A 141,867-nucleotide genomic window follows, 5' to 3' on the forward strand; every position below is an offset into this window, starting at 1 on the left:
ATGAACATTTGAGTTATTTCTCACTTTTTTGTATTTCTCATTTTTAATAGATTTTTTATTGTGGTAAAATATATATAACTTAAAGCTTGTTATTTTAAAGCTTGTTATATTAAAGTGTACAACTCAGTGGCATTAATTACATTCACAATGTTGTGTAACTATATATTACCATTACCTGTTTCCAAAACTTTTTCATTACCCCCAAACAGAAACTCTGTAAACATTAAACAATAACTCCCCATTCCCCCTTCCCCTCAGTCCCTAGTAACCTCTAATCTACTTTCTGTTTCTGTGAATTTGCCTATTCTGGATATTTCATATAAGTAGAATCATACATATTTGTCCTTTAGTGTCTGGCTTATTTCATTTAGCATAATGTTGTTGTGCTTCATTCATGTTGCAGCATGTAACAGAACTTCATTCTTTTTATGGCTGAATAATATTCCATTGCACATATATATATATATATATATATATATATATATATATATATATATATGTATGTATATATTTTGTTCATTCATTTATCTGTTGGTGGACACTTAGGTTGTTTCCATGTTTCTAATTTTTAGTTATTATGAATAAAGCTCCTATGGACATTCAAGTACTAGTCTTTGTGTGGACATGTGTTTTCATGTCTCTTGGATAAATATATAGAAGTGGAATTACTTGATCATTTGGTAAGTGACTGTTTAAGAAACTGCCAAGCTTATTTCCAAAGTGGCTGTACCATTTGCATTCTCACCACATATCTATGAGACTTCTAGTTGTTCCACATCCTCACCAACACTTGGCATAGTCCAACTTTTTAACTGTAACAATTCCAGTGGGTACGTAGTAGGATCTTATTTTGGTTTTAATTTGCACTCCCCTATGTTAATGATGTTGAGTGTCTTTTCATGTTCTTAGTTGTCATCCATATAGCTTTTCTTTTGTGAGATGAAATGAAGTGTCTGTTCACATCGTTTTCCCATTTTTAAAAACCATCGTTTGCCTTCTTTTTTTTTTTTACATTATTTTATTTATTTGGTTGCGCTGGGTCTTAGTTGCGGCAGGCATGCTCCTTAGTCACAGCTTGCAGGCTCCTTAGTTGCAGCATGCATGTGAGATCTAGTTCCCTGACCAGGGATTGAACCTGGGCCCCCTACACTGGGATTGTGGAGTCTTAACTGCTGCACTGCCAGTGAAGTCCCTCAGTTGTTTGTCTTCTTATGGTAGAGTCTTAAGAATTCTTTATGTATTCTAGATACAAATCCTTTGTCAGATGTATATGTGGTCACATTCACATACATATTTACAAAATATATATTGTGAATATTTACTCCCAGCCTGTGTTTTGTCTCTTCATTTCCTTAACGGTGTCTTTTGAAGAGCAAAATTTTAATTTTGAAGTAGTTTAGTTCATCACTTTTTATAGGTTGTACTTTGTGTTCTATATAATAAATCTTTATCTAACCGAAAATCCCAATGATTTTCTCTGTTGTTTTCTTGTAAAATTTTTATTAGGTTTAGATCCATGGTCCATTTCAAGTTAATTATTGAATAGTGTTTGCAGTAATAGGCAAAGTATATATTTTTGTTTTGCATATGGATTGTTCCAGCATCATTTGTTGAAGAAACTCTCCTTTTCCCACTAAAATACCATCTTTTTCAAAAATCATTTGATCCTATTTGTATAGCTCTATTTCTGAATTCTCTAGTCTGTTCCAGTGGTCTGCATGTCTGTATACACCATTACTTCGCTGTCTTGATTACTGTAGCTTTATAATGTCTTAACATCACATGATGTAAGCCCTCCAACTTTGGTCTTCTTTTCCAAATTGTTTTGAAAAATCTAGGTCTTTTGCATTTCCATGTAAATTTAGATTCAGCTTGTCAGTTTCTACGACAGAACGCTGCTAGGATTTTGACTGAGATTGCACTGATATTGAGCCTTTTGATTCATCAACATGGTACATCTCTCCATTTATTTGGGTCTTCTTTAATTTTTCTCAGTAATGTTTTATAAATTTTAGTGTACAGGTCTTGCACAGATTTTGTTAAATTTATCCATAAGTATTTTCTATTTTTATGCTATTGTAAATGATATTGTTTTTTAACTTTTATAATTTATCATTGTTTATATATAGAAATACAATAGAATTTTTGTATATTTAATTTTTTATTCGGTAACCTTGCTAAACTCACCTATTAACTTTTTGATAGATTCCTTACAATTTTCTACACAGATAATCATGTTACTGTGAATAATGATATTCTTACTTCTTTCTTTCATACCTGTGGCTTTTGCTGCTTTTTATTTTCTTATTGCACTGGAAAGGACCTCCTGTACAATGTTGAATGGAAGTGGTAACAGCAGACATCTTTAAAATGACGTGTTTTAAAGCAAGAGGATGACACCTTTAAAATTTTGTTTTTCTGTATCAAGTAGAAATAATCACTGGCTTTAATAGAGGTACAAGCAAATTATGATGGGATGAGGAGTGTGTGTGTGTGTGTGTGCGTGTGTGTGTGTGTGTGCGTGTGAGTGGGAGCTGGCAGAAAATGGAGCAACTAAATCCTATCCATTGGGAAATATTTATAATATGCAGAGTTTTTAAGCAAGTTCCTTGGCTCTTCTTGATCTGACCCTAGGAGGTGACAGTGCCTCTGGTCTATTTCCCCCTCCCCACCCTATGCTCCTGGGGTTTCCCCTACCCACCAGCTCCCAGTAACAGAGCTACCATGACCCTCTTTCCATTGGTTCCAGGACACTGTCCTCTCTCTGTGTGATGGCATGCTCACGGACCTGCTCCCAAATACTGGGGCTGAGCCTCGGGACTACAGCCCTGTTTGCTGCTGCGGCCAACACAGTGCTCCTCTTTCCTAACTGGGATGTGACCTACCTGTTGAGGGGCCTCATTGGCAGGCATGCCATGCTGGGCTCTGGGCTCTGGGGAGGAGGCCTCATGGTAAGTGTCTGGGGTTCCCTGGGTGTGAACTCCCAAAGTGCCCCTTAGGGGTGGATCAGCGAGGTGGGGGTTGGGGGAGTGTTTTGATTCCTTGAAAAAAAGCTTGAACTAATAAGCTGACTGTGGGGTCTATAGCAGTTCCAAGGGATAGAAGACTCTAGGAAGACTGGTCAAATGTTGCTGAATTTTGGACTAGGCAGGCTTGGTGTGAACGTTGCCATCCATAGAGTCACATCAGGCTAGTCATCCAAAACTGGGTCCCCACAGTCTACGCCAAGCCCTCTGGGAAAGGTAGGGTAATTAAGTCCATGTGAGATGTCTAACCACTCTATTTCAACAGCCACAGGTGGCAGCTAGAGATGTAAATTACCCAATCTCTTTTTAACACTCTTCCCTCTTCCCCCAGGTTCTCACTGCAGCTACCCTCATCTCCTTGACGGGCTGGAGATATGGCTGCTTCAGTAAGGGTGGGCCCTGCCAAAGTGTAAGCACCCGATTCCACTCTTCTAATACCTAGAATGTCCCCACATTCTATTACTTTAGAGGCAGAGTGATAAAGAGACAATTTCAGTCTTGGGCTTTGAAGTCTTGGGCTTTGAAGTCAGGTCCTGACCGTACCTCTCTAAGGGTCTAAAAAACCTAAGCTTTTGGGCAAGTTTTCTGAATCTCAGATCCTTCTGTAAAATGAAAGTTAACAGGATCAAGTCCAGGGAGGAAGTGCTTAATGAACCATAAATGCCTACACACATGTGAGGAATTGTTCTTTTATATTTTTTTATTTTATTGATGTATAGTTTACAACGTCCTGTTAATTTCTGCTATATAGCAATGCGATTCAGCTATACATGAACTGTTCTTATTAGTTTTAGCCTATTGAACAATATGGACATGAGTTATGTACATTGTAGTCATGTGTCATTGATAGAAAATTTCCTGGCTATTTTTCTTAATTTTTCTTGGAGCCGAAAGATTCTCCAGAGAACATCTGATGACTAGATTCTAGTCTAACCTCTCCATTTTACAGGTAATGAAGCTGAGGCCCAGAATAAATTTGCACTTTATTAATTACAGCAACATCTATATATATATTTGAAAAATCTCAGTACATAAATGTATAAGATATATTGCTCATTCAGTCTCAGACACATGAATTTGTGGTCTTTTTACAGTAACTCTGCATCCTGCTTTGATATCTACAGCCCACATGTTGGGTGGGAACCCTGCTGATTCAGAATTATATGTTAAAGAATTAAATATAAACACCCACACATTTCATTCACTATCTGTTCTCAGTCATGTCTGGTTTTCCCCTAGGCAAGTGGTTCTCAGACTTGAATGTGTGCATCAGAATCCCTGCAGCGTTTGTTAAAACACAGATTGCTGGACCCCACCCCCAGAGTTTCTGACTCTGTAGGTCTGGGGTGGAGCAAGATGGGGAGGGGGGGGAAATTTACATTTCTAACAAGTTTCCAGGTGATGTGATGTTGCTGGGACAGGGACCACATTTTGAGAACCTCTGTCCTAGGCTTATGTCAGACTAATTCATCTTGAATCTTTTAACTTAGAGTCAAAACTTACTACACAGCTTTCTGCGGCCCCTCTCGAGTTCTAAACCAGTTTGACATCAGTGGGAAAATGACTCTGATTCTCTATAAAAACTGTGTATATATATATATATATATATATATATATATATATATATACACATACACACACACACATATATATATATATGTTTTATTTAAAATTTTAAAATATGTGTTTTGGGGGAAGGAGAAAAAAAAATCTAGTATCCTGAGAAAGAAACCAATCTGGAAGTTAGAATCCTGCCAAGGAAATAAACACATTGCTATCTTTTGGGAAGGAAATGAGTGGTGCACAGACTAGAAAAGTACAATGACAGAACTAGAGTCATTTCAGAGTTGACTGTAATTTCTCTCTGTCTCTGCCTCCCTCCCTCCCTCCCTCCCTCCTTTTCTTCCTTCTTTCCCCTCTTCCTCCCTTCCTTCCTTTCATGCTTGATCTGAGAAAGAGAGGAATCAGGGATGGCAGCTTGGAACTTTTGAAAAATACAGCTTTCTTTTAAAAGGGTCAGAGGGGGGCTTGTGATAACCAGTCTGACCCTTTAAGCCAGAGACTGAATGACTGCAGAGTGACAAAGTTTTTGATGCCAATCTGCTGAGAAGCTCTGAAGAGCCTGCTGAATCAGGCTGAACCTGCTGCTGGGACCAGGTGCCAGTGTCTCCTCCTTCTCCATTCCTTCTTTCCTACCCCTTCCTGGCTCTACCCAGTGACCCCTCAACAGCCAGCCCTACCTTCGCTATGCTTTAAAGGAGGTGCTGTGGGTAGGATCATCCCCATGACTGGGGAAGGCCTGAGCACCAGAGAAGTTAGATTTGTCCAGATCAGCCCACAAGTCACGACCCCCTCTCAGGCTCACTGTTTCTTCTCTCCTTCTGCAGATGCTTACTGCTCTGCTGTCAAGTGGCCTGGCTTTTCTTGGAGCCTTGATTTGCTTTATCACTTCTGGAGTAGCCCTGAAAGATGGTCCTTTTTGCATGTTCGATGTTTCACCGTTCAATCAGACACAGGCTTGGAAACATGGTTACCCATTCAAAGACCTGCATAACAGGTAAATGGATGGAAACTTGGATTTGCAGTCTCTTCAGAGAAAGAAAGACACACAAATGGACTACAAACTCCTTTTAGTCATGCGTTCTAGCATCTTGCTTCTCTGATGCTCAGAAAATTGCAAATACAACAATAGTCACCCTCAAAAGTCTAGTCCTACGACCAGAGCTGAGGGAGAACCCAGGTTTCTAACAAGGTTGCTGGGATTTTCTTACTTATTCCAACCCCTGGTCTCCTTATTTTTGGGGATAGGAATTATTTGTATGACCATTCACTCTGGAACTCTGTCTGCCTGGAGCCTTCTAAAGCTGTCATTTGGCACGTGTGCTTCTTCTCCACCCTTCTGTGCATCAGCCTCCTCCAGATTCTCCTGGTGGTCATTCATTTCATCAACAGCTTCCTGGGCCTTTTCTGCAGCCTCTGTGAGAAGTAACAGGTAACGCCCTCTATTTTAAAAATTAATTAATTAATTAATTAATTTGTTTTTGGCTGAGTTGAGTCTTTATTGCCGCGCAGGCTTTCTGTAGTTGTGGCGAGTGGGGGCTACTCTTTGTTGCGGTGTGTGGGCTTCTCACTGCGGTGGCTTCTCTTGGTGTGGAGCATGGGCTCTAGGCGTGCGGGCTTCAGTAGTTGTGGCACGTGGGCTCAGTAGTTGTGGCTCTCGGGCTCTAGAGCGCAGACTCAGTAGTTGTGGCACATGGGCTTAGCTGTCACGCGTCATGTGGGATCTTCCTGGACCAGGGCTTGAACCCGTGTCCCCTGCATTGGCAGGCAGATTCTTAACCACTGCGCCACCAAGGAAGTCCTGGTAATTCCCTCTTAAATATGAGTGTTTTCATCATGAGCTGCCTTGAATCTTTTCTGCAAGAGTGGGTATGAGTTTTAAACAAATTTCCCTTTTAGGTAGTCATGTAGTAATAATAACAATAATAATTCCTTGCATGTTATGTTGAATGATACAATGCATTTTAAATCACATTGTAGGGACTTCCAGTGGTTAAGAATCTGCCTTCTAATGCAGGGGACAAGGGTTTGATCCCTGGTCAGGGAACTAAGATCCTACATGCCGTGGGACAACTAAGCCCGCGCTCTCTAGAACCTGTGCACCACAACTAGAGAAGCCCGCGCGCTGCAATGAAGAGCCGGCACACTGCAACAAAAAGATCCCGTGTGCCGCAACTAAGACCTGATGCAGCCAAATAAATAAATTAATTAAAAAAATCACATTGTAAACTGCAAGATGATATATTAGTAGAAATAATTATCATTATTATTGTGTAGGAACTTATAGTCCATAAAATGTCCTCCAGCCATGATCTCATTTCAGCCTCTCAAAAGCCCCATAAAATTGGCCACATGTTACAGATGAAGTTGAGGCTCCTAGAGGATAATGGACTTGCTGCCCAAAAGCAGTCAATTAGGTTCAGGTAAAGTCAATAACTGACCCCCTACTTTCTAAATTCAAGTTCACTAGCTTAATGGACTGAATTATGTGCTCCCAAAATTCATAGGTTGAAGCCCTAGCCCTCAATGTGACTTTGGAGATAGGACCTTTAAGAAGCTAATTAAGGTTAGATGGGGTCATAAGAGTGGGACACTAATCAAATAAGACTGGCATCCTTATGAGAAGAGGATGAGACAACAAGTACGTGAAAAGATGCTTAATATCACTAATCATCAGGGAAATGCAAATCCAAACCATAATGAGATATCACCTTATACTTGTTAGAATGGCTATTATCAAAAAGGAAAGAAATAACAAATGTTGGTGAGGATATGGAGAAAAAGGAACCCTTGTGCCCTGTTGGTGGGAATGTAAACTGGTGCAACCAGTATGGCAAGCAGTATGGAGGTTCCTCAAAAAATTAAAAAAGAACTACCATATGATCCGGCAATTCTACTTCTAGGTATTTATTTGAAGCAAACAAAAACACTAGTTCAAAAAGATATCTGCACCCTCATGTTCATTGTAGCATTATTTTCAATAGCCAAGACATGGAAACAACCCAAGTGTCCATCAATGGATTAATGGATAAAGAAGATATGGTACACACACACACACTCACACACACAATGGAATACTCTTCAGCCATAAGAAAAATGAAATCTTGCCATTTGTGACAACATGGATGGACCTAGAGGGTATTATGCTAAGTGAAATAAGTCAGAGAAAGCCAAATACCATATGATATCACTTACATGTGGAATTTAAAACAACAATAGCAACAAAACCAAGTTCATAGATACAGTGACAGACTAGTGGTTGCCAGAGCTGGGGCTGGGGAGTGAGAGAAATGGGTGAAGGGAGTCAAAGGTACAAACTTCCACTTATAAAATAGTTAAGTCATGGGGATATAATGTACAACAAGGTGACTATAGTTAATAGTACTGTATTGCATACTTAAAAGTTGCTAAGAGAATAGATCTTAAAAGTCCTTTTCACAAGAAAAAGAAATTTTTTTGTAACTAATGTATGGTGCCAGATGTTAATGAGACTTATTGTGGTGATCATTTTGCAATATATACAAAAATCAAATCATTATATTGTACACCTGAAATAAATCTAATGTTATATGTCAATTATACCTAAAAAAATGACATTGTATATTTCCAGCATAAAAGCATGATTAAGTTTCAGAAAGTTTAGTCGCCTATATTAATAGATTTAAGGAGGAAAAAATCCTAATGATTTTCTTCATAAATGCTGAAAAGGCATTTGATAAAATTCAACATATATTCTTAATAAAACTTAAGAAAACGAGAAAAGACAGGTCCTTCCTTATCATAATACAACGTATCTGTCTCAACTCAAAAGTCAGCATCATGCTTAATGAATACTAGAAACAATCTCATTAAAGTTGCAAATAAGATGATGACACTATTGTCACTATCATTTAATATTGTTCTTGAGGTATTAGCCCAAGCAAGTATTCAAAAGGAAATTAACAGATATAAAATAGGAAAGAAGGTAAAGTTATCATTATATTCAGACAATATGATTACACATCTAGAGCACCCAAATAAATTATATTACAAACAATAAGAGAATTTCATACAGTGTCTGGGTACAAAATAAATATACAGAATCAAAAATCTTCATGTATACAAACAACAAGCAGTTAACAGGTATGGAGATGGGGAACTCCCATTTACATTAGAAACAAAAGAGGGAAAAAAAAACCTAGTTACCAACAAAACAAGAATGTGAAATACTTATTGAAGAAAACTAAAATATTACTAAAGGATACAAAATAAACTTGAACAAATATAAAGGCATGCCATGAACTTGGATAGGAAGACTTAACATCATAAAATATAAATGCCCTTAAACTAATCTATAAATTTAACATGATGAATAAAATCACCGAGATTTGGTGGAAGAGGATATGGAATAAGCTGGTTTTAAAGTTCACATGAAAAATGGACAGCCAGGAAACTTCTGAAGAAGGCAGTGAGGTGGGACTAACTCTACTAGATATTAAAAGCTAATATAAAACTACAATAATTCAAACAGTGTAGTACATTAAATGGACAAATTTACGCATCAGACTAGGGAGCCCAGAGATAGAACTAAATATTTGTGAGAATTTAGTATATGCTAAAGAGATGTGGGGAAAAAGAAAGTGGATGATATACCAGATCTGTCTCTCCATGGGAGCCCAGAGGAAAAGGCCATGTGAAGACACAGCCAGAAGGTAGCCATCTGCAAGCCAAGGAGAGAGGCCTCAGTAGAAACCAACCTTGTTGGCACCTCGATCGTGGATTTCCAGCCTCCAGAAAATAAATTTCCATTGTTTAAGCCACCCGGTCTGTGGTATTTTGTTATGGCAGCCTGAGCTGACTAATCCACCAGTGTTCAGTGCAGTTCAATAAGTGGTATATACTGAGTGTCCACTGTGTGCTCGGCACTGCCATGCATGCTGTGAATTCAAAAATGACTGAGACATGGTCCTTGCCCTTGGGCCCTGCCCTGTCATTGAAGAGCTCATGGTCATATTAGGGAAACTCATCTACTAATAATTTGAATGTCATATGGTAGGGACCATGTTAGAGGTCAACCCAGGATGTAATGAGAGCTTGAAGGAACCAGGAACCTCTAAGGAGAGGATCTGTGAGAGATGAAGGAAGGCATCAGTCATGTCTGAACTGATTCTTGAAATGGTTACCCCAGCAAAGAGGGAAGGAAGCATTTTCCCAGCAGAGGAAATAGAAGCTCAAAAGGGGAGACACAGGATGGTGTGGGTGGAGAACTGTGATGCCACAGCTCCTTCAGTGTGGAATGTGGAAAGCAGAGCACCTCCCTCTCTCCTGTTTTGGGATATTTGTTCAGGATGCATGTTGGGGGAATTTCTTCCTAGTTTTTGAAGCTGGCAGAATAATACAGCTTTCTAAAACAGGACCAGGACTGGTGCTCATAAGCAGGAAAGGCATCCTAAGTCTGCTCCTTCCTGACTTTTGCCCTGGAGCAGGAGTGTGGTGAGGCTGGGGGAACTGCAGGTTGGCAGTTATGGATTAGAGCAGGACACTGCAAACTTTTTCTGTAAAGGCCCAGATAATATATTTTTTCACTTAGTTATCTTTTTTTTTATATATATAGTTTTGCCTGGCCAGATAATATTTCAGATTTTGAGAGCCATATGGTCTCTTTTTGCAACTGATCAATTCTGCCAATATTGCAGAATGCTAATCTACTGATGCTGGGTTGTGGTGAAGGAAAGTACAGCGTTTATTGCAGGGTGACAAACAAGGAGGATGGGCAGCTAGTGTTCAAAAGACTCATATTCCCCAATGGCTTTCAGTGCAACATTAGGGGTGAGGGTCCCAGGGTGTGTGATCAGCTCCTGGACATTCTTCTGATTGGTTAGTGGTGAGGTAACTGGGTGAAGTTTCAGGAATCTCAATCATCGAATCTCTGGCTCCAGCCAGTCTATGGTCTAGCATTTGCAGTCAGCAGTTTCCATCTGGTGGGGGTCCTGGTTTCTGTGAAAACAATTTAAGAATGTGCATCAGCAGTGCATGAGGGCAATGTTTTCTTAGCAGGAGTCAAAGGTTATCAATCACCTTAGGTACTTTTTCCCCCAATTTTATTTGTGGTAAAATACACGTGACAAAATTTTTCATCTTAACCACTTTTAAGTGTACAGTTCAAGGGTATAAATACAATCACAATGTTGTACAACCATCAAAAAAAAGAATGTGCACCAGAAGGTTACCTATATCCCTCAAGGAGAAGATAGGAATCCTGTAACTCTTTTTAGGGCTGACCTATTGTTTATTATTACTTTTCTTGCTTGACTGCTTTTCCATTTTTCTAAACATTAACTGCTAGAGTCTTTTCTTTAGAACTCGGAAAGGCCTAGGAGACTAAAGCTTTTTTCACAAGCAAGAAGCCAAGAACACAGGATCTGTCACTGGACCGCCCCCCCACCCCTCACCCCAGGGTCCAGCTCAGTTTCACCGGCTGCTTACTAGCTGTGTATCCTTGGGCCTCTATGGGCTTCAGGTTCTGTATCACTTTCTAAGATTGCAGCGCGGTTAATAAGGGCTGACGCGTGTTGAAGTGCTTTGTAAACGGGACAGAAACAAACCAGTCTTTGCCGAAGTTATGGTCACTGCAGCTCCGCCGGTTCTGGTCCAGCATCCGGCGCGCAGGCGCGGGTAGGGCGGTGCAAGCACAAGAAGGGCGGGTCGCACAGCGCAGAGCGCGCAGCCGCCGCACGTAGGGTCAAAGGCGGCGCTGTCGCCCTGGCGACCGTTTCCCAGCTCCGTGGCGCCGCGAGCTAAGCCTTCTTCGGGAGAAATACGGGGGCCAAGAAGCTTAGGCCATGTCGGTCGCCGCATCCTTCTCGATGCGCACGTCCTTCTCTGCGGTCGAAGGGTTGCCTGAGACTGAGAAGAACGCTGGGGAGTCCGAGAATACCTATATTCTGCGGCCCATTTTCCAGCAAAGGCGGGTAGCAGACGCGTTGTGGCGTGGCCGACCTGCGAGACTGCAGCTTCCCGCAGGCACAGCTTGCCTGATAGCCGGGGCGTCCGGAAGGAGCCCGCGGGTGACAGGCGGGGTGGGGCGGGGCGGGACGGGAGAGAGGGGGCGGGGCTAGGAGGGGCGGGGCGGGGCTAGAGACAGAGGGGCGGGCCGGGGAGGAGGCCGGGTTTTGCGGGGGAACCGGCGACTGAGGAAGGGACAGGACCGGGGAAGGAGGGGCTGGGCGGGAGAGGGTGGGGCGCTGTTCTCCTTGGGTTTCCAGCTGCAGGGGGCAGCAGAGGACCAGACCTGCGGTTGCAGGGTTAACGCGCCGGGAGGTAGTCCCTTAGACAAGCACAGTAGGGATGGTTGACTCTAGGAGATCCAGAATGTGGGCACAGAGGAATTGAGATAGTTGCATGGCAGAAAACAAGCGGCTTGCATCGAATGCCATTCAGCCCTGTTTCGAGGGTTACTGTGTGCATACGTGTGCCAGAAAGCGCTTACTCTTCTGCAGGGCGCGAGACCTGTATGCGTACAGTCTTACCCAAGTAGCATCTGGAGGCTTTTGGCCTGCCACCCTAATACCTTCCCGGAATTAAGGTACAACGTCTCCTGCAGAGGACAGTCAGTTAGGGCTGTAGGATCCATCACTAACTTCATTTTCACAAGATTTAAAAAAATAATTTAAAAAATGACTTTCCCACGCCCTTCCTCTGTTTTTTGAAACTAGATTCCTGAATCAAATGCTTGGCAAATACTAGAACCCAGGAACTTTAGTTATAATGTGATAAAAAATTTCATGTAGCAGTTTTCTGGTGGGTAGAAGGGACATTAAAAAAATATGTTCAGTTATCTCGGTAAAAGATTCTAAATACATAGAATGCCATTCACCTGTGTTTCTGTTGTAAAACAGAACAAGGTTAACAACAAATACATGTTATGTAGGAATAGCTCTATGAGATTATTTGTGACCCGTTTGAAGAAAACTTTTAGCATTTTACTGAGAGTGGAAAAGGCTTAAGGGAAGAGCCAGCTATAGTATGTTTGTTAATAGGAAGACCACATTTTGAACAGATCAAATCCTAGAAATTTGTCCATGATTCTGAAGTTCACCTGTGAGAATAAGCAAGCAAGAGACTAAAGAGAATACTGTTAAAAAGAAATAGGAGGCCGCTACTACTACCAAATATTAAACCACATTATAACCTCAAAACTTAAAACGTTCTGGTAACTTGGCACATGATAGACAAATCAGCTGATAGAAGCCCAGGGGCTTTCCTGGTGATCCGGCGGTTAAGACTCTGCGCTCCAAATTCAGGGCGCCCGGGTTCCATCCCTGGTCAGGGAACTAGATCCCGCATGCCACAACTAAAGATCCCGTACGCAGCAACGAAGATCCCATGTGCCACAACTAAGACCCCGCACAGCCAAATTAAATAAATAAATAAATATTTAAAAAAAAAATATATATATATAGCCCAGATAAAGGAACCTAGTGTTGTAATATGTAATAAATACAACTAAAATGCTAATAGTATTGTTAGGGTGGTGAAATGAGGGGAGACTTTTTTTCTCTGTCTTCGTTTATTCAGTAATTAATTTCTTCAAAAAATATTGTCTACTATGTGCTGGATAGTGTTCTAGGAATGGGGATATAACAGTGAACAAAACAGATAAAAACCTCTGCTCTTTGGAGCTTGTGCTCTAGCTGGGTAGAAGGACAACAAACAAGATAAATGCTTAAGTGAACCGTATAGCGTATCAGATAGTAATAAGTACCGGGAAGGGAGATATAAAGTGGTAGGAGGGTGGTTTGAAGTTTTAGAGAGGGTGGCTAGGGAAAGTGACTTTTGAATAAAGACTTGAAAGAAAGGAAGGAGCTATGCATATAAGGAGAGGAATTGAACTTCAGGCAGAGGTTAACAGCAACTGCAGAAGCACTGAGGTTTCCATGCCTGGTGTGGTCAAAGAACATAGGGAAGGCCAGTGTGGCCTGAGTGGAGAGAACTAGGGGCAAAGTAGGAGAAAACAAAGTCAGAGAGTTTGGTAGCGTAGATCATATGGGACCTTGCAAGTAACAGAATGTTGCTTTTACTCTGAGTGAGGTGGGAAATATTTGGGGTATTTTGAACGGAGGAGTGTCATGATCTGACACGTATTTAATAGCACCAGTCTAGTTGCTATGTTGAGAACAGGATTTAGGGGCAAAGGCAGACACAGAGAGACTTGTTAGGAGGCCATTGTAATCCAGGAAAGAAGTAATGGTAGTTTGGAGCAAGGTGGTGGTAGTGGGGTGGTGAGTGTGATTGAATTTTAGATTATTTTGAAGGTAGAACTGATAAGATTTGCTCATGAATGGGATGAGGGCTGTGAGAGGAAAAGGCAACCAAACTGACACCAGGGTTTTTGGCTTGAGCAGCTGGAAGAATGGAGTTACCATTGACTGAGATGAAGACCTTGTTTTGGGGAGAGGAGATGATCAGAAGCTCAGTGTTGGATGTATTAAATTTAAGTTGCCTGCTAGACATCTGGATGGAATATGGGTGGGAATATGTGGTCTGAAGTTCAAGGGAGAGGCTAGAGATATAGGTTTGCAATATGACTTGTTTTCTTAATTTGTTGTTATTACTTTTATAATAAAAAATATGAAAAAGAAGGATTAAATGGTTGTAATGACAAAAAACTGGGGGAAGTTAAGCTGTGAAGGTAAATTAGGGTTTTGGAATTACCAACTGGATGTTTCAAACTGTTTCATTTAGGTTCAGACCCTCTGTGGTTAAAGACTGTATCCATGCTGTGCTCAAGGAGGAACTGGCAAATGCTGAATACTCTCCAGAAGAAATGCCTCAGCTCACAAAACGTTTATCAGAAAATATTAAAGATAAATTAAAAGGTAATAGTGGTGGTAATTGGAAACGACTTGTTCCTTTCAAACATCCAATTTTACTCATTTGTCTCCTTCTTTATTTTTAAATAAGGGACATAACTGTGGATTCTATTAAACACAAAATTTTCTTCACTGTCTAGTCATCTCAATTATTTGGTAACTTTTACTCATGTAGGTTTTTGTAGATGGTGGGAAAGAGCAAAGGTGTGAAATACCTATTTGTACCGAACTACTATCCAAGAATTCCCAGTATGCAGAAAGGCCAGAAAATACAGGGGCTCCTTTCCCCCATAATTTTTGGTTGTTTTTTCTACCAAGATATCAAGTCCTCAGCCTCCCATCAGTACCCTCACAGTCTGACCTCAGTGCATCTCTCCTGCCAAATCCTTAACTACTTGCCCTACTCAGCACTCCACTCCTGCTTCACTGTACATCTGCGGAGCAGATCTTGTGCTTTTCCTCCCTGTTCTTTGTCTTTCTACCTCTCTCAGTCTCTTTTGTTAATAGTGTTATACAATCTGAAAAGTCCTTTCTATCTACCCTTTAAAAATTTTTTTTAATTTAATTTAATTTTTTTGGCTGCACCACGCGGCTTGCGGGATCTCAGTTCCCCAACCAGGGATTGAACCTGGGCCACGTCAGTGAAAGCCCAGAATCCTAACCACTAGGCCACCAGGGAACTCCCTATTTACTCTTTTTTAAAGATTTTTTTTGGAGGGAAGAAATGTCTTTGTAATCATAATACATTTTCATTGTAATAAACCTGGACAATACAGATAAAGAGTTTTTTTTTAAATGATATAAAAGTCTGTTATCCATGGTAGTTACTATTTAATACTTTGATGTATTTTCTTATTTTTATTAATATGTTTTAATTTTTAGAAATAAAAAATATAGAAAAATACTAAGAAGAAAATAGCAATTCTATTTCCATCATCCAAATTAACTGTTAGTATATTAGCATTTTTGTTTTCAGATTTTTAATGAAATTCACTATTAAATTATTGTAAAAAAAATACATGCTTGTTATAAAAAAATAAAGTATAGAAAAATAATTAAAATTAGAAAAATCACTCCAAATGCCCCCACCCATGAAGAACCATTAATATTACATGACCATCATACCAGTCCTCTTTTCTATGTATATATACAGATAAATACTTTAAAAACAATGGTATACTATAGACTATTTCCCATAGTGTTATAGCATTCATTCTATATTTAAATGGAATGATTGCCCACTATTTAGTCCTTTCACCATGCTATTTCCATTGCTGAGTTCTTTTTTCCGGTTCAATTCTTACCTGATGAGATTTTATTGTAAGTTTTTTCAGGAAGGGCTCAGAAATGCTGTATTCCCTGGATTCTTTCATGTTTGAGAATGCCTTTAAACAAGAATATATTTTGGATGAATATAATATTTTGAGTTAATTATTTTTTGAGAATTTTATGGATGTTGCTTCACTGTCTTCTTGCATTGAATGTTACTGTGGAGAAATATGAGGCCAGTCTGACCTTCTCTGCAGAAAGAACCCTGTCCCTAACCTTGATGCTCAGTAGTTTTTCTAGGGTATGGCTTGGTATTGAGCATTTTATGTCTGTTAATCTGCAGATTTTATTTTTTCCATATCAAGGAAATTTTCTTGTATCTCTGATTACATTTCCGGTTCCATTTGTTAGATTATCTCCTTTAGGACACCAAATATTGATGTGTTGAATCATCTCTGTCTTCCACATCTATTATCTTTGCCGTAATCTCTTCCTTTTTCTTTGACGTATACTTGTGATCACCTTGTCAGTATTTGTTTTCATTTGTGTCTGTCTTGTCTCTTGCCATTAAAAAATATATATATATATTTATTTATTTTTTGGCTGCATTGGGTCTTCGTTGCTGTGCGTGGGTTTTTCTCTAGTTGCAGCGGGAGGGGGCTACTCTTCGTTGCTGTGCGCGGACTTCTCATTGCAGTGGCTTCTCTTGTTGCGGAGCACGGGCTCTAGGCGTGCGGGCTCAGTAGTTGTTGCTCGCGCACGGGCTTAGTTGCTCCGTGGCATGTGGGAACTTCCGGGACCAGGTCTCGAACCCATGTGCCCTGCTTTGGCAGGCGGATTCTTAACCTCTGCGCTTCCAGGGAAGCCCCTCTCTTGCCATTTTTAATTGATTAGTTCTGCACTGATATCATGTGAGTATTCAGTTTGTTTCCTAGGTCTATAATCTCCCCTTTCATCTTTCTGTTGTTTTGTAATCTGATTGAGTTCTTATTTTACTGAATTTGTGGGCTTATGTTTTTCTATATTGTGAATCAGTTGTGAGAAATTTCTCTTTGTTCCTTGATTTATATTATCTCCTAGGTTGAGTTTTTTGGTCTTTTAAGCAGTACGTTTCTTTTCTTGTTATTCTTTGGTTTGTTTTTGCTGTTGTACCTTTGCATATTGCCATTCAGCTTCTTTTAATTTTGTTCTGATGTGGTGTGGGTGATTTTTTTTTTTTTTACTCTCCTCCCACTGTATCTAAGACTATTTTATTTTATTAAATTTTTTTTTATTGAAGTGTAATTGATTTACAATGTTGTGGCAATCTCTGCTGTACAGCAAAGTGACTCAGTTATACACATAGAGACATACTTTTTTAAAATATTATTTTCCATCATGGTTTATCAGAGGATATTGAATATAGTTCCCTGTGCTATACAGTAGGACCTTGTTGTTTACCCATTCTATATATAATAGTTTGCATCTACCAGCCCCAAATTCCCAGTCCATCACTCTCCCTCCCTCCCTCCCCCTTGGCAACCACAAGTCTGTTCTCTATGTCTATGAGTCTCTTTCTGTTTTGTAGATAGGTTCATTTGTGCCATATTTTAGATTCCACGTATAAGTGATATTATATGGTATTTCCCTTTCTCTTTCTGACTTACTTCACTTAGTATGATAATTTCTAGTTGCATCCATGTTGCTGTAAATGGCATTATTTCGTTCTTTTTTATGGCTGAGTAGTATTCCATTGTATATATGTACCACATCTTCTTTATACATTCATCTGTTGATGGACATTTAGGTTGTTTCCATGTTTTGGCTATTGTGAACAGTGCTGCTATGAACATGGGGTGCATGTATCTTTTTGAATTATAGTTTTGTCCAGATATATTCCCAGGAGTGGGGTTGCTGGATCATATGGTAATTCTATTTTTAGTTTTCTGAGGAACCTCCATATTGTTTTCCATAGTGGCTGCACCAACTTACATTCCCACCAACAGTGTAGGAGGGTTCCCCTTTCTCCACACCCTCTCCAACATTTGTTATGTGTAGACTTTTTAATGATGGCCATTCTGACGGGTGTGAGGTGGTCCCCCATTGTAGCTTTGACTTGCATTTCTCTAATAACTAGTGATGTTGAGCATCTTTTCATGTGCCTACTGGCCATCTGTATGTCTGTCTATATTAAGGTCTTCTGCCTATTTTTCAATTGGGTTATTTGTTTTTTTGTTGTTGAGCTGTATGAGCTGTTTGTATATTTTGGAGATTAAGCCCTAGTCTGTCACATCATTTGCAAATATTTTCTCCCATTCCGTATGTTTCTTTTCATTTTTTTATGGTTTCCTTTGCTATGCAAAAGCTTGTAAGTTTGATTAGCTCCCATTTGTTTATTTTTGTTTTTATTTCTATTGCCTTGGGAGACTGACCTAAGAAAACATTGGTATCATTTTTGTCAGAGAATGTTTTGCCTATGCTCTCTTCTAGGAGTTTTATGGTGTCTAAGACTATTTTATTTTTCCCTCAGAACTGTGTTTTAAGTGATGGGCATTTAATATTCTAGCCACATTTCTAAAGCATGGGTATGAGAAAAGGAGGAAGAGGAATGGGTAGAGAAAGGAGGAAGCTCAGCTGAGCTGTGTGCACTGTTTTTTAAAAATAACTTGGGCTCTGTCTCCTTCTGAGATTTTATTAAGTATACTGAATTAGGGTTCATGTCCCACAATGGAAGGGTTCCTGTAAGTGTTCAGATTGTTTGCCTAATTTACTGTATAATCCTGGAGCTTTTACTTTCATCAAAAAGAGTTGGCTTTGGGACTTCCCTGGTGGTACAGTGGTTAGGAATCTGCCTGCCAATGCAGGGGACACGGGTTTGAGCCCTGGTCTGGGAAGTTCCCACATGCCGCAGAGCAACTAAGCCCGTGCACCACAACTACTGATCCTGCACTCTAGAGCCTGCGAGCCACAACTACTGAGCCCGCGTGCCACAACTACTAAAGCCCACGCGCCTAGAGCCCATGCTCCGCAACAAGAGAAGCCACCGCAATGAGAAGCCCGTGCACCACAACAAAGAGTAGCCCCCACTCACCACAACTAGAGAAATGCCGTGCACAGCAACGAAGACCCAACACAGCCAAAAATAAATAAATAAAATAAATAAATTTTTATATATATAAAAAAACGAAATAAGACTAAATTAAGAGAAAGATTATTTAAAAAAAAAAGGGATTGGCTCTGTCTCAACTTTGCCTGTTTCACTTTTTTTTTCTTCACTGTTTCCCCTATTCCTTGGTCAGAAAGGAGGGAAGATAAAGATGCCCATTCAGTTTTCTGTCCCCCAGATTTGGTGTTGGGGAGGATTTTCAGGATTTTGCTGTTTTAGCAGTATAGTTTTGGGGGAAGCAGCTGAGTTGTCCTAGGCCATGCCAGTATTCTCCAGAATCTTATGGTTTATTTTCTATCTTACTGAACAGCTTGCGTTTTTCTAAAGATCTCATGCTCCGTGTCTTTGCATATGCTATCCCCCTCCATAGAATGGAGAAACATTGTCCGTCTGGTAAATTCTCACTCGTCTTTCAGGACTCAGCTCACTTATCGCATCCTCCAAGAAGCCTTTTCGGGTCATCCCTTCCCCATTGCCCGATCAAAGGGAGGAGCCATCCAGCTCTGTGCTCCTAATGTACCTTATACGTGCCTCTCTTTGAATTATTACTATATTGCATTTTCATTTTATTTTCCATGTTTGCCTTCCCAACTACTACGAGTTCTTTAAGGCAAGAAGAGCATCTTATTTATCTCTGTATCTTGAGGGCCTAGCTCATTACCTGACTTAGAGTAGGGGAGAAAGGAAGGAAGCTAAGACCTACTGAGAGACTACTATGGAAGAGAAATGGGTAGAGACAGGAGGCAGCTTGTCTCATGTAACCTCACAACACCCCCAGGAGGAAGGTAGTGATATTCCCATTTAACAGTTGAGGGAGACTTAAACTAAAAAGTTAAATAACTCGTCTAAAGTTACACACTTACTAAGCTTATGGTTAGAATTTGTCCTCAAGTCTGACTCCCAAGCTTATAATCATACTCAGTAAGTGCTTGTAGACTGAATGCTTATGTTCATTTCTAGGCAAATTTGCCTTCATTAAGTAATTTTACCATATATTTGCTTATAGATAACTTTCTTATTTTTTCTTTCCAGAAATGGGATTTGACCGATATAAAATGGTGGTGCAAGTAGTGATTGGAGAAAAAAGAGGGGAAGGTGTATTGTGAGTAGTTGGTTTTTCCTTCTTGTTTTTATTTTTATATATTTCTTATTGGGTGTTCATCTTCTCGACAATCCAGTAAGATAGTGTCTTTGCAAGAGTGAGAGGAATGGACGGTATAATAAAATGCAGCTGTGAACTGAAGAGATCCTGGTACTGAGCAGCGAGGTTGACAGTCTGGGTGAGCTCCATGGGGTAACTCACTTTTCATAGTATCTGTAGGCTAGTACGTCTTTCAGGGTTTATGTATATATGCTCCCAAAGAGAGTGTAGGATTATGTATATATGTTTCCTCCCATATTCCTTGTTGCCTGGTTTTTGGTCCTACCATCCTCCTAAATTAATATCTTTAAAGTTGTCTGAGTGACAATTTTCATAGCTATTGTTATTGACCTGGGCTTCTGTTTTTTAAAATTCACTCTGGTTTTTTTGGCCCCCATGTCACTTACGTAACTTGTTTCTCTTCTGTTTTTCTAACTGATTATTCTCTCCTAAACTGTTTCTTCTTTCTCCCCTACATCCCCAGCTGTGAGCTTTCTTCAAGGCTCAGTTCTTATTCTTCTGCTCTTCTGTGTGCTTTTTCAATGAGCTCATTCATTCTCATTACCTCAAACCATCATTCCTGTATTGGCAAGTTCAAAATCTGTATTTCCGGGCTTCCCTGGTGGCGCAGTGGTTGAGAATCCGCCTGCCAATGCAGGGGACACGGGTTCGAGCCCTGGTCTGGGAGGATCCCACATGCCGCGGAGCAACTGGGCCCGTGAGCCACAATTGCTGAGCCTGCGCATCTGGAGCCTGTGCTCTGCAGCAAGAGGGGCCGCGATGGTGAGAGGCCCGCGCACCGCGATGAAGAGTGGCCCCCGCTTGCCACAACTGGAGAAAGCCCTCGCACAGAAGCGAAGACCCAACACAGCCATAAATAAATAAATAAATAAATAAATAAATAAATAAAAAAAACTTGCCAAGCCTAATCGTCATTTAAAAAAAAAAAAAAAAAAAAAAAAAAAAATCTGTATTTCCTGTCTTTTCCTGTGCCCAAGTGTTAATCTCCTGTTTCCCTTTGTAAACAGTGCCTAGTCCAGTATTTTATAAGAAAGTATGAAAATATTTGCTGGATGAATAAAAAAAAATACCTTGTAGATACTATCACTGAGAATTTTCACTATAGAATGTTTGCTTGGGAAGAGAATGCAGATTCTTTCTGGTGTCCAGTCCCCTTATTTTATGATGACACTTACGAGGTTCAGCATGATTTGCCCAACATTCTAGATCTGGCTGGCGTCAGGCTCACTAATAGAGCCCAGGCTTCTGACTCCTCGCACAGTGCTCTTCACCGTGGTGCCCTCTACCATTCGGTCAAAAGGCTTCAGGAGAGTTCTTCACCACAGAGAAACTTAAGAAATACTTACTATTCTGTCATCTGAGAGTCAACGTGTTCAAATAGAGTTGCATATTTCTTTTCCCTTCCTCTCCTCAAATAAGCCTCTCATTTTCATTTCTCTGTCTCCTGCCTTGTTACCAAGATTCCAGTGACTCAGGCTTAAAAGCGTGGAACTCTCTTTTATCTTATGTAGCCGTTGCTCTCTCTCATTGCACGCACTATAACCTGGATGGCAGGGTTGCTTAGCAGCCCCTTATCAGCACTTCCAGACTCTGATCTCTCTCCTCTGCAATTCACACAGCAGACCAGTCTCCCAGAAGTACACCCTCACCTCCTTTTCTTAAACTCTACAGAGTTTATTTCAAGCCCTGTATAGTATAAACTCCTCAAACTTGTCCTGACTGACTTTGTTAAATGTGATCAGGTTAAACTCTAAAGCATGGCATATAAGGCCTTCCCCACTTCCTTTTAAAACTTTTATCATCTAAAATTTCAGGCATATGAAAAAGTACAGGGACTAAGGAACTCCCATATGTCTATTACTTATCTTTAAGGTTATTAACACACACCCATGTTGTTTCATTTATACCTCCATCTACTCTCCCTGACCCCACCCGATTATCTTGAAGCAAGTTCTAGTCATCATATCATTTCATCTGTAAATACAACAGTATATATCTCTAAAATATAAGGGCCCTTTTCAACATAATAAAATATCACATGTAAATATTGAAAATCCTTAATATTATAAAACATTCAGTTAGCTTTTAATTATTCCCAGTTGTCTCATATATACATGTGCATGTATGTATATGTGTGTTTTTGTGCGTGTGTATGTGTATATGTGTATTTTTTTTTACAGTTTGTTCAAGTCAGGATACAGACAAAGTCCACGCATTGCATTTGGTTGATATGTCTCTTAAATTTCTTTTAGTCTGTCATTTTGCTTCTCCTCCCTCCTCCCCTTTTTTTTTAACCTTGCCATTTATTTGTTGAGGAAATTGGGTTGTTTGTCTTGTAGAGTTTCTTACATTCTGGTATTTGAGGATTGTATCCCCATGGTATTGTTTAGTACGTCTTCTAGCTCCTGTATTTCCAGTAAATAAGTAGTTACATCTAGTCTTAATCAGTGATAGGTTTGAGTTTTGGGCAAGAATAGTACATAGGTGTTTAGTATACATTCTATTGCATCTTATCAGGAGGCACAAAAATGTCTGGCTGTTCCTATTTTTATTGTTAAGATTGATCATGGAGTTCAGATGTTGTTGGATAGATCCATCTATTATAAAGATCCCTATCAGCTTTACCATTAATGATTTTAGCATCTGTCCTAGATCCATTATTCATCACAGGTTACAAGATAGTGATCTTCTATCATTGTTCTTTATTTATTAGCTGGAATTCTTCTATTAAGAATGACTTTTTTTTCTTTCATTTGTTTCATTACAATGAGATACAGTTTGTATAGGAAAGGAGGGATAAATTTACCTATTTTCAGAGTAGTGAATTGGTTCCCTAGCATCCTCCAAAGGCTACCAATGAGTTTTTTTTCTATCCATGAACCCATGGTTTTAAATATATGTGATGTGTTTAAATCAATTGCAGTTAGTATCTTCACTGAAGCTCAAATTGTCCCATCTTTGGCCATTGGTAGCTTCTTCTTCCCCTCCCCTCCCCTCCCTTCCCTTTCCTTCCTTCCCTTCCTTCATTCCTTGTTTTTTTTTTTTTTGAAAAAACACAGACGCTTTATTTCTTTTCTCAAAACACACCAGATAGGAGTCCAAGCCTGGTGAGGTGCTTCACTGCTGTCAAGGATATAGGCCCTCCTGTCTTGCTCTGCTGTGTCCTCATCTGCATGGTTGAAGATGGCTCAATACTACATTTATTTACATTCCTTAAGGGAAAGAGATAGAAGGAAAGCATATATGCCTTTCCATTTTCAGTACTTTAAAGATGTGATTACATTGTCTTCTGATTTCAGTTGGTTCTGTTGAGAAATCAGCTCTAAGCCTTATTATTGTTCCTTTGGAGGTGATGTGTCTTTTTTCCTAGCCACTTTAAAATGTTTTTCTCATTGCCTTTTTACTATAATGATATATGGTTTTCTTTGTATTTATTCTACTTGGGGTTCTCAGGGCCTTTTGAATTTGTGGGCGCTTGAATCTGTTTTGTATCAGATTGGGAAAAGTCTTAACCATTATCTTTGTTTCTTTTTTTTAAATAAATCTTTTAGAATAATTTAGATTTACAGAAAAGTTGCAGAGATAGTACAGAGAGTTCTTAAGTACTTCACATCCAGTTTCTTCTATTATTAACATCCTCTATTAGTATGGTACATTTGTCACAATTAATGAACCAATATTGATGCATTATCATTAACTAAAGTTCATACTTTATTTGGATTTCTTTAGTTTTCACCTAATGTCCCTTTTCTGTTCTAGGATCCTATCTAGGATACCACATTACATGTCTCTTTAGTCTTCTGACTAAACTGGTACATTCTGGTATTTGAGGATTGTATCCCCATGGTATTGTTTAGTATGTCTTCTAGCTCCTGTATTTCTAGTAAATAAGTAGTTAGATCTAGTCTTAATCAGATCTAAATCTGACAGTTTCTCAGACATTCCTTGGTTTTGATGACCTCGACAGTTTTGAGAAGTACTGGTTAGGTATTTTGTAGAATATGCCTCAAATAGGATTTGTCTGCTCATGATTAGTTTGGGATTATAGGTTTTGGGGAGGAAGATCACAGAGGTAAAGTGCTGTTCTCATTATATCATTTCAGGGTACATACTGTCAACATTACATATTACTGTTGATGTTAACCTTGATCCCTGCCTGAGTAGTACTTGTCAGGTTTTTCACTATAAAGTTACTCTTTCTTCCCCTTTCCATACGGTACTCTTTACAAAGAAATCACTATGTGCAGCCCACACTTAAGGAGCAAGGAGTTATGCTCCACCTCCTTGAGGGCAGAGTGTCTACGTAAATTACTTGGAATTTTTCAGCATAAGAGATTTGTCTGTTCTCTCTCATTTATTTATTTATTCAGTCATTTATTTATTTCAGTGTGGACTATGGATTTTTATAATTTGGATTATAATCTGGTACTACTTTATTTATTTTGTTGCTCAAATTGTTCCAGCTTTGGCCATTGAGAGCTCTTTCAGCTGACTCCTGGGTCCCTTTCACATACCCTACTATTGTGGGTTTTTTGAGCACAACCTTATTTACTGGCACTATAAGATGCCCCACCTTATCCATTCCCTGCCCCAGCCCTAGAATCAGCCATTTCCCTAAGGAGCCTTGGTTCATTGTATGGGAGAATGGCATTAGAAACTAAAATCTGGGTGCTATATATATAGCTATTATCTTTTAAAATATTACCTGTGCTTCATTTGCTCTCTGCTATCCTTTATGGACTCCAATAACAAGTATTTAGATCTTTTTACTGTAATTTATGATGCTCTTTTCTGAATTTTTGTTTTTTCTCTCTGTGCTTCAGTTTGGATATTTTACTATTGACCTGTCCTTCAGTTCACTAATCCTCTTTTCCATTGTGTCTAATCTGCTATTAAACCCACCAACTGAATTCCTAATTTGTTATTATATTTTTCAGGTCTAGAATTCCCATTTAATTCTTTTTTCATAAAACTTTTTTTTTGTAGATTCTAATTGTATATTGAAATTCTTTATTTTTTATCTATGTTCTCCATCCTCCCTCTCTCCTCCTTTTTTGCATTTTGGTCATAACAGTGCTTACCCTAGTATCTGGATCACATGTGAGCCTGTTTTCTTTGATTATTTTTTTGTCTTGTTAATCTTTCATATGGCTCTGTCTCTTGGCATGCCTAGTTTGAGTCCTGGACATTGTGTTAAAAAAAAAAAACTGTAAAACTTCCAGATAATATTATTTTCCTCCAGAGAAGTTTAACCCTTTCCTTTATAATTCAGGTAGAATATGGGCTACTTACCGTAATCCAATCAGATACTGAGCTGAGTTGAGGTTGGGTTGCTGATTTGATAAGTCTCTCTCTGTCTTTAGCTCACCCTTCTGTCTTGAATGTAGCCCTCCAGATCTTTCAACCAAGAACCTGGAACCCCAGCCTCAGCAGGTACTGACTTTTAGTCCTTGTCTCCTCAGCATTAAACTATTCTTCATTTCAGAGGCTTTTTCTTTAATGAATTAGTTTCCTTAAAAAGCAAAAATATATTATTTTACAGTTCTAGAGATCATAAATTCAGAATGGGTTTTGTTGAGCTAAAATCAAGGTGTTGGCAGGACTGTATTCCTTCTGGAGGCTCTGGGGGAGAGTCCATTCCCTTGCCTGTTCCATCGTCTAGAGGCCACCTGCATTCCTCAGCTCATAAACCCTTCCTCCATCTTCAAAGCCAATAACATTGCATCTTCAAATATCTCTTGATTCTGACCCTCCTGCCTCCCTCTTTCTTTTATAAGGATCCTAGTGATTACATTGAGCCCACCTGGATAATCTCTCCATCTCAAGATCCTTAGTTACACATCTGTAAAACCATTTTTGCCATGTAATATAGCATATTCACAGGTTCTGGGGTTTAGAACATAGACATATTTGGTGGGGGGGCCATTATTTTGCCTACCACACATAGCTTTTTAGGTTCCTGCTTATGTAGTTTCAGAATTCAGCACACGTCTTGAGAGGAAACCTACTGTGTGACTGGCTCAGTTCTACTCTCTCCTTTTTCACACGGATCTTGGTCCCTCAAGCCTCCAATTTTATCCCCCCCGGCCCTGCAAGACTGCCAGCAGTCCTGCTGGTTTCTTTTTCACTCAGTAATTGGTCCTCTACCTGGGCAGAGCCCAGGCTCTCAGCCTCTAGCTCTGTGCCCAGAGCTGGCAAATGCCCCAGGGAGAACTTCGCTGCAGAATATCAGCTTACCTCATGTGGTTCACCTCTCTGGAATTTTGGCTCCCCTAGTCCTATTTGCTTCAGCAGCTCTCTGATTCATTTTATTCAGTATTTCTAATTGACTTGGTGGGAGCATTGGCCTGCTACAAAGTGTTCCATCATATTTCTTCTAAGTCTTTTGACATAACTTTATCAATATAAATATATATACACATATGTGTAAAAAATATATATACATAAATGTGTGTATGTATATCTTTAAATATAACATTCTTTTAAAAAAATATTTATTTATTTATTTGGTTCACTGGGTCTCAGTCGTGGCAAGTGGCCTGCTTAGTTGTGGCGTGCGAACTCTTAGTTGCAGCATGCATGTGGGATCTAGTTCCCTGACCAGGGATCGAACCCAGGCCCCCTGCATTGGGAGTGCAGAGTCTTAACCACTGCGCCACCAGGGAAGTCCCTATAAAATTCTTTTTGATATAGCCCAGGGTTTTGATATGACCCAAGTGTCCCAGGTTTATCTTGTACATTTACAGCCATGGCCCTAGAATTGGCTGTTTCTCCAAGGAGCTCTGGTTCCTTTTATTGGGAAATTGTGTAAAGAGACCACAATTTGAAAGCAAGGATTGTGTTTTATGCATCTTTGTATCATTTGCACCTAGCACTTTGCTCGTATATAATACTCAACAAATACTTATTAAATACATTTTTATATTCATGCTTTCACTTGGTTCTGCTCAGCTTAAGCACTACTTCCTTCATGAAATCTTCTTTGGCTTTTTCTACTCTCTAAATTCTCTAAAATTCTTCAGCACTGAGAGCCTCCCATCAAACCTCTTAGATAGCCTCAACCACCAGAGGGCAGACAACAGAAGCAAGAAAAACTACAATCCTGCAGCCTGTGGACCAAAAACCACAGTTACAGAAAGATAGACAAGATGAAAAGGCAGAGGGCTATGTACCTGATGAAGGAACAAGAAAAAACCCCAGAAAAACAACTAAATGAAGTGGAGAGAGGCAACCTTCCAGAAAAAGAATTCAGAATAATGATAGTGAAGATGATCCAGGACCTCGGAATAGGAATGGAGGCAAAGATTGAGAAGATGCAAGAAATGATTAACAAAGACCTAGAAGAATTAAAGAACAAACAAACAGAGATGACCAATACAATAACTGAAATGAAAACTACACTAGAAGGAATCAATAGCAGAATAACTGAGGCAGAAGAACGGATAAGTGACCTGGAAGACAGAATGGTGGAATTCACTGCTGCAGAACAGACTAAAGAAAAAAGAATGAAAAGAAATGAAGACAGCCTAAGAGACCTCTGGGACAACATTAAACGCAACAACATTCGCATTATAGGGGTCCCAGAAGGTGAAGAGAGAGAGAAAGGACCAGAGAAAATATTTGAAGAGATTATAGTCGAAAACTTCCCTAACATGGGAAACGAAATAGCCACCCAAGTCCAGGAAGCGCAGAGAGTCCCATACAGGATAAACCCAAGGAGAAACATGCCGAGAAACATAGTAATCAAAGTGGCAAAAATTAAAGACAAAGAAAAATTATTGAAAGCAGCAAGGGAAAAACGACAAATAACATACAAGGGAACTCCCATAAGGTTAACAGCTGATTTCTCAGCAGAAACTCTGCAAGCCAGAAGGGAGTGGCATGATATACTTAAAGTGATGAAAGGGAAGAACCTACAACCAAGATTACTCTACCCGGCAAGGATCTCATTTAGATTTGATGGAGAAATCAAAAGCTTTACAGACAAGCAAAAGCTAAGAGAATTCAGCACCACCAAACCAGCTCTACAACAAATGCTAAAGGAACTTCTCTAAGTGGGAAACACAAGAGAAGAAAAGGACCTACAAAAACAAACCCAAAACAATTAAGAAAATGGTCATAGGAACATACATATCGATAATTACCTTAAACGTGAATGGATTAAATGCCCCAACCAAAAGACATAGACTGGCTGAATGGATACAAAAACAAGACCCATATATATGCTGTCGACAAGAGACCCACTTTAGACCTAGGGACACATACAGACTGAAAGTGAGGGGATGGAAAAAGATATTCCATGCAAATGGAAATCAAAAGAAAGCTGGAGTAGCTATACTCATATCAGATAAAATAGACTTTAAAATAAAGAATGTTACAAGAGACAAGGAAGGACACTACATAATGATCCAGAGATCAATCCAAGAAGAAGATATAACAATTATAAATATATATGCACCCAACATAGGAGCACCTCAATACATAAGGCAACTGCTAACAGCTATAAAAGAGGAGATCGACAGTAACACAATAATAGTGGGGGACTTTAACACCTCACTTACACCAATGGACAGATCATCCAAAATGAAAATGAATAAGGAAACAGAAGCTTTAAATGACACAATAGACCAGTTAGATTTAATTGATATATATAGGACATTCCATCCAAAAACAGCAGATTACACGTTCTTCTCAAGTGCGCATGGAACATTCTCCAGGATAGATCACATCTTGGGTCACAAATCAAGCCTCAGTAAATTTAAGAAAATTGAAATCATATCAAGCATCTTTTCTGACCACAACGCTATGAGATTAGAAATGAATTACAGGGAAAAAAACGTAAAAAGACAAACACATGGAGGCTAAACAATACGTTACTAAATAACCAAGAGATCACTGAAGAAATCAAAGAGGAAATCAAAAAATACCTAGAGACAAATGACAATGAAAACACGACGACCCAAAACCTATGGGATGCAGCAAAAGCGGTTCTAAGAGGGAAGTTTATAGCTATACAAGCCTACCTCAAGAAACAAGAAAAATCTCAAGTAAACAATCTAACCTTACACCTAAAGAAACTAGAGAAAGAAGAACAAACAAAACCCAAAGTTAGCAGAAGGAAAGAAATCTTAAAGATCAGAGCAGAAATAAATGAAATAGAAACAAAGAAAACAATAGCAAAGATCAATAAAACTAAAAGTTGGTTCTTTGAGAAGATAAACAAAATTGATAAGCCATTAGCCAGACTCATCAAGAAAAAGAGGGAGAGGACTCAAATCAATAAAATCAGAAATGAAAAAGGAGAAGTTACAACAGACACCACAGAAATACAAAGCATCCTAAGAGACTACTACAAGCAACTTTATGCCAATAAAATGGACAACCTGGAAGAAATGGACAAATTCTTAGAAAGGTATAACCTTCCAAGACTGAACCAGGAAGAAACAGAAAATATGAACAGACCAATCACAAGTAATGAAATTGAAACTGTGATTAAAAATCTTCCAACAAACAAAAGTCCAGGACCAGATGGCTTCACAGGTGAATTCTATCAAACATTTAGAGAAGAGCTAACACCCATCCTTCTCAAACTCTTCCAAAAACCTGCAGAGGAAGGAACACCCCCAAACTCATTCTATGAGGCCACCATCACCCTGATACCAAAACCAGACAAAGACACTACAAAAAAAGAAAATTACAGACCAATGTCACTGATGAATATAGATGCAAAAATCCTCAACAAAATACTAGCAAACAGAATCCAACAACACGTTAAAAGGATCATACACCACGATCAAGTGGGATTTATCCCAGGGATGCAAGGATTCTTCAATATACGCAAATCAATCAGTGTGATACACCATATTAACAAATTGAAGAAAAAAACCATATGATCATCTCAATAGATGCAGAAAAAGCTTTTGACAAAATTCAACAACCATTTATGATAAAAACTCTCCAGAAAGTGGGCATAGAGGGAACCTACCTCAACATAATAAAGGCCATATATGACAAACCCCCCAAAAAAAAAAAAATTCTTCAGCACTTCTACAGATTTAATTCAACTATTGTGCAACTTGGACTTGAAGGCTTGATCTAGATAGATATTATAATCCCTTTTAATCCTAATAACCTATAAATCAGCACCAACAATACATTATCTTATTCTTTTGCTGTGTATTAATTTTTTTTCACCTATTTAAGCTGAGAATTGTTTGAGGACAAACCGGATTTTACTCTTTCTGGACAAATGGTACTTGCTAAATAAATACTTGTTGATTGATCAGTTAAGTAGATTAATTTTATTTCATACTGTTACAGTTTGGAAATAGGTGGAACTTTTTTGATTTAAGAATGTGTGAAATATTAGGCTGGGGGGAGCTCTTTTATGTAAAACTAAAAAAAAAAAAAAAGTCTTTTAAAATTAAAGCAATATAGCATGGTGTATATATATACCTTTCTCTACAGACTTGAGGCTGAACTGCGTAGATTCAAAGCCAAGCTTTGTCACTTACTATATAAATGACCTTGGACAAGTTTACTTAACTTCTCTGACTCTCAGTTTCCATGTTTATTAAATGGATATAATAATAATGCCTATCTCATAGGATTGAGTTAATATATGTAAAGCTCTTAGACCAGTGGGGCTCAAAGTAAGTGCTCAATGTTAATGATGAATCATATACATATATTTAATTAAAAAAAATTTAAAATTACTTTTTAAACTTAACATTATATTGTGAACATCTTTTCATGTTCTTAAAGTTTTTTTTTTTTTGTAAAAAATACCTTTAATGGCTGCATAGAATTTCATTGCTAAGAAATACCTTAATTTTGTTTACCAATCCAATACTTCTGGGTATTTAAGTTGTTTCCACTTTTAAATAGGCTTTTATTTTTACTGACATTTTTTCTTATCCAAGAACTGGGGAGAGGAGAATGGCTAATTTTAGAATTTAGAGGTAGTATAGCATCCTCTAGAGATAATACTGGATTTAGAATTAGTTAGAAGATTGAATTCTAGTTCAGAGTTTGCCCCTTTCTTTTCTGTGACTCTATAAAATGATCAGGTTGGACTAAATAATTTGTTGGGTCCTTTCCAGACCTACCTTCTCATATTATTGTGCAGGAATTGAGCCCATTTTAGCCATAAGTCGTAGGTATTATTTCCTCTAAAAGTCACACATAGATATCTTACCTGAAATAATCTATAACAGAGCTTCCCACCCAGACTACCAGTGACTTCAGCCATCAGGCCATCAGGCAGCCATCAGAGTCTGAGGCTGCTAGACCCCTGGGCTGGTCACCTCCAGCTGAAAGCAGCCTTATCTATGACTCCAGTCCCTTCTAGTTTACCCAGTATACTCTGCTGTACAAATATGATCTTCTGTATGTCATCTCGTTCTGTGAAAAGGTTTGGAAGCACTGATGTATAAGAATGTATCAAGGAAGACTTTTGCTTGTGGCAGATATATATAGTTCAGATCCTTGTTATATTGTTGATAATTCTCTATTCTTTGACTTTTTAGCATGGCTGCTCGCTGTTTCTGGGATGCTGACGCTGACAACTGTACTCATGATGTTTTCATGAATGTAAGCCTATTTGGAACCCTTTTTTTCCTTTCTTAAGGTCACGTGGGCATTCCAAATCAAATCACTTACTATTTGTTAAGATGTGAGGACACTTTATTTATTTATTTATTTTGGCCGTGCCACACGGCATGTGGGATCTTAGTTCCCCAACCAGGGATTGAATCCGTGCCTCCTGCAGTGGACCGCCAGGGAAGTCCCTGAGGACACTTTAGTTTTAGACATTTGTCTGAGACTTCTTCTGGATAAGATGATTTTACTGTTCGTTTGTGTTATTAAAGCAGAAACCTAGAGTGCTGCTTATAGGCAAGGATACTTTATGATGTAACTCTTCACAAGTTTAAATGTGGAAATCGCATATTATTTATTTGGTGCTAATAGACATATAGCAGTTTGCTAAGCTGCAAAGAAATTTGGGTGGCAGGGATTCCATGAGCAAAGGTGATTTTCCTTTCAGTAATAAAATTAATTACTTTATCTTAAAACTATTTCTCAAAACTAAACAAAAGTAAAGAGGAATTTTTAAAAAGAGGTTTCATTTAAACATTGGTATGTTATTGACATGAATGTCATGTATTTTAATCATATGTTGTTATTTTGTACTTGCTTCCAGAAATATTCCCATCTTCTATCCAAATGCTCCCAGGCTGTGAATTAGTAGAGTCAGAATTAAAGTACAGTAGGGTAGAAAAGAACTAGATTGGGTGAATTAGGAGAGAGGTTCCATTTCTAGCTCTGTAACTTTCTAATTAAGTGACTTTAGGTAAATCATTGAACTTTTCTGTGGTTGTATCAGTAACACTAGGAAGCTGTACTAGATTTTCCTAAAGACTGGCTGTGACTGCCTAAGAATAATTTGAGGAACTTGTTTAAAATACAGATGCTAAGGCTCTGCTCAATAGATTCTGATCAAACAAGCCAGGGGTTGGATCAGTGAATCTGAATTTTTAAAAAAGTTCTCCACATGATTATACTTACTGCCAGGTATGGAAGCTGCTTGTGTAGATGATCTTAAGGTACCTTTCAGCTCTAAAATTCTATGGTCCTACCAAAGTTTTATTTTATGCTCAGCTGCCCTAGGGATCAAAGGCTGAACAGTGGGAAGTACTATGTAAATCTTCATTTATCAGCTTTCTAGGGGAAGGGTAAATAAAGCTCAGGTGGTGGTTTTTCCTGCTTTTTGGAGTTAAAACTGCGTATTTCTCTGAGTCCTTATATAATACAGTTCATTCATTCAACAAATAATTCTGGGCTCCTATTATGTGCCAGCTTCTGTAGTGGCCTTATATATATATTTTTTTAAAAATAAATTTATTTATATTTTTATTTATTTATTGTATTTTTGGCTGCATTGGGTCTTCGTTGCTGTGCGCGGGCTTTCTCTAGTTGCGGTGAGAGGGGGCTACTCTTCGTTGCGATGCGTGGGCCTCTCATTGCGGTGGCTTCTCTTGTTGTGGAGCACGGGCTCTAGGCGTGCAGGCTTCAGTAGTTGTGGCTGCTTTAAAGATTATCAGGATCAGGTTTTAGAATACAGGATTAGTTGGGGCGCTGTCTAAAAATAATTTTTGAAAGCCTGGTCTAGGTTGCTGAGTTAGTCTACTGTATCTTTAGTTCAGTTTGTTGAGTGTTTATTTAGGCTTCATTTTTTAGAACTTAAAGTACTTTATTTGGGAGAAGATCCCAGGAAGGACCAATAGAAGATGAGGAAATGAGAGAGGGGAGAGAAAAGCATATACTATTGAGCTGATAATTGCTGTGGATAACCAGGGCTCAGTCCTGATGGAGAACTCTGGGTGGCATTGTAAGAACAGCCCCAAAGTGGGGTCCACAGACCAGTGCCAGTCTATGAACTGTTTGTTATAGGTCCTCAACAAGATAAGTACATAAATAATGTGTAAGGGTTTAGAAACGCTCATGGAATTTGACAAAGTAATTTTATGTTCATTGAATCTAATAAGTTTTGGTTATATTTGTATGTTTCTTTTTTCATTTCATTTTCTTAGTTATTAATTTCTATTGTATTTTATGAAAGTATCAGTTCATAAGGGATTGGCAGTTAAAACAAACAAAAAAATAGGTCCCTCACCACAGATAGCACTGTTTGAGAACACAGCTCACAGTAATCCCATCCAAGGAGCCAGGGAAGTGGGCTAACCACAGAATTTGCTTTTGGTTAATAATCGGGTACTTGAACTCATATTTTCTCCCATCATTGCCAGGCTGGAGGTGAGGTTGGTGAGTTAGGAGTTGCTGAGGCAGGTGGAACTCCTGTAATAAGTACCTAAAAAGTGTTTTAACAAATTTAACTAGGATCTGGAGCACATTTTGAGATTCTGAGTTAAAAGATGGACAAATGAATTTTATCAATTAAGAACAAACAACCAGATATCATTTGTCCTTATCCAGAATTTATGACAAGGTGCTGTATTTTCGTTATCTGTGAAACTATAATAACCTTGGGTTGGGTAATGCATTTACTCCAAGAAACTCAAAGCATTTTAATTATATTATTTCTTTGATAAATCAGGAAAAACAGGAATACTTGTTTTATGAATAAACATTACATAAAGTACATTAGTTTGCATTTTATTTCTTCATTCAAGAAATCTAATTCTTTACTTATCCTACCCATTTAGCAAGCAATTTTGTAGCTACCCTGAGGCAAGCAAATTTATAGTTATACTCTGGAAAACCTGTTTCTTAAAGAAGGGAGAGAGTCTTCATGATTGAAAATTGGCAAAGATCTGAGATGTTAATTTCACATCTGTGCTGCCCTTAGTCCTTCATTAGTACTAACATTCTGGATTTGTGTGTTTGTTTTCTGTTTTGTTTGTTTTTTTAGGACAGTTTATTCTGTGTTGTAGCGGCATTTGGCTGTTTCTACTATTGAATCTTTGAAAGCTGGAAAAAGATATGACCATGAAGAAATATAAAGTTTTTTATATTGTTAAATATCTTGACAAAATAAAGTTGGCAGTTTGGCAACTGAGTCTGTTGAGTTTTAGGCCTTATATTTTAATGTTTTGATTTCTTTATAACATATTACATTTGGAAGGTAGAGAAAAAAGTAGGGAGAATTCATAATTCAATTGTTCAAACATAACTAGTGGTGTTTTTTTTTCTGCAGGGTTAAAAAAATCATGTATATAATTTTGTAACCTGATTTTTCACTTCTCATAATGTCATGTGCAATTTTTTTGCCATTTTATTTGATTGCAGTTTTCACTAGCATACTTTAATAGTTGTACTTATTCCATTAGGTTATACACCATTGGTTATTTTTGCCATGTCCTTATTGAGGGACTGATTATTTCTAATTTTTCGCTATTATAAATAACACTGAGATCAGTTTATTTGTGCATAAAGTTTTTTAGCCTACATTTTTTTTTTGGAAATGAGGAATATCAAATAATATATTATTAATCAAACATAACTACAGTGAATTCCCATATAGGAAATATTAATATCACCTTATAGCAAGATGCTCCTTAGGTCAATATGCAGTGTCCTAAGATCCTCTCAGATGGTTTCAGCCTAATCATTGCCAAGACACCATCATGGACAGAGTTGTCTGTAGACCATCAAGCTGGTGAGGGTTACCAGGTTCTGGGTAGGACAGGCTCTTACAGGTACAGTGCATACACATGCACATGGAGTTCAGGTAGGACACCAGCTGCTCCACCAACTACAACGTGAAAGGCCCTGTATGGAGGGCGATGTGATCATACTGTTGGAATCAGAGCAAGAGGCTCAGAGACTACGTTGATCCTGCTGAGCCCTGGATGTCTGGGTCAAGCACTTAGCCCATGTTTAGAATCAAACTCGTTTCAAGAAGCAGATCGGAATAACTCTGTATATCATTCTTCATGGTGAATTATTGGAAGCGTTTCCTTTAAGATGAAGAAAAAGGGAAGGATGTCCTCTCTCACCACTTACACTCCATATAGTGCTGACGTGCAAAGTTCCAAACAGTCTCCTTTTTTTTGCTCTGAACGTGAATATCATTCCTGGAAATGCAAACTGGCATCCGTTCACTGACCACGCAGAGGCACTGGATCTTTCTAAGCCACGGAGTCAAGTTTTGGAAACCTGCTAGTGCTGGAGGGTCTCCTGCAGAGGCAGGAGGTGGCTGTGGCTCACCGTGGGGACAAGGACACTGGGAGCAGAAGTTCTGGGAAGTACTCCTTGGCGTGAACCCTCCCGGAGTCTGCCATTAGCCCCACTGCTTTTCCTACATTTTGAATGACTGCTTTTATCTTTCACCCAGTGTTTTTGCTCAGCTCTTGCCACTCTACACTTTACACAGCTTGTTAGTTTAAACATGTATTTGTTTTCTCCAGGGTTTGCCCAGTGGCAGGGTCTGAGAGTTTCCAGGCTGTATATGAAATTAGCTCTCCCTTAAGACTCTCGGAGATTATGTTGGTTACTATCCCAATTCCCACTATCTTTGTAGTAATGTTCCCCTTAGAGTCCCTGGTGTCTTCTCCAGCTAGCTGTCCTTATCTGCAGCACCTTAATCTATCTGCCCTGTTCAAATAACTATTTGAAACTCGAAAGGGAATGGTTACAATCCTTTTTTTCGCCTGGAGGCTCCTTAGCAGATGCTTAACTTTACCCACCCTGTTTCTTCTCAGCCACTTTCAAGTCAAGCATGTAGACAAAAATAAGAAGTAAATACATTAAAAAGTTCTTTTACATACTTCTTCCCTAACATTGGGTATTTACTTGCCTTACAGCTATAGAATCAAAAGGGACCCCTCCAAAGGTTCATTCTAGCAAAGGAAAAAGTTTCTCTTCACCAGACACCCTGCCATGTGATTTCCTACCAGTGGCCTCCCTTGAATCCGTTCCTGTTCAGCTAGCCCCCAGTTTATTCCTAGGAATCACATTTTGTTGAGCCAACCTGGGTTAGAAATAACAGGAAGAAAGAGGGCTTTTCACAGGACTTGGTTGGAATTCTCTTTACATCACCAAGTAGGGAAAAGGTGGCGCTGTGTGAAGCAGCCGCAGACCATGGGGTGGAGGTACGGAATGTCAAGGGTGGAAGGCGTCGCGGCCATCTGCATTGTCAATGTGCTGGTACGAGTGCCTGGCACCACGCCAGGCGCCGGGGTAGAATAGGAAGGACCAAGACAGGTCCGCCTGGAAGGGACCGAGCCCGGAGCTGGGCAAAAGAGGAGCCACCGCGTTAACGCTTCTTGAAGGACTGCCAGTGAGCACGAGTGACAAGTCACAGCGTGTCTCATTACAAGATACATACGTATCTTCACCGCATACTCTAGTTCCGCATGGAGACTGACCCTTTGCCATTTTGTCTTCTGTCTCTGGGGATTTCGGTTCAGTCACTCCGTCCCCGGGGCCTCTATGGAGGCGGAACTACTGTGTCAGGGGTCGTGGTTTTCAGGGAGAAGTCGTGGTCGGAGTGACAAGTGGGCGGGCAGTAGGCGGGACTTCCGGCCCACGGTTCCGTCAGCTGCCTTTCCCGGGCGTCTCCCCGCAACCCCCTCAACTTCCCTTGTCCGTGACGCGGCGCCCAGGAGAAATTCGACGGGACAGGGACCGGGGGAGTGTGAGCTGCAGGTGAGGACTCGGTGTGTGCCTATCCTTGCGGCTCTATTTGAGAGGAGAAACTGTGGCGCTGGGACCGCGGGGAGACTGACTGAAAGAAGAGTGGGTCAGTGACAGCGAGGGGAGTGTGAGGCTGGGGCTGCAAGGCTACTGTGACCCAGGGGCACTGACAACGAGGGGACTGTGACTGAGACTCAGCTGCGCGCGAGGGGTCTGCGACCCAGCAGCAGTGAAAGCTGAGGGACTCTGACCTCGGAGAACACGAGGCAGAGGCTGCGAGGGAACTATGACCGAGGAAGTATGAAGCAGTGACAGCAGGGAACTGTGACCAAGGACCAACGACTCGGAGGAGACCGATCGATGGATAGTAACTGTGAGGGGACTCTGACCTAAGGGAACATGAAGCGGCGGCTGCAGGGGGATTCCGACCAACGAGCAGTAACTTTGAGGGGCTGAGCTGGAGAAGAGGGTGGGATCAGTGACTGGACAGGGTACAGTAGCATGGTGTTTGGGTACGGGGTGTGGTGACTGGGTGGAGAAGGTCTTAGTGGGAAACACTAGTTTGGGACTTATCAGGCAGACCCGAGTTTAATTTTATGGACAACCTTCTTGTGGCTGGGAAGCTCACCTCACCACTGAGCTACAGTTTCTTCCTCGGTGAATGGGAAGTTTGGGCTAGATTAATGTTTCCTAAACTGTGGCTTCCATCCGATGATTGGGTTGTGAAGTCTATTTACTGGATGGAACCTGAAATTAAAAAAAAAAAAAAAAGGAATAGACTAGAAATTTTCAGTGTGTTCGCAGAGTAAGAGTATTATTTCATGAAACGTCTTTCAGTTATGTGTGTGTGAGATTATGATGTAAAATGGATTTCATGTGTCTTAAAAGGTAGTAAAAAAAAAGTTGGAAAAACATTGGACCAGATTATTTCTGAGTTTTCTTTCTGGTCTAAAATGCGACCATTCTACGATTAGGGGACTGTTTGGAAGTACAAAGATGCAATTAGGAAGACTGCATCTGGGGCTTGGGCACAGGCTCTATCAGATTGACTTAACTGGAGAAGGCTTCCCAAATAGAATCGAAGTGACCAGTTATGCCTGGGGACTGAAACTCAGGTTCTCAGTTAGGAGAACCAACAGGTATATATTGAAATAGGGACAGTGATATTTATAAAGGCAGTGAGGATATAGGGGTTTGTGATAGGAAAAACTGCTAGGAATAGACATTGAGGGAGGGGGAAGCTTTGAGGAGGGTAGGAACAAAGCTTAGAAAGGGAACTGAAGATAGAGACAGAAAAGATTCTGCCAAGAAATAAAGTGGGAGTAGGGAGATATAACCTTCAGGGTCCTTTTCAATCTTGGTATTTAGTGATTCTGCAGGTACAGAGAATTGCTAGTAAAAAGAAACTAGTTGAGAATGGAATTTGGTGCAGGAATCAGTGGTGAACAGATAGATGATTATCTTGGAGAAGACAGGATGATCTGGGAAGGTCAACAGTGGTGACTAGAATGCCACAGCGGAGAAGCTTTACTGTTTTTAGCTATCCAGTTCAATGATTTGTGCACCGGAGGCCAAGACTGGCATACTGGGAATGATACCATGCTGTGGATAATTCAAATGATGTTTTAGCTCTGGTTTTATTTCCTACTAATTCCCTTTCATGAGGGCTGTTAGTGATGCAGATGAAATGAATTAAAGTGGGTTTCACTACTTCCTCCTCTTTTACAGCCCTTTGTAGAAGGTGCTACTTACTGTGTCACCCAGTGTTTTAAAAAATACGTCTAATAGAAGAAGCTTGAGGCAATTTCAACTTACCAGACACTGTATTTATCTGATAGCCTAATAGTCACCCCACCCTCTACACACACATACATTTTGTGATAGGGGAAGAGAGTTCAGAAAGATTCTTGAATGGGAATGAGTTGGGAATGGTGAGGGATAGCCTTTGTTTAGCTAAAAAATGGCTTTTTCTAGAACATTAGATGTTTACTTGGCTTACATTCAACATAACTAAAAGGAACTACTCAAGAATTTGTTCCTAGAACAGAATATAATGCTTAAAGGTAACTCACCACAGAAGGGAAGACATTTAGACTTTGGGACTGCAGCACTGCCTCTGGGGTGATTTGTGTCTGCTGAATGAGATGATTCTTTCTGACTTACCCTGCTTTGCAAATTCCCTTTGAAAACCAGTATAATGGCCTGATTGATAAGAATGATCTTTTATTCCTTCCTCAGCCTATGATTTCTTCTCCCATAAACAGGTGAGGTTTTATTTTTATTGGGGAATCTCCTCTTTGGATATGTGATCCCTTAAGGAGAATGATCTAGTCAGATAGAGCCTTGGATTCAGAAGTCCCTGGTTACTTTATCTGATGTTAACACTGACTTACTCTGTGTCTCTGGGAAGGATTATTGCTTTCTCTTGCTTTAGATTTTCTATGGCAGAGATAACTGTTCTTCTGGTTAAATGGCCCTTTAATAATCTGAAATATATGCATACGCACCAAATTTAGTGTACAATCTCATGGAGTTTGTAAACCACCTGACCTCATTCATGATTTTCCTGTGGGAGCTGAATAACCTCTTCATGTTATAAACTCTCATGAGGGTTAATTTATGAAATATTCATAGAAAAAGCAAGCGTAATAATTTGCTATTATTTTTAATGATGAATAAGAACAGAATATCTAGTTATAATTGTAATTTTCTTATGCTTTTCTTTCCAGATATTTGCGTAACTCTCATCTGAAGCCAGATCTTCTGGCTTTTCTACTAATAGAGGTAATTCCTCCTACTGAATCAAACAGAAATAGGTCTCTCTTACACTAACGTTTGTGTTACCCTAAAATAGATTGGAAAGAATAAATTTTTCTAAAAGTCATGATTTGGGGGGAATTTTTTCAGTTAGAGAAACCCTGAAATCAGAGTACTTCCCAATCATCACTGGACTGTGAGAGTTCCTTTTTACTCAAGATTGTGGCTGCTTCTACATCTTTTACCTACGTTATCACTACATAAGTCACATTAGAAAACAATAGGCAGAAACAGAGACACAGACGTAGAGAACAAATGTATGGACTTCCACCAAGGGGGAAAGGGAGGGGGGCTGGGATGAATTGGGAGATTGGGATTGACATATATATATATACACTAATATGTATAAAATAGATAACTAATGAGAACCTGCTGTATAGCACAGGGAACTCTACTTCACTTTGCTGTACAGTAGAAACTAACACAACATTGTAAAACAACTATACCCCAATTAAAAAACAAAAAAAGAAAGAAAAAACAATAGGGAGGAGAGTGTAAGAGCAGGGCTCAGCCCTCCTGCTTATATGCCCAGAGGGTAACTTCTAGCACTTTCTCTTTCCTAAGCTTAAACCTTTCTGTTTCTAGTCCTAAAGTTCCCTTTTCACAATATTCCTGTCAAATGGGTACCTGGACACGTGTATGAAGTATGATTTGTTTTGTCAATTGTTTATGAATGATTTGTGGCAAAATTTAAATCCTAACTCCCTTCCTCTATAATTCAGTCAGTTAATTTAGGGAATATACATTTTTACGTACGTTATTTTGCAGTATATGCCAGGGCACCATTCCAGAAGAAAAAAAAAAGAGTGAGTCTCTAGTATATATTTGGCACTGTGTTAGGTTCGTTTACATACATTATCTCATTAATATAAATAATTGTATTGCCTGTATTTTACTGTTTGCAAACCAGATTAGTAGATAGATATATAGCAGGGTTGTGTTTTGGTTTTTTGTTTGTTTGTTGTCTTTTTTCAGTCTTTTTTCTCCCTGTCTTTTGGTAACTCTCTTGTTGAAAGTTATGTTAGTTTGAAGTTTTCTATGTTTGGACTAGAATGATTGCCAGGGGAACCCATGGATCTGCTAGGCTGTTATATATCACGTTCACAACTATTTGCAAACCAGTTTGAAGTGAGGGCTGCTAAAAATAATGACTTATACTCTTTGCTTTATATTAGAGAACAAAATGAGTGTATGGCACTTAACAGAAAACGGTAGTGTTTTTATCTACATAGAATTACCTCAGATGTGATTACGTTTGTTTGTTTATTTTTTGGCCCCTAGGTCTTAATCTTTTCTGTGCCGTGGACCCCTTTGTCAATATGGTGAAACCTTGTTGACTCCTTTTTTGGAATAATGTTTTTATTGCAAAAAAATACATAGAATTATAAAGGAAACAAATTATATTGAAATATAGTTATCAAAATATTTTAAAAATGTGTGATATAGCACAGGTAGTTTTTATTAACATAGTAAATAAAGTTTACTGTCTATCAGTGGGTCTTATAGCTCTGATAATTTTTAAATGATCATGTGTTTAAACAGTATTTCAAGGTATTTGTAACAAATGTGATATTATATGAAAATATCTATGATTTCTATTGGTGACAAAGTCTATTCTACTAAGTGTACTATTACTATTGTGGCTTACGTTCATAATTGAAGGAATGGTGAATTTGCCAGAGGCTAGTGAAAATAAAGATATAATTTTTTTGGTCCAAATCCGAGACTCCCTGAATCTGTCGTAGACCCTGCCTTAGAGATATAAGTTCCATAACCCACTCTAGGAAGAGCAAAATCTTAACACTGGGTCTACTCACTGATTCTTCTAGTAGAATAGTGGCAGAGCAAAATCATTCAACTGTAAGAACTATTTCAAGTGTCCCTTGTGGTTTTTAGGATAATCTCTTTCCTGAAATATCCTACTGTGTGGTCAGGCCCAAGAAGAAACTCTATTTTGGTCCAGGACTAACCCAGGGTCTGGCACAGAGTAAGTGCCCACTCAGTGTTTGTTGAATAAGGGTTTCTCTGGAGAAATTAGAGGGAAGAGATCAAGTTCAGAGCTAAGATCTTAGATGTGGCAATTTACAGGTCCCAAATATTGAGGAATAACATTGAGCTCTGATTTAAAACTAATCATCCGTGCAGATCCTGTTGTGAAATCACTTTTACATTTAGAACTTCCCAAATCAGGCACTCTTTTGACTTATTCTATACAGTGTGGTGGTATATACAGGTTAGTGACATAAACTGTAGAAATCCTGTATCAGAAAGTTATGGCACAGTTTCTTGAAATAGTTCTATTCCTAGCACTGTCCTCCACTTTAGAACTGTTTGCATAATCTAGGTATTTGGAATTCACTACCAAATTATTGATAAAACTGATCCTGTTTTCATCTAGAATAGAGTTGGCAAACTTTTTAGGTAAAGGGCCAGATAATAAATATTCAGCTTTGCAGGTCATACAGTCTCTGTTGCAACTACTCAACTCTGCAGTTGTAGCACAGAAGTGGCCATAGACCACTTTTCATTCATTCATCAGTGAATGAGCGTGGCTGTGTTCCAGTAAAACCTTAATTACAAAAACAGGCAGTGGGCCATTTTTGGCTTGTGAGCTGCTCTAGGAGTTCTGCTGGTTCTTGAATCCAGTCCCTCGTCCCCACTATGGGTTAGACATATCCTCCCTCAAGCTTCAAAGGTCTTTACACAAGGGGTGATGTGACTGCACTGTTATCTGTGGGAAGGCCTGAATGTACAGCAGATGACATGATTAATGCCAACAGTATTTGATTCACTGTAACCTAGGAGTTCACAGAGCTTGCCTCTTAGAGCACTACTTTATTAAGCTCCACAAAGGTAGAAGCAGATAAAGATCCCAAGTACAAAGTATGCTTGCTCACTCAGCTTTGGAACTGGACATTGGTATGCCAGTAGAAAATTACTGAGCATAGGGTCTTACTGAGGAAGATAATTGTAGGCCCAGAGACAGGGAAGCAGGAATAGAATGCAAAGGAAAAATTCATGTTTCCTCTTTTTACAGATAGTTCCCTGTAGTAATCAGTCAAATTTGAATTAGGTTTAAGAGTATACATGATTGCAACTTCTACTCTTTAGGTTGTTGCATAGCTTAGGAAGCAGAGTCCACCTCCTCTTTCACCCTGGGGTGCTTACTAAATCTACCAACAATAAGGAAGTAGAATAGAGGGGATTGGGTGGGAGTTTCTAAAACTGCACTTGTTGGAGACTTTCATCTTTAAAATACAAGCATATGCATACCAGCACCCAGATTTTGTCTCCTTCAAGATATTCACGTTGGAAAAACACTTGATTAGATTTATCCTCAGTATCTCCTCCCTGCCACCCCTCCCTGCTGACACACATTTCTACTTCTGTGTACTTCCTTAATAGCAAAGTTAATCCCAAGCAGGCATCTATTGGAACATTAAAGAACAAGGCAAGCAGTGTGTACTGGGAGGTGAGTCAGCAGAAATGGAGCCAGATTTTGTGAATCTGGGTAAAAATCACAGGAACAGATACCACATTCTGTATCTTGAAAGCAGTTTGGAGACACTAAGGCACTTAATAGGCAGGGTTATGGTAGTGATGGTGGTGGTGTGGGTATTTATGTCCATATTTAGAATCTGTGCTTGAATGGGGAATTTGAGTGACTAAAATAAGGTGACTTATCTCAGGACTGAATATGTAGCAGTGTTGGAAAGATCAGGCCTTACAAATGCTGCATTCTGGCTGCCAGCTCCCTTGTTCTCTTTTGTTATAGCTTCTTTTGACATAGAAACTTTTGGGGAGGATAAACTGCTAAGGAAATAGGAAGTTTTGGCCCACCCTAATGGGCTCATAAGTGAGGCTGTGTATTCTGTCTCCAACTGCTTTCATTTTGACTCATCCCAGCTTAGTTAATGTGGGTGCTATGGCTGGAAGCCAGGCTCCGCCTGCAAATCATTGGGCAATCTCCTGCTCCCCATCCCCGTTTTGATCTTGTACCGTATTGGCTCTGAGGAGGTGTCATCTTTTCCCAACCCTATCACCCACTGGACAAACAGATATTAAGGCAGTCTGTGTTTGTGTGTGTGTGTGTTCCCTCTGGAATGTAGATATTTAAAGTCTCCTCCTTTTCCAGGGTCATCACTCACTTTTACTTGAATAGTATTGGTTGATTGCAAAGGGGCAGTTATCATAAATGGAGAGTTGGGAAGTATTGTTCCTCATTGTTGGAGGTATTCAGTGGTTATTGGGCAATTGTGAGTATTGTAAAGGTGGTGTGATTTTAGGTCAAGCTAAGTCTCAGTATAATGAACTAAAAAGCGAACATATATTTGCTACCCTCAGTGTGCCCTCATCCTCCCACATACCTTTTCTCAGTAGCAAATTTGATGTGTCCTAGCAGACATCTATTGGAACTTTAGGGAAGCTGGGGGTAATTTTTTTCATCAGTTTAGGCACTAATTATTAAAGTTTTATATATACTTTCATAGTGTATAAGTTAGTAGATGTGAGGAACATGGGAATGGTCTAAGAGAGCCAGTGAAAAATGAAAAACTTGAGAGACCTATAAAGTCAAAGTTTAAAAATTAGTAATAGTTCTAGAGGAAAGGTGTGAGGGTTAATCTCTTTATAATTTCTGAATTCTTTTAGGGTCACTATTATGGAATGACTGTGATCTTGGTGTTTTCCATCTTCTAAGAAAGTGGAGAAGATATAGAAGTGTTTTGCATTATAAAACAAAAAGTATTATATGTGTTTGTTCTAAATCCAGAGGATCTTAAGACTTCAGTTTAAGTCTGATGTGTAATGTTCAGTTTAAAGTATAGTATAAGGGACTTCCCTGGTGGCACAGTGGTTGAGAATCCGCCTGCCAATGCAGGGCACACGGGTTCGAGCCCTGGTCTGGGAAGATCCCACATGCCGCGGAGCAACAAGGCCCGTGAGCCACAATTACTGAGCCTGCGCGTCTGGAGCCTGTGCTCCGCAACAAGAGAGGCCGCGATAGTGAGAGGCCCGCGCACCGCGATGAAGAGTGGCCCCCACTTGCCGCAACTAGAGAAAGCCCTCGCACAGAAACGAAGACCCAACGCAGCCATAAATAAATAAATAAATAAACCCAAAGTTAAAAAAAAAAAAAAAAGTTGTGCCATTTAAAAAAATAAATAAATAAATAAATAAAAATTAGTGATAGTTCTAGAGGAAAGGTGTGAGGGTTAATCTCTTTATAATTTCTGAATTCTTTTAGGGTCACTATTATGGAATGACTGTGATCTTGGTGTTTTCCATCTTCTAAGAAAGTGGAGAAGATATAGAAATGTTTTGCATTATAAAACAAAAAGTATTATATGTGTTTGTTCTAAATCCAGAGGATCTTAAGACTTTAGTTTAAGTCTGATGTGTAATGTTCAGTTTAAAGTATAGTATAAGGGACTTCCCTGGTGGCACAGTGGTTGAGAATCCGCCTGCCAATGCAGGGGATACGGGTTCGAGCCCTGGTCCGGGAAGATCCCACATGCCGCAGAGCAGCTAAGCCCGAGCGCCACAACTACTGAGCCCGCATGCCACAGCTACTGAAGCCCGTGCGCCTAGAGCCTGTGCTCCGCAACAAAGAGAAGCCACCGCAAAAAGAAGCCCGTGCACCACAACAAAGAGAAAGCCCACACGCAGCAACGAAGACCCAACACAGCCAAAAAAATTAATTAATTAAAAAAAATATAGGGCTTCCCTGGTGGCGCAGTGTTTGGGAGTCTGCCTGCCAATGCAGGGGACACGGGTTCGAGCCCTGGTCTGGGAAGATCCCACATGCCGCGGAGCGACTAGGCCCATGAGCCACAATTGCTGAGCCTGCGCGTCTGGAGCCTGTGCTCCGCAACAAGAGAGGCTGCGATAGTGAGAGGCCCGCGCACCGCGATGAAGAGTGGCCCCCCGCTCGCCGCAACTAGAGAAAGCCCTCGCGCAGAAACGAAGACCCAACACAGCCATAAATAAATAAATAAATAACATTAAAAGCCTAAAAAAAAATATATATATATATATATAGTATAAAACACAATATATGACGCAAAAGCCATCTTTGGAAAATAGAAGAACTGTAAGCAGATAAGAAAAAAATACTTTTGACAGGATGAGAGCTTTGTTTTGCCATCTTTGAAAAATAGAAGAACTGTAAGCAGATAAGAAAAAAATACTTTTGACAGGATGAGAGCTTTGTTTTGCCATCTTTGATACACTTATAAATTGACAAGTACTTGACCTCTTTCCATCAAAACAAAATACTAATGTGAGTAGTGCTTTTCAAAATTTCAAAGGAGTTTTTTCACTTATTACATTTATTCAAATAGTTATTGAGCACCTACTTTGTGCTAGGGCTCATTGCCAAGTATTGAATGAATTAATTATGATTTTGTGGTTCTAAGTGATAAAAAACCAAGCTTAACTGAGCTTAAGCAAAACGGGGAATGTATTGGTTGACACAATTAGGCAGTTCAGGATCTGGCTTCTCTCCATCATCAGCATTGCTTTCTCTGTGTGACTATTTTGAGAAAGACTCTCTTCCTGGTTATAGGATGACCACTAGATTGTTATAGGACGGTTCCTAGAGTCAGGTCTCCAGGCCTGAATTCACAAAGAAAGAAGTGATAATCTTTGTCCAAGAATTCCTATCTGGCGAGTCCTGAGATTCACTTTGATTGGACTATCTTAGGTAACCAATCACTGCCCTTCCCACCTCCCTCCTCCCCCAGTCTGTGGCCTGAGAGAGTGATGTGCTGATTGGTTCAGGTTAGGCACGTGGCATCTGAAGGTATGGCTAAGGGTGAAGATCACACAGACCGAATGATACTGAGTCTCCTAATGAAAATGGGCTCTTTTCAGAGCAGGACAATTGAACGGTGGAAAGACAGCAACATCAGGGAGTTTGTTTTCTAATCTCTCATTTGCACTCACCATAACTTACGAGTTAAGGTACTAGGTGGAGCTAGATTTTTTTTTTTTTTTTTTTGGCCAGGCTGAGAGGCTTGTGGGATCTTAGTTCCCCGACCAGGGATCGAACCCATGCCCCCTGCAGTGGAAGCGAGTCCTAACCACTGGACTGCCAGGGAATTCCCTGGGAGGAGCTAGAATGAAGTCCCAGTTTATATGATATGATTCCTGGTCTAGTGCACCCTCTACTCTTCTACTCTGGCCCAAACCAAAATAAGCCCCTGGAATTCCTAAGTAGTCTGTCAGCGATATGCCCAGTGAGAAGGAGCCCAGTCTTTGTGAAAGATGAAATTAAATTCCTGCTTGGCACAGTGTAGTGCATGGCCAGAGTGCAGTAAGTGGTTTTGTTTAAATTCATGTATGACCATTTTATATACTAGGCAGCATATAATAAGTAAATAAATACTAGGCAGTGTTGTTGTTAAGTACACAGATCCTAGAGCCAGAATGCCTTGGTTCAAATCCTGGTTTTGCCCTGTCCTAGGTGTGTGACCTCAGTCAAGTCATTTAACCCAGCTGTGCCTCAATTTCCTCATCTGCAAAATAGAGCAAATAATATTATCTACCACATAAGATTGTTGTGAGAATTAAGTTATTTAATATATGCAAAAGGTTTATAACTTTCTGGCACAAAGGAAGTACTCTGTAAGTGTTAGCTATAATTTTTATCATCACTATTATCATAATCTTTGGGACTGTGATAGAGAAATGTGGATTATGTGATAGTACAATGAAACGGGTTTACATCTGATTGAATACCCTAATCATTAAGAATTCTAAATATATTTTCTATCCTGTTTTCTAAAGATAAACTCCCCTGTGTTTTATATTGTACTAACCTAGAGTATTAAGAGTGGATCTCAATGAGGAGAGAGGGGTCTAGTGGTATGTCACATTGGTGTATGGTGACATATATCTATCCTGATCAATACTTTCAGCACTAACATGGATGGAGACATAAAAACCATTCTTTTCAAGTTTATAGGTTACATAAAATTGTGAATGCTAACGTGATAGATGGCAGTCATGATTTGAAATTATTTTAAGATTAGAACAAACAAAAAGATCAACCATGATGGACTTTAACAGGATTATGACTAATAAAATGAATGAAAGTATTTCTACACAGCCTCTCCTTGAATGTCCTGGTATGCCAAAATGAAATGCCCCCGAGGTAACTCAGCCCCTTTTCAGATAACTCTCGTTCCTAAAAAGGTTTTTATTATGTTTAGTTAAAATTTGTGTCTCTGCATCTTCCAACTAGTGATTCATTTTCTATTATCTGGACTTTCACAGGATAAGTGTCTGCCCTATCCAACATAACAGGCATTCAAATATTTAGAGATAGTTATTAGGTACCTTCTTGTATCGTACGGTGTCACATTTTATTGTATGCCACAGTCGTTAAGGGTGTGTAGTCTGCAGCCAGGCTGACTGAATTTGATTCCTAGCTTCACCACTTACTAGCTGTGTGATCTTATTTTCTGTGCCTCAGTTTCAATAGTGATAAAAATAATACATCTATGTCAAAGGGTTGTGAATGTTGAGAGTTTTTTAAAATTTATTTATTTTTGGCTTCATTGGGTCTTTGTTGCCATGGGCGGGCTTTCTCTAGTTGCGGTGAGCAGGGGCTACTCTTCGTTGCGGTGTGCGGGCTTCTCATTACAGCGGCTTCTCTTGTTGCGGAGCACGGGCTCTAGGCGCGTGGGCTTCAGTAGTTGTGGCTCGCGGGCTCTAGAGCGCAGGCTCAGTAGTTGTGGCGCACGGGCTTAGTTGCTCTGTGGCATGTGGGATCTTGCTCTGTGGCATGTGGGATCTTCCCGGACCAGGGCTCGAACCAGTGTCCCCTGCATTGGCAGGCAGATTCTTAACCACTGCACCACCAGGGAAGCCCTGAGAGTTTTAATATTTTTAAAGTTTTTAGACTTACAGGTGTTATATACATGCTGACAGTAGTAGTAGTAGTAGTAGTAGTATAGTGGTGTTTCTTCATCATAGCTTAACATCAGACTCTAGAAGAGTTCTTGCTACAACAGTAATTTTTTTTTTTTGATGAATTAGTGTCTGTTGGGCAAGGATGTTCAATTGTTAAATTACTTTATTTTTTAAAAAGATTTGTTTATTATTTATTTATTTTATTTTTGGCTGCGTCGGGTCTTAGTTGCGGCATGCGGGATCTTTGTTGAGGCAGGCGGGATCTTTTGCTGCAGCGTGCCGGCTTCACTCTAGTTGTGGCGTGCGGGTTTTCTCTTCTCTGGTTGTGGCGCGCAGGCTCCAGAGCGCGTGGGCTCTGTACTTTGCAGCACACAGGCTCTCTAGTTGAGGCACGGTAGCTCGTTGTGACGTGCTGGCTTAGTTGCCCTGTGGCATGTGGGATCTTAGTTCCCTGACCAGGGATTGAACCCACGTCCTCTGCATTGGAAGGAAGATTCTTCACCACTGGACCAGCAGGGAAGTTCCACAGCAGTGATTCTTAAATGGGGTAAGGATAAGATGGGGCGATGGAGCATACTTCATGTTTTATCATACTTTTACATTAGAAGTACACTTTTTATAGTAGTAATCATGGATGAAAACTTGACAAAATCTTTTTGGCTATAGGGGATACGCAGAAGATAGACTTTAAGGCAGATGATGGCAACTACTACTACTATGAAATAATAATAGTAGCTAATGTTTACAAGCACATACTGTGTGCCAGACGCTGAGCTAAGGCTTTACATGGATTATTCCATTCAAACCACATTTGTTAGATGATGAAACTAAGACTTGGAGACATAAAGGAATTTGTCCAAATTTTCATGGCTAGTTAGTGGTAGAAATGGGATTCATATTTAGGTAATATGATTTAGGGGCTGACCTCTATTTAATCACTACAGTATGCTAGCGGAGTGAGGTTAAAGATTTTTACTTTTCTCAAAATGGAGCATGGATAAAAAATATTGAGAAACACTGCCTTAGACATTTGGTTAGAGGTATTTATATAAGACAGAAGGAGAGATTTTGTTGAAGAATGTATGTACTCAACTGAAATTCAGGTAAAATATGTTAGTATTACTATTATTTACCAATGGGCTTTGCAATGTGTCAGTACTAATACTAATAATAATGGTTGCCTTGATTCTTTGTTCATGAATTAGCTTTAAATAACTAGTCAGATACCTCCTTTCTCCTCCCTTGAGTTCTCATTGTGATATTTTATATTTTTTGTATGATTTTTTTTAATCTAGTGGAATAGATCCAGTGTCACAATATCTAGTGACTCCAGATATCAGTTTGACTTTAAAATATCTTTAAAACCGCAAGGGCAGTATTTAGCGCCTTTGCTTCTTTCTAGTATGATGATATCTATCTACCATGTGTTTGGCTGGTTAAGTTGAATTATGCAAGATGGTTCAGTACTTCAAGAATTAAACAGTTAAAAAGCAAAGCGGAATTTATGTTATGTATATTTTACCACAGTGTAAACAAAACAAAAAAGCAAAGCACAGTCAGAGTAGGGAGGGAGAGATGGATTATAAAGTGGTATATGAGGAAACTTGAGAGTGAGGGATATGTTTATTAATTTTGATGATTTCACAGGTATATAATGTTAACACTCATTAAATTATACACTTTTAAATATATGGTTTATTGTATGTCAATTATAGTTCATTCAGTAAAGCTGTGAAAATATTATAGCACACATAATCCTCCCCACCACCGCCCCTGACACACACACACAGAGCAAAGACTTCTGAGAAGTTCCTATAAACATGTCTTTGGATGTGTTAAGTATTTTTCTATTAAACTTTAAGGAATTTTAACTTGAAGTCATGGAAAGTAACTGGTGAGAATATGACATGACATTTATTCCCTTGATTTATTTTGGCATCCTTAAAACTCTATTTTGTATCATGAATGAAAAGTACAGGTGACTTAAGCACCACCTTATTTGTAATGTCAGAAGAGAGACGAGCAGAGAATTAAAGAATTCTTTATTGCTTACGTTGAAAACTTATCAGGAAATCCTAGCAAAACTTTTCCAGTAGGAAAGATCTGTACAGCTGACAAATCAGGCAGCTTTGGAATCAGGCCAATAGCCATGTCAGTTCTATTTGATTGGTGCTGGGACCTTGTTTACCTTTAAGTGACTGTGACCTTTTATTCCACTGTTCAGTTAGGCTGGTCTGACTTAAGTTTGCAAAAACTTAAGGAACGCATGCCGTGGAAAGAATGTTCTTGATTGAGGGAAGCAGCAGTAATGATGAGACAGCTTCTTTAAAAAATTTGTGAATTTCTGGGAGACAGCATCCTGGCTTTCTCATTTACTAGCTGTGTGATCTCTGGATAGGTTGCTTAACCTCCCTGATCCTTAGTTTTCTCACTTGTAAATTGGGACTAAAAATACCTGCTTCTCAGGTTATATGGGTTAAATGAGAATAATGTATATAAAGTACCTAGCACAGTGCTTGGCACTGGTAATATTGAAAAAAAAATAGTCATTATTATGAATTTGCTGTTATTATCTTACTTTTTTGCAACACATTTAGATTCCTAAAACATACTTCTTGGAATATATGTATCATCTACACTGATTCAAAGAGTTAGGAAGGAGAGGAAATCTGTTTCTAGAGACCCCAAAGGACAACCTTAGATGAGGGCCTGTCTGTGTAGAAAATGGTTATTGAACATTTTTAAAAGTAAACGTTTTACTTTTTTTTTTTTTTAATAAATTTATTTATTTATTTATATTTTTTATTTTTGGCTGCGTTGGGTCTTCATTGCTGCGCGCGGGCTTTGTCTAGTTGCGGCGAGCGGGGACTACTCTTTGTTGTGGTGCGCGGGCTTCTCATTGTGGTGGTTTCTCTTGTTGAGGAGCACGGGCTCTAGGTGTACGGGCTTCAGTAGTTGTGGCTCGCGGGCTCTAGAGCGCAGGCTCAGTAGTTGTGGCACACGGGCTTAGTTGCTCCGTGGCATGTGGGATCTTCCCGGACCAGGGCTCGAACCCATGTCCCCTGCGTTGGCAGGTGGATTCTTAACCACTGCACCACCAGGGAAGTCCACACGTTTTACTTTATTTTATTTATTTATTTTTTTTTCACACACACACACACTGTATTTTATTTTTACAAGAGATAAATCGACTGACACCAAGCATTGTATGTACATGGATGACCACAACAAAAGCAACAATGATTGCAATTACCAAACATGAAACACACTCATACTATGTCATAGTATTGACATTCAGTCCAGTAATCCTCCACTGTAACAGCTCCTTTACTTTGCAGTGAAAATTGATTTGTATATTCTTTGCCTCTGAGTCCTTGTGGAATTTTTTTTTTTTTTTTAAATTCAGACAGAAAGTCACAAAAATTATACTCATCCTCATCAGTTCACTCAGTCCCATGTAATTAATTTTTTTTTTCATCTTGATCTTTTGTTAACACTTTTATGAGTTCATCAGTTTTTCATTAGAGTTCTGAAAATGCTTATTCATTCAGTTCAGCAGTACAGTCCGTTACCAGAAACCTGTACTTGTCAGAGTCTTTTCCATGTATTTCTTGAAGATGAAACCCTTTTATAGGAACATATTTGCAAAATCATCAGAGTACACCCAGAACTGTCTGTAAATGACAAAAGACTTAAAAATGACCACGGTTAAAGATTTGATGACAGTTCATAATAATGCAGTTGACAAGAAAATTAGTTATTTCTGAGATATACATTTTATTTTATTTTATTTTTTTTTTTGACATTTTCAAAAACAACTTTAATAAATACATTTTCTTTTTTTTTTTTTTTTTTTTTTAGTTATTTCTGAGATATACATTTTAAAGTAATAAATAGGATTATTACTTATAACATTATACCAGAACATATAAGATTTTTAGAAATTTCATGTAATGTCTGAAACATTTATATTAACATATTTCCATACATATTTCCATACAAGTACAAATATAAGATTTTTAGAAATTTCATGTAATGTCTGAAACATTTATATTAACATATTTCCATACATATTTCCATACAAATACAAATATGATTTTTAGAAATTTCATGTAATGTCTGAAACATTTATATTAACATATTTCCATACATATTTCCATACAAATACAAATATAAGATTTTTAGAAATTTCATGTAATGTCTGAAACATTTATATTAACATGTTTCCATACAAATAACCCAATGAAAGTTTAGTATTAGTTGTTTTGTTTGTTTTTTTATACTGCAGGTTCTTATTAGGCATCAGTTTTATACACATCAGTGTATACATGTCAATCCCAATCGCCCAATTCAGCACACCACCATCCCCACCCCACCGCAGTTTTCCCCCCTTGGTGTCCATATGTCCATTCTCTACATCTGTGTCTCAACCTCTGCCCTGCAAACTGGCTCATCTGTACCATTTTTCTAGGTTCCGCATACATGCATTAATATACGATATTTGTTTTTCTCTTTCTGACTTACTTCACTCTGTATGACAGTCTCTAGATCCATCCACGTCTCAACAAATGACTCAATTTCGTTCCTTTTTATGGCTGAGTAATATTCCATTGTGTATATGTACCACATCTTCTTTATCCATTCGTCTGTTGATGGGCATTTAGGTTGCTTCCATGACCTGGCTATTGTAAATAGTGCTGCAATGAACATTCGGGTGCATGTGTCTTTTTGAATTACGGTTTTCTCTGGGTATATGCCCAGTAGTGGGATTGCTGGGTCATATGGTAATTCTATTTTTAGTTTTTTAAGGAACCTCCATATTGTTCTCCATAGTGGCTGTATCAATTTACATTCCCACCAACAGTGCAAGAGGGTTCCCTTTTCACCACACCCTCTCCAGCATTTGTTGTTTGTAGATTTTCTGATGATGCCCATTCTAACAGGAGTGAGGTGATACCTCATTGTAGTTTTGATTTGCATTTCTCTAATAATTAGTGATGTTGAGCATCTTTTCATGTGCTTCGTGGCCATCTGTATGTCTTCTTTGGAGAAATGTCTATTTAGGTCTTCTGCCCATTTTTGGATTGGGGTGTTTGTTTCTTTGATATTGAGCTGAATGAGCTGTTTATATATTTTGGAGATTAATCCTTTGTCCGTTGATTCATTTGCAAATATTTTCTCCCATTCTGAGGGTTGTCTTTTCGTCTTGTTTATGGTTTCCTTTGCTGTGCAAAAGCTTTGAAGTTTCATTAGGTCCCATTTGTTTATTTTTGTTTTTATTTCCATTACTCTAGGAGGTGGATCAAAAAAGATCTTGCTGTGATTTATGTCAAAGAGTGTTCTTCCTATGTTTTCCTCTAAGAGTTTTATAGTGTCCAGTCTTATATTTAGGTCTCTAATCCATTTTGAGTTTATTTTTGTGTATGGTGTTAGGGAGTATTCTAATTTCATTCTTTTACATGTAGCTGTCCAGTTTTCCCAGCACCACTTATTGAAGAGACTGTCTTTTCTCCATTGTATATCTTTGCCTCCTTTGTCATAGATTAGTTGACCATAGGTGCGTGGGTTAATCTCTGGGCTTTCTATCTTGTTCCATTGATCTATGTTTCTGTTTTTGTGCCAGTACCATATTGTCTTGATTACTGTAGCTTTGTAGTATAGTCTGAAGTCAGGGAGTCTGATTCCTCCAGCTCCATTTTTTTGCCTCAAGACTGCTTTGCCTATTCGGGGTCTTTTGTGTCTCCATACAAATTTTAAGATGATTTGTTCTAGCTCCGTAAAAAATGCCATTGGTAATTTGATAGGGATTGCATTGAATCTGTAGATTGCTTTGGGTAGTATACTCATTTTCACAATGTTGATTCTTCCAATCCAAGAACATGGTATATCTCTCCATCTGTTGGTATCATCTTTAATTTCTTTCATCAGTGTCTTATAGTTTTCTGCATACAGGTCTTTTGTCTCCCTAGGTAGGTTTATTCCTAGGTATTTTATTCTTTTTGTTGCAATGGTAAATGGGAGTGTTTCCATAATTTCTCTTTCAGATTTTTCATCATTAGTGTATAGGAATGCAAGAGATTTCTGTGCATTAATTTTGTATCCTGCAACTTTACCATATTCATTAATTAGCTCTAGCAGTTTTCTGGTGGCAGTTTTAGGATTCTCTATGTATAGTATCATGTCATCCGCAAACAGTGACAGTTTTACTTCTTCTTTTCCAATTTGTATTCCTTTTATTTCTTTTTCTTCTCTGATTGCCGTGGCTAGGACTTCCAAAACTATGTTGAATAATAGTGGTGAGAGTGGACATCCTTGTCTCGTTCCTGATCTTAGAGGAAATGCTTTCAGTTTTTCACCATTGAGAATGATGTTTGCTGTGGGTTTGTCATATATGGCCTTTATTATGTTGAGGTAGGTTCCCTCTATGCCCACTTTCTGGAGAGTTTTTATCAGAAATGGGTGTTGAATTTTGTCAAAAGCTTTTTCTGCATCTATTGAGATGATCATATGGTTTTTATTCTTCAATTTGTTAATATGGTGTATCACATTGATTGATTTGCGTATATTGAAGAATCCTTGCATCCCTGGGATAAATCCCACTTGATCGTGGTGTATGATCCTTTTAATGTGTTGTTGGATTCTGTTTGCTAGTATTTTGTTGAGGATTTTTGCATCTATATTCATCAGTGATATTGGTCTGTAATTTTTTTGTAGTGTCTTTGTCTGGTTTTGGTATCAGGGTGATGGTGGCCTCATAGAATGAGTTTGGGAGTGTTCCTTCCTCTGCAATTTTTTGGAAGAGTTTGAGAAGGATGGGTGTTAGCTCTTCTCTAAATGTTTGATAGAATTCACCTGTGAAGCCATCTGGTCCTGGACTTTTGTTTGTTGGAAGATTTTTAATCACAGTTTCAATTTCATTACTTGTGATTGGTCTGTTCATATTTTCTATTTCTTCCTGGTTCAGTCTTGGAAGGTTATACCTTTCTAAGAATCTGTCCATTTCTTCCAGGTTGTCCATTTTATTGGCATAAAGTTGCTTGTAGTAGTCTCTTAGGATGCTTTGTATTTCTGCAGTGTCTGTTGTAACTTCTCCTTTTTCATTTCTGATTTTATTGATTTGAGTCCTCTCCCTCTTTTTCTTGATGAGTCTGGCTAATGGCTTATCAATTTTGTTTATCTTCTCAAAGAACCAACTTTTAGTTTTATTGATCTTTGCTATTGTTTTCTTTGTTTCTATTTCATTTATTTCTGCTCTGATCTTTATGATTTCTTTCCTTCTGCTAACTTTGGGTTTTGTTTGTTCTTCTTTCTCTAGTTTCTTTAAGTGTAAGGTTAGATTGTTTACTTGAGCTTTTTCTTGTTTCTTTAGGTAGGCTTGTATAGCTATAAACTTCCCTCTTAGAACTGCTTTTGCTGCATCCCATAGGTTTTGGGTCGTCGTGTTTTCATTGTCATTTGTCTCTAGGTATTTTTTGATTTCCTCTTTGATTTCTTCAGTGATCTCTTGGTTATTTAGTAACGTATTGTTTAGCCTCCATGTGTTTGTCCTTTTTACGTTTTTTTCCCTGTAATTCATTTCTAATCTCATAGCGTTGTGGTCAGAAAAGATGCTTGATATGATTTCAATTTTCTTAAATTTACTGAGGCTTGATTTGTGACCCAAGATGTGATCTATCTTGGAGAATGTTCCGTGCGCACTTGAGAAGAACGTGTAATCTGCTGTTTTTGGATGGAATGTCCTATATATATCAATTAAATCTATCTGGTCTATTGTGTCATTTAAAGCTTCTGTTTCCTTATTTATTTTCATTTTGGATGATCTGTCCATTGGTGTAAGTGAGGTGTTAAAGTCCCCCACTATTATTGTGTTACTGTCGATTTCCTCTTTTATAGCTGTTAGCAGTTGCCTTATGTATTGAGGTGCTCCTATGTTGGGTGCATATATATTTATAATTGTTATATCTTCTTCTTGGATTGATCCCTGGATCATTATGTAGTGTCCTTCCTTGTCTCTTGTAACATTCTTTAATTTAAAGTCTATTTTATCTGATATGAGTATAGCTACTCCAGCTTTCTTTTGATTTCCATTTGCATGGAATATCTTTTTCCATCCCATCACTTTCAGTCTGTATGTGTCCCTAGGTCTAAAGTGGGTCTCTTGTCGACAGCATATATATGGGTCTTGTTTTTGTATCCATTCAGCCAGTCTATGTCTTTTGGTTGGGGCATTTAATCCATTCACATTTAAGGTAATTATCGATATGTATGTTCCTATGACCATTTTCTTAATTGTTTTGGGTTTGTTTTTGTAGGTCCTTTTCTTCTCTTGTGTTTCCCACTTAGAGAAGTTCCTTTAGCATTTGTTGTAGAGCTGGTTTGGTGGTGCTGAATTCTCTTAGCTTTTGCTTGTCTGTAAAGCTTTTGATTTCTCCATCAAATCTAAATGAGATCCTTGCCGGGTAGAGTAATCTTGGTTGTAGGTTCTTCCCTTTCATCACTTTAAGTATATCATGCCACTCCCTTCTGGCTTGCAGAGTTTCTGCTGAGAAATCAGCTGTTAACCTTATGGGAGTTCCCTTGTATGTTATTTGTCGTTTTTCCCTTGCTGCTTTCAATAATTTTTCTTTGTCTTTAATTTTTGCCACTTTGATTACTATGTGTCTCGGCGTGTTTCTCCTTGGGTTTATCCTGTATGGGACTCTCTGCGCTTCCTGGACTTGGGTGGCTATTTCCTTTCCCATGTTAGGGAAGTTTTCGACTATAATCTCTTCAAATATTTTCTCTGGTCCTTTCTCTCTCTCTTCTCCTTCTGGGACCCCTATAATGCGAATGTTGTTGCGTTTAATGTTGTCCCAGAGGTCTCTTAGGCTGTCTTCATTTCTTTTCATTCTTTTTTCTTTAGTCTGTTCCGCAGCAGTGAATTCCATCATTCTGTCTTCCAGGTCACTTATCCGTTCTTCTGCCTCAGTTATTCTGCTATTGATTCCTTCTAGTGTAGTTTTCATTTCAGTTATTGTATTGGTCATCTCTGTTTGTTTGTTCTTTAATTCTTCTAGGTCTTTGTTAATCATTTCTTGCATCTTCTCAATCTTTGCCTCCATTCTTATTCCAAGGTCCTGGATCATCTTCACTATCATTATTCTGAATTCTTTTTCTGGAAGGTTGCCTATCTCCACTTCATTTAGTTGTTTTTCTGGGGTTTTTTCTTGTTCCTTCATCTGGTACATAGCCCTCTGCCTTTTCATCTTCTCTATCTTTCTGTAACTGTGGTTTTTGGTCCACAGGCTGCAGGATTATAGTTTTTCTTGCTTCTGTTGTCTGCCCTCTGGTGGTTGAGGCTATCTAAGAGGCTTGATGGGAGGCTCTGGTGGTGGGTAGAGCTGACTGTTGCTGTGGCGGTCAGAGCTCAGTAAAACCTTAATCCACTTGACTGTTGATGGGTGGGGCTGGGTTCCCTCCCTGTTGCTGTGGCGGTCAGAGCTCAGTAAAACCTTAATCCACTTGACTGTTGATGGGTGGGGCTGGGTTCCCTCCCTGTTGGCTGTTTTGCCTGAGGCAACCCAACACTGGAGCCTACCCGTGCTCTTTGGTGGGGTTAATGGCAGACTCTGGGAGGGCTCACGCCAAGGAGAACTTCCCAGAACCTCTGCTGCCAGTGTCCTTATCCCCACGGTGAAACAGAGCCACCACTCGCCTCTGCAGGAGACCCTCCAACACCAGCAGGTAGGTCTGGTTCAGTCTCCCCCAGGCTCACTGCTCCTTCCCCTGGGTCCTGATGCACACATTACTTTGTGTGTGCCCTCCAAGAGTGGGGTCTCTGTTTCCCCCAGTCCCGTCAAAGTCCTGCAATCCAATTCCCACTAGGCTTCAAAGTCTGATTCTCTAGGAATTCCTCCTCCCGTTGCCTGACCCCCAGGTTGGGAAGCCTGACGTGGGGCTCAGAACCTTTACTCCAGTGGGTGGACTTCTGTGGTATAAGTGTTCGCCAGTCTGTGAGTCACCCACCCAGCAGTTACGGGGTTTGATTTTACTCTGCTTGCGCCCCTCCTACCGTCTCACTGTGGCTTCTCCTCTGTCCTTGGACGTGGGGTATCCTCCTTGGTGAAGTCCAGGGTCTTCCTGTCAATGATGGTCCAGCAGTCAGTTGTGATTCTGGTGCTCTCGCAAGAGGGAGTGAGAGCACGTCCTTCTACTCCGCCATCTTGGTTAATCTCCACACGTTTTACTTTAAAAAAAAAAGTGAAGCCTTTAGAAAAGTTGCAAGAATATTAAAATGAACTCCTTTATGCCTGACTCAGCTTCATACATTGATAACATTTTGCCATATTTACTTTACCTTTTTATATGTAATATAATATACACATTTTTCTTTTTTTTTTTTTTTTTTGCTGAGGTTAAGTTGCAGAGATCATAACCCTTTATCCCTAGATACTTCAGCATAAAAAAACAATGACAGTCTTTTACATAACAGTATAATGATCAACTTCAGGAAGTTTATTTTAACATTGATATATATTATTATCTGATACGGAATCCATATTTTAATTTTACTGATTGTCCTAATAACTATCCTTTATAACAATTTCTCCCCCAATCTAGAATTATGCGTTACATTTAGTTGTCATTTCTTTGGTCTCTTCTAACCTGGAACAGTCCCTCAGCCTTTCATTGTTTTTCATGATTGACATTTTTTTGAAGAATACAGCCTTGTTGTTTTGTAGAATGTCCTTTAGTTGAGGTTTGTCTGATTGTTCCTCATAAATCCATACAGGTTATGCATTTTTGGAAGATGATGTGTCCTCAGTGTCTCACATCAGGAGGCATTATTGGTGACGTTAATAAGCTTTAATTACTTAGCTGAGAGATTTTTTTCACTTTTTTTTTTTTTACATTATTAATAGTGTACATTTTTAAATTTTATTTATTTTTTTTATACAGCAGGTTCTTATTAGTCATCCATTTTATACATATTGGTGTATATATGTCAATCCCAATCTCCCAATTCAGATTTTTTTCACTTTAAAGGTAACTCTTTTTACTTTGTAATTAATAAGTCATTGATGGGGAGATATTTACTTTGAAACTGTTCCTAAACAAACTTTCCTCCAATGGTTTTGCAATCCTAAGGAGCATTTTTTATCATAAACATGTGGTTTCCTCACCTTGATTGAAGTCTTCTTGAGAAAATAACTTTTACTTTAAAAATTATGTTATAATACCTTGTGCACAATAAATACTCAATATTATTGACTGCCTAACCTTGAGCTACCTGACACCAGATTGCTGATTATATTTCTCATAATGGATTTTGTCTACCTACTCTGAGAATTTAACAGATATTTGCAGCAAAGTCCTCTTGTATGCAAATTAGAAACGGTCATTAACTGAACTGATTAGGCATTCTTAGCAGGCCTCTCAGACCAGTGAGATGGGAGTAGTAAATCTGACCTCTGGATATTTCAAAAGAATAATTAATAACAATAATGAGGAAAATCTCTGATCATTATCACTGGAAAAACTTATTAAATATATAGTACCCTCCTTTCATTTTATTTTAATTTGTGATGAAAATACATTTTAATTTTAATTGAATATGTGATGAAAGGAAGTTTCTGGGTGGTGTTCATCTTTCACTTTAGATTCTGACATTTTTTCATACCAGCCTAATACTTAGCCATGACTCATGGTGTGTTTCTTTCAGTCTCTAAGAACTAGGTTAGGTTTCTTGTAGATCTTATCACATTGCCACTTGGAATTTAGTGGGAGGAAAGAAAGAAAGGCACAATTTCGATTGTTTAGATAAACATCTATTCTGGAGGGCTTATTAGAGGCAGTGAGGCAGAGTAGAAAGTCCTCATTCTGTCTAGTATTTTGTTTTGTTTTCTGCTTCTACTATAAGGATCTTTTTTCCACCTTTCACTGTACTACATCTTGGGCAGAGATGGCAGTTGATCATTGAAGTTCCTCTATCTCCAATTTCTGGCTGATATCTAAAATTTCATCATTATCAAGAAATTAATTTATTTGTGCAAATTATGTTACCTAAGAAAAATACAGATATCCTTGTAGGGGACTGGAGGTGTAGCACAAGCCAACATCTAAACATGAAACATCAAATATTCAGAACTTTTCTGTAATAGTTAGTTGCTAGACACTTTCTGCTAAATGAGACAATAATAAATAAGTTTTTCCTTGGGGGAAGGAGAAGCCTGGGTGGGGTTTTAGTAGTTGGGGACTCTGAGCAAGCTTAAGGTGCTAAGACTCAAAGAGGGAGGGGAAATGAATTGAAAAAGGAAGAGGAAGGACATTTAAAAGATACAAGTACACTTACTCTACAATTTTCATAGCTCTCATCCTGGAGGAGTGGTCTCTGAAATATACAGAGCATTTAGAGTTAAGAAATCCATGCTTTGTTAAACCAGGAATCGCTGGTGGCCATCCTTTTAAAAAAAAAAGGCTCTTTTCTCCGTCTGTACCGAAGACATACCTTTCACATTTCCTTGCACCTGTCATACTTCTAGGTGTCCTAGAGATATGATGTAAGAGTAGTGGAAAGTCTGTATAACTAACTTTCTCAGCCAAGTTCTTCCAGGTTTTTGCATGCAGTCAGGATATGAAATTAGCAGTTGGTATACAGGCTGTATTGGTTGGGAAATAATTTACAAGGTCCAGGTGATTAATTGTGCCATTGTTCCACAGAGAGGCATTTCAGTGTTTCTACTAGAGCCTGGGTTTTGTGAAGCTTTGCTGTTTTTGCCGGATGCAATTGGTTCATCTTTGTGAAATGTGTGCTATGGAATTGATACTAAGTGCATCCATATTAACATCTCTGAAATACTGGTGACAGGCTTTTCCCACCCCAATGAGACAAAAATTCTTTTTCACTTTCTATCACCAGTTAGAAGAAGATGGATGCACAGAATTCAGCCAAAGTCAACATGAGGAAGAGGAGGAAAGAGATACCTGGACCCAATGGGGCAGCAGAGGATGATGGAATTCCTTCAAAAATGCCACGCTGTGCAATTGTAAGTAAGGAAGAGATTTCTTTGTTGAACACTTAACCTGGCAGGAGGAGGGTAGAAACTGATATAACACTGACAATATCAACATTACAAGTCTTCTTAAATAATGGAAAGAATGAATAGTAAGTGTGAATAGTAACTTTCCACCAGTTGTTGGAACTCTTATGCAGATTATAACTCACAGCTCAGTTGTAAGAGCTTTACACTGGAATTGAAAAAAGAATGTTAGGAAAATTTGGAGGTTGTACATATATTAGGCAAAAGATCAAATTCAAACGAATGAAATAGAGAAATTGTAGCTCCAGGCAGAGATCTGATCTTAGCATCATCTCATGGTGTTTAGTTTTCTGTGTCTTACTGTCTCTTCTCTCATATCACTCCTCCACTCTATTACTGGTTATATCTTAGATGAGAACCTTTTTCTGTTACTGCCTACCTTATGTTCCTTTATCTCTGGGATGTTATCTTTGTATTTCCTAACCACTTCCAAGCCTTTGATGAAAGACCCCTTTCCAAACGGCTCATCCTGTCTCAGGTTGGTACCCTTCCTGAAGCTTCCCCTAAAAAAAATATGTCAAAGAATATTTATACACAGTTGGAGTTATTATTGATATACAGTGTTGTTATGAAATCCATGTTTTAAAATCCCAGTGACAGAGTTATATGTTTCTGTATGTTTTGTACCTATATTGACCATTAGCCATTGATCCAACTGCAGTTTCCACTGGTTACTTTTGGAGCTTCATAACCCAAAAGGAAAAACATTTCTACTCGGACACAATTACTATTTGTTCTAAACCAATATTTTATCTTGAGCAATAAAAGCAACTGGACTCCACAAATAGTAGGTATATGCTTCAGGCCTGATATTGATGATTATGTTGGGGGCAAGTGTATTAGTTTTCTATTGCTGTTGTAACAAATTACCACAAATTTAATGGCCTAAAACAATACAGATATATTATCTTACAGTTCTAGGGGTCACAAGGCTGAAATGGGTCTTAAAAGTCTAAAATCAAGTGTTGTTAGGGGCTGGAGGTTCTAGGAGAAAAACTGTTTCCTTGCCTTTTCCAGCTTCTAGAAGTTGCCCGTATTGCTTTGCTCAGGGGCCAGCCAGCAATCACAACACTCTGACCACTGCTTCTGTCATCACATCTCCTTCTGATTCTGAATCCCCTGCCTCCTTTATTCACTTGTAAAGACCCTTGTAATTACATTGGACATACTTGGCTAATCCAGGATAATCTGTCTATCTTAAAATCCTTTAATCACATTTGCAAAGCCCCTTTTGCCATGTAACATAGTCACAGGTTCTAGAAAGTAAGATGTAGACATCCTTAGGGGGCCATTATTCTTTACAGCAAGTAAACTCAGAAAAGACTCAGCAGTCAAGAAAACAGGGCTTTTTTTTTTTTTTTTTGGCTGCTTTGGGTCTTTATTGCTGCGCGCGGGCTTTCTCTGGTTGCGGTGAGCGGGGGCTACTCTTAGATGTGGTGCGCGGGCTTCTCACTGTGGTGGCTTTTCTTGTTGCAGAGCACGGGCTCTAGGCGCGCGGGCTTCAGTAGCTGTGGCTCACGGGCTCTAGAGCGCAGGCTCAGTAGTTGTGGCGTACGGGCTTAGTTGCTCCGCGGCATGTGGGATCTTCCCGGACCAGGGATTGAACCCATGTCCCCTGCACTGGCAGGTGGATTCTTAACCAGTGTGCCAACAGGGAAGTCCCTAACAGGGCATTTTTAATTTCTGAATGTTTCTTAGAGAATTCAGGTTAAGGAGATGGTGGTGGGCACCAATTCAGCACTGTCACTTGGAGTAGGGACAAGTTATAACCAAGTAGGTAATACTCTGAGCCAATCACCATAGCCACGAATAGACCAAACAAGGCCAGTCTTAGTGGAATGGGCTCTGAGAAGACTTAAATTTCTTGGTTCTTAGAATCTAAGGAATTTCAATGCTTTAAGTTACTCTGCTTCATATATTCATGTCACAGATCAGTTAAGTGGCTTGCTACCTATTTCACATTCCTCTCTGGTACACACTGGCTATTTAACATGGGCTAATGGTCAAAGATTCACTCACCCAACAGGCTGGACTGACTCTAATGAAGAGTGTCTGCTAAATAAACTTGTGTGTCATCGCCACTGTACACATGTGCTTTCTATCTCTGAATCCCTTTCGACTCTGTAGCAAAAACGAACAAGGTTTTTTTTTTTTATGACAGCTTTACCGAGATCATAAATCCACCCATTTAAACTGTACAATTCAATGGTTTTTAATATATTCACAGAGTTGTGCTACCATCACCACAGCCAGTTTTAGAATATTTTTATCGTCCCCAAAAGAAGCCCCATACCCATTAGCAGTCACTCCCCATTTCCTCCCAACCTCCCCAAGTATTTGGTAGCTGGGTTGGTAGGTCAGGATAAAATGGATGAAGGGAGAGAAAAGAGTTAAGGAGGAAAAATTAAGGGATAACTTTATGGCTAGTTTGTCTATAAGTATAAAGAATTTACTGAAACATGTTTCTAAAGGTAAAATCAAAAGGATCACAGAAATATTTATAAAGAATAGACATTTAGCCTATCTTAATATTTGTCATATGTATGAATAAGTCACAGAGTACTTAAACTCTGAGGTTAATTGACCGAAGTTCTGCTTATGGAGATAGATCTTACAATCTCATTTCAAACTACATATATTGAGAACCTCTGTGTGTCATTTGCTATGCATTGAGATGCAAAGATGCAAAGATGCAAAGGTGGCCTTGCCCTTAAGAAGCTCATAGACAAATAGGGGAAAGAGACAAATAATTAAGATACAGTATGAAAAGGTCCAAATAGAAGTAAGTTAGAGGTACAGTGACCCTCTAGAGGAGCAACAGATTAACTTTGACCAAGGGGTGGGGACAGTGGTTTTGGAAAAGCTTCATTGAGGAGATTATTTCAGAGTTGAACTTTGAAGGCTAAATAGGAATTCAAGAAATGGACAAGAGATAGAGTACAACTTCAGAAGTGTGAAATAATAGTATGTTTAGCAAACTACAAGTAACATTACTGGAGCTTAAAGTTCAGAATAAGAATCTGCAATAGATAAGGTAAAGCAAGGGCCTACTCATGAAGGATCTTGTATGCTGTGCTAAGGAATTTGAACTTTATCCTATAGGTAATATGATCAGATATACAATTTAGAAGATCATCCTGATTGCTTTGGAAAGGAACAGTTGAAACAGGGATAGACAGAAGCCACAGGACTAGTTGTGAGATTATTGTAATGATTCAGGTTAGAAATGATGAAGGATTAAACTAAGGCAGTAGATACAGAGAGGACAAGATAAACTTTAAGTTTTTAAGAAGTGAAATAGACAATTCTTGGAAATTATCAGGATGCAGAGGGTGAGAGGTGTTAAGGATGACTGCTAGGTTTCAGCCTTAGGTAGTTTGTGTAGATGGGGTGCTTCTCATTCAGATGAAAAATACAGGAAGAAGAGCTGTTTTAGGAGGAAGGCGATGGGTTTAGTACATGTTCAACTTAGAAGGTCTATGAGGCATCCAAATAGTAGTTAAATAGGTGAGCTCATTGTTTACGTCCATTGAAATGGCAACAGGAATCAGGGAGAATGATTGTTTTTCTTTTTCTTTCTGCTCTGTTCCTTATCCCTTCTTTCTCACACCACATGGTATTCCTCTTGAATCTAGAGCCTTTTTCTTGACATTATTGAAATAATTTGGAACTCAGGAGGGCATGTTACCATTTGTGCAGAATGTTTGGGTAAATGGGAAATGTTTCTCTGTGCCATTCTGAAACTTTTTGCTGAAAAATGTTTACGAATCCTTGGAAATAGAATACATACTGGGAAGCCAATATCAAGTTCTAGTATTATATTATTTGAGTTATCTCCTCTTTCCTATTAGTAAGGACACCAGAATCTCTTCTTCTCTTTCACGAGAATTTTGAGTAGTGAGTTAATATATGTGAACATAATCAGGAGAAAGTTTTTATGGAAGCAATATTGCATCCAGAAGTTCATTCATAATTTGGGAGATGATGATCATTATAAGTTTTAATTTTTAGTTATAATAGTATTAGTTATAATTTGCATAGACTTAGAAACTTTATATAGCATTTAGAAGCTAACCTCTTAGATTAATACAATTTAGTTAATTTTGTTAGTATAATGAAACCTGTGTTCCATAGAATGGAAGAGAAAATGAGCTAATGTAGATTTGTTGAGTGCCTACTCATATGTGTAACATTGTGCTAGTTACTTTGCATATGCTATTTTATTTAATCCTCATAGCAACCTTATGGAGCAGGTATTACTATCTTCCATTTTTTAAAAAATTACTTAATTACTTAATTAATTTATTTTTGGCTGCATTTGGTCTTCGTTGCTGTGCGCCAGCTTTCTCTGGTTGTGGTGTGCGGGCTTCTCATTGCGGTAGCTTCTCTTGTTGCGGAGCACGGGCTCTAGGCATACGAGCTTCAGTAGTTGTGGCGCACGGGCTCTAGGCACACGAGCTTCACTAGTTGTGGCACGCGGGATCAGTAGTTGTGGCTTGCGGGCTCTAGAACGCAGGCTCAGTAGTTGTGGCGCACAGGCCTAGTTGCTCTGCAGCATGTGGGATCTTCCCGGACCAGGGCTCAAGCCCGTGTCCCTTGCATTGGCAGGCGGATTCTTAACCACTGTGCCACCAGGGAAATCTGATCTTCCATTTTATAGCAGGTGAAATGAAAGCTGTAGAAGCTTGCTGTGATTTCACAGCTATGAAGTGATAGAGCTGGGATTTAGATCTAAGTTTTTTTCAAGTCCTAAACCCTTGCCCTTTCATTTATACTTTGCTACCAGAGAGTCAAAAGACTTGAAAGCAGTATTATTCCATAGAATTCCTTTGAGGTTAAAATGAAGGAGATTTGTTTTAGGAGAACACAGGTAGAAATACTTAGTCCTACTTTTATATAAACATCAGCTTTTAGAGACAATGTTCTCTAACTGAGAAGAGAATAATAGGGTGTTTTAAAAAATACTACTCATTCTAACAGGAGGCAGCTCTAGAGAGTTAAAGATTTTGCTGATCTGTTTTAGCTGAAGAACCTTAGGTTTCATTCTCTATACTTAGGAGGGATCGATTCAGCACAAATTCTAGCCAGGAGGGACAGTTGCATTTGCCTTCTGCCTTGGAATGTACACAGTATACAAGGAAGATGGAAGAAACAGAGTTATGAAAGATAGGATACGTAATGTATCTCTTAAAATTGAGATAAAATTCACATACATAAAGTTCACCATTTTAATCATTTTAAAGTGTACAATTCAGTGGTTTTAATACTAAAAATTCACAGTGTTGTACAACCATCACCACTATCTAATTCCAGAACATTTTTATCACCACAAAAAGAGACCCTGTACCTATTAGCAGTCATTCCGTCATTCCCCTCTTCCCTTTACTCCCTGGCAACTGCTAATCTATTTTCTCTCTCTAGGGATTTGCCTATTCTGGACATTTCATATAATCACACAATGCATGGCCTTTTATGCCTGGCTTTTATTTATTTATTTATTAAAATATGTATTTATTTATTTATTTTGGCTGTGCAAGGTCTTAGTTGCGGCACGTGGGATCTTTTAGTTGCAGAACGTGGGATGTTTTAGTTGCTGGCTCTTAGGTGCGCCATGCAGGCTCTTAGGTGCGGCATGCATGTGGGATATAGTTTCCTGAGCAGGGATCAAACCCGGGCCCCCTGCATTGGGAGCGTAGAGTCTTACCCGCTGGACCACCATAGAAGTCTCTGGCTTCTTTTATTTAGCACAATGTTTTCAAGGTCCACCCAGGTGGTAGTGTTTATTAATACTTCATTCCTTTTTATAGGTGAATCCATATAGACATACTACTTTGTTTATCCATTCATCAGTTGTTGGACATTTGGATTATTTCTGCTTTTTGGCTATCGTGAATAATGTTCTGACTATTATTCATGTACAAGGTTTTTTTTAAAGATATGTTTTCAGTTCTCTTGCTTATATACCTAGGATTGTAATTTCTAGGTCATATATATTCTTTGTTTAACATTTTGAAGAACTGTTTTCCAAAGCTGTGTGCTAGTTTACATTCACAGCAGTGTACAGAGGTTCCAGTTTCTCCACATCCTTGCCATCACTGTTGTTGCCTGTCTTTTTGCTTTTAGCCATCCTAGTGGATGTGAACCAGAGTCTCATTGTGGTTTTGATTTGCATTTCCATAATGCCTAATATTGTTGAGCACCTTTTCATGTGTTTTTTGGCCATTAGTATATCTTTTTTGGAGAAATGTCTGGATACCTCTTCTTCCTTAACTCTTCTCTTCCCTCTTCTGCCTCCCTTCCATTCACCAGGACCTAACCCTAGATCTTTCAGTTTCTGTTAATTCTTTGTTTTTCTTCCTGGACCTATTAACTTGGCCTTCTAAAGATTAAAGTTTCTAGCTTGATCTGGGCTGAATATAGTGCTCAGTAGTTCCATTAATCATTTGCTGATGCTCAAATATATACATTTCCCACAACAGCTATTCCAAATATTTTGTACTTTCCTCAAGTTTTCAGTCTCATTCCAAGGTCCCTGTTCTTTATAGGGAACTTTACTTTCTTCTTTACTATACTGAGAAAATTGAGGGCATCAGAATATAAGTTTATACATCCTTCCTCCTTTACATCCAATATTATCCTTTTATCACCTTTCCTTTCTTCTGCTTTCAGAAAAATGTGATCCTAATTACTTATAGGGCCAACAGCTTCCCCGCTGCTCTCCTTTGAGGCCATTCCCTGTCATTCTTCTAGACTCTTCCTTCCTTATCTGTTTTTTTCCTTCTCTTGATATTTTCAGTCTCTTCGGCTCCTTTTCCTTTGTCTTAGACATGTACAGATATCCTCAACTTTTAAGAAAACCTGCTACTTGATCCTTCTGTCCCCTCTAGGTACCTTTCTGTTTTTCTCATTCCCTTTATGGCTATACATCTCTAATGAGAGATTATTACTAATCTGTTTCCTTGTCTTCCAATTTTCTTAAAGGCACTGGTGTTCTGACTTTCACTAGTATATTCTAGGAGGTCTCCAATAGTCATTTGAATCTCCAGATTCAAAGACTGTCAGTTCTCATTTTCTTTGATCTCTACTCCTTTTTAAGAAACTTCTCTATTCCTGCTGATGGTACCACAGTCTTATTTTCCTCAGTTCAAAAGCTCAGTTATTATAAACTCCTCTCTCAAGTGATAGTATATTTTCTCTTTACCATGTCCTACCTATTCTTCCTTCACAGAATCTTTTAACTGTCACTCTCTCTATTCCCATTGCAATATTAACGGAAAAATCCACAAATCCATTTCTTCCTCCCTGTAATAACCTCTGAACTGATCTCTTTCTAAGTATGCAGAATAACCAGTGGTGTCCTGATAAACTGGGGGGAACAAACCTCTGATATATAGCATTTACTGATTTCTGTGGCTGATTTCAAACTACCAGCCCTCAAAATATGTGAATATTTAAAAACTGACTCCAGCACACTATTGATAATAAATTTCAGAGAACACAGTAAGGCTGTCTTTTATCTACATGTACTATTGTTAATAAGCACAATTTTTTCTATTTGTTTCATATATTTTATATTATGTATAAATATATTTATATATAAACAACTTCATTGAGATATAGTTCATATACCATTATAATTCACCTACACATGTAGAGTGTTCAATTCAGTGGTTTTCAGAATATTCACAGACTTGTGCAACCATCATCATGATACATTTTAGAGCATTTTCATCACTCCAGAGAGAAACCCTGTACCCATCAGCAGTCACTCCCCATTTCTCCCCAACCCTTCCATCCCTGTGTAACCCCTAATCTACTTTCTGTCTGTAAATTTTCCTATTCTTGGACATTGCATATAAATGGAGTCATACAGTAAGTCGCCTTTTGTGGCTGGCTTCTTTCACTTAGCATAATTTTTTCAAGGTTCATCCATGTTATAGCAGGTATCAGTACTGCATTCCTTTTTATGGCTGAATGGCATTTGTTTCTTGAGGTATAACTTACATACAGTAGAGTGCACAGACCTTAAGTGTACAGCTCAGTAAATGTTTATATTTGTATACATCCGTGTAATCACTGGCACACCTAGGAGACTCCCTCACGCTCCTGCTAGTCAGTAGCCTCTTTCCCCAGATTTTTTTTTCTTTGTTCTCTGACTTCTATTAACCATAGATTAGCTTTGCCTGTTTTTGACCTTCATATAGATAGAATCATAGAATGTCTGTTATTTTGTGGCTAGCATATACTTTTAGAAACACAAATTACTGTTAGGCAACTCTTTGGGTACTAACTTCCAGAGGATAAATTGTTTTTTCTAATTTAATCTGTAGGTAAATTTCTAATAACTTCAGAAAATCACACATTTGTGTCCTTGGTCTATTCTTAACCTTTTTTTAAAAACGTTCTTAAAAAGGATAACACACGCACATCTCCTAAAAATGTTTTTCTTATAGCTTTAGCATATTTTAAACTAAGCTTATATAAGTGCTATTTAAAAGAAATATGTTTTAATTTTAAAGCCTTATTTTAAAAATCTATCCTTATCTGAAATCAAAACAAAACAATGGGGGCTTCCTTGGTGGCGCAGCGGTTGGGAATCCGCCTGCCAATGCAGGGGACACGGGTTCGTGCCCCGGTCCGGGAGGATCCCGCATGCCGCGGAGCGGCTGGGCCCGTGAGCCACAGCTACTGAGCCTGCGCGTCTGGAGCCTGTGCTCCGCAACAAGAGAGGCCGCGATAGTGAGAGGCCCGCGCACCGCGATGAAGAGTGGTCCCCGCTTGCCACAACTAGAGAAAGCCCTTGCACAGAAACGAAGACCCAACACAGCCATAAATAGATAAATAAATAAATAAATTTAAAAAAACAAAAAACAAAAAAAAACAGTGTCTTCCCAGTTTCTGAATTTAGCCCAGTCACAATGTGATCTATGTGTAATTTAAAAATCTAAGTAAACATCACTATAGCCCAACAGAAATTAAAAGAATTGTAAGGGAATATTATGAACAATTTCATGCCAAAAAAATGTGACAATTTAGATGAAATAGACATATTCCTAGAAAGAGACAAATTACCAAAACTGACCCAAGAAAAAAATAGAAAATCTGAATAGACCTATGCCAAGTAGAGTATTGAATTGTCTTTAAAAAAATCTTCCTACAAAGACAAAGTCAGACACAAATGACTTCACTGGTGAATTCTATCAGACATTTAAGGAAGAAATAATATCAATCCTATCCACTTTCAGAGAATAGAGGAGAGAACATTTCCTAACCAATTTTATGAGGTCAGATAGCAAAGACAGGCAAAAACAGCACAAGAAAAGAACATTATAGTTCAAAATCCCTCACAAACTTAGATGCAAAAGTCCTTAACAATATATTAACAAATTGAATCCAAGAACATATAAAAAGATTTATACAATGTGACCAAGAAGAATTTCACTCAGGAATGCAAGGTTGGCTTAACATTCTAAAATCAATTAATCGAATACACCATAATTAATAAAATAAAAGACAAAACCAAAACATGATTGTTTCAATAATGTAGAAAAAGCATGTGACAAAATCCAATGCTCGTTCATTAAAAAACTCTCAACAGGGAATTCCCTGGCGGTCCAGTGGTTAGGACTCAACACTTTCACTGCCGTGGCCTGGGTTCGATCCCTGGTCGGGGAACTAAGATCTCATAAGCCTCATGGCACAGCCAAAAAAAACCAACTCTCAACGAACTACAAAATGAAGAGAGATATCTCAACCTGATAAAGGGCATCTAAGAAAAACCTACAGCTAAGATAATACTTAGTGTTGAAAGATTGCATGCTTCTCCCCTAAGACTGGGAACAAGGCAAGGATATTTATCCTTGCCACCTCTATTCAGCATTGTACTAGAGGTTTCAACTAGTGCAATAAGGGATAATAAAAGGAAGTTAAAGCCATCCAGATTGGAAAGGAATAAGTTAAACTGTCTTTATTCACAGGCAACATGATCTCATATGTAGACAGTCCTAAGGAATCTACCAAACAAACTGCTAGAACTGATAATTGAGTTTAACAAAGCCACAGGAGATGAGTCAACTGAAATTACTCACACTGATACACATACACACATACAAATCAATTGCATTTCTATATACTGGCAAGGAACAATCCAAAAATAAAATTAAGAAAACAGTTACAAAAGCATCAAATAGAATAAAATACTTAGGAATAGATTTAACAGAAGCTCTTAAGTAAGGCCTTCCTGTAAGGAGGAAAGAGCATACCTACGTTTTTTGGGTTTTTTTTGTTTTTTGTTTTTTAAATATTTATTTATTTATTTTTGTCTGTGTTGGGTCTTCGTTTCTGTGCGAGGGCTTTCTCTGGTTGCGGCGAGCGGGGGCCACTCTTCATCGCGGTGCGCGGGCCTCTCACTATCGTGGCCCCTCCTGTTGCAGAGCACAGGCTCCAGACGCTCAGGCTCAGCAGTTGTGGCTCACGGGCCCAGCCGCTCCGTGGCATGTGGGATCCTCCCAGACCAGGGCCCGAACCCGTGCCCCCTGCATTGGCAGGCAGACCCTCAACCACTGCACCACCAGGGAAGCCCCCATACCTACGTTTTTATTTCAGCATTGCCTCTGAGTAATTGCATGCAATTCATATAACTTCTCTGAACCTCATTTTCCTCATCTTTAAATTGAGGATGCTAACTATTGTACTACTTGCCTCACAGGGCTGTTAATGAGAATTAGAACGTATTTACAGTGTAAAGCATTATACAGTGATGATCGTACTTAAAGCACATGGCAGCTGTATGCCTTCCCAGTCCCATAGTTGAAGTGGTATGAAAAGGCACTTGTGAACCTTGGCAAATTCATCACATAGATCAGGGTTGGCTGTTCTGCCGTCTGGCAGAGGAGCTGTCATTCTGGACCCAGTTAGTTGGGACTATGCTTAGGTTCTCAGCCACCTTCCTCAGTCCTATCCTGAAATCACCATCAAGACATTTATCTTTCATGCCATGATTTGCCCGTTTGGTAAAAGGTTGCAACTTTCACTTGTCATTTTGGAATGCTTTTATCTTTTTTCTTTTTAAGGTTATGAACTTTTAGGAAAAATTTTAATCACAGCATGTTGAATAACTGATTATTCTTTAAAGCCGCCATTTTTTGAGTATTTTAGTTTATACCATTGAATTTTTCTTTTCCTTCACTTTCCTCTTCTTAAGGGCTTACGGCAGCCAGCGCCTTTTTCTGATGAAATTGAAGTAGACTTTAGTAAGCCCTATGTCAGGGTAACCATGGAAGAAGCCAGCAGAGGAACTCCTTGTAAGTAAATGACGAATTATTTTGTTGTTTTACTATTGTTTTTAGCATTCAATTGTACTTATCAAATGTACACCCACTCACTATATTCTTCCCTCAGTTTACCTGTAAAAGCTACTTGAGAGAGGGGTTCCCCCCATCTCACTTGCTGTTCTATTTGGGAGGATAACTGTACTCCATAAAATTTCATTTATATTGTATACTAATTTCCCAGTATTTTGTCACAGCTATGAGATACAGTGGTACACACTTTTTTGGGGGGCTGTTATCATCACAGCTGTGAGATACAGAGGAGCAGAGACAATAAGATATTAGCCTGAGCTGCTTTATAATCTTGTCTGTTTTTATAAAGGTCCAAATAATATGTCAGACTGTCACATTTTTAATAGCCATCAGAATTTCCCACCAAGTTTTCCTTTCTATCAGTCAGTACACTAGCTATGATGCTGCTGACTGACAGAGGACAAAGATATCCTAAGTTGGGAGATGCTTATCACTTAATTTTATCTTTATTGATATTATAGTTTTCCAGGTTTTTTAAAAAAAGGCTTGCTTTATTATTTTCAAAGCCCATACTCTTTATTTGTATACTTAGTTTACATTATTAAGTAGCAATTTCTGGCCTCATAAATTATTAATATGTATTCCAGATAGTTTTGGGCAGTTGGTTTTAGGGATCATCATAAATAGAAACTTCCACGAGCATTTGTTATGAATACAAAGTCCTATAGGCATCTGTTCTTACTTCTCTGTAAATTCTCCATTTCTCCTTTTTTTCCCAATCCTTTTTCATTTCTTTTGATTACTGTGGTAAGTGTTTACTCTGTAAATGTAGGGCTGGACTCAACCCAGGCAAGCACTAGGGAATAAGAGGTAGTTATAGCCACAAATCTATACATTTTCAGTATATAGAAGATATTTGTAGTTACTTCTTAATTGTGTTAGTATGTTTACTCTCTGTTGTAACTTAGGAGTACTGAAATATGAATAGAAATGAATGCTGGACAATGTTAGGCTAGGGGTCCCAATACCCCTTAGCTATATCTTGGCTGTGTGGAGTATGGTTTTGGGGTCCTCAAAATTTCAGAGAATGCTTTCCTTTTGCAAAAGTGTTTAGATATAGCTCATGTTGATCACAACCCTTCTGATTTATGATGTGATTTTTTGGGTTTGGCTCCTCTTACTTCAGTAATAGGCAGGCTAATTGGGCAGAGTAAAATGACAACAAGGAAAGACAGGCTATATGTAACAGTGTAGTGGTGGCAGGTCAGACTTCAAAATGCCACTAGACAGTTCAAGGATCACATTCAGATGTGATAGTAGAGCCTGTTGAGGGCAAGAACTTTTCATATACTCTCTAATGACACACATTCAGAATGCAGTACCTCACTCAGATCTGATCACATTAGTTATATTAGCCACCTTGTTGCTAATCTAGCCACATACCATTTGTGGTAGGAAAAATGTATGTATGTATATGTATACTGTTTCCAAGTTTTGCAACTTATAATTAACAAACACTAATAAATTAATTTCTAAAAATTTTAGAATAGTAGAATTTTATAAGTAAGTCATTTATGAGATTATATACTTTCTACACTCTTCATTATATACATGAATATAGGTCCATAGAAACTAAGAAGTGAAACAGTAAAACAAATAATTAGTGATAGAATTGAAGCTAAAAACCTAAGTTTTTCCATCTTTGTGTTCTTTTCATCCTGGAGTGGTGCTATTCTTTATATAGACATTAGTTATAAATAATAGAAGGCTATCAGCAAGCTGATTGAATTTTGGGTGGAACAAATAGTCACAAATTGGCCTGTAAAATTTGCCAGTCTAACTTGACCTCTGGTTTTTCCTTTATCTTATTCTGTCTGTTCAGTTTTATGTTAAATAACCAAGTAAGTGACTGTCTTCATGCCAGTGCCAGACAAGGAATAAACAAATAAAGAATCTACACATGCCATATAGTTAGTGAATTTTAAACCAATAACTGGTTCAAGGGGCATCCCTCCCCCTGCCCCCAGGTTTCACCTAGGGAGGTTAAGGGAGTACAAGAGGGAAGTTTGTGTAATCTTGGAGTAAACTCACTACTTGGAGATAAAAGGAATACGGCTTGAGAGATGAGAAGATCATCTTTTTTAGAAGGTGGGAAAAAACCCAGCAGTATGTTCTCTGGTTTCTTCCTTTCTGGAGAAAGGAAGAAAAAGGCAAAGTCTGAAGGGCAGTGGAAATCTGTTAAAGATGAATGGTTCAGTGGTAGCTATTTGAGAGAATATATCAAAAGAGATAATAAATTGAAACCCAGGTCTCTTCTGCTTAAAGGAGAACATCTAGTTAGTCTAGCAGTAGTGAAAAGACTATAATTTGTAATCCAAATCAAGACCATTTTTGAGAGTGAAAGCAGGTGCTCTTGACAGTGTGCTGGAACAACAGATATAAATCAGAGGGTATAGTCATCCTGACCAATAGCCACTTGGTAAAGGAATGGATAACGCTTGCTTTCTCCCCAGATTTTTAGTTCAACAGTGGCCCCTTCTGGTCATTTGGTTAATATACAAGCCTGGGTTTGCCAAAGACTTGCAGTTAAGTCATGGGGAATTGAGAGGTTGGGAAGCTGGGGAAATGCTAAGAGGGCAAGAGGCACATCAGGAATTGGTCCAAGAAAGGGTTCAGAGGTGGCTTGGCCTAATATGGGATGTTTAACTGCTGGCAAATAGCCACATAATCAACAGTGTCTGTGCTATTGCTACTATCCAGGAAATGTGTTTACTGAGCTAAATCTCCCTCATCTCACTTTGCCCTTGGTGTAGAAACAACAATACAGTATTCTCAAATTTTATATTCTATTGTTTGTCTTTTAGGATCAAATAAAGTGAGATCATAGCCACTCTGGACTTGTTTAGGAAAGATAGAAGTATATTAGTTACTTCATGGTCATGATTTCTAGGATGTAGAAGAGAGATTATATTACTCAGGTTTTGTTTTGTTTTGCTTTATTTTATAGATGAGGAAACTGAGGCTTAAAGAGATTAAGATTACAAAGGAATGAGGCTGGTTGGCAAGCTTGAGCTATAATTTTTCTGACTCTTTAAATCCGTCATATAAATTCTCAGTTTTTCATTGTATTGGTGTATTTATTTTATTTAAAATTTTTTATTTCCTGTGTTATAAAATTAGTACATTCCCATGGCCTAACATTCATAAAGTACAAAAAAGACACAGAGTGAAATGACTTCCTCTCATTACTGTCTCACAGCCACCTAGTATCCCTTTTACAGGTAACCAGTATTACCAATTTCTTATTTATTTATTTATTTATTTAATTTATTTATTTTTGCCTGCAGTGGGTCTTTGTTGCTGTGTGCAGGCTTTCTCTAGTTGCGGCGAGTGAGGGCTACTCTTCATTGCGGTGCACAGGCTTCTCATTGCGGTGGCTTCTCTTGTTGTGGATCACGGGCTCTAGACGCGCGGGCTTCAGTAGTTGTGGCTCGTGGGCTCTAGAGCACAGGCTCAGTAGTTGTGGCGCACAGACCTAGTTGCTCCACGGTATGTGGGATCCTCCCTGACCAGGGCTCGAACCCATGTCCCCTGCATTGGCAGGCAGATTCCTAACCACTGCGCCACCAGGGAAGCCCAGTATTACCAATTTCTTGTGGATATCTAAGCAAATAATATATAAATCTTCCCACACTTTTAGCGGGTGGATCATGTCATATTCAGTCTTCCACTGAAATTTAGATTGTTTCCAAACTTTTGCTATTACCAACAGTGCTGCAATCAGTAATGCAATCTGCATGCATATTTACAAACATATCTGTGAGGTAAATTCCTAGAATTGGGATAACTGGGCCAAAGGGTATAAACATTTGTCATTTGTCTTTTCATAGATATTGCCTAATTGCCTTCCTTAAGAGTTGTACCAATTTATACTTCTATCAGCAGTGTATGATTTCTCAGTTTAAAAACTATTTTTTTATGGATAAAGCTATCTATAAAGAAAAGTCCATTACCCTCCTGAGAACCAGTTTCCTCCCCCTTGATTCACTGTCCTCAAGGCAGGAAGGAGATGTATCTTATCCTTACCTTCAGTATGGTGTATTTGATGAGGCTCTGGCCCTTCTTTCGGAGAATGATGTAGATGCTCCTACTGTTATTTTCTGCTGCTACAGTGAAACAGCTCTTCCTTTATTCAAGTAGTGGAAATATGTTACTAGGACTCATTAGGTTTATCATTTGAAGCATGATGAACCATTATATCAATGTCATTCTCAGTGTGTTTATTTGGCTTTGGAATTAGGCTTGTACCCCAAGAGATCATTTCCTCCTTTTCTTTCATAGTCCACTGCCACTAAAAATAAATTAACAGTCAGTTCTCTGTTATTCTCACTAATGGACAAGGGAAGAGGAAAGGCTCTAATATAAAGTCCTAAAATATTTATATTTGATTTTCAAATACCTGGTATATCACTCTCTACTGAGAAAGTGTAACATGCTCACTATCAAGGAGAAATGCTTGAAGGAACTCCATCTGTTATCACAGAGCAGTTATTAAGGGTGAATCTGGGACTGTGAAGCAATCTCACCCCTCTGCATCACTCTTTACTTTCAAAGCAAAGTATTTTATTTTCAAAGCAAAGCATTAGTTGTTAGTAATCAAGGCAGCTTGAAAAAGAGAGAGCAGGTAGCCAGAGCATAGTTTAATTATACTCTGTTTAAACATAACTGAAGTTTAAACATAAGCCGAAGGTGAAGATTTTGAAGTTTCAGATATAGCTCTTGTATAACTCTTCCCTTCACTTCTAAAATAACTTTAAGAAAAAGCAATCATGAAATCCAATTACCTGAGCAGTTTGGTACAACCAGGCTAACAAAGAGAGTTAGTGGATATGATGCCAAGAGTGTCTTTGTGGTCAAGGAAGCCTGTGATGTTATTCCTCACAACCCCAAAGTACCCCAAGTTAAGGTGAATATCCAGAGGACACCTTAAAAGGGGGCTATGCAGGGGTGGAACAATCACACAGTGCCATTTCCATTTGTTAAATATGAGGTATTGAATCAATGTATTTCTGTGATAAATTCTTTCCTTTGGATTTAGGTGAACGGCCTGTGAGAGTTTATGCAGATGGAATATTTGACTTATTTCATTCTGGTCATGCCCGGGCTCTGATGCAAGCAAAGAACCTTTTCCCTAATACATATCTCATTGTGGGAGGTAAGAAAACATCTGATGACTTTAGGTGCTGTCCAGAAAAAAATTATGGTAGCCTCTTTTCTCCTATCTTTATAACCCGAGTACATTGCCTCTTATGTTGGTTTTCAAATGAGAGATATAGTGCAGCCTCTTTAAAATGTGAAATATATGAAGAACATGAAGTATATAAAACCTGAACTGTATAAACCTGGAGAGAGAAGCTCTAAGCTCATTGACTTGAGACGTCCAGGGTTTATCTCACTGGTTTTGGGTGGGTTTCTGCAGTCTGACCCCCGGTGGGGGCGGGGGTGGTCAGAATAGCATTAAGAATAAATGCTACTTAAGAAGAGCATTTGCTTTAGATTTCAGTTTATCATTCTGAGTCAACTGAAGTACAAAAGTCTGCTAAGCTAATGTTATGTGGTCCAGTCCAGTCTAATAAAAGTATAATAGGAAAACATTTTTTAAAACTGTTAATAATTGATACAGAGATGCACAGTAGTTTCATTTCAAAGCCACAGATCTTAGTCCTCCGTTGTATCCTCTCCTCTCCAAAGTGTGAACATATTTAGTGAATGTTGCTCCTGAAGGTGTATCTTGGATTAGGAAAAGCATTGTTATCCAGACTGAGCTACATCCAGAAGACTCTTATCCAGGCTGGGGAGATTGGTTATGAGAGGTTGATGATTGAGGAGTGGTTAAGCAGAGGGGACTTTGACTTAGAACCTTATGTTGTGGTGAACTCAGTTTGCAGTGATGAGCTAACACACAACTTCAAAGGCTTCACCGTGATGAATGAAACTGAGCGCTATGATGCAGTGCAGCACTGCCGCTATGTGGATGAGGTGGTGAGGAATGCCCCCTGGACCCTGACGCCAGAGTTCCTGGCAGAACACCGGGTAAGAAACTGAGCACAGGTTTCCATTCCCTGTTCTGGAATTTCCTCAACTTTCAAGACTTCTGGTACTGTGGCTAGTTTTCCACTAGCCTTATTTTACTTCTGTCTTCTATGTAAATTTCACATAGAAGAGGTAACAGTGTTATTACTTCTAATAATAGTCATCCCTGACATTTTTCTTGGGTTTCATGGTTTACAAGCACTTTTGCATCCATTATATTTCATTTGTTCCCCACAAAAGTCCTATTGGGTAGTTATTAGTTATTTCCACTTTACATATAAGAACAGGGCCAGAGAGGCCAAATAACCAGGTCACACTCGAGCAGGGCTAGAAATTGAACTCTTCAGGGCTTCCCTGGTGGTGCAGTGGTTGGGAATCCGCCTGCCAATGCAGGGGACATGGGTTCGGGCCCTGGTCCGGGAAGGTTCCACATGCTGCGGAGCAACTGGACCTGTGTGCCACAACAACTGAGCCTGCGCACCATAACTACTGAAGCCCACGCGCCTAGAGCCCATGCTCTGCAACAAGAGAAGCCACCGCAACGAGAAGCCCGCGCACCGCAACGAAGAGTAGTCCCCACTCGCCACAACTAGAGAAAGCCTGCACGCAGCAACGAAGACCCAACGCAGCCAAAAATAAATGATTAAAAAAAAAAATCTTATAAAAAAAAAAAGAAATTGAACTCTTCAGTTATGTGAGTCTGTCGCACCCCCCCCCCCAACCCCATTATAGGCGTATCCATCCTCACAGCATATCGGTCTTTTTAGAGTATACACAGCCCCAGACATGCTCTCAAGGAGTTCACATTCCAGGAAATAAGATATATAAACATAGACTTCTCCTGTATTGACTTAAATTTCGTTTCAAGACTTTTGATTTCAGGCTAGAAATTATGTGGGATCAGAAACCAGGGAGGTTTCTCACTTTTTCTCAGTGAGTTGGTATTATAAAAAACTCTTATCTCCTTTTTATTTTCCCACATTAAAGGAACAGGTTTCCTACAAAAGAGGGGTTTATAGCTGAGAAGAATTTATCAGGTCATGTTGGAGGCCCTCGAGCTTGAGGAACCAGCAAGCATATTGTCAGTTCTCTACAGTGGTGTGTAGAATGTTGAAGGTGAATTGTTCAATGAGGCAGGAAAGAACAAAAGTAGCCAAAGTGCTTCAAAAGCAGTATTTGGGTAGGCCTGAAGCTAAGGGATATTTGTTATAACTATTTAGGTTTAAGACAGAACTTTTATAGTTCTCTAGCTTTACTGCTTCAACATTTAGCAGCCAATGGTACCAAAGGTGATGAGCAAGATTATTCTCAGCAACATAGCCAGGCAAGCCCAGGCAGAAGAGGTTAGAGGAACTTCCATATTTCCTTTTCTCCTTGTTAGCAGTGTGTCCTCAACCATGAGTCTTGCTTGCTCACCATTCTTATTTTCAATTTGCTGCCTATGGATCCCTGACAAGTTGTTCATGGGTAATTGAGATGTTAGCTGAGAGTCCCTGACATAGTCCTGATGAGTGTACTTCACATTACAGTGGCTTCTGGGAGCTGGGTGTGGTGGTATTAGCAATTATATTAGCAAAGGGCATATGGCCTATTCAGGAAGGAGTAAATGAGAGAGGTTTAGAAAGATTATCGATCCCAGTGTGAGAGGTATTGACAGTAGTAAAATAATAGATCTGAGACTTAAAGGTCTTTTATGGCCTTGGGCTTTGCATTTCTCAGGAGTACAGATGTATCTATTCTAGTAAAAGTGCTCTTGGTTGATATTTTTATATTCCCACTCATCTCATGGACTGAGAGAGAAACCAGTTAACAAAGAAGTGACCTCTTTCTCATATTTTTAGAAACCCTATTTGACCCATCCTTGTAGACCCAGGAGGGTGGGGAGATTTCCTTTCTTCTTTCCTTGATTCCACCCACTAACTAGCATACCAGAAAATCCTCTAGGCCTATTTACCACAGCATGGTGACTGGTATACAGTGTGAGGGTAGCACTTCCAGTAGACCAGGAGGAATAGCTAAAAAAGAAACTGGCTAGCTTCATGTTTATGATCCACGAATAATTAGGTTGGGTGGCTTGTGAATGAATCGTGGAATTTATGAGCAAAGCAAAGAGAGATAAAGAGAAAAGTTCATTTGAGGCCTCCCCTCTCCTTGTGGTCCTTTTTCTGGGCCTGAGAGTGTTTACTGGTTCTTTCTGAATGGTAGTTATGCTGGGTTTTAAATGATGTTTCCTTACTTTCAGATTGATTTTGTAGCGCATGATGACATCCCTTACTCTTCTGCTGGGAGTGATGATGTTTATAAGCACATCAAGGAAGCAGGTGAGTAAGTTGATGTGCATCCTCATTTTATGGAGTCTTAGGGGCAGTGACAGAGATTCAACCACATCACTACTTTACAGAGGAAAATTTATACAGTGAGAACTTTTAACATCCAGTTTCAGGTCACACTTTGGTTAAGAGGTTAAGGTGAGCATAGCATCATATCCATCAATTCTCAGTTTAAACATCTACTTTTGATATCTCTTTTAATTTCAGGAAACCCTTCTCCAGCCCCATATTTTTCTTAATATTAGGGCCTTTCCTTACTCCTAACCTTTGATTCAGTGTTCCTTCTGTATGTCAGTATCTCCAGACTTTACTTAGTAATAGCAGACTATGCTTTATGAGGAAAGAAGAGGAATGTGGCTCCAATTTCCATCTAGTCCTACTGCCTGAGCTAATCAGAATGTCACAGTGTTTGTATGTGTTCTTGGGTTAGGCATGTTTGCTCCAACACAGAGGACAGAAGGTATCTCCACATCAGACATCATCACCCGAATTGTCCGCGACTATGATGTGTATGCCAGACGGAACCTACAGAGGGGCTACACGGCAAAGGAACTCAATGTCAGCTTTATCAATGTGAGTTCCAAACCTCATCCTAGAGTTCCCTGGCCCTATAGGGCATGTTGTCTCTCACTTCATCTAAGTTAAACTTGTTTTTCAGTCTGCTGTTATTATCACCTCCAAAAGCTCAGTGGATACCTCTTTGCACATAACGCTATGCCAAGCTCTTTACAAAGAGCATATGGATGTATCTAGAGGTATTTTTTGCCTTTATGAGCTAGTATCAACATGTCAATATAAGGACATACAGCCAATTAAATAAATAAGAACGTGGAACTTACAAAGTACAGTACTTATATCAAATATACTTAAAACAGTGGTTCTTAACCTTTGTTCTTTTTGACTGGATGGTCTTTGCAATCTGATGAAAGCTGTGGATCCTCTCCCTGTGTGCATAGTAACACACAACATTTTGCATGCAATTTCTCAAGGCACATGAACCTAACTTTTAAAATTTGATTTATGAAAGCAAGTTTATCTTAGCTTAATACTGCCCTTTGGAAACAAACTGCTATACATTTTGTATATAAATTATACCTCAATAAAGTTGATTTAAAAAGAAGAAAGCTGCTAACTGTATCTTCTACATAAGTAGTTTACCATGCTCCCTCACTTGCTCCCAGCTCTGTGAATTATGAATAGGTGAAATGGTTTCATTTAAATATGATTTATCTATTCAGGTAAACCCTAGCTATTGTTAACAATCTAGCTGTTGTTATACTGCAGAATCTATCTTTAGATGTTTAAAAATCCTAAACATATTCGCCTTCCCCTTCCCCTTTATGATCTGGAAATGAGAATAGTTTTCATTTGGCTAAAGACTCCTCCCCTCCCCTCCCTTTGGGAGGGTTCATACCATTTTCCCTTATCTTTAGGGAAGCCTGTAGGACCAAAGAGTATCATCCTTATTTTGCGAATGAGCAAACAGACCTCCAAATATTAAAAAATAAAAAAAAAACTCCTCTATAATCATAGAATAGGCCACTGATGGAGGAAAAGAAATTCAGTACAATAGATGAATTACTTAAGTAAAAGGTCCACTATTTCCTTTTTCAACCTGTTACAGTTGGCTTATTGTTGGCAATATTGTGCAGTGATCTTGTTGCTCTCTCCCTATACATCTCCATCTAGAATGGGGTTTGGGTTTTGTTGGGCATGTTTATCTTCCAAGTTTATGTTTCGTCTTACAAAAATCTGACTCCATTTGGTATGTGCCTGTCTGTTACTGGTCTTACACTACACATTTAGTTTAGTCCTGGGCTCTACAATCTTAGAATTATTACACTCTTGTATAAGATGACCATCCAGAGCATATCTTATCTGTTATTATGCTGGAGAAGTATGGGATAGGTTAAAGTGAAATTCTCAAGACTGAAAGGAGTGTCAGTAGAGTGCCAAATCAAGTCTTTTCCTTCCCCTTAGTATGGAAGGTCAGAATGAGTATTATTTCTCAGAGCAGTTATTTCTTTATCCAGGAGAAGAAATACCACTTGCAGGAGCGAGTTGACAAAGTAAAGAAGAAAGTGAAAGATGTGGAGGAAAAGTCAAAAGAATTCGTTCAGAAGGTAGAAGAAAAAAGCATTGACCTCATTCAGAAATGGGAGGAGAAATCCCGAGAATTCATTGGAAGTTTCCTGGAAATGTTTGGTCCAGAAGGAGCGCTGGTATGTTCTTTCTTGCTGGACAATTTAGGGAAATTCAGGAAAATCTAGGGAATTCTCATGCTGTGAAAGAAATTATAGAATCCTTGAGCACAAAGGGACATTGACCTTAAGAAGTTATCTAACCTGTTCCCCTTGTTGGGCAGACCTATATTTCCACTATCCCCAGAAAGTTTTTAAAAATCTGTACAGAAAGAGGTTATACATTCTCCTAAATAATTTTGCCAGCTCTCTATCAACCTCCAAATATGGTGACAAGATAAGTGAGTAGCCTTGCCCAACTTGCTTCTACATTATAGTTTTAGGTGGAAGGGAAGGAAAGAGCAAAGAGCAGTAAAAAGAAAGCTGCCTGCACTACACACAGCTGCTGCAGGACCGTTGGGTCCGGTGGGAATTCTGTCCTTGACGAGCAAGGTCTTTTCGAGCCAAATAAAAGGTGCCTGTGTAGCTATGAGCAAATGAGCCCTAGGATATCAGGAACGATCTGACTGTGAGGCTGTTTGGATGCCAGAATAGATTATTCTGGGAGCGTATGGAATTTTCTCTTCAGAGAACTCCAAAACTAGGATAGGTACCCTTTTGTCTGAGTTAATTCCTTTGTTTTTGCCTACAGCCTGGACTACAGACCCAAGTAGCCTTTTAAGAATTCCTTTGACGTAGAGGTCAAGGACTGGGTGACAGTGGATAGCAGGTGGGAACCCTTAGATACATAGTATAGCATAGACCACTTTGGAGAGGAAACTGCTTAGGATTATAGCTATGTTCCTCCTCCGGCTTACTTGATCACTTTTGACATTACAGAGGGCACTCATGATAATTTGAAGTCTCATATCCTCCAGTGGTGCTTTAGTAGGATCCATAGGTTTCTTCTAACTCTTTCTTTTGGTCTCCCCAGAAACATATGCTGAAAGAGGGGAAAGGCCGGATGCTGCAGGCCATCAGTCCAAGGCAGAGTCCCAGCAGCAGTCCCACTCGTGAACGCTCCCCCTCTCCCTCTTTCCGGTGGCCCTTCTCTGGCAAGACTTCCCCGCCTTCTTCCCCAGCAAACCTCTCCAGACACAAGTCTGCAGCCTATGATATCAGTGAGGATGAAGAAGACTAAGTTTTCATCTCTCCTTTCCTCTCCCCTCCCTCTGTCCCATCACCTTCAGAAGCTCTCTGTTGAATTCTGAATTGTGATCCCAACACTAAACCTAAGGACAGCTACAAAGGAAAGACAATTGGGGCAAGAGTACTTAGGATGGGGGGACCAGACAGCCTATCCTCTGAGAGACATCACCCACCCCCACCAAGAAAGAGGCTAACTACATCTTAGAAGCCTGTTAGGCATCCATATACCTTCCCCATGGACTTTGCTTTACTGTTTATGTTCATGTGATCTTGACAGGGAAATTGTCATTTTTATTAATTTTTTAAAAATTAGTCTTTCAAATGTAGTAAATAGAACTAACTTTTTGCCCCCAAGGAGTGGGCAGAAGGAAGCGGTGTAATACCCAGAGGCCTTTTCTTCCTGATACACTATAGTATTTGCCTTCTGTTCTGAGGCAAACTGTTTTGCCATGTCTTTCAGGCAGTGAGCCATGCTGATGGGTGATTTGGAGGGGAAATATCATAATTTTGGTTTCCTTTAAAAAAAGCTAAAAGCTGAGTAACAGTCACAAATCCCCTAAGTGTACTGCTGGCACATGTGTCAATGTGGCTATGGGAAGAAGGAGATCTGAGTCTAACTTTTCTTGCTCCCTGAGGAGTTTCTTGTTGGACCCAATGGGGTCCATGAAGACACTGATGGGGATGGAACCAGACCACATGGCATCTGCTGCGGTTTTTCTGCTGTGTTCATCTTCTCAGAAAACTCTGTTGCCCAGTTATTTGGGAGCTCTTGTCAATCTCTTTCCTGTAATCTACCTTTAAAGGGAGGAACACTTCCAGGTTTAGTCTGATTGAGGAGGGGAGTGGGACAATACTCAATCTTATGCAAAGTCAGTTTTGATTAATTTTCTTCCTGAGAGTAAGTCCCTGGCCCTGTGACTCCTATTTTAATACTTATTACCTAGCTTTTTACAAAGGATACTTTGTAAATGTTTGCAGTTTGAACATGATCTGTTAATCCATGTTGCTCATAGCCATATCGAATATTCAGAGAGATTTGCACAGAACATAGGCGCAAAAGCATAAGGAAACACACCCCTTTTTAAAGCCTTTTCTTGACCTCTTCCCCTCTTAAGAGTGTCCTTGACTGGAACCAGTGCTCCATGAGGTGTTTATTTTCCCCTGAGAGTTGGCAGCTGGCAGGGACTCCCGTCTGCTGCCCTTCCAGCAATTCACCGAGCAAGGGCTCACTTTACAAGAGTGTGGTAGGTTCCCTCCCTCTCACTCTGCCTGGTTCCACCTCCCCTGGTATGTTGCCCAGGGGCTTCACTACTTAAATTTCACGTCAGAGAATGCTGAAGCTTAACACTTGCTGTTGAGCATGAGCTCCTTTTAAACCTCTAGCATCCTACAGTACATGACCTAGCAGATCGTCATCTATCATAATCCTGTAGCTGGGTTCAGGGCGAAAAATTGCTTATGTCCAGGCACCATCCCATCACTCATAAATACCCCTTGTGGGGGTGGAGTTTTAGTGTTTTCAGCTAAGAAAACCACATCTTATCTTTCCTTGCCCCTCTGCTAGGGCTGTGAGCATCTCATAGTCCCCTCCCTAAACACCTCCTGTTAAAACTTGCTCCTCTGCCTGAGGGTCGGTGGCTACAATCACTGCCTGCCTGCACAGCAGGACTATCTAGGTCCTCAGATCATCCAGAGAGGCAGAGCACAGCAGAGTAGAGGGACAAAGAGGGGAAACCTCTTGTCCTGATGGCCTATGAAAATTACATTTCTAACTCTTCTCATGAAGTGCTATTTTTACTATCAAATCTGGTTTACACAAGCTTTGGCTTGGAATCCTTTTTTTGGAACAGTTGAAGTTAATGTTTTCCTACATTACTCAGCTTGATATGATCACATATTTTAACTTGCTGCTCCAGTCTTGCCTCTTTGGGAATTCTACCCATTTCTGTCAATAGAAAAGCAGTGAAATCACCACTGAAGCCCTCTTACATGTTCTCTCAAAGTACACGTGTTATCCAAGTGTATTTGGAAAAGGAGGTGCGCAGAGTGTGATTTTCCTCCCTGCAGTCACTCTTCTCACGTGTATTGTCTGGGTCCCAAATTTTTGGTCCTCCTCCTCCGCTCTGTAAATGGGCTGCTTTTGGCATATCCTGCCCTTGGAATATGACCTCTAGGCTGACAAGCTCCATGAGACTGCTAGCACCAGCATGTGCACGTGTTCTTGGAAAACTCTCACCCCTTTTGGTGAACCTCTGTGGCCTCAGTCTCCTAACACTAGTATATCTTCAAATAATTTTGACTGAATGCAAAAAATATTATGGTGTGGCATGCTAGATACTTTGGGATAAATGTGATCCTACATGCTGGACAAGGGTGGGTGGGTGGAAGAAGCTATTGGGATGATGTATTGTTTGATGATTTGTGCCTAATTAAATGAGGTTAGAGGTTCACATTCCACAACCATGCATGTGATCTGTAAATCTTTAAATATTATTGTTAATATTAACTTCTAAATTAATTTTAATATTAATTAGCTGTTTCCCTGAATCCCACACACAAAGCTGTCAGCCTGAATAGACCAAATGTGGCAGAAATGGGAGAGCCTTAAAAGTTGGTTGGCCTCCGGTGGTTAAGAATCCGCCTGCCAATGCAGGGGACACAGGTTCGATCCCTGGTCCAGGAAGATCACACATGCTGCAGAGCAACTAAGCCCATGCACCACAACTACTGAGCCTGTGCTCTAGAGCCTGCGAGCCACAACTCCTGAGCCCACGCGCCACAACTACTGAAACCCGCGTGCTCTAGGGCCCGCGTGCTGCAACTACTGAGCCCACGTGCCGCAACTACTGAAGCCCGCACGCCTAGAGCCCGTGCTCTGCAACAAGAGAAGCCACCTCAATGAGAAGCCCGCGCACCACAACAAAGAGTAGCCCCCACTCGCTGCAACTATTGAAAGCCCACGCGCAGCAGCAAAGACCCAACGCAGCCAAAAAAAAAAAGTTGGTTGGCCTCAGAGCCTCTCGCTGTAAGATAGAAGGAGAATGGAGACAAGCCCTGTAGCCGGTGCTGAGGAGGTGCCATTTCAGCAGTTACCTTGAGATGAGCTGGGCAAAAAGTTTGCTTTTTTCATACACTAGACTCAGTAGCACTGAAGGATAGAGGTTGAAATTTTAGAGGAATAAAAATGGATCATTTGTACTGCTGCAGCTGCTTCTGATAGCTAGAGCCAAAGACCATTATCTTGCTGAGGCTTGGGTAAGAAGGTTGGGGATGCCAGGAGGTTGAAAATCTTGAATGAGAGAAAAAATTTGAGGGAGGTCAAGAGAGCTTTTGACCTTTTCTGATCACTGATAACTTCCTAGGCAGCACCTGAGTTACATTTTTCTTACTTTTGACCACACAACTGTCCAGGCAGTCTTTGAATATTCCCTCCACAATGGTTCTTCACAGTGATTTTTATTCTGTTTCTTGATGTATGGGTAGCTTTTGTTTTTCTGGAGCTCATTGCCTTTTTAATCCTGTTCCAGACCCTATATCTAAAACCTTTCCAAATCAAGTATATTTCGCTGCTTTTGTTTAATTCCCTAAAAGCCATAGCTTTTACATTTTCTGTCAGCACAAACTATCACCAGAAGTTCAATCAGTATAGGTAGGAAAAGAGCTCCCTTAACAATGTTTTTAACTAATGGTATTTTTTTTTTTAACCTTACCAATATAAGTATTTTTAAAGTTATATTTTTCAGGGTCATGCAATGATTGTTCTTGTTTTCTCTCACAGAATAGATTGTCATGGGATAAAGAGTGGTCCCTAGCTATTATTTTTCCAAGTAAGTAGAACATGTTCTTGGGATTATACTATTAAATGTTAATTTTCTTTAAAACAAAGGAGAAAGATACTCTGCCAAAGTTTAATGTTAGTATTCAGATTGGGGTAGAGAACAAAAGTACTTGGTTTAACATTAGGATGACTCCAGTTGTGGTTTTTTTAGCTTCCAAGTGGGCTTTCCCACCCTTATTAGGGAGGCACTGACTATTTTGAACACAGAGACTTGATTGGTTGAGTTGTTTTATATTGAGGATCCTGAACAGAAAGAGTCTTGGAAAGAAATTCTGGCCTTGGCATGAATGTTGGCCCCATCACCAGTGCTGGTGTCCACAAGGACGTTTTCCTCAATTGGTGTTCAGTATATTGTTTTCCTGTCTGAGTGTTATTAACTTGTTCAGTTATTTTGGCTTTTGTCATTAGCCAAATAAAGGAAAAGTGATTTTATGTAATGTTCCATTTTCTGTGTTTTTGACCTTGTATACATATGTATGATATGTTTTATGTATTTGGGGCTTTTACCTGTACTATCAGTTCCTTTGCTTTTGCATCCTAATTTGGGGGTTTTACCTGTATGATTATTTCCTTTGCTTTTGCATTTTAATTTGTCTCCCCAGAATAACTCCATGACCGTATTATTGGAATTCCTTTTGCAACTTGGTACAGAAGACTAAAAAAGCCATTGTCCCACAAAGGGAGGCTGATCCAGATCTCCCAGGTCTAATGTCATCAGTGCCCTACTGACACATCTGTAAGGGAAAGAACACCTTTCATCTGTTCTTCAGAAGCCTGGTTTCTTCGAGAGTTTGGGCTCGTACTATTTTGCCTGGCTGAGTTCTATTCCTGTTATTATACCAGTAAAACTATCACATACTCTTCCCCCTTTCATTTGCTTTGGGAAAGCTCAGAGTAACCTTTTAATATACAAGCTTTATGGGCTAATAGTGGCACACACAGAGGCAATGTGCCCAGTTGTAGAACATCAAACTCCATCCTGTTTGTTTATTATAAAACTTAAAATACCTTCCTCAGGCAAGATCCAAAACAATTTCATCCTATTGCATAGTTCACATTCATCTCTACAGTCAAGTGTATATCATTAGCCAGCTTGCTCTGACAATGGAATCCATCCCCATTTGGTCAAGGTTGAGGAACAGTAAAGAGATCTTGTGCCCATCTAATGAGTGCAGTGTCTCTTTCATTGTCCAAGCAATCCACCTCCAGCTTTGAGGTTCAAATCCAGGTTTGGAGAAGAGAAAGGTTCATATCCAACCTTGTCGTCTTTCCTTCGGTAGTATATTCGTGTCAGCACAGTTATCAGAAAAGTCTCCAGGATGAGGAGGTGGCAGTTCATCACTGCAGCATGGGGAAAAATATAATGTAGGTTATACTAACTTATAGAGGTGGTATACCACTAGCAGCCCTGGCGTATGAGTTGAACAACACTTTCTCCAATTTGTCCTCAAACCAGGACCTAGAGATATTAAGTTGTCGCAAGTAACATAGCAGGTTAATAGTAGAGCCAGAACCAGAACTTGGCCCTCTACCTCCTGCAATTTGAGGCTAGCATTAAACATTTCTTTTGCATGTTTCATCAGCATGACTTCTGCTTCCTAACCACACCCATTGCTCTTCCTGGAGCTGAGGGTTGAACCCATGGCTTCCTGGGTTGGCCATCAGGGCTGGCCTCAAGCTGTGGGATTGCAGCTCTCCTCTGTGTGATCAGAGAGGTCATAGTCTGCTTAGAGCTTCTGCTAGATTTCTTGCAGGTTCCTTTCTCAGTATTCTGAGCAGAACATTCTGAGTATTCTGAGATTGGCTGGCCCAACTTCTGTTCTAAGTTCCTCTCCTCCCTGACCTCCCCCTCTTGCCCCTCCTGGAATAGAGTAGGAGCTCCTATGTGCTCACCTTGAGACCTGATTTTAGAAGAAAAGGGAGGCGAACAGGCAATCTGCCCACCGTTGGCCAAGACTGAGAAGATGGATGGCTGCAGGGCGGTCAGAATAAGGAGAACCTGCAGAAGAGAAAAGAGAAGTGAGGGCAGGGGCTCCGCATCCCCGGCACTGAGGCCGGCTGGCCCACTGCTGTGTTTGAGATGTGTCTTGTACTTGCCCTCTCTGAGCACACTTTTCTGAAGCACAGCCTCTTCAGGGCAGACTTGGCTTGTCTAGGCTTCCCCACAATAATCATGGGCAGGCTCGGCAATCACAGGGCTTTTACCCGCTAGCCTGACCCTGGGTGCTTCTGGGGCCCAGATCCCTTCTGTGCCCCTTCAGTCCCTTACTCCATCTTAGGCTCTTCTGTCCTCTGTCTTCCTCTGGACCCTCCAGTTCTACCTACTATGTGCCTGTAAGCGGCACCTGCTTAGATCAAATGAGAATTTATGTGAGATCACTCTGTTAACTGTAAAGGAATCATTGTGCCTTGGGAATAGGAGAAGGGGCCAGCAAGGAGACAGAAAGAATGAAATGAGAAGGGAAACAACATTGGGCTAGAAGTCACTGCATTTGGTGGAAAGGTTATCTCTGGGCTTAGAGAATGGAAAGTGTAAAAAGTAAACAAACGTGAGTTTTAGAGAATTGTCAGAAAAGATGTGAAGATGAAGAGGCAGTGTGATAAGAAGAGATGTGGGTCTGGGAGTAGACAGATCTAGGTTTAAATTCCAGTCCCATCCCTTATGAGCCTTTGAACAAGCCCCATAACATCTCAGTTTCCTCATTTGTAAAACAGAAATAATAATGACTCTGAGGATTATAGTGAATTTAAATGTAATTAATGTATGAAAAGTGCCTAGTATGTGGTATAGATACTTCATAGTTGTAGCTGTGGTAATGCTGATGTTTCTGGTGGTGATGAATTGCAGGTTTTTAGAAGTAATGGGTAGTAAAGAAAAGAAAAAAGCAAATGTATAAGAATTTAAGGTTTGATAATACATGTGTTATGGGTTGCATTGTGTCCTAACCCTTAGTACCTCAGAATGTGACCTTATTTGGAAAAAGCATCATTGTTTTGGTAACTAATTAGATGTAATTAGTTAAGATGCGGTCATACTGGAGTAAGGTGGGTCCTTCCTTATTCCAATATGACTGATGTCCTTATAAGAAAAGAGACACAAGACACAGACACATGAGGAGAGAATGCCACGTGACATGCCAGGGATGCCAAGGATTGCTGCAAACCATCGGAAGCCAGGAATAGTCAAGGAAGGGTTCTCCCCCACAGTTTTCAGAGGGAACACGGGCCGCTGACATCTGGCCTCCAGAACTGTGAGACAACACATTTCTGTTGCTTTAAGCCACCCAGTTTGTCATATTTTGCTACAGCAACCCTTGGAAACTATTACAGCACAGAAAAGCAAAAACTGGGAAAGAGCAGGGATTCTTTTCCAAATCTCACAGGAAACCTAAGGCTTAAGAAGATTCCCAAACCCACTTTTATCCTTTATTAGTCTCAGCTCCTAACCCCTATTATTTGTGTCTCATTATTAACCATCTTTTCTCTCCCAGGGTATAGTTACCTGGAACAGAACAAATTTGGCTCCTATGTTCTGCTCGCCCAGGTGCAGCTTGGCTTGACGAAAAAGAATGGCCAGGGCCCACAGAGCTGACAGGGTGGACACGCCAAGGAAAGTGTTGATCCACAGAGCCGTGCTCGTCTCCGAAATCTGGTGGCAGGCCAGAAAGTAGTCAGTGAGGAAGCAAGCCCTTTTCTCCTCCTTTTATTTCCCCTCTCCCATGGTGGGGAAGGTAAAAAAGCCCCAAAGCCTTGGCCCCTTCCCATTTCTTCTCTCCCTGTCAGAGTCCCTGAGCCTCTGCTTTTCCACAGCCACCCTGTCCCTGGGGCTACCCCATTCTTGGGGCCCTGAATTAGGGGATATTGGCTCCAGCTATTCCTTCTAGAGCTCAAAGGTATTTAATGAATCTTGGCCTCCGCTGCCCCTTACTCCTGACTTACATCTGCTGGGTCATAGATGCCATCAGGGAGGAGAAACAGGCCCACCAGGCTCAGTGTTATCTTGAAGAAGACATACTGGAAGGGGCCCAACATCAGCAGCTGAAGCTTTTTCCTGAAGTGGGAAGAGGGTTAGGAACATGGACCCACAAACCACCCACCCCAAGAAGACCTTCCAGTTCCCTCACTGGGCTCCTGGGCTCCGCCATCATAGACATCAACATGGTCAAATGGATGGGGACTTCAGAAGAAGCCAGAGTGTTGAGAGCGTTGGGAACCCTCCTTCTTGCCTCCCACTCACCCTCAGACCAGAATGCTGCCTTTGAGCAAGAACTGAGTTTTGACCCCAACCTCATTAACCGAAGTGGACGGAAGGGGAAAGTAAGTAGTCCAAAATCCAGTTTGCTCTGTGTGGTAAAGTTTGTAGGGGACAGTGAGCTTAAGTGATGGGAACTTAGGAGTTCTCCTTCCTCTGCTCCCCTTACCCCTGCGTGGGTGCCCAGTGTGTGGACCCTGGCTGCGGGATGCCCACCCTTTCATCACTGGCTCGGTTCCATAAAAGCCTAATTCCATGAGGCTTGAAGCAGGGCTGAGAGAGCCAGCAGAGGCTCTTGGGAGAGTGCAGGAGGAGGCTAACCTGTTCTTCCAGGTAGCCTCTCCCTCCCACCTTACCTGGTGAGCATGAGTTTTGGGCAGCAGGGGCAGCAGCAGCAGCAGGGGCCTGTGTGGATCATCACTGGGGTGTCCTTCAGTGTCCTTACTACTGCCTCCTTCCCACCAAAGCCTTCCACCATGACCTGCATCAGCAGGTAAAAGCACATCGCATAAAACCTGGAGTTGGGGGAGAGGTGGGCCTGAGAGTACACGGAAGGGGAGGTGGCAGCAGCTGATAGGACAGCCCTTCCTGCCAAAGAAAAACAGACTGCAAAGGGGGCAGGGAGAGGTGGGGCTTCCTGAGGGGATCAGGTAGGGGCTAGGCGTTTTGAGTGTGTGACCCAAGAGGAAGTGAGAGAGAGGACAGGGTGGGAAGAGGGCAATTTCAGGCTGTGGGAATGAAATGGTGCCTGAGGATGAACTGGAAGTTCAAGGGCTCTATTTGTGATCACTTGGTTTGCACGGATTTATGGAAGGGATAGGGGATAAAAGAAGACACGGACTCGAGTCCTGGGGTTGAGGGGAGCAGAGTGGGGGACCCCAGAAGGATATCCAGTTCAGCTGGGGGCAGGGCAGGACACTCACGAGGTTATGGCCATTTCCACGAGCATGAGGGCGCGAGGGATCCAGAGACCAAAGCAGCAGAACACAGACACTATCTGCTTGGAGAAGAGCAAGGAGCTGGTTAGGGCAAGTAAGGAGGCTTCATGCTCACCTTTTGCAGCAAGGGCTCAAGGAAGCAAAACCTAAACATTCAAGGCACCATTACTTCAAAGTGACCAGCTGGAAAAATAACCAGTTAAAGTGACCTTGAGTCAGGGGGCTCTTTTGAAGACTATCTCAACTTATATCACTGGGGTAGGAGTAGGTCAGTTCATCTTTAAGATGTTATTAGAGCATCTGATGTCTTGAGATGGCCCAGGCAGATGTCATCTGGCAGGAAAGGACCTCAAGGGCTTTGTTCTTCCCGCCAAACAGACACAGACCTCACCACATGGAAAGAGAAGTCCCATTTTATGACCTGGGAACATGCCAAAGACCTATCTAATAGCTGTGGGAGTGAGTTAAAAAGACCTATGACATAAGGGTAGAGTGAGCATGACCCCATGGGAAAAGGTTCTTTTCCTCCTACCCTCTGAGGAACAGGAAGTTGGTGTGTCCAAGAAGGAGGCTTGCAATATTGTAGCAGGGGAGTAGCGAGTGAGGCTGCTGGTGGGCTGAGAGGGTTCTTCAGCTGTTTCTGTGGCTCTAAGGTATTTCAAACGCTCCATCCCACTGCCTGTTGACCTTCCAAGCATAGGGTCCTGACTGCAGATATCAGACTAAAGCCCTCACTCTAAGGTGGTAGAGGAAGGCAACTTGAATTGTTGAGTTTAAAGGAATCCTCAAGATGGACACTGCCTCCCCTCCAGTCCCTCCCAAAAGGCAGCTACAGGGCCCTCACCGTGGGCGCAGAGCTGCTCCAGAGCAGAGTCTTCCTCTTGATGGGGCAGTAAGTGTTCTTGTATAGGTAGAGAGCATCCTCCAGGAAGATGGCGACTGAGCCCAGGGCAAGCAAGGTCATGATGACCGTGAGAGAAATTTCCACAGGGCCCAATGCTAGAGTGGAAAGAGAGGGCAGACTCCAGTGAGCTGAAGACCAGGACTGAGGAGCAGAAGATGTGGGCTTCCTCATGTGCATCTAAATTGCTTTACCATATCTAGAATTACCTGGTCTAGGCCCCCTCATGCAGAAGATGGGCTTTTTCTTAGATCTAGGGTATCCAACATGTGACTAAGAAATAGTCATTCTTCTGCATTCATGAGAGACTAGACCAGATAATTCTAGGTATGGTAAGGCTTATCTGAACCAGGATATAGACACCAAACAAGTTTGTACATAATTAGCAAAAATTCTAAATTAGGAGGTCAACAGGGCTTATTCAGTTTTCTATTTCAGTGTCAGGTGTTTTGCTAGCAGACAGGGACCAATTAACATTATAATTAAAGCAGAATATAACTCTTGATTTACTTTAGAGCTGTCTAAATTTGATTTCAAAAATTATGTCACAAAACTGGGACATAGGAAGGGACTTTAACAAAAGAAATGGGTACGAGTAAAGACTCCAAGGACATTTGACCCACGTTGGCCTCACACTTAGTCTTACACTAAATGTGGCCCAGTAGCTCTCTTTAGTGTTTATTGGAATCATTTGAGGAGTTGTTAAAAAGTAGCTGTCCAGACCCTTTCCTCATAGATGCTGTTTCAACAGATCTGGAACAAATCTGGGATGGACCCAGTAATCCACATTTTAAACAAGCTCACCTGATAATGGTCAGAGGATAACAAACATTTTTTTCAACAAACACCAGTGAAGCTCCTCTGGCCTCACCATTGCTAACAGGAAAACATTAATAGAGTCACAATATTTGTTTCTGAACATGTTCTAACCGATGCAACAATTAGTTTTAAACAAAGGGCTCTGTGTCCTCATTGACTAAGCCTGGACCCTCATTTATCTAAGGCTCTTCCCTAGTTGGCAGACTCTTTCCTTTCAGCCACTTAACTGGCTAGATGACAGATGAAGTGGGGGAAGACTGTCAGAGTCCATGGCGCTGTCTTATTACACTGGGAGTAAAGTATGAGGAAGGCATTGGCTGGTTTGCCCTACGTTTTCATGACTGAGGGCAACTCAGGCAGAGATATTACTGCTGACACCAAAACAGGAAGGAAGGAGACCATACCACAGTAAAGACTTGAGTTGTCATCTGGGTCAGTCATACCTGGCGGCACCACAAGGAGCAACCAGGACAAAGGTGAATTTGTCAAAAAATATGTTGATCCTCATTGTTCATATTTCAGGGCACACGTTTTTCTCTCTGTTTCTGTTTGCTTTATCCAATAGGCCCTTTACCTCTGACCACAGTTAGGTCTGTGATCAATCCAGAGGACCTGCCATGGGGAAGGTGGCCCTTGGATTCCAGGTCCCAAGTTGTACTTCTGAAGTCAGTAGTAAGCTTTTCCTTTCTATTACAGGCCTCAAAAGACAGGACTGTGCTATTTTTCTTCCCTCCTCCCCATTCCTGCCTCCACCCCGCCTCCACTTAATTAGGATACAGCCCTCTCTGGGTGACCAAATTACTGGCTTGGCATTGCTGTTGCTGTTTAACTCTGTTGCCTCTTTCTCAATTAGCTCTACAGATATTACTCCAGTAGGCTCTGCAAATTTTAAACATTAAGAAAACAAAACAAAACAAACAAACAAAAGCCAAAAAAACACCTGGTTGCAGTCCTTTATTAAAAAGAGACTTTACCTTCCTTCCTTGAAACTTTAAAAATATAAACATCACGGGGTGGGGTTGGGGGCTGACACAATTTTACCCTTATACAATAAAAAAGTGGATTTAAAACAATTATGATTGTTTTATCATGAGATACACATATATCATAATAATTCCAGATAGATTAAAGAGATAAACCTTTAAAAATCAAACAGGGAAAATTGAGAGAAAGAAAAGAAAAGAGAGAATTGTATCTGCATCAAGACTTTGGAGAGGGAAGACCTACCTAAGCTTAGGTGTAATCCAAGAAATCACAAAGAGAACGATGGGCAAATTTGACATAAAGAGTTTAAACTTCTGAATGTTAAAAAAATATATAGGCAGCAAACAGACTGGGGGAAAGCATTTTTAATAAATGTGTACACAAGTTTAAGATTTTTATTACGTAAAGAAAATAACAAAAACAGAAGGCTCTTGCAAATGGGAAAATGATACACAGTTCAGGAAGTGGGAAAATAGTCAACCTGCCTAGCAGTCAGAGAAGAGCAAAATAACAGTAATATATTATTTTTTGCAAAATAACAGTAATATATTATTTTTTGTTTTATTTAAAGATAATGTTTATAATGTTATTAATAGTCCTAAATTTTAAAAAACTTAAATGTCCAACAATACTGAAATTATTATGTAAAATACTCAATAGAATATTATGCAGGCATGAAAAATTTGTGCATACCATAAAAAAATCTTTGCAAAGACTATGTCCTAATATTTAAAAAATGTGTTAACACTGTTTTAAAAAACAGAAAAACTTATTAACAGATCCACACATTTATGGTCATCTGATTTATGACAAAGGCTTCTCTACAATTCAGGGAGAAAGGATTCTTTTCGAGAAAGTGCTGGGTTAACTGCGTCTCGTTTAATATGCAAAGTGATAAAAAAGAACACTGACCCCTCCCTCACATCATACAAAAATACCTAAATGTGAAAGTTAAAACAATAAAGTTTTTAGAAGAAAACAGAGAAGTATACCTTAATGACTTTGAGACAGGCAAAGATCCTTTTAAAATAGGACACAAAAGCACTAATCATAAAGAAAAAAAAATTGATAAACTGGACTTCCTTAAAATTAAGAATTCCCATTTGACAAAGAAAACCATTAAGACAATGAAAGGGCGTGCTCAGACCGAGAGAAGATATTTGCAGTACAAATACCCAACAAAAGACTCGTATCCGTAATATATAAAGAATTCCTATCAGTAAGAAAAAGAACACAATTTTTAAAAGTGAAAAAGACCTAAACAGTAACTTTTCGAAAGAAGATATCCAAATGTTCAAGAAGCATAAAAAGGTGCTAAATATTAACAGTCACTGGGGAAATACAAATGTGAGGTGCCATTATATACCCACCAAAAGGGCTAGAATTGCTTTTAATTTTAATCATCCTTTGACCAATGATTCTAAGTGCTGGTGAGGATGAGGAACAATTGGAACTCTCGCACATTGCTATTGGGAGTGGTGCCACCACTTTGGAAAACAGTTTGGTAGTATCTATTAAAGCTTAACATACACCTACCCTGTGACACAAAAATTCCACTCACGGAAACATATTTAATAGAAATGAGTGCCTTAATCACCAAAAGAATGTTCAGAGCAGCATTGTTCATAATGGCCAAAACTGGAAACAGTCCACATGTTCTTCAGCAAGAATACAGATATGGGCTTCCCTGGTGGTGCAGCGGTTAAGAATCCGCCTGCCAAATCAGGGGACACTGGTTCGATCTCTGGTCCAGGAAGATCCCACATGCCGCGGAGCAACTAAGCCCGTGCGCCACAACTACTGAGCCTGCGATCTAGAGCCTGTGAGCCAAACTACTGAAGCCCGCGCGCCTAGAGCCCGTGCTCCGCAACAAGAGAAGCCACTGCAATGAGAAGCCCGCGCACCGCAACGAAGAGTAGCCCCCGCTCACCGCAACTAGAGAAAACCCGCGCACAGCAACGAAGACCCAGTGCAGCCAAAAATAATAAAATAATAATAAAAATCATTGCCCTTTACTGTATGTAATTTATGACTAAAACAAACAAATCTTTATGTGAAAGGCAGAATGCAAAATTAGCAAAGGGAATTTTCCTGGCAGTCCAGTGGTTAGGACCTGGTACTTTCACTGCCAGCGGCCTGGGTTCAGTCCCTGGTAGGGGAACTAAGATCCTGCAAGCTGCGTGGTGTGGCCAATAAATAAATACAAATAAAAAATAAAAATAAGTAGCGCAGTAAAATTATAACCATGTTTAAAGGATTTGACTGGGGAGAGAAAGGTAGAAAAGAGTTGATGGAAAGAGTGGGGCCCTAATATCTTTATCATATAAAATGGAAAGTGAAGAAGTACTGTCCATAGTTGGCAGAATAAGAAATAAAATATACGTGTAGTATATACAGCTATACAGATAATCAACTAAAAATATTGACGTAACTATGTGGAAAGAGTGGGAGAAGTTTGGTGCTAAGTGAATTAAATTTTCATGTATTATAGAAGCAGCTACAGATAATGTCCAAAATTGATACCACAGGAAATAATGGTAATTTGAAGGTAACTATCAGAATAATCATCAGCTAAAAAAGGAGGACGAAGATTAGAAATGAGAGGACTTCCCGGGCGGTCCAGTGGTTAAGACTCTGTGCTTCCACCGCAGAGGGTGCGGGTTTGATCCCTGGTCAGGGAACTAAGATCCTGCATGCCGCGTGGCATGGCCAAAAAAATTTTTTTTAAAAGAAAAAAGAAATGAGAATAAATAGGGCAGGGGATAGTTGATTTTCTTTAGTAGCCTTTTTGTACTATTTAAATTTTTAACACACGTTCATGTGTTACTTTGATAAAATAAAAACATTATAAAATCATTGCCTAGAAAAAAGCCTAGAAATTAGTTAACAATGCTGTCTTTGAGTGATGATACTGTGGGTGGTTTTTGTCTTCTTTCTTTTCCAATTATTCTATAATGAATACGTATCTTATAACAAAAAAGTTTTTTTAAAACACATTGCCAAACATAGAATGACGTGAAAAAATTCATATGATGTCATGCTTATAAAAACAGGACATAAAATTGTAGTATGGTATGATTTCCACTAATGTTAAATAAAAGCATAGAAAACAGAACTTATATACTACGATATTTGCAGTGCTGGTCTTGAGTGGTGGGACCATACATGACTTTTCCTCTTTTCACTTTTCTCTATTTTCGTATTGACTTTATTGAATTATTTTTACAATAGAAATGTTTAGTTAAAAAAAATACAGACAAAATATAAAGTCCAGATAGGCAGAAACCAAAATTAATTCAGTAGATTTCTAAAAACCAACGTCCATTGTTGGCAAGGGGCATACCGCTGCAGGCCTCTCCTTGTGGGATTCCCCCACCCCCTACTTGACTCTTGTCCTCATCAGCTCACTGAGAGCTGAGAGTGGAAACAGCCCTTCCAGAAGCCAGCAAGTGTTCACTGTCCTTGACTGTTCCCCCTCCTTGAAAATCTCCCTCCCCTTGACCCCCAGAACAACAGTTCTCCTGGTTCCTCTCCTGGTCTCTGACCCTAGGTCTCCTCTACTGATTCCTCATCCTCTCCCGCACCCTGCGTTCTCCAAACTCAATCGCTGCCTCTCGCCTCTTCTGTTCATTGAGGTTTAGGATTTCCCTACCACTCCTCAGCCTCCCAACAACCACCTGAGCCGTTTCCACCTCCAGAACTTTATGGTACTTGGCTTCTGTCTGTTTGTCTTTTCTCCCTGAGCTCCCTGTGGCGGGCTCCTTCCCATCACTGAGCTCTCTGCTCAAATCCCCCTCCTCAGCCAGCCTCCCTTGAGCATCCAGTGTGGTGTTACCTCCTCTCCCTCAAGCTGCCCCCCACAGTTAGGTTATTTACATATTTATTTACTTGTTTACTGTCTATCCCCATCGGAGTGATGGTAGTATAAACTCTGTGAAGGCAGGGATTTTGTCAGGCTTGTTTTCTGTTCTATCTCCAAATGCATGGAGCAGTAACTGTGACTATTTGTTGAATGAAAGAAATGACCCCATGAGAATTCTTATTGTCATCTCCATTTTATAGGTTTTTTTCAGGAAACTAGGCTTAGAGAGTTGAGCACCTCACCCATGGTCACACAGCCTGGAAGTGACGGAGCTGGGATTTAAACCCAGGGGTTCCTGACCCTAAGTCCATTCTCTTCACCATTACACATGCTGACTCTTGGTGTGTGTTCACATAGCTATGGAAGGAAATGTGGAGTGATATAAACGATCAAATGCAGCCCTAAAGTTTGCTTAAGTTGATGAAGGTGGATGTGAGGCATATTCCAACTGTTCAATATGGAAGTGCTTTTGCAGTTTCTTGTATCTGCTGGCTTTGGTGCTCTATTCTTTCTCATACTTGCAGCATCTACCGGCTCTTGTATCCACTTCCATAGCGCAAAAGCTATGAGAGAGAGAACTTCCTTAGCATACATAGCCCGACACCACTACTCTACCTCAAATTCATTTATCTTCTTGGAAGATTGTCCTCTATCTTTTTTTTTCTGCATCTTAATAGATATTATGGAACAAAAGTATCCAGTGGCTCCAGGATCTTTGGAAACACTTTAAACAAGGTTAAACATGTTTCTTTCCTGTGGAGTATACCAACTTTTAAATCTGATTTAATTGTTAATATCCAAAAGGAGGTTACACAATATAGCTTTTGCAAAACTTATTTTTCTACAGGCTCTGTCTTCATGGAGCACTCCTTGGGATTAGTATTCCAAGGAACACGTTTTGGGAAATGCTTGTCTAACTCACCTGTTTAAATACAATTATACCTTTAGCAACTAGCAAATTTCCCTCTGTATCTGTAACAGTGAAGATTACTTTTTTAAATAATGAAAACAATATAAGAACATTAAAACTTTGAAAAAAGAGTATCACCATAATCCTAGCTAGTTCCTAAGCAAAAATTATTTTCATTTTTGCATAATGTATTTCCATGGAAGTTAAGAGCGTAGGCTCTGAGTTCAAAGTAAAATTCCATTTACTCCTTGCTCTATAATCTTGGGCAGGTCATTTACCCTCCAATTAAACTTCTTAGCGTGGAATGTAGTATTTGCTCAGTAAAAACTAGCTTTAAAAAAGCATCCTGGTTAAAGTTCATACATATTGTATTACTGCAATCATACTGTAAAATTTTGCATTCTGTTTTTTTTCATCTAACATTTCATCACAGCCTGTCAAAAATTATTTTTATAATTATTTTTAAAATTATAAAGATTTAAAAAATAAATATAGTAATAGAGAAAACATTAATATATCCGTAATCCATTTTAAAGAGTGTTGCGATATTGCCAACTTTGCGTCAAAAGTTATTCTTAGAAAAATAAAACATTACAGATGTACTTGAAGGCCTCTGTATATACCTCCTGGATCCTTTTCCCTTCCCTACCTCACCTCCCAGGGCTAACCACTATTCTGAAGTTGAGGTGTATCTTTTCCTGTATGTTTTAATTTTTTACAATATATGTACATACTCAGCATATTATATTGCTTTGCATGAAAAAAAATCTATATAAATGGTATTAACCTGTGAAATGCTTTTCCACTCAACATTGTTTTCATGGTTGTTATTATTTTCATTGTGACAAACAAATGCTACCATAAGCATTCTTAAATGTGTCTCCTTGGCATGTATAGGAGAGTTCCTCTATTCAAACCCTTAGAATTGCTGGGTTGTAGGAGATGAGAATCTTCAGTGTTAAAGGTATCTAATTATTCTTCAAAATGGTTATACCAATTTGTACTCCCACCAGCAGTCTATGAGAGTTCACAGTTCACCTTAAATTCACCATCACTTGGGATTATCGGACTTTTAATTTTCATCTTTGAGAGAGTAGTGAAATGTTATTTCATTGTTTAACTTGAGGTTCCCTAATTCCTAACAAAACAGATAATCTTTTTGTACCTTTATTGGCCATTTGGGTTTCCTCTTCTAGTATGAATTGTATGATCATCTATTTTACCTGATTTTTATTGGGTAATTTTTCTTATACTGACTAATCATCCTTTGTTGGTTATAAGGCTTGAAAATATCTTCTCCCAGTCTTTGGTTTGGCTTTTAACATTGTTTATAGTGTTTTTAGTTGTACAGAATTTTGTTTGCTTTATGTAGTCAATCTTCAAGATCATTTGTGCTTTCTTGGGTTTTATTTTAGAAATTATTCTCTACTTCCAACCATAAGGATATCTTTCCATATTTTCTTTTGTAAAAATGTTTGCATTTACATTTAGGTACTTAATCTATCTGGATTAAAGCTACACTGGAGTTATTTTCATGTTTATTTACTTGCCATAGGGACAGGCAATTGTCCAGCATCACTCCTCAAAGAGTCCATCCTGTCCCACTGATGTGTATACCATCCTTTCATATAGCAAGTCCCCAAGTGGCCATGGGTCTATTTCTAGGCCTTCTATTTTATTTCATTTTTCTGCTTGTCAGGCCCCTTGTGAAACAGGAGGGAAGGGGGCAGGGCACAACCTCTAAAAACCATAGCTCTTGAGGATGCGACATAAACTGGTTAGAAACAACTAGGTCCAAGATGGTGGAAGATTCAACTTCCAGTGGACCTTGAGCCTCATTATACACAGATTGTAATATATTAGCATATGCTAAATGACACACCCACAGGTGCTATGACAGTTCGGAGGCCAACCATAAAAGGACAAAAAATGAGCAGTGCCCCAATTCCTGGAAATCTCCGCCCCTTCCCCAAAATAGTTGGAATAATCCTCCCACTAGTTAGCCTATGAAATTACCCAGCCCATAAAAACTAATCACCCCATATTTCAGGGCCTCTTGCCTTCTGATATGTGTCACACTCTGTCTATGGAGTGTGTATCTCTGTAAATAAATCTACTTCTTACCTATCACTTTGCCTTTCCCAGAATTTCTTCTGTGCGGAAACATAAAGAACCTGGTCTTCAGTAAGTGCTGAGACCAGGTGTGTGATTTCAATGAAAAGACAGTGGGGAACTTCCCTGGAGGTCCAGTGGTTAAGAGTCCTCACTTCCACTGCAGGGTGCACGGGTTTGACCTCTGGTCGGGAAACTAAGATGTAACATGCCACTCAGTGCGGCCAAAAATAAATAAATAAATAAATAAATTTTTTTTAAAGGAAAAAAAAAAGACAGTGGGTTCAAGTCCCAATCTGAGTTGTGTGGTTGCAGTTATTACATTACTGCTTTAATTACTCTAGTCTTGATATATAACCCTTAATATCTTCCTTACTCTTTATCAAAATTGTCTTGGCTTTTCTTGGCCCGTCACTCCCACAAATAAATGTTTGGATCAGTCCAGTAAAAAAAATAATCGTGTAGGGATTATAATTGCAATCATATCACAGGCATTTCAAAAACAGATTATTGAAAGTTTCAATAGTTCTTCCCAGAACAGTTCTTTCTTAAATGGCATTTAATTTAAGGAATAACAGAGTTTATAAATGAAGGAGGAAGGAGTTTCACCACATCCTCCAATGGGCACCTCTTCCTGACTCTCCTATTTCTGTCAGTGTCATCACCACTGTCCAGATTCTCAGAGTCATCATTAGAGTTTCTTTTTCCTTCACTTACCTTGTCTAAATATTTACCAGATTGCCTGCTCTTTCTTTGGATTGCCTGTATTTTCCAATCTTCCCTTCCTTTCCCTGACACTGATCTGGCTCAGGTTTTGCCCTTCCTGCTGGGCTGGGGCAATAACCTCCAATTTATACCCCTGATTCTCAAGACTCTTCCTCCCCAAAGTCTAACTTGATTGCTGATTAATGATCCTGAAACACTATCCAGCCCCTCCCAATCTCAGAGCCCTTGTCCACTCCTTCTGTCTGCAGGATAAAGTACAACTCCTCTGCCTGACACTCATCAGGCCCCACCTTACCTGCCCAGTCCTCTCAATTGTCCCCTGCTTCCCCACCAGTAACCTTGAATCTTGCCAGATCCAGCTCCTCAGTGTCTGGAGAACCTGCCTGCTCATTCTATCTCCACCCCAACCCCAGCAGTGCCCGCCACCGGCTCTCCACTTTCCAACTGCTACCCACTCCAACAGTTCCACTTGGGAACGAGGCAGCTCTCCAGACTACCAGACTCAGAATGGTCTCCCTGCTTTGAACATCCTTGGTGCTTCTATTTGCACATTTTGTAGCAAAGCAATGTGAGATCCATTTTCATTGTGTAAGGAAGGATTTCCCAATCTCAGCACTATTGACACATTGGCCCAGATAATTCCTTGTTGCGGGGACTTTCCTTTGTTTCCAGGGCAACATCCCTGACCTCTACCCACTAGATGCCGGTAGCACCCTCTAGCTGTGGCAACTGAAACTGCCTCCAGACATTGTCAAAAGTCTCCAGTGGGACAAAATTGCCTCTGGTTGACAACACTGGTGTGTTGTCACTCGTACCACCATCTGCACTCTCTGAACAAGAGGTCCCTGGAGCTGGACGTAGCATCTGCCTACTGGCATGAACCATAGAGCAGCTACAAGGCCTCTCTGTACACCCTCTGGCAGTTGGTATTCACTCTGGTTCAAAACATCTGAAACGAGGCTGAACACTGTCCGAGGACATGCCCATGTCTGCCTCCTAGTTCACACTGACCACATCCTGCTGTTCAGGAAGAGTCTACTCCTTGAGGTAGATGTCAGGAAGGAGGCTGGGAAAGGCATTAAGGATACCATAGAGACACAGACTCCTATTCATCAATGCCTAAGAGGTAGTTAGTCATGCAGTAGGGAGACCAAATAAAATGTGGATGCGAGCCACATTTGCTTTCAAGATTCTAGGGTCATTTGATTGTCATGTTTTAGGTGCCCAAGGAATAAACAGAGTCCCATCATCTGCCTTTCACTTTCAAAAGAAATTCAGTAATAGGATCTAGTTGGCCAACACTGTCAGAATACTTTTACAGGTTCACCTAAGTTTTCAGAACGTTATTCATAATAACCACCCCACTAGAATTGTATAGACCCTCTCCTGAGGAGGATGTTGTGCAGACCTCAAGGGGATTCTATGGGGCTCTGGGCACCAGCTTGAGTCCCTGGGTGGCCCTGGGGTCTGAAAAATGCTCCAGACCACTGTCCCCAATTTCAGCTGGGGAGGCCCAGCATGCAGGTTTGTCTGTGGGCCATGTTGTCGTGCCTCTCTTTTGGCCTTTTGTCTCCTCCAGGAGTTGTTCTTCTCCCAGGTTTTTACCATGATAGACAGACACTGGGCCAGTCATCCTCCCAGGCCCTCCAGGCTGGCCAGCTCAGGACCACCTCTCCTCAGCCCCTCTCAGCTCTTCTGACTTCCCCCGGGATGTTCATTTTTTCCCTCCTTTCAGTTCCCTCTACAGAGGGTCCCTGACTCACCTCTCAGAAGTTGGGCTGCTGTGGGAGGGTGAGAGAAGCAGGCAGAGGGAATGCTGTAATTGGTTTTCAGTACCTCCAGAAAATCTGCCGTGTACCTGGAGAGACACCAGCCTGTGTTCAGAATATGGGGACCTGGGGACGGGGAGGGTAGCAGAAGGGACACCAGCAACCTGACATTCCCTCAAATACTCCTGGGTTCAGGGAGCTTGTCCATCTCCCCTCAAGGCCCTGACTCTTAGAGGGAATGGAGAATTGGCCAGGGTCACTGTGTAAGGCAGGCTGCCACCTAGGCCATGGGTAGGTCTGGCTGCAGTGCTCAAAAAGCCCATAGTCCATTTTCTCCACTTCCATCGGGGCAGAAGCCCAGAGGTTGGCTAGGGAGAAAGAGCAGGGTCCCAGAGAAAGAGTGGACCCTTAGTACCAGGAATGGATCTCCAGCTGGTCAGGGCTCTGCGCATGCCCCCCATTGCCCCCACCTCTGGGATCTTTCTCTCCCTGGTTGGGGGCCAAAGCTAAGGCTCTGAAGGGTCATACACTCGCCCTACCCCACAGTGTCCCTGAGGACCTTGTGGGATGGCCAGACCATTATTAGTCCTGTGTCATTCTGTGTGCTGGGAGCCAAAGGGCCCTGAGAGGGAGGTAGGGACAGGCCAGAGTGAGAGGGGTCCCTGCTGCTTAGCAACTGGCTCCTGTCTCGGGGCTTGCCTCCCTCACTCACCTGGGATCAAGCTTTATCTGAGTCCCGTCTGGCTCCATTGTCTCCTTTTTCTCTCTGGCTTTCCTTCCCGGCAGGCACTGAGGACCCAGGAGGGACAGGCAGGTGTGGGCCCCAGGGGAGGTGGCTCCTGCCGGCTCTGCTGCCTGCGGGACTGGGCTGTGGGTAGGTGGAGTGGCTGGGTCTTCGCTTCTCTCCCTCCTCAGGCCTCCGTGCCCACAAGCTCCTATCTCAGAGTTCACCGCAGAGGAATTTGATCCCCTCAGCTGGCTGAGTTCCCTGGTTCCTACTCCTCCCTGTCTGTAGGTGTGGCCCCTCCTTCCTCCCTCCCACAAATGCCTTTGGCCGCCCCTTGCCCCCAGCCCGCCCTCACCCTCCATCCCTCCTAAGGAGCCTTTTAGGGCTGTGGTAGAGACAAAATCCTTGGTCCTCCCCGCAAAACCCCCTGGTCAGCAACCCCTTCTTCCTCAGAACCTGGCTGGAACGCTGGCTCTGTCCCCCTGAAGATGGAAGTCAGGGCTGAGGCCTTGACTGTGTTGATGCTGTTGGCTTGGAGTGTGGAAGGGAATGGCTAGCCGGGAAGTCCAGATAAGGCCCATGTGGGTTTCCCAAAGCCCAGCCCACAGCATCCTGATGGCAGGCTCATCCAGCCAAACGGCCCCAGAAGATGCAGCAAATGGGGAGTGGGAAGGGTGTATTTAAGAGGCAGAGTTACTGAGTGAGATTTCTGGGCATTTTGACAGATTCTGAAAAACCGCCGAATTGTATGCTTCTAAACTATTTTATTGATTGGTGATTTCTCTTCTCTCTCCAAGTAGATTTAAACCTATTTAAGGCCAAGCATAGTACCCCTAAGTTCCCAGCACAGGACCTCACACATACTAAATGCTCCTTAGAATTGGTTGCATGACTGATAAAATAATAAAATCATAGCAACAGTAGCTAATGTATATTGAGCATTCATGCACCAGGTGCTGTAGGAATTGCTGCATGTTCCTTATCTCATCTAAACCTTACAATTACTCTTAGGAGGTAAATGCTATCTTTATTCCCATGTTACAGATAAGGAAACTGAGGCTCAGAGGGGTTATGACACCAGATTGGATAGAAAGACATGGAGGTGTGGAGAGAGGCAGAAGGAACCTGGGTCAGGGGTTGTGTTGAGGCTCAGATGAAGTTTTCGATAGTAAAAAAAGAAAGAAAGAAGAATAAAGGCCCATGAGAGGGTCAAGAGAATCAGTTCTGGGAAGGTAGAGAAATCCCCCTGCTCTGGGCTGGTAAGTAAATACAATCAGAGGAAGAAGTTACTGATGTGGCACTAAGAAGACTCCCTACTCCTGTCCCAAAGCACCTCAAAATATCTCCTACGGTTCAAGAAGAGCCTTCTCCCTCTTTTACCCTTCTCCTAAAGTACAGTTCTCTGGACAGGACAATGTAATGGTCCAGGAGTCTCAGGGGCCAATTACCTCCTAAGGTGGAGGTAAGGGCACAACACATAAAATAAGGGCACTAACCTCCTGAGGGTCAGTCGCCTGGGCCCCGCCCTAGCAAGGCACAGGCTGACTCAACTTCCTCAACCATTTCCACAGGAGTGCTCCATCCTCCCTGGGTCATTCATCTCTAGCCCGGTGAGAGGCCTTGAGCTTAACCACCCAGAGCCCTGAACTTTAGACTTCCCTAGAGGAGAACACAGGGTGCTGAGGATGTTCTCTGAAACTTCTTTAGGACAGAAATGGGGGGTGGGGCGTGGTGGAGGCAGGAGAGGAGGTTTGAAGAGCAGGAGGGAGTTGGAAAGGGAAGGCTGCTGGGTTGACACTCATGTTCCCGCAGCTGGGCAGCAGGGGCTGGTAGGCCCAGGGGAGGCTGGCTAATCCTCAGGATGGATGATGATGGAAGGAAGAATGGCAGGGGGTTGGTGAGAGGGAGGGCTATAGTGCTGATGTGGTACTTCTGTCCGACCCAAAGTCCCTATCTTCTATACAGTGGGACCCATGGATTAGTTAAGGCTGGGCCATCCATAGCTAAGGCATATCAGGAAAATGAGCTGGAGCAGCCAATCAAGTTCTTCTCTTGCTAATTTAGGACTGCTAGCTGTCAAACACTGATGTTTAGAATCAAGGAAAACAAATTCTTTGGACTTCCCTGGTGGTCCAGTGGTTAAGACTCCGTGCTCCCAATGCAGGGGGCCCGGGTTCAAACTAGATCCCGCATGCAGCAACAAAAATCCCACGTGCTGCAACTAAGACGCGGCACAGCCAAATAAATATTAAAAAAGTAATAACCTATTAAAGAAAAAGAATGAATTCTTCACTTCACTTTTTCTTTTTTTTGGTTTAATTTTCTCCACAAAATCATATGGTAACATGATAAGACATCTATCACTTCAGTTTGGGCTTTCTCAGTGTAAGGGTAATTTTTGAAAAAAAAAGACCAACCAACGATAAATTTCGTCAGTTTTCCCTAGTGCTCCTCAATCATTTGATATTTATTTATTATTTTTTTAATGCTGTATTTCTTCCTTTTAAAAAAATGTATTTGTTTTCTTTATTTCTTTGGCTGTGTCGGTCTTAGTTGCAGCACACGGGATATTCGCTGAGGCGTGTGGGCTTCTCTCTTAGTTGTGGCGTGAGGGTTTTCTCTCTCTGGTTGTGGCGTACGGGCTCCAGAGAGCGTGGGCTCTGTAGTTTGTGGCACTCGGACTCTCTCGTTGAGGTGTGCGAGCTCAGTAGTTGTGGCGCGTGGGCTTATTTGCCCTGTGGCATGTGGGATCTTAGTTGAGTGTGTGTGTCTGTGTGTGTAATGTCTTCATATGGCTTGGGTATCATGGTAATATTAACTTCATATAATGAATTAGGAAGTGTCCTTTCTTCTTTCCTCTTCTATCTCTTGGAAGAGTTTGAGAAGGGCTGGCATTCATTCTTCTTTAACGTTTGGTATAATTTACCAGTGAAGCCGTAGGCATTCTTTTTTGAAGAGTCTACCATGTTATCAACCTTATTGATAACCCATTCTTCAATTCTAAGCTGTTTTAGACTAGCCCCTTATTGGCTGATTACTTTTGGGGTCATTTAAGTAATATTCTCTCTTTTAAAAAAACCCCAGAAGAAATAAACAAACCAAATCAAACAAAAACCAAACAGTTTTGGTTTGGTAACCAAGAGGTTACCAGAGGGTAAGGGGCGGGAGGGAGGATAAAATGTGTAAAGGGGATCAACTGCATGGTGATTGATGGAAACTTTTGGTGGTGAACATGCTGTAAGTGTATACAGAATTGGAAATATAATGTCCTACACATGAAAACTATATAATGTTAAAACCAGTGTTAGCTCAATAAAAATACATTTTTTAAAAATTAAAAAAATTTATGGGGCTTCCCTGGTGGCGCAGTGGTTGAGCGTCTGCCTGCCAATGCAGGGGACACGGGTTCGAGCCCTGGTCTGGGAAGATCCCACATGCCGCGGAGCAGCTGGGCCCGTGAGCCACAACTACTGAGCCTGCGCGTCTGGAGCCTGTGCTCTGCAACAAGAGAGGCCGCGATAGTGAGAGGCCCGCGCACCGCGATGAAGAGTGGCCCCCGCTTGCCACAACTAGAGAAAGCTCTCACACAGAAATGAAGACCTAACACAACCATAAATAAATAAATAAATAAATTTTAAAAAAAATTAAAAAAATTTAACTTGCATTCTAATATAATGTCTATCAACATCATAAGATGCTGCTTCTTCTGCAAAATTTAAAATGTCACTTTGCAATAAGTTGTCATCATACCTGCACTTGGCATTGTTTTGCACTGCAGTTGAGATGTAAAAGGAAGGTGCTAGTATTAAAGGAAAGGTGATATTTGAGTGGGGCCTCATTTCTCATTCATTAGTGAATATTTTTGGGTTCTGATGTTTTCATTTACTACACAACATCATAAGTTTAGGGATTCAGATGATGACAACTAAGAACGCAAAAAGGCTCCCGGATTCTAAAACTACAAACATTGGAATACAGGGTGCTAAATTCAATAAATCAATGAAAGAAAAATCCACAAACAAACTCTAGAGATTAGCACATAGGGTGTTTATCAGGGGATGATTTGGGGACCAACACCTGTGGAAGGGAAGGGAAAGAAAGGAAAGGGAAGGAAGCAGGGCTGAGCAAAGGGAGAAGTCAATCTGTGGTAAGGGCCTAATAAAAGCCTCAGCCAACTCCAAGGTCACATGGGGGCTAGGATGGCCCTTTGGAATTGTCCTGCATTGGGGCAAAGTGTCTGGGCCTTTATAACCTCATGTTGGACCACTCCTTGGATGCAACCTGCCCTTGGAAGGAGGTGGGACCCTGGGTGAGGCAATTTTCTTTAGGGGAGGCAATCCCCAAAGCTGAGGCTGTTTTCTAGCCACTGGGGGGATAAGATCTTCATTCCTGAAGGGGGTTCTGGGAGGCACCTCATAGTGTTACCCGCAGATCTTAGTGCACATGAAGAACTTAGTATCTGTCGTAAGAGGGAAAGGAAAGCTTATTTGATAAATGACGCCGGAACAACTGATTATAACGACATGGGGAAAATACACGATTAGATAGACCTTTACCTTGTATCTTACCCTTACATTAATTTCAGGTAGGTTAAAGAGTTAAATGAAAAAGAAAACAAGAAATATAGTTAAATATTTATCAGATAGAAGGAGGGGAAAGACATAGAAATAAGGTGAGATGATGCTAAGGAAATGATCCATAGATTTGATTATATAAAAACAACAAAAACTTTATACACTAAATATTGCATGCAAAATTAAAAGGCAAACAATAATTGGGAACATATTTGCAATAAACACAACCAAAACTTTTAATATAAGAGAGCTCCTGCAAATCAGAAAGAAAAACCCAACACTCCCATCAAAAGCACAATGAGATACCATTTCATGCCCATTAGGATAGATATTGTAAAAAACAAACAAAAACAAAAACAGAAGAAAACAAAAATTGTTAGCAAGGATGCGAAGAAATTGGAGCCCTTGTCCATTGTTAGCAGGAATGTAAAATAATGCAGCTGCTATGGAAAATACTATGGCAGTTCCTCAAAAAACTAAACATAGAATTACCATATGACCCAAAAGATTGAAAGCAGGAACCTGAATAAACATTTGTGCACCCATGTTCATAGCAACATTATTCACAATGGCCAAAAGGTGGAAACAGCCTAAATGTCCATCAACATTTAGGATGAATGAATAAACAAAATGTGGCATATACATACAATTAAATATTGTTCAGTCTTAAAAAGTCAGGAAATTCTGATACATGCTACAACATACCAACTTCCAAGACTGCTGAAGTTCAAGGATGAATCTTGAGGACATTACGCTGAGTGGAAAAAGGCAGATACAAAAGGACAGATGTATGATTCCACTTCTGTGAGGTACCTAGAATAGTCAAATTTCATAGAGATAGGAAGTAAAACAGTGGTTACCAGGAACTGGGGAGAGAGGGAATGAGGAGTTATTGTTTAATGGTACAGAGCTTCCACTTGGGATGATGAAAAAGTTCTGGAATGGATAGTAGTGATGGTTTATACATAACATAAGTTTTATGTTATGTATATTTACTGCAATAAAAAAAAGAGAAAAATACTTCTACATTTGAAATGTGAGCAAGCAAACGATGTACAAAGGCAATTCACAAAACAACTACAATAAAATGACCTATAGATATATAAAAATATTTAATTTCATAAGTAATTTAAGGAGATATAAATTAAAAGATCAAGTTATCATTTGTCCTCTATAAAATTGGGGAAATTATTTTACATTAATACCTAATTATAGTGTTAGTATTATGATGTGGGTATGGTCATAATAGTATAAACGTGCACAAACTTTTTAAATGTGACATATAAACTTTATTTAACAAAAGTAACAGGTAAAGTCAAACAGGCACTTATATTAAGAGAAAAACTGACTAGAAGAAATTTTATCTTAACCACCTTATAGTTAACCTACTTGCAGTTGCATTTAACTGAGCTCTGTTGCTGTGAAGAATACAGCTCATGCACAGATATGGATGAACGATCTGTACATTTTCCAAGTATTCACTGAATACTACCTTATATACAGATATACATTAAATTTGAAAAAGATTTAATTGATGATCCCCAGATATACTTCATTTTTGTTGACCTTTTGGAAGAGGTCGTATGAAGCAAAGAAGGTGTGCTTCTGGCTCATGAACCGTGTAATGAACCCAGCCTAGACTCCCAAGTCTCCTCCACTCCTCCTCAGACATCAGATGGGTTTTGGGTACTTGTTTGGAAAGTTCTCTGGGTAACATGACATGCCAGTACTCGTGGTGCTCATCGAAGTACTTGTCCGAGTAGCAGATCTGCTCATGGGCCATCCTGCGGGCGGGCACTGGGCAGCACAAGACTGGAATGACAGGACGCGAAGAGTGGACGCAGGCGAGAGACACGTCCAAGTCGGGTAAGGCAACGACTCGACTCTGAAATATGTTTTCAATATTCGCATTCATTGGGCCTAAATCCAACTGTTAGGAATCTATCGTAAGGAAACAGTTGGAGATGCAGGCATGTGGATAACGGCAGAAGGCACCGCTGGAACAAAGAATACAATGAAGTGACGGAGCAAGTTCTGTGAATATATGTGGCAGAGAATTCCAGGGAAAGAGAAGAGCAAGTGTGAAGAACCCAGGACTGGACTATACCACGTGTGTTTGAGGAACAGCATGGAGGCCAGTGTGCCTGGCGAGTGTGGAGTGAGTACGGGGCTGAGTGTTGGGAAATGAGGTCAGAAAGTTAGTGGGGCCAGATCAGGGAGGGCCTTGAAGGCCATGGTAAGGACTTTGAACTTTACTCTGAGTGGGCAGGGAAGCAGTTGGAAGGTTCTAATCGGAGGCCATGATCTTAAGTTTTAAAAGGACAGTTGCTGCATCTCAGTGGACTCCTCAGTTGGTTGGTGGTAGCAGATCTGAGGCTAATTGGTGGCGCCCAAGTCACAGGCCTGTGTGCTAGCTCCAAGAGAGGCTTCGAATGCAAGTATCTGGCATTTTCAGGTTCAGCTGGGATGGAGAAAGAGTCCTTGCCCTTCATCAAGACTTTATAGTTCAGGGATCCTCCAAACACAGAGGGGTTCAGATGCTCAGTGACTAAAATAAATGACAAATATCAGTTGTATGTAACAGAAAACCCAGTTATTTTCTCACATAATAAACAGCTCAGAGGGAGGCAGTTCAAGGCTGGGGCAGTGACTCAGTGTCATTATTGTCATTCTGTTCGTGTCCCATGTTGACTTATTGCCTAATGGGTCGAGGTGGACCAAGGCAGCACGTCTAGGTTCAAAACAGGAAGAAAGGGGCAAAGCTGCACCAACTGTGTCTTTTCCCCCTGTTATCAGGAAAGCAAAAGCCTTTCTAGAAACCCTCCGACATCCACTTATGTCCCATTGACCAGAATTGCGTTGTGAAGCCAACCCTGGAAACAAGGGAAGATTTAGCTGCCTCCTCCCCCAAAGTGCAATTTTGTAACAACAACAAGGAAAAAATGGAGATAGAGCAATGAACACCGTTTGCTTTGATTAGCACTGAGCCTGAAAGGGTGAGTAGCATCACCCACCTTCTCCCCACCTGTTTCTCTAATCTCATGTAGTCTCGAACCTCGCAGGGGCAGGACCTCTCAGTCCCCAGCACAAGTAGGGGTATGGTTTGCTGTTGGAAGTGACGGTCACAGGTGGCAGACAGCGCTGCTGAACAGCCCCTAGCCCCCATTCTCCTCAGCCTCTGTGATGTCACTCTGGGACTTCTTTCCCTCCACCCTGGGCTGTGGCTTCTGAGGCTGCTGTTGCCACGGAGATCCTGGAACCAGCAGTGGGGAGAGAGCCCTAATCTCCCCTGGGCCATGGGACGTCCAGCCATGCCGCTCTTGAAGGAGCCTCATCGCCCGCCTCAGGCCCCACTCCCCTGGATCCTCCCGAGCCTATTTGCTGCTTTCAACGTGGTGCTGCTGGTCGTTTTCAGTGGCCTCTTCTTCGCATTCCCGTAAGTCTCCCACACAAGCTGACAGGTTTCTTACAGAGCAACAGAAAGGAAAACACATAACGATAGTACGGAGGCAGGGAGAGTGCAGAAGGGGGGTCAGGGAAAGGAAGAGGTTCTAGGCAGAGGGAACTGAACGTGCAAAGGCACAGAGGTATAGAGTGCTTGGTGCATCTGGGAGCTGTGGGTGGCTGGTAATACTCAATGACCTTTGGTGGAATTTCTATGGATCTGTCACTAGCCTGGATATTTAGACCAGGATTTATGGTCTGTGGGTCCTGACTGGGTGGACTGGGTCCTGGGGGGAGCTTCAGGCCACCCCAGATCAGGGCTGACTCCTGCTCTGGTCTCAGTTGCAGGTGGCTAGCCCAGAACGGGGAATGGTCCTTTCCCGTCATCACAGGCCTCCTCTTTATCCTCACCTTCTTCAGTCTCGTTTCACTCAACTTCTCAGACCCTGGCATCTTGCATCAAGGTGAGACACTGGCCCCCTGGGAGAAGGAGGCAGCACCCGAAGGGCTCCTGCCTGCTGGGATGACTCCTAAAGTGCTCCTTCCATCTCCCCGCCTGGGGTCTCAGGACCCCTTCACCCCATGTCCTCCTGTGCTCAAGCCCTGCATCTGGCACTTCATTTCTCGAGCCACGGAGGTGTGGAAAAACAGAATTTTGGAGGTTTTCCAGTTGCCTTGGAGGGGAGGGCTAGGGGAGGCTGGGTAGAGAAGCTAGCTCTTCACAACCACTCGGTTTTCTCTTCCTCCTTCCTACCACACAGATTCCTTAAAGCATCGCTCACAGTGGCAAAGGCCTGAGTTCTCAAAGAACTCCTCGGGCTGGAAATCCACCTTCCCTTTGACTGTCAGCCTCTCTAAGCTTGGCCAGCTTACTCAATGGGGACTAAGGATTCCCCTGCCCACCTGGTCCCCACCCTTCCTGGAGCCCAGTGATGCTGTGGGGCTGCGTGCCCACACCCTTCTGCTACAGCAGACTGATGGAAGGGCCTCTTGCTGCTGCTCAATCCTTTTCCCATGCTAGGCTCCAATGAACAGGGCCCCACGATGGTGCATGTGGTATGGGTGAACCACAGGGCCTTCCGCCTGCAGTGGTGCCATAAGTGCTGCTTCCACCGCCCGCCCCGGACCTACCACTGCCCCCAGTGCAACATCTGTGTGGAGGTAAGTGCCCCTCTCGCCTGCCCACCTACCCTCCCAGCACCTGCCTGGGACCAGGAGGCCCACTCACACCGGGGCCTGTGGTCGGTGTGAAACTACTTCCAGGACTGCTAAAGACCACGGGTGGCAGTAATTCCCAGTCACTCCTGGTCACTCATACAAGTCACTGCCGCTGTGCCTGCACCTTTCCTGGGAGGCTGGCCCTTTCTTGCACTGGTGCTGACATGCAGAGGGGCATCCACATCTATGCTGGGCCTGGTCAGGCCAGGGGAAGGAAAGATACCCCTGACCTATCGAGGGCTCACTGACACTAGATGCCCGAGGCCCTCAGGCAGGTTGCAGGCCTGGCCAGGGGAACTTTGCCTGTCCTCTTCTGGCTGTCCAGGCCAGAGGGTCTCCTGGTCTCCTGGGCTCTAAGTGCACAGCCTGCAACAGTTTACCAATGTGCTGTCTTAACTGGTCCTTACAACCCTGGGAGACTGGCTGGGCAAGGGTGTTATTATTAGGCTCATCCAGTGGATAAGAAAACAGAGGCCCAGAGATATTCTATGTCCTGCCTGAAGTTACACCAGGATGTGTCCCAGAGAAGACCAGCAGGCCCCGGCTCTAAAGCCCTCTTGACATGAAACTATGTGAGCCACAGAGCCGTATGGTGCTCTAACCACAGAAATGCCAGCAGTGTTAGGGACTTTGTGGCTCACTGTCTCCCTAGAAATGGGAGCCAGTGCCTGAGGCCAAGGGCAGGTGGCTTAGAGGGTGGGGGTAAGGCCTCAGATCTGGGGGCGATGGAGCCTGGGTCAGAGGTTGGGTCCTCGAGGTCCCCCTCTCCCTCTCACCTAGGACTTTGATCACCACTGCAAGTGGGTCAATAACTGCATCGGTCACCGCAACTTTCGCTTCTTTATGCTGCTCGTCCTGTCACTATGCCTCTACTCAGGTGCCATGCTGGTCACCTGTCTGATCTTCCTGGTGCGCACGACCCACCTGCCCTTCTCCATGGACAAGGTTATTGCGTATCTGCTGGGCTGCGGGACCCACGAGGGGAGCTGTGGGGAGGGCGGGGACAGCGGAGGAGGGGCGTCACGGGGGGGGGGTTGGTGCAGAGGTAATGGTGGGCGGGGTTTTCCGCGAAGCCGCTCGGGAGGACCAGTCTGGGACTAGGTGACGGTGGGTAGGGTCGGGCAGATGGGTGGGGATAGGAGGAAATGCGAAGGGTTGAGCATCTAGCAGGGTCGAGGAGAGGAAGTGCTAGAGGTGGCACGGGGGCCTGGACAGCAGGGTGAGGTGAGGTTTACACTGGGATAGAGCACAGCGAGAGGGTGGGCGGGGCTTGTGGGCGGGGCTGTTTGGGGTCGGGGTCGGTGAAGGGCGGGGCCAAGGAGGACCGGCCGGAGGCGCTGTTCCTTAGCTGGTGCGCAGCATCGTGGTGGCTGTACCCGCCGCCGGCTTCCTGGTGCCACTCTTCCTGCTGCTGCTCATCCAGGCCATGTCGGTGAGCGCGGCCGAGCGCTCCTACGAGGGCAAGGTACGTGGGGCCGAGCGGGGCGCCCCTATATCGGGCTGTGGGTGGTCACCTTGCCCCTCCCGGACTTCCGCACTTTCCGCTTTCTGCAACGCCCTGGTCCTTGATGGCCTGACTTCTCTCGAAGGTGCCTCATTAGCCCTTCCAGACCCAAATTCAGCTCAAATCTCACCTCCTCCTGGAGCTCGGTGGTCACTCTCCTTCCTGGGTGCGCTGCGTCGAAGGTGCGCTACTGTGTGCTAGGCGCGTGCGCATTATTTTGAGCTATGGGCGGAGAGGTAAGGCTGCATCCTGCGCTTGTGTTGACAAGGAACCTGAAATCAGAGTAACCCTCGCCAGACACCCGCGAACACTCTGGGAGAGGGGCCTGCCTACGTTGTGTAGCACAGACTCAGAGCACTGAGAGTTCAGTGAGGACTTCAGTGTAGAGTAGGACGTGCCATTTAGTGGTTTCGGACGGGCATAAATCGAGGGAAGGGCTTTGCAGTGACGGGCAAAGCTTGCAAAAAAGCTGGGAAGCCTGAAAGCCTGTGGAATGTTGATAGGATGATGAGGAAACAGTTCTAATTGGAGCAGCTGTGGCATGGGCAAGTGGTCTGCCTGGGATTGGCCAGATTTAAAAGGCAAAGAAGTCAGGTGGATAATTTAATCTTGGTGCTGTGGAAACCCGAGAGCCTTGATAGGATTTTTTCTTTACATACAGTAAAACTCACCCTTTTAAGTGCACAGCTGTATGAGTTTTGACCAACTTATAAGTCCTGTAACCACCGCCATAACCAAGATTTAGAACAGTTCCATCAACCCCAACCCGCCGTTCCCCCACCCCCCGCTAAATTCCCTCATGGCCTTTTGAGTCAGTTTCTTTCCCTATCTGCAGCCCCCGGCAACCACTGATTTGTTTTCTATCCCAATAGTTTTTCCTTTTTCAGAATCTCACATAAATGTAATCATAGCTTTTTGAGTCTGATTTCTTTCACTTAGCCTAAGGCATTTGAGATTAATCCATGTTGTTGCCCACATCAGGAGTTTCCTCCTTTTTATTGCTGTGTGGTATTCCATCATATAGCTGTGCCACAGCTTGTTTACCCATTCGCCAATTGAAGGATATTTGGGTTGTTTCCCATTCGTGGTGATTATAAATGAAGCCACTATAAACATTGGTGTACAGGCATGTGAACACAAGTTTTCATTTTTGGGGGGGTATATACTTAAGGCTGGCATTGCTGGGTCATATGGTAACTGTATGTTTAACTTTATAAGAAACTGCCAAATTGTCTTCCAAAATGGCTGTACCATTTTGCATTCCCATAAGGAATATATGAGAATTCCCGTTGCTCTGCATCATTAACATTTGGCTTTGTGAGTTTTTTTAAAAATTTAGACAGTCTAATAAATGTGTAGTGACATTTTATTGTGGTTTTAATTTGCATTTTCCTAATGACTAATGATTTTGAACATCTTTTCATGTTCTTATTTGCCATCAGTATATCTTTGATTAAATATCTGTTCCAGTCTTTTGCCCATTAAAAAAATTGGGTAGTTTTCTTAATATTGAGTTTTAAGAAATCTTTATTTATTCAGGATTCAGACATGTGTTTTGCAAATATTTTCTCCGTGTCTGTCGTTTGTCATCTCATTTTCTCAACAGTGTCTTCCAAAAATCAGAAGTTTTAAATTTTGAAATATGTTATCAGTTTTTTCTTTTCTTTTTTTTAATACATTTTCCTTTTATTATTATTTTTATTTATTCATTTATTTGGCTTTGCCAGATCTTAGTTGCAGCACATGGGATCTTTTAGTTGTGGCACGTGGGATCTTTAGCTGCACCATGCGAACTCTTAGTTGCGGCATGTGCGATCTAGTTCCCTGACCAGGGATTGAACCTGGGCCCCCTGCATTGGGAGCACAGAGTCTTAGCCACTGGACTGCCAGGGAAGTCCCCCTATCAGTTTTTTCTTTTATGGATTGTGCTTTTGGTGTGTAATTAAGAAATCTTTCCTTAACCCAAGGTCACAAAGATTTTTCTTATACGTTTTCTTTTAGAAGTTTTATAGTCTTAGGTTTTATATTTAGGACTATGATTCATTTGGGGTTAAATTTTGTATATGATGCAAGGTATGGGTCAAGATTTTTTTTTTTTTTTTTTTTTTTTTTTTGCTTATGGGTTGTTCTAGCACCATTTTTTGAAAAGACTATCCTTCCATTGAGTTGCCTTTGAACATTTGTCAAAAATCAATTGAATATAGAGATGTAGGTGTATTTCTGGACTCTCTGTTCTTTTACCAGTACCATACTGTCTTGCTTAGTAGCTTTATATTGTCTTGAAATCATACAATGTGAGTTCTTCAACTTTGTTCTTTTTCAAAGTTCTGTCGGCTATTCTAGTTACCTTGATTTTCCTTATAAGTTTTAGAAGCGGCTTTGTCAATTTCTGCAAAAAATGTTTGCTGAGATTTTCATTTGGATTGTGTTGAATGTATAGATCAATTTTGAAAATGGACATTTTAACAATATTGAGTTTTTGAACCCATGAAAGTAGTATAACTCTCCATTTATTTAGGGCTTCTTTGATTTCTTTCATTAGTGTCTTACAGTTTTCAGCATGTAGATCTTGACTACATTGTGTTAGATTTTTTCTAAGTATTTCATTTTTGTGTGCTATTATAATTTTTAAAAATTTCATTTCCATTTGTTTATTATTATAAGAAAATACAATGGATTTTTGTGTATTAGTCTTGAATCTTGCAATTTTTCTAGGCTCACTTATTAGTTCTAATAGTTTTTTTGTTGATTCTACATAGAAAATCATGTCATCTGTGAAAAGGACCGTTTCATTTCTTCCTTTCCAACGTGTATGGCTTTATTTCCTTTTCTTTTCTTACTGCATTGTCTTGGACTTTCAGTACTGTGTTGATTACGAGTGGTAAAAGTGAACACCCTTGCCATGGGATTCCTTCCACCTGACAATGACTTGACTAAAGGCTGTTTTAGGAAGACTGTCATAGGTCACATCAAGGAGGGAGGGGCTGGAGACCTTGAGACAGCTGAAAGGACAGAGGAACCCTCTTTGCCCACCATTTCCCATCCTTCCAGTCACCACTTAATCACTCCACCCCGCCCATGTTTGGTTCCCAGCCCACCTGTGACTCCTCTGTGCAGCCCTGACTCATCAGCTCCCTGTGGTCTGCATGTCTTCTCTCTCCAGCCTCAGTCCCTCATTTCAGCCCCTCCTGGGCAGCATTCTCCCTTCCCATATCCTGTGGTTCTTCTAGCCCAGGTCAGGCCATAGGCCTGCCCTCCGTCCCCTGCTCAGATGGGGCTGTCCCAATCCAGGATCTCCAGCCTTAAGAAACCTAAATGTGGTCTGCACTCTGAGATTCACCAGGCAGGGCTCTTTCCCATTACCAGAACCCATTTCAGGCATTCCTCACACACCTCAACTTTATTCCCTTCTTACCTCCATCCCTTGACCACAACTTCTGCTGGGCCACTTGCTTAGATCACAAGGGTTCTGGAGCCAGACCACATAAATTCAAATCACAGCTCCACAACACAACAGCAGGGAGATCTTGGCTGTGTTACTTAGCCATCTGGTACCTCAGTTTCCCCATCCGTAAAAGGGGACAGCATGGGTTAATATGTGTGAGATACATAGAACAGTGGCTGGTGTGAGTAAGTGCCCCATAGGTCATCATTATTGCCATTCCTTCCCATCATCAGTACACATGTTCTTCTCTCTCACATCTTAAAAACAAAGCAAACATCCCTTAATATCACAGGCCTCCCCTGTTGTACTCTCCCCTCCAGCGCAACCAGATTTGCTGAAAGCATTGGCTGTGCTCACTAGCGTCGTTCTTCACCTTCCTCAGCCCACTTCAGCCCAGCCTCTGTCCTCACTGTCATACTGATGCTACACTCTCCAAGTGGCCAAAGCCAGCGGGCAATCCTGAGACTAATCTTTCCAGGCTGCACAGAGCAGCATCTGAAACAGAATGTACCTGCTGTGGCCCTTCCCCAGCCTCTCAGGGTCCAGCTCTCTCTGCTGCCCTGGGCTGCTGCTCCCCTGCCTGCACCTTGGAGTGTTGGCCGGGCTGCCTGCTCTTCTCACCAATCCCCTCTCTGTGCTGCCCTGACCACTCCCCAACTGCCCTCAGCACCCTGAAAGTTAAGGCTGGCTTTGTTGTCTGTGGTGTGTCCTCAGTCCCCAGAGCAATGCCTGGAACAGTGTTGAGGTCCCCAAATATTTATGAACAAATGAGTGAACCTACAAACAAAGGAATCCATCATGCTTTGGGAGAGAAGGAGAGAGAGAAAGAGAGAGAAATCTGACTCCCCGATCCCCGGGGAAGAAGGGGAGAGAGAGCAGAGGCAGCAGGGAATTGGGCAGGAGATGGGGCGAGTAGATACCCACTTTGGTTTTGGTCCTGTGGAGCATGAGGGCGTTTGAGATACAAAACTGGAGCAGGAGACCAGGCCTGAAGCTGGTGAGAGAGGACAGTCTGGGAACTTCCAAGCTGTTGGATTCCATTCATTCTGAGGGTCCCATATGAGGAGAGGAAGGGCTCTACTTTATTAGTCAGTTCTTGTGAATTCATTAAACAATTACCATTCCTTTAAGCACTGAGCAATCAACATTTTTCTATTCTTCGTGTACATCTAATAAATCAAAATTTATTCTCTAGATTTAAAATTCTGATTGTAAATTTAATCAAACTCTTCTAACCATTTAATTAAAATTGAGAGTAGAATGCCAGTTTCCCTTAAATTCTTGAAACACCTTAAAGTAGGGAGAACTAAAAAAATCACAGTGGTTAAGGGCATGGGACACAGGGGAACTGGTGGTGGGCAGAGGTGCTCTTGGGCCACTTTAGGACATGACAAACACTTTGTAGCTAAGGCTCTTGAAGTCCCCATGAGACTCAGCCTGTGCTGGGAAGGAGGAGGGGGCGAGGCTGATGGGCAGAAGGAGGGGAGGAGGAGAAAACCTGGTCCAGAGTTTCCAGGGGAGGACTTGACCTTTGGGCTTGACATCGGTCAAGCATTGGGTGCTCAGGAGCTTGAGCCCAGATTTCCAAGGCCGTGTGATTTTGGTTAGGGAAATATGATTAGGTACCACAAACCGTCCTTCCAGATAGTGAAGTTCAGTGAAGGCACAATTTTAGAAAAGAATGAGACGTGGGAAAGTAGAGGAGTTGAGGGAACATCGGTGGAACTGTCTTTGGAGCAGTTTATCAGCAAAAGGAAGATCCGAAAGGATCTGGAAGGAGGTAGCAGGAGGATGTGTGTGGCCAAATGAGACAGAGAGGGAGGATAGTGCGAAAGGGGATACAAGGTGATGGGGAAGGATCCCTGAGCAGGCAGGAGAGGTGGGTGCAGTGCCAGAGCTGCTCAGAAGTGGATTGGGGACGCCTCGCCTGACTCTCCTGGCTCCTCTGTCCTTGGAGTCTTGCTGCAGCCCTGGGCTGAGCTGACCGGTGCAGGGAGGGCCAGTGGGGGTGGCCTGCCCAGTCCTGCGGGTTCTGAGCTCTTCTTCCTGTCCTCGACCCCCCCTCCTCCCGCCCAGTGCCGATACCTGCAAGGATACAACCCCTTCGACCACGGCTGTGCCAGCAACTGGTATTTAACAATTTGTGCACCGCTGGGACCCAAGTGAGTTGGCAAACCAGAGGCCTGAGCGGTGGCCCCTGGCGCTGGGGGGGTGGGGTGAAGCTGGGTCATCTCCCCTGGCCCCTTAGCATAGCTCCCATCTCCTTACGCTCACTATTCTTATTCTTTTGGAGTTGTCTCCAGGGCATTGCGGGAGCCTCTGGAGCTTCCCCTTCCTTGCCTCTGTGGGTTCTTCCTCTAAGAAATGGGGTTAGAGGGGCATGGCAGCCTGGGTGAGGTTGGTGACAGCTCCCTGCAGGGCCATGCCCAGGCTGTGTGCTCCCCAGGCTGAGGGGGACCGGGCCAGGAGGGCCATGACCACTCGCATCTGGCTTGTTGCTCCCCAGGTACATGGCTGAAGCTGTCCGGCTGCAGAGAGTGGTGGGGCCTGATTGGGTACCCAGGCAGAACACGCACTTCCCGATGTGCCCCTCCGCGCTCAGTCCCCCAGACCTCCCTGGGCCTGGGTCTGGCCCCCAGTCCCAACCTCTGGGTCTCGACAAACCAGGGAAGGGGCCCCCAGGGAGTGGTGAGGCTGCAGCCCTCCAGGAGGTGAGGAGTGTGTGTGTGCGTGTGTGTGTGTGCAGCGTGCACGTGTGCCTGTGTGTGTTGGGAGGGGGCGTCTGCGGATTGTACAGGTGTTGGGAGAAGCCCCCCAATGTTGGGCTGGCCCTGAAGCTGGAGCACTTAAGCTCGAGAGAGGGGGATTATAGGCCTGAAGAGTGTTGGCAGTAGAGTCACAGGCCTCCAGAATACACCAGGGGTCCCTGGAGACACAAAGGGAAAAGGCCGCACCACTCACTTGCTGGGTGGCCTTGGGCCAGTCACTTACCCTTTCTGGGCCTCAGTTTCCTCAGCTATTTATGAGGATTGAGACTAGTCCAGTGGTTTATAATTGGCAGGGGTGGGAGGGGGGTAATTCCTTTATTTAAAGGCACCTTCTACTCTGAAGCCCAGTCTATGAACCATGTGGAAGTGGAGCATTAAGAATGATGTAGGGGTGGGTAACCCACAGCCCCTCCAGAGCCCCTGCAGTGACATTCTGGGGTGGTGGGTGACAGTCTGGGCAGTCTCTTGCTCCCCAGTGGGTGGGCTGCGGGGCGGGGCTTAGGGAGAGCCTGCATCCCCCCCACCGTGTGTTTAGCTCCACGCCAGCCCGGTGCTGCCCCTGCTGCAGGAGGCCCCCAGACGAGGCTCCGCCTACCACTTGCCCTTTCGCACTGGGAGATGCCAGGAGCCTCCGCAGCCGAACCTCACCGCTTGAGCCCCTTGTGGAGACCTCTGTGCCCTGCCCTTGCCCACTCGCCTGGCGGGAGTGCTGAGACCCGCCCCCCCCCCCCAAAGCCCATTAAATACCCTTTGCCTACCTCCTACAGCTGCCCTGCTGCACTGTCTGTCCTCGAAGCGAGAGAGTGTGGATGAGGCGGGCCCTGAAGGGCTGGGACAAAGCCCCTGGGAGGGAGGAGCCAGGGTCCTCTGCGACCTCGGGCAAGACACTCAACCTTGCTCTCATCCTTAAAATGGGGCAACCGTAACAGCCACAGCGACGGCTGGAGACGATGGAAGTGAAAACCCAGCAATGCCTGGGTGTGAGCCCGAAGTCCCGCCTCTGCCCTGCAGCACCCCTATCTGGCTGCAGGGGGCGCCCGCCACCTGGGAATTCTCCAAGCCTGGCCCGGTCCAGCCGTGCCCCCTGGAGCCTCGCGGGTGGGCTGGTCCCCCTGCCTCATCCCGGGTGGTGGGGGCGGGGGAGGGGGGCGTGGGAGTGTTCTCCGTCACAGACCAACGCTGCAACTTTCCTGCAGGTGGGTCTCACCCGGCCATGTCCTCCTAATGGGGAGTCAGGTGCTGGTTCTGGTCCTGTCCCTGGGGTGGGTCCCAGGCCCTGTGAGTCTGTGTGTGTGGGTAGGTTGGGGTGAATGGAGGGAACCAAATCAAACTGTGGCTCCTCTAGTGGCCAGAGTCTGACCTTGGGAATGGAAATAATGGCACCTTCCAGGAAGGTTGTCAGAGGATGAAACGAGGTGGTTCATGAAAAACACCAGGTACACGGTAGGCACACAATGAATGCAGCCAGTATGATTATGATTATTTTCTCCACCACACAGCTAGCAGACCACTCAGCATCCCTCCAAGGACCACCTTCTCAGAATTACCTGGGCCCCAGACCACTGACTCAGAATCTCAGGGTGGGGGGAGGACAGGAATCTGAATCTGAATTACCATCAAGTGCTCCATGGGATCCTACCACCCTGGAGTTACCGAATTGCTGCCTTAGGCGGTGAGGATGGACACTGACCACACTGCTTCCTACCCACCGTGTATCCAGCTGCAGTGGGGTGCGGTGAAGGTGAGAGGGAAGGACGTCACCAAAGGGTCGGATGAGCACCCCAGGGGCCTGCGAAGGTGTGTGCCTGTGTGTGCACATGTGCTTGTGTGTTGGGGGCCCAGCCTGGAGAGGTGGGTGACCTACGATGCAGGATTCGGCTCCAGTTCTCTCTACGCTGGGTCCCCTTTGAGGCTGCCCTTCCCTCTTCCTCCCGCCCTGTCTGTGGCAGCCCCAGGCCCAGCCTCGCCCACCCCTGTGGCTCTGGTTCTCGGCCTCCTGGCCAGCCTCATTCAACCCAGGGACTCCAGTTCTTTCTCGCCTCCTTTGCCTTGGTCCCAGGGTCTCCCCAGTCCCAAGCCCCCCTTGGGGTTCAAGCCTTTTCTCAGCTCTCTCAGGGTTAACCTTGGGTTCTGGGGAGGGATGCAAGGTACTCACTGCCATAGAAAAAGGCAGCCTAGTTTTAGCTTTGTTGTAAATGGCCTCAGTGGCCACATTTAAAATCCTTAGGGCCCACGTTTACAAGTAAAGCTGAAGCAGCCTTTCCTGTCTGGGAAGCCCACAGTCCATGGTCACAGGGTGAGGGGACGAGAGCATGGGACTTTCTGAGCCCCAGACCCCAGGTGTGTATGTGATACACAGATCTGTGTGAGTGGCCTCTGTGTGTGTTCAGCTCAGCCCAGGCTGCTCAGCGGTGAGGAGAGGCCCTCAGTCCTCCTCCCAAATGGGAGTCCTCAGGGCGGTCTGGGCTTCCGCCAGAGAGGAAGAAGATTCAGGAACCTGGGCCAAAGCCTGGATGGAGGGATATTCATGGAACTGGCTGGGTGCCCAAATGGTGCCTGCCCAGAACCCCAGCTCCACAGGGCGCTGAGAAGGCCAGGCCGCAGAGTCTGGGGTGGCCCAGTGCTGCCTGACCTGCTGCCGTCCTTCTGTGGTCCTGGCTGCTTCATCAGGACTGCACCTACCGGGTCCCTGTCTCCAGCTCTACAGGGGACTCCCTCCGTTTCAGGCAGGGCCTCGCAAGTCCTAAGTCACACGTGAGCCACCTCCCCCCACAGCCTGGGCCTCATTTTCTCACTGGGCAAGGACATAACCTTCCTCAGATTCTCAGAGGTGGCCGTGTCCCCTCCTGCTCTGGGATGTAGATTCTCGGTCTCTGGGCCCTCCCAACCTGAGATTTCTAGGATTTCTTTAGGAAAGCCCCTTGGATCAGGCTCCTCTGCTCCTCAAGGTGTAAGCAGACCTAGCTCACCCTTTCCTGTGACTCCCCGCGCCGTCTCCCCTAAGCCTTGGGCGCCCTCAGAGATTCTTTCCGGCCAGGCTGGAGACCTCCGTTGAGCTGCACCACCTTCCCTTTCTACCTCCACGTTTCTGCTGAACCTGCCCTCGATGCCCAGACACACCCCTCGCATTCCTTGGCCCGCTGATACGGGGAGGGGTGTTATCAGGGCCCGAAAATGGGGCCAGCTCTCCACACACAACCTGGAAGCCCTGCCGTCCCTGCGTTCCCTTGGACAGGAACCAAGGAGTGACCCCCCCCCCCCAATACCCTGCAGGGCTGCCAGGTGCCCACATGTCTGGAGCCCCTCTGAGAGGTCCCCAGGCCACCCCTGGAACCTGAAGAAAGGAGGGGGAGCCTGGAAGCAGCCACCCCCTTGTCATCTCTACACTTTCCTCCATGACCTTCTAGAAGGTCAGAGTGTGTGCTGGGTGGGAAGAGCATTGGGCCAGGAGTCGGGAGGCTGGGTGTCACTCAGCTTTGCGACCAGTGAGCATGCTGCGGGAGCGAGCCTCTTCCCTCCGCTTGGCCTCAGCTCCCTCGTCTGCAAACAGGATGACCATAGTGGCTAGCTCACAGGTGGCTACAGGATCCTAACTCTTTAGAGCTGGAGGGGACTTAGGGGTCACGTCATCCAGCTGCCCCTCCACCCTCAATTTCACAGATTTTCACTAGAGAGGGAAGGGATTGCCTAGGGTGACACGGTGTCCAAGCCAGGCGCGCGCTCTCTGTTTCCGGGCTGCCTCTCCCATTCCTGCTCCTGGGACCATTTCAGAGGAGGAAGGCCTTGAGCAGCATCCTCAGGGCCCCCCTACCAGCCCCCGGAGAGCCAGGCAGCACGTGTTAGCACAGGGCCTGGGGACCTGATAAGAAGGCAGGCTTAACCCCGACCCCAGCTCTGCTGGGAGCGATAATGACGCCCCGCTGCCTTGTGCTCAGCCCTGCCCTGCCTTGCCCACCCCACCCAAGGGGGCCCTGCCAGTGGCTGAGGGTGGGACAGGGCAGGGACAGATAGGACAGAGGAGGTGGCTGCAGCATGGGATCGGGGGGCCAGAATCCTGATACCTCCCAGAGTACAGGCCCCTCGCTGGCTGACCCTCCTGGGCACCCGGGCACAGTGCCTGACACCCAGGTGATGCTCCAGCGATGCCCACATCCTCCTCCAGTTCCTGCACGCCGAGCGCGGTGGAGGGAAGGGGCTGGGCTGAAGGTGTGCTAGGCCCGTCCTGGCTTAGAAAACTTTACTGAGCCCCACCGGGCTAGGGCTTGGGCTAAGTGATTCACATGATCTCCTTTAATCCTCACAGCAACCCCCAAAGTTGTTATTCTTGTCTTAGAGTTGCGGAAACCAGAACTGAGCAAACAAGCCACTTCTCCACGGTCGCACTGCTTCTAAGTGGCAGAGCCAAACTCCTTTAGCCTTTGTCACGACACTGTGCTTCACAGGCAGTTATATTTTATTTCAACTTAGAGTAGTGGCTAAGGCATGGGCTCTGAAGCCAGACGGACGGCCTGGTTTCCTGCTGTGTAATGGGATGAATCATTGCCTCTATTGTGCCTTTATGAGGATTCAGTGTGCAGCGCACGTGGAGAGCTTGACCCCAGCGTGGGCACATGGTAGGTGCTTCATCAATGGTCGTGATTGTCCCCACACTAGGTCCAGGTGATGCCTGGGTCAGGACTCTGTGACCTGCTAGGGCCTTTGGGATGCCAGTCACAGTGGCTGCTGTTTGGTATGGGTTTCCTGGTGGCCAGGGAGCAAAGGGGAAGGGCTGCTTCGGAGGGGAGGTTTGTGGTGTTTTACGGAAAATCAAGCAATGTTTGTGTCCCCCGGCCAATGGGGGATGGAGGTGTGGGCTGAGCGTGTTCAAGGGAGCAGCAAGATAACCACCCAACGGCTCTGCCCCCCTGCATGGGTGAGGAGGTTTCTGCTTAAGAAAGCACCCTGTTGCATCAGTTTCGAGGCTGGGCAGTGCCCGGGCTGAAGGAAGCCAAAGCTGTGGGCATCTGAACCCTGTGTCCGGGCCTCGCTCGGAGCCACTGCTGCCGCTTCTGCCAGCTCTGCCCTCTCTCTGTAGCCTCCCAGTCTGTCTGTCCGTGTCTGCCTTTGCCTTACCTCTTCTCACCTTTCCACTCCATCTCCTCTCTCTCCTCCCCCTCTTCCTCCTTTCACTGTCTTCCGCGCTCTTCCTGTGTTCACTCTGTCTCTCTCCCGACCCGTCACCACCTTTCCTGGACAACAGCTTCCAGGAACACAAAGTAAACGGTCTGACAATTTTCAAGTAATAACTTTCAACTGTGATTCTTGGAAGCACTTGGGCCTGGGCATGGAAACCTCCAGAACTCTGGGCCAGGCCAGAGGCAGGGCCTGCACAGGGCGCCTTTGTCTGTCTCCGACCGGGGCCTGCCAGGCACACGCTTTCTCAGCTGCTTCTGGTTGGGACTGTTTTGCTGCTGACATTGGAGATTCCCACGCTGGAAGGAATATTCCCACATTGAATATCTAGCTTATTTCTCAGTGAGAAGAAAACCAAGGCACCGGCACTTGGGGAGAGGTTCAGCAGGGCTTGCCCTGGGGTCACGCAGCTACGTAGAGGCCAGGCGAGGCTGGGTCCCCATCTCCTGCTTCTCAGCCCTTTCCACCGCCCGCTGCGGGTCAGAGGCCGGATGGGTCAGAGGCCTGGACTATAAACAGGAAGGGCACTCTTTCTTCTCCTGGAGGCCTGGTAACTTGGCTCCCATAGGCAAACTCATGAAAGTGACAACAATAGTAACAATCGTTTTGATGCTAACTGTGGGCTAAGTGCTTGGCTTGTATTATCTCATTTAATCCTCAAAATGATTTGTGGGGAAGATGCTATGACTTTTGTAGGCGTGACCTTGGACAGTCCTCGGGCCTCCATCTCCCTATCTGTAAGGACAGTTTTCTGGAGGATCCTCTGGGCTATTCCTGCCCTGTCCTCCTGGGAGTCCATGGCTTAGTGGCCAGGGAGGAGGGTCCTTGGTCTGGGCACAAGCCCTGAGGTGGATGGGGCCCCGGGCAGAGCTTATTCGAGGACCTATTAGGGTCCTGTGCCTGAACTTCATCTGTCCCCTAGTAGCCGGGGTGGGGAGAGCATTAGGTCACCAAGCAAGAGTACCGATCCCTGGGCAGGACCCTTGGCCATCTGGGCTGGGAAAGTCCCCTGCCCAGTTGTTCCTAGATATCTGTTCTTCAGCTCCTGGCAAACACAACATGGAAAGACACTCTCCTGCTTGCCCTTTGCCTGGCTGCGCAGTGGGATGCCAAGATGGGGCATCAGGAGACCTGGGTTGGAAGGCAGGGTCTGTGCTTCCTGGTGGTGTGGCCCCAAGAAAGCCCCTAGCCTCTCAGAGCTGCTGTTACCACATCTGCAGAAGGGAAACTCGAGCCCAGGCCCGGCTACCTCTGGCACTTGTGGGTGACACAGTGTACCATGGGAAGGTGCTCTGGACTTTTACTTCTTCACACCAACCATAGCCCCAACGGGCACAGGGCTTCTGGAAAGGGAGCAGTGGGAGGGCCAGATGGGGCTTGGGGAGCCTGGCAGGAGTAACTCCCTGTCCCTCTGTCTACATTTCCCCTGCCATTTTTGCAGGCTCTGGATTTGGATCATCTGGAAGTGGCCAAGGCTGAGAATGGGCCGCCTCACTTTAAATCCCAGACAGACCCAGCCTGGGTCACCTTCCTTGGGTGACTTCTGAGCTCCCTCTCTTCCCCACCAAGTATCTGTCCCGAGGGGAAGAGCTGGCTGGACTTGGGTTTGGAGCAGGGATATGGCCCTTTCTGCTCCCAGCTGGCACCCCCATCTGCCAGCCACCCTGAGCCCCTGGGGTGGAAGCCTCTGGAAGGCCTCAAGGTCTGGTTGTGATGGCTCGACTCTGAACCCTCGGCAGGGACGTGGGCTGCACCCACCTTGGCCCAGGGGCTCCATCTACCTTGGATACAATCCAGACCAAAGAGTAAAGGAGGTTTGTTCCTGAAGCAGAGACCAGAAGTAGGCACACAGAGGGCTCTGTGCTTTGGAGTTGAAGCTTTTAAAGAGTTGTTTTCTTTAAATATCCTGCTGCAGGAAAGAGAAGCCCCAAATCAAACATTCCTGAAACATGAATTTCAGGTGGCTTTAAAGGAGCAATTTGTTTGGTTTCTGTCCCACCCTGATTCTGCTCAGTGGGGTCTTGGGCACTCATCCCTGGGGTTTGATGGAGGGTCCACACCCTTCCAGGCTCACCGTCCAACCTCACCGGGAGGTTCCTCAGCACCAGATCCAGCCTGAGGGCCTCTGGGCACAGCCAGGCCCCAAGCTTGCTCCCAGGGGACGGTGGGCACATCCATCTCAAGAAGGGAAGGCCACTGTCTGTCCATCCTCAGCTGCATTCCCACTGCTGGCCACACCCTCTTTCTTGAACTCTCTCTTTACCCTTGATCTCGGGTATCTGACGCACTCCTGACTCTCCTCCTGAGTTAGGGATACTCTGTCTATGACTCTTTCTCTCACTTCCTGCCAGGATATCTCCCAGGTCCCATACCTCCTGCCAGGATATCTCCCAGGTCCCATCCTTGGGGTATGCCCCATCTTGGAGAACTCACTCATTCCCTTGCCTTCAGCAGTGCTGGGCCTGGTCAAGCCTCCATCTCCAGGCCCTCAGGCCCTGCCAGTTTCCCAGGCTCTGGCCTTAATATTCTTTTATTTTTTTATTGGGGCATAACTGACAAGTAAAATCCTAAGATATTTAAAGTGTACAACCTGATGATTTGCTATCTGTATACATTGTGAAAGGATTCCCCCATCAAACTAGCCTTAATTTTGTATGATTGAATTATTCCCTTAGAGTCCCACCAGAGGCTCAGGGTCTTTCCAAGCCCCAGCACCAGGGGGAAGAGAGAGAAATAGCAAAGGCAAAACCAGCCACTGAATGAAAGAGACACTTGTTAGTGTGAGGGAGCCGCTGAGCAGGGTGCTGGGACATGGATCCAGGGGAGATGGCGTCTGGATGTCCCAGATCTGTGCCAAGTCTAGTCCGAAGAGTGTCCCAAGGCCAGCCTTGACCTCGAGAGGAGCAGGGTTAGAGGAATTCTCTGAGCAGCCTTGTTTGCCCTCCTTGCCCTGAGTCCCTTCTTTGGGGCCCGTGGTAGGACTGGATGGGTATGGGGAGGAAGGGCACTTGGTGAAGGGATATCCAGAGGAGGGTACCAATCAAAGGCTTATTCCTGTCATTCATGGAGAAGCTCATAAAAAGACTGAGGCCTGAACTGGGATAGTGGGAATACAAATCCATTCATTCATTCATTCATTCATTCAATAAACACTGAATAATCACAACAAACCCCGGAGGTAATGAAATTAATTTTTAAAAGAATGTGTTCATGTATAATTTAATTTAAATTTATACTATATTATTTAAGTCATACTATATTTCAATATAATTAAAAATTATATTTATGTATTTTTAAAAGACTGGAAGGAAATTCATCAGATACTCTTGGTGGATGAGCAAGTGTTTCCTAATGAAAGGGATTCTGGCTGCCAGTCTGGGTGTTCGGACACCTGATTTCTAGGCCCAGCGCTTTCTCTGCCAGGCTGTGTAACTGGGAAAAGCCCTTCCCCTCTCTGGACCTGTTCCCTCATCTGTGCAGTGAGAGTGTGGAACCAGAAGATCAGTGGCTCTTTCCAGCTCTGACATTACCTGAGAACAATGGGGACGAGGGGGTTATAGACACTTTCATCGGCATGGCCAGCTGCTCTGCTTTGCCCACGCTCACCGCAGGCCCCTCTCCTGCAGGGCTCCATGAATGGGAGGTAGTGGCCCCCGCAGCCTGACCAGCCGTCAGTCTCTGATCTCAAGTTAGAATCACTCCTCTCACTTCTTTATATCCACTTTGAATCATGCAAGACCTCTTCCACCCTTCAGTTGCAGCCTTGTGACCTGGATCGAAGGGGGCTATGGCAGCAGCCTCGATGGCTCTGAAGGAAGTGAGGGAGCCAGCCAGGCTGGGAGGTGACATGTGTTGATTACATGTCGTGTCCCCGCAGCCGTGTGCCCGACTCTGTGCCTGAGTTGTTCTGTGGACGTTATTCCCCGCAGCAGCCCTGGGTGGGAAGTGTACCGCCTCTTCAGTAGGAGATGAGGCTCAGAGAGGTGACGCACCTGCCGGGTTGCACAGCTGGTAAGTGGGGCTCCAGGGCTGGAACCGGCTGTCTCAGCATCAGAGCTGAAAGCAGCCAGAGCCCTAGGCTGCTCTTCCCAGGACTGAGGCGGTTTTCCAGCTGCTTTCAGATGCTGCACCTGCCCCCGCTTCCAGAATTTTGTACATGGTGGCAGGGGTTTAAATCCACTTCTGGTTCTACCCATTGGAAACACATTTCTCCTCCCTAGAAAATGCCTTTCCCTCCTTGTTCTCAGGCCTCTGAGTCCCCCTGACTCCCCAGGAGTCGGCAGGTCCAGTACCTTCTGTCATCTTTCTGTGGAGGCCGGAACTCTTGTTCCAACAGGAAGCAACCTCTTGAGCGGGAGAGAATTTAGGGTCCCTGGCCATCCTGCCGGCCCCTTCACAAGGAGCTGGCTCCCGGAGACCTGCTTTTTCCTATCACAACATCCCAACTTGGTCAACTGTCTCTGTACTTCTTCCTCCAGCCTGCTCCCCATTGGCTGCTCTGTGCCCCCCGCCCCACCTGTTTTTTCTTCTTTTTCTTTAAATTCTGAAATAGGAGTGCAGGGGAAATTATGTCCACTCTTCTATCTGGCCTCAGATTTTCAGGCAAGCCTTCAGCATGAAAAGTAATTTCTTATCAAGTGCTATTGCTTTTCTGTTTCAATTACTGGTGTTACAACAATGTTTTTCTGGTGTTGACTACACGTGTTCAAGAATTCTGGAGTGTTGTGGATTAATTGGCCCTCCTTGGACTAGCCTGAGTACCTAAATACCATAACAACCCTATTTCAGTGGGAAAATATCTTTTGACTGCATCCTGGGTTATAGCCTAGTTGGAAGTTGGGGGCTGCTAGTAATTAACAAATTCAAATCGGCTACATCTTGGGTAGGATTCTTAACTTTGCTTATTTGGCTGATAGTCCGTACTTCCCAGCACTATCCCAAGTATTAGGTGAGGTCAGACATGGGAACATGCCTGCTCCTAATAGGTGCCAGCAAATATCCCTCACTCCTCCCCCTCCATACACATCTCAGCCTCTCCGAACCCCAGTTTCCTCACCTGTGAACTGGGGTAACAGCCCTGGAGTTGCCCTGACTACCTCCTAGGGAAGCAGGGCGTGTGAAAGTGCTGTCTGAACTGACCGTGTAGAGCACAATTACAGGGGTGTTATGTGCAGGCCCTGTGCACCACTTAATTGACTTGTTTTTGAAGCGATGAAGCTCCACGCCCTTAAATCCTCGCTGGGCCGGGCCACTCTGAGCTCACGGAGTCAGGCCCTGCCAGCCCACACAGCTCGACAGACCTGAGCTTAACGGAGGCCAGATCTGCCCTCGCCCACTTGCCCGGTCTCAGCCATCCTGGCACTTGGTCCTCAGGCACCGACTGGCAGGAAGAATGCACTCTGACAGTGGCCTGAAGTGGGACTCCCACGATGAGCGGACATCTCGTTGCAGCCAGGCCCTAGCGCTCCCTTGTCCCCTGTGCCCCCCGTCGCCCTGCTTGGGGGTGGAGGGCGCTGGTCCAGGTGGCCGGCAACTCCCCCAGGCAGAGGTTTCCCATGACCCACAGCCACTGCACCCTGCCTTGGGCACGGGCTCGGGGCTGCCTATCTGTTACCTTGGGGTCTCCCAAAGCATGTTGCAGCAGCCCGCATGTCCCTTCCCCGGGGGACTTGGTATATCAGTAGTTAAGCATTTATGGCAATGAGTATTAGAAAAGAATATAGGTGTCTCAAAAGAGGCCTGTCCTGACCAAGAATTGAAGGATTTGGGGACAGGAGTTTTTAAAACGGATCAATTGAAAGGAACAATTGCATGGGCTCAGCGTTCTTTAGCAAAGTGTATTTTTTACAAAGTGAGATGATTTAAAGTTGATTCAGTGACAAACACCAAGTAAAGAATAGAGCAGGTGATGTGCAGATATGGTAAAATTTGTGTTGGGAAATTGAATGACTGAAGTTTGGGAAACACTGTTTTCCCATTTAATGCTCATAACAATCCCGTGAGTAAGTGTTATTGTCTTGTTTTCCAGAGGCAGAAACAGGCGCAGAGAGGTGAGGCGAGTTGCCCAAGGTCACTCAGTGAGGGAGTGAAGGAGCTAAACAATGGCCGCGACCAATCTTCAGGAGGGTGGTAGGGCCTGGAGAGAGGGGGTCCCTGCAGGACCACTGAAAGGGGGGGCAGTGGAGCCGATTCGGAGCTCACCTCTCCTCTCCACTGGTGAACTGTGCCAGGCAGGGACTGGTCCTCGGACCAGAAACGGTTGCATCAGACTGGCTGACGTCACGCCTGTGGCAGGGCAGATAGCGAGACTGACTGGGGACTTGGGGGAGGGGATGGTGGGAAGGAGAAGCAGGCAGATACAAAAGGCAGGCAGAGGCCTGCCAGGCTGGGCCGCACAGGGATCTACGACATGGAGGAGGAACTAAGTAACTCACCCCCTGAGGTTCTTTTAAGCACTGGTCTGGCCTAGAATTGGCCTCCAGCAGGCCTGTAACACACAATCCGGTGATAGGTGAGGATTCAAGTCAAAGGAAAGCTGTAAACTTTGCAAACGGATCCCCCCACCTACCCACAGACACTGTCCCTGCCACAGCTGCCCCTCTCCTCTGACACACACACACACACACACACACACACACACACACACCATGAATGACATGGGGTCAGGGTCCTTCCTATTTGAACACCATTGCAGACCTTTTGTTCTGGTGCCTTTTGTAAAACCCTTAGGGTGTGCTTTCACCTTTGGAATGACTGTCTCTGTCTCTCTGCCTTTGTTCTATTGTCACCATAAAGTTTAATGGTTTAAAAGTCTCTGGCTGAGACTTGCCAGAGTGGTTCAAATAGAACTAACAAACAAGTAAGGAGGCACCGGGTGAGCTAGCTCTCTGCGAGGGGTGGATTTGCTGGGAGAAAAGAAAAGGGAGGGAGAGAAAGATGAATGAGGTGGCCTTGGCCTCAAGGGACTTGGAGCACCCTGAGGGGGGGAAGAGAAGGGAGCTTGCTTGAAGCTTAAATGACCAACCAGCAGAAGATTTCAGTAAGACTTGTCAACTGAAGAAGAACACACAACCTAAAAGTCGCGAGTTGCATTTTATTCAGGGACCTTACTAAAGACTATAGCCCGAGAGACAGCCTCTCAGATGACTCTGGGGAACTGCTCCAAAGAGGTAAGGGAGGTGCCAGGATATATAGGAGTTTCTGTTGAGAAAAAAAAAATGTAGTCAAACATCAAAAGGTTACTGCTAATCATAAAAAACAGACACCTCAAATTAATGATTTTAGTGCCTTTCTATGTGTGGGAAGATGCAGGAGTCTGGGCTCATTGAAATTATTCCTTTGACATGTATCTTATCTGTCCAGGGCCAGAGTATCCTTTTTTCTCCATCCTGAATTTTCCTTAGGGCACACTGTTGGGGAGGCTACAGTGTCTGATGGTGGGCAACATTAGTTCTTTTTTTTTTCAACATCTTTATTAGAGTATAATTGCTTTACAATGGTGTGTTTCTGCTTTATAACAAAGTGAATCAGCTATGCATATACATATATCCCCATATCCCCTCCCTCTTGCGTCTCCCTCCCTCCCACCCTCCCTATCCCACCCCTCTAGGTGGACACAAAGCACCGAGCTGATCTCCCTGTGCTATGTGGTTGCTTCCCACTAGCTATCTATTTTACGTTTGGTAGTGTATATATGTCCATGCCACTCTCTCACTTCGTCCCAGCTTACCCTTCCCCCTCCCCGTATCCTCAAGTCCATTCTCTAGTATGGAGAATACTAGTATAAAGTCTGCATCTTTATTCCTGTCCTGCCCCTAGGTTCTTCGTGACCATTTTTTTTTTTAGATTCCATATATATGTGTTAGCATATGGTATTTGTTTTTCTCTTTCTGACTTACTTCACTCTGTATGACAGACTCTAGGTCCGTCCACCTCAGATAACTCAATTTCGTTTCTTTTTACGGCTGAGTAATATTCCATTGTATATATGTGTCACATCTTCTTTATCCATTCATCTGTCCATGGACACTTAGGTTGCTTCCATGTCCTGGCTATTGTAAATAGAGCTGCAGTGAACATTGTGGTACATGACTCTTTTTGAATTATGGTTTTCTCAGGGTATATGCCCAGTAGTGGGATTGCTGGATCGTATGGTAGTTCTATTTTTAGTTTTTTAAGGAACGTCCATACTGTTCTCCATAGTGGCTGTATCAATTTACATTCCCACCAACAGTACAAGAGGGTTCCCTTTTCTCCACACCCTCTCCAGCATTTATTGTTTGTAGATTTTTTGATGATGGCCGTTCTGACTGGTGTGAGGTGATGCCTCATTGTAGTTTTGATTTGCATTTCTCTAATGATTAATGATGTGTTGAGCATTCTTTCATGTGTTTGTTGGCAATCTGTATATCTTCTTTGGAGAAATGTCTAAATGTAAGGCCAGACACTATAAAACTCTTAGAGGAAAACATAGGCAGAACACTCTATGACATAAATCACAGCAAGATCCTTTTTGACCCACCCCCTAGAGAAATGGAAATAAAAACAAAAATAAACAAATGGGACCTAATGAAACTCAAAAGCTTTTGCACAGCAAAGGAAACCATAAACAAGACGAAAAGACAACCCTCCGAATGGGAGAAAATATTTGCCAATGAAGCAATTGACAAAGGATTAATCTCCAAAATTTACAAGCAGCTCATGCAGCTCAATATCAAAAAAACAAACAACCCAATCCAAAAAACATTAGTTCTTTACTGAAATGGAAGACAACACTTTTTGTCAGCAACTTGAAGATGACTGACCATAGAAGGGTGGTCACAGTGAAGTACGTGACGTCCTCAGGGCTGGAGCCCACCCTTGGGTGAAGGGTAGAGTGTCAGAGAGGGTTTCCTCTTCCCCGGAACTGGTGCCAACTGAAGAAAATTTGGTCTCACCTGTGTTGTGTGAGGCTTAATGCACAAGTCACAAAACACATTCCCTCATGAGCCAGGTAAGGCAGGAGTTATCGGTGCCAGTAAACAGATGAGGAAGCTGAGGCTCAGGGAAGCATGGTAAGCTGCCCACGACACGAGACTAAGTCAGTAAAGGACGCATCCAGACCCCTGAAGGCAAGGCCAAGCCAAAGATTGGGCTGGGCATGGGGGATGGGGAGGGCACAGGTGGTTACTCCTGGGTCTGCAGAAAAGGGACAAATAAAAGAAGGGAAGGGTAGAGTATGGTCTCTGCCTCCCAAAAGCAGCTTCAGGAGAAGCAAGCTCAGGTAATTCACAGCAGAGCATCAGAGAAGGAGAGGGAGGCCGGGAGGGGGGATATGCAGGGGGAGTGGGAGGGGACACACTTGTTGGCGGGGATGGGAGAGGGGCACAAATGGTGGTTACCGCTGGTTGAGAGAGAAAGATTTCTGGTACCGGGTAAGAGAAACCTCAAAAACTTTCAATTCCAGAACTGACTTTCTGTTTCAGAGATCATTCAACTCTCTTTAGTTTTATCTTTTTTTTTTTTTTTTAAAATCTTAAGTCAGTTCTATTCTTTTTAATACCTTGAAGTTAAGACAGGAAGGGAATAGCAGCCACTAGTCACCCAGTCCCTACCGTGCTGTGGGAACACTGCTGTGACCTCACTGAACCTCTCAGCCACCTACAGAGGCTTCTACAGTCATCCCCCATGTTATAATTGGGGAAACTGAGGCACGAAACGTTCAAGTACCTAGCTCAAGGCCACTCAGCAAGCAAGTGGCAGAGCTGAGATGTGACCCAGGGCTGGCTTGTTTTGTCCAAAGCTGGTTGCCTCCGATACTGCAGCTCCAACACATGGAGCATCTGCCGCCTTGGCTCCGCTGCTGCCCGTCTTCACAAGATCCCTGTGACTTAGAGATTGCTCTTATTCTGAAGTAAACACTTTTTTTCCCATCACTACAAAAGTAAAACATATCTATTTTGGAAATTTTTTAATGTGTAGAAAAACACAAAGAGGAAAATTAAAATTCTCTCTAATCCCACAACCCCAAACTAAGCACCGTTAACATCTGGGGGGACACCCTTCCAGTCTTTCTTCTGTCTATCTACATGCAAATGTAATAAAAATTACCACCACACCCTGTGGTAATTTTTAACAGCTTTATGGAGATATAAATGACAAGACTGAACATATTTAAAGTGTACAATTTGATGAATTTTGACACGTGTACATCTGTGAAATGCCACCACAGTCAAGATACTGAACACACTGTCATCCCCAAACAATTCCTTGAGGCCCTTTTATATCCCTCCTTCCCTCCAGTCGCCTCCCAGTGAGGCCGTTACTGAGTGCAAGCTCATACTGCCTGCTGCACGACAGGCCAATAAATAGAGAGACGAGTTGCTGGGGCAAGGAACAGCAACCTCATTCGGAAAGTCAGCAGACCGAGAAGATGGTGGACTAGTGTCTCAAAGAACCATCTTCCCTGAGTTAGAATTCAGTCCTCTTTTATACTAAAAAGGGAGGGAGTGTGATTGGTTGCTGCAAACTTCGTGGTGAAGGAATCCTTTGTTCTCACAGCTGTCCAGGTAGGTCTGGCTACAGTGTTCGTATAAACCTCCAACAAGGCAAAAGATATTCTCTGTTCTGCAACTTTTTATCTCTATATGAATGGAAAAGTGTTATACCTTTAAAGATCAGAGCCTTGAGAATGGGCTATTCTGTATCTTTCAGGCTGTAGGCAACATTCTTTTAGTTATTAACTTGTAGCAAAAGCAATAGCATACAAAGGTTAAAGTAAAACATCCAGTATGGAGTTAGATTTATTCTTCGCTATTACAAGGTCAGTGTCACAGGCCTGGTAGCAGGCACCTGGCAAGGGCTTGCCTAAGCCCTGGCTCTCAGCCATGGTGTGCTTCAAGGAGCACGAACAATGCCACCTTCTGAGGTCAAAGGGTGCTTTTGATTTTGTCAGCCTCCTCCAGCAGTGTGACCTCCCAGTGGACCTGCTCCCCTCCTCCCTGGGCTCTCAGCCCTCTACCTCTAACCAGCCCTGCAGACCTGCCTCCTTGGATCTGAATCTCCCAGTTCCCTGAAGTCGGCCCCACCTCCCCCTCGAGCTGTTAATCTCTTCCGTACGTTAAGGTTGCTGGGGTCCCCAGTCTCACGTGTCACAGGCATGTCCTTGGCTTTTGTTGCCTTTCCAGGTGGAGTAGGAGCTGGGGTGGAGTCATCCGTCTTTGAGGGGGTGCAGCAGGTTCCCCGAGAAGTACCCATACTTGCTTTTTGCTGCTTTCGACAGACATCTTTCTGAATCTCGTTACTCACGCGCTTTGGTGAGCAGATTTCCTGAACGTAATTTAATCTTTTCTCTATGACTCAAGGCTCTCTTGGCAACCACATTTGCTAATGTCAGATGGCTGATGGAGTGTGCAGTGTGGGTGGAGGGGAGAAAAACCCCAGCGGTTTTACTGGAACCTGCTTTCGTGCAAAGGCCACACATGTCCTCCAGCCTCAGAAGGGGGGAGGTAGTTTTGTTTCTGCCTGGCCTATTGGCAGCCTAACATGCAACCAATTTATTAGCTAACCAAGAGCTGAAACAACCATCTCTTAAATGGCTTTCTCATCCCGCATCAAATTAACATCATAGGCACCCGGATTTGTACAGTGACAGTTCTCAGTGCCCTTTCACACACATTTTCTCTTCTGATCTTCACAATAACCCTGTGAGAATAGCAGGGCAGGTTCTCTTGCCCATTTTAGATTCCTGCTACACAGCAGTGTCAAAAATCGATTCCAGGTCCATTAACAGGCAGAATATAAACCCTTAAGAAAGGTATATAGGAGTATATCTTTGTGACCTTGGGGTGCAAAGAATTTCTTGAGAGCACTAACTGTTAAGAAAAAGATGAATAAATTCCACTACATTAGAATGAAAGCTGATAATGATGTGTCAGTGTAGGTAAATCAATGGTAACAAATATACCATTTTGGTGGAGGACGTTGGCAGTGGGGGAGCTGTGCCTGTGTGGGGGGCCGGCAGTATATGAGAAACTCTCTGTACTTTCTGCTTCATAATTTTGCCATGAACCTAAAACTGCCCCCCAAAAATAAGTCCATTTAAAAGAAAAAAAGACAAGAAAATTTATGTTCCTCAAAGGATGCTATAAATAAGGTGAAAAGTTGCAAAACAGAAGAAGATACTTGCAGCACACAGCCAACGTAGGATTAGAGTCCAGAGTACATAAAGAACTCCTGGAAATAAATAAGAAAAAAGACAAGGAAATTACAACCAGGTGTTTTGCAAAAGAGAAAACCTACATTGTCAGTAAACATAGAAAAATGCCTAACTTCATTAGGAATCAGGAAAAGGCAAATTGAAGACACTATGAAATACCATCTTACACCCACTATATTGGCACAGGGGATAGCAATCAGGGTTATCTTGCTGAGTATGTTATTGCTCTGACTGTTGCTACCGAGTCAAGACTTGCATCTGCCTTCTAGACCCAAATGGCAGTTCCCTATAGGATCCACCATTCAGGAGGTTCAGGGCAGCACCATTTGCCATGTCAAAAAACCTGTAAGTGAGCCATATAGCTTTGCAGAGTAAAATGGATAAATGGTGTTACGTCACGTAACGGAGCATGGCAGAGAAAATGAATAAACCTCAGCTTCATTCATTAACAAGTGAATTTCAAGAATATATTATTGAATGATGTATTCATTTCCTGGGACTGCCATAACAAAGTACCACAGACTGGGTGGCTTAAACAACGAGTACATTCTTTCACAGTTCAGGAGGCCAGAAGTCCAAGATCAAGCTGTTGGAAGGGTCATGCTCCCTCCGAAGCTGCTGGGAAGGATCTGTTCCAGGGCTTTCTCTGAGCATCTGGTTGTTCTTTGACT

General features: G+C 42.2%; 6 protein-coding genes and 1 long non-coding RNA gene across 12 annotated transcripts; 4 read left to right on the forward strand and 3 right to left on the reverse strand.

Annotated features, from left to right (window-relative positions):
• Positions 1 to 2,759: 2,759 nt before the first annotated feature.
• Positions 2,760 to 9,284, forward strand: TM4SF19 (transmembrane 4 L six family member 19). The gene is made up of 5 exons (XM_059922107.1): positions 2,760 to 2,951; positions 3,358 to 3,435; positions 5,414 to 5,583; positions 5,835 to 6,018; positions 9,246 to 9,284. The coding sequence occupies exons 1-4, from the start codon at positions 2,772 to 2,774 to the stop codon at positions 6,013 to 6,015; spliced, it is 609 nt and encodes a 202-aa protein (XP_059778090.1). The 5' UTR covers positions 2,760 to 2,771; the 3' UTR covers positions 6,016 to 6,018; positions 9,246 to 9,284.
• A 2,007-nt stretch (positions 9,285 to 11,291) lies between these two features.
• Positions 11,292 to 34,578, forward strand: DYNLT2B (dynein light chain Tctex-type 2B). Of its 3 annotated transcripts, XM_059922105.1 has the most exons (6): positions 11,292 to 11,532; positions 14,310 to 14,443; positions 19,884 to 19,953; positions 25,377 to 25,446; positions 31,542 to 31,605; positions 34,445 to 34,552. In XM_059922105.1, exons 1-5 carry the CDS (start codon positions 11,408 to 11,410, stop codon positions 31,569 to 31,571), a joined length of 429 nt encoding a protein of 142 aa, XP_059778088.1. In that variant the 5' UTR covers positions 11,292 to 11,407; the 3' UTR covers positions 31,572 to 31,605; positions 34,445 to 34,552. The 3 variants fall into 3 exon arrangements, with proteins under 3 accessions (XP_059778088.1, XP_059778087.1, XP_059778089.1); XM_059922104.1 differs by lacking the exon at positions 25,377 to 25,446 and having other exon boundaries at positions 34,445 to 34,578; XM_059922106.1 differs by lacking the exons at positions 25,377 to 25,446; positions 31,542 to 31,605; positions 34,445 to 34,552 and adding an exon at positions 20,651 to 20,859.
• A 2,486-nt stretch (positions 34,579 to 37,064) lies between these two features.
• Positions 37,065 to 89,307, forward strand: PCYT1A (phosphate cytidylyltransferase 1A, choline). Of its 3 annotated transcripts, XM_059920864.1 has the most exons (11): positions 37,065 to 37,182; positions 39,409 to 39,434; positions 39,900 to 39,954; positions 61,802 to 61,928; positions 73,186 to 73,285; positions 78,384 to 78,500; positions 79,227 to 79,378; positions 81,621 to 81,699; positions 82,139 to 82,281; positions 83,742 to 83,930; positions 84,823 to 89,307. In XM_059920864.1, the coding sequence occupies exons 4-11, from the start codon at positions 61,812 to 61,814 to the stop codon at positions 85,027 to 85,029; spliced, it is 1,104 nt and encodes a 367-aa protein (XP_059776847.1). In that variant the 5' UTR covers positions 37,065 to 37,182; positions 39,409 to 39,434; positions 39,900 to 39,954; positions 61,802 to 61,811; the 3' UTR covers positions 85,030 to 89,307. The 3 variants fall into 3 exon arrangements, with proteins under 3 accessions (XP_059776847.1, XP_059776849.1, XP_059776850.1); XM_059920866.1 differs by lacking the exon at positions 39,409 to 39,434; XM_059920867.1 differs by lacking the exons at positions 39,409 to 39,434; positions 39,900 to 39,954.
• Positions 89,308 to 89,832: 525 nt separating this feature from the next.
• SLC51A (solute carrier family 51 member A) lies at positions 89,833 to 107,116 on the reverse strand. The gene is made up of 9 exons (XM_059920868.1): positions 106,861 to 107,116; positions 106,143 to 106,237; positions 94,910 to 95,064; positions 94,051 to 94,124; positions 93,484 to 93,642; positions 92,815 to 92,926; positions 92,378 to 92,524; positions 90,769 to 90,874; positions 89,833 to 90,216 (listed from the first exon to the last, which is right to left on the reverse strand). The coding sequence occupies exons 1-9, from the start codon at positions 106,896 to 106,898 to the stop codon at positions 90,059 to 90,061; spliced, it is 1,044 nt and encodes a 347-aa protein (XP_059776851.1). The 5' UTR covers positions 106,899 to 107,116; the 3' UTR covers positions 89,833 to 90,058.
• A 5,630-nt stretch (positions 107,117 to 112,746) lies between these two features.
• Positions 112,747 to 117,797, reverse strand: LOC132364763 (cyclin-dependent kinases regulatory subunit 2-like). 2 transcript variants are annotated; one of them, XM_059920873.1, is made up of 2 exons: positions 117,746 to 117,797; positions 112,747 to 114,914 (listed from the first exon to the last, which is right to left on the reverse strand). In XM_059920873.1, the coding sequence occupies exon 2, from the start codon at positions 113,362 to 113,364 to the stop codon at positions 113,002 to 113,004; it is 363 nt and encodes a 120-aa protein (XP_059776856.1). In that variant the 5' UTR covers positions 113,365 to 114,914; positions 117,746 to 117,797; the 3' UTR covers positions 112,747 to 113,001. The 2 variants fall into 2 exon arrangements, with proteins under 2 accessions (XP_059776856.1, XP_059776858.1); XM_059920875.1 differs by having other exon boundaries at positions 112,747 to 113,997; positions 117,746 to 117,787.
• On the forward strand, positions 114,746 to 124,592 carry ZDHHC19 (zinc finger DHHC-type palmitoyltransferase 19). Its single transcript, XM_059920872.1, has 8 exons — positions 114,746 to 114,885; positions 115,236 to 115,357; positions 115,915 to 116,054; positions 116,892 to 117,064; positions 117,471 to 117,576; positions 123,137 to 123,222; positions 123,567 to 123,771; positions 124,364 to 124,592. The coding sequence occupies exons 1-8, from the start codon at positions 114,746 to 114,748 to the stop codon at positions 124,481 to 124,483; spliced, it is 1,092 nt and encodes a 363-aa protein (XP_059776855.1). The 3' UTR covers positions 124,484 to 124,592.
• Positions 124,593 to 136,073: 11,481 nt separating this feature from the next.
• Positions 136,074 to 140,263, reverse strand: LOC132364766 (uncharacterized). Its single transcript, XR_009502908.1, has 3 exons — positions 140,098 to 140,263; positions 137,805 to 137,915; positions 136,074 to 136,200 (listed from the first exon to the last, which is right to left on the reverse strand). It is a non-coding gene; the product is annotated as an uncharacterized LOC132364766 (long non-coding RNA).
• Between the last annotated feature and the right edge of the window lie 1,604 nt (positions 140,264 to 141,867).

This window comes from Balaenoptera ricei, chromosome 4 (assembly GCF_028023285.1).
Source record: "Balaenoptera ricei isolate mBalRic1 chromosome 4, mBalRic1.hap2, whole genome shotgun sequence".
Lineage (NCBI taxonomy): Eukaryota > Metazoa > Chordata > Mammalia > Artiodactyla > Balaenopteridae > Balaenoptera > Balaenoptera ricei.

Excerpts from the sequence above, each read along its gene's own strand:
- TM4SF19 (XM_059922107.1), top strand. The coding sequence starts at position 2,772 with ATGGCATGCTCACGGACCTGCTCCCAAATACTGGGGCTGAGCCTCGGG. Across the intron at positions 2,952-3,357 it reads TCTGGGGAGGAGGCCTCATG|GTTCTCACTGCAGCTACCCT; the intron begins GTAAGTGTCTGG and ends CTCTTCCCCCAG. Across the intron at positions 3,436-5,413 it reads AGGGTGGGCCCTGCCAAAGT|ATGCTTACTGCTCTGCTGTC; the intron begins GTAAGCACCCGA and ends CTCCTTCTGCAG.
- DYNLT2B (XM_059922104.1), top strand. The coding sequence starts at position 11,408 with ATGTCGGTCGCCGCATCCTTCTCGATGCGCACGTCCTTCTCTGCGGTC. Across the intron at positions 11,533-14,309 it reads CGGCCCATTTTCCAGCAAAG|GTTCAGACCCTCTGTGGTTA; the intron begins GCGGGTAGCAGA and ends TGTTTCATTTAG. Across the intron at positions 19,954-31,541 it reads AAAAGAGGGGAAGGTGTATT|CATGGCTGCTCGCTGTTTCT; the intron begins GTGAGTAGTTGG and ends TTGACTTTTTAG.
- PCYT1A (XM_059920864.1), top strand. The coding sequence starts at position 61,812 with ATGGATGCACAGAATTCAGCCAAAGTCAACATGAGGAAGAGGAGGAAA. Across the intron at positions 78,501-79,226 it reads TACATATCTCATTGTGGGAG|TTTGCAGTGATGAGCTAACA; the intron begins GTAAGAAAACAT and ends TGGTGAACTCAG. Across the intron at positions 82,282-83,741 it reads TCAATGTCAGCTTTATCAAT|GAGAAGAAATACCACTTGCA; the intron begins GTGAGTTCCAAA and ends TTCTTTATCCAG.
- SLC51A (XM_059920868.1), bottom strand. The coding sequence starts at position 106,898 with ATGGAGCCAGACGGGACTCAGATAAAGCTTGATCCCAG. Across the intron at positions 92,927-93,483 it reads CCAAAACTCATGCTCACCAG|GAAAAAGCTTCAGCTGCTGA; the intron begins GTAAGGTGGGAG and ends TTCCCACTTCAG. Across the intron at positions 90,217-90,768 it reads TTCTAAAATCAGGTCTCAAG|TGATGAACTGCCACCTCCTC; the intron begins GTGAGCACATAG and ends CCCATGCTGCAG.
- LOC132364763 (XM_059920873.1), bottom strand. The coding sequence starts at position 113,364 with ATGAATGCGAATATTGAAAACATATTTCAGAGTCGAGTCGTTGCCTTA.
- ZDHHC19 (XM_059920872.1), top strand. The coding sequence starts at position 114,746 with ATGGGACGTCCAGCCATGCCGCTCTTGAAGGAGCCTCATCGCCCGCCT. Across the intron at positions 114,886-115,235 it reads GGCCTCTTCTTCGCATTCCC|TTGCAGGTGGCTAGCCCAGA; the intron begins GTAAGTCTCCCA and ends CTCTGGTCTCAG. Across the intron at positions 115,358-115,914 it reads CCCTGGCATCTTGCATCAAG|GCTCCAATGAACAGGGCCCC; the intron begins GTGAGACACTGG and ends TTCCCATGCTAG.